Source organism: Hemicordylus capensis, chromosome 10, assembly GCF_027244095.1.
Source record: "Hemicordylus capensis ecotype Gifberg chromosome 10, rHemCap1.1.pri, whole genome shotgun sequence".
NCBI lineage: Eukaryota > Metazoa > Chordata > Lepidosauria > Squamata > Cordylidae > Hemicordylus > Hemicordylus capensis.
In genome coordinates, this window is record NC_069666.1 from 14,483,533 (window position 1) to 14,627,711 (window position 144,179).

Genomic DNA, 144,179 nt, shown 5'->3' on the forward strand with positions numbered 1-144,179 from the left:
GGGAAGGTCACGCTCACAAATGATTCTGTTGATGAGTGAAGACTTGATGCTTGAACCCTGGTTTCAGTGAACACCTCCTTTCAGGATTAAGGGAAGGAATCACGGCCACACCCGGCTGCCTCAAAAAGACTTAAAAAAGCAAATGGCAGCAGAAACTTTTCTCAGTGCCAAGCGGCAGCTGTGAATCACGTTGCTTGACACTGTTCGGAAGTCCTCCCAGACATCGCGCACGTGTAGGAAACATCCATTCCCTCCGCTGGGAGTGGCATCTGGGCAATGACTCAGGGTTGCCCCTGAAGCTATTGTTCCCTCCCACAAAACAAGCGCTTGATTTCTACCCCCGCCTGCAATCTGTAAGGGACAACTGCACCTAGCCAGGTGTATGCCCTTTTAAATATCAATATCAAGTAAAAAGGCTTGCATGCACAATGCAGGACGAATGACATGGAGGAAGGTGTGTGTGGAACATTCCAGGTGGATAGCTGGGGAAGAAAGCTGGATTCAGCAAGGCTTCAGGCCCATCCCTGGAGATGTTTTTAGCCTAATTTCCGGAGTGAAGGAGGCTTGGGAGTCCAGCTGGCATGCAGTTCCTTGGTCCCATGCTATTCCTGCCTGGTACGCAGCCCGCTTTGAGTGCAGCATGAGTGCATCTAGGGTTGGCGGGATAACAAAACAGGTTTTCTGTTTCCTTCTGAAAAGTTCCAGTCTTGCACCATTCACATGCATGACTGTGCTGTTTCTGGCACACATGATTACCACAGACGTCTCCAAGATCTGGAGATCTTGGTCTTCAATCACTGCCCGGCACTGATTCTGTTTTGTAAAGACACAGCATCAAACACTTCCCATGCACGCAGAGGTGTTCTACTGTTTACATCACAGAGAGTACTGGGGGGAGGGAGGGAAACCTACCCCACCTTCCTTTTTGGTGCTCCTTCTATTATGCCTCTCGTGATCCCTGCTCGCGTCAGCTCACTGACCCTGTTTTGCTTACTCTCTGCTGCATCCGCCTACTGGCCAAGGACAATGCTTTGGATGGGGACCAGCTGGCTTGATTTAAAAAGCTGCTACTGCTGGCAGAATAAAGATGAGCCTGTGAGTCAGGATGAATCCTCTGCTTATTTGCTTCTCTCACACCCAGTGTTGTGAAGACAAAGTTACTTAGTCAAATTAGGGAGTGTTTCCCAAGCCTTCCTGCTTCTATCTCTGTGTGTATCCATGAATACATCTGTGAAAATAACTTCTTCAGAGTAAGGTTCACCAGGCGCATTTCCAGATGGGGCTTTTAGCTCACTTCTCCTCTGGAATGGAGGGTGTACGTTCACATATCGGCCAGATTTACGCCAAAGTCCCTATGAGCTATCGGAGAGCACTCCACACACAATTCGGGTTTTTCATTAGGCATTGGAATATAGTCCAATTTATGTCCGGGGTAAAAAAAAAATCCACTTTTTGCATCTTTTTTTGGAGCAAATTCAAACTCGTAGTAAAGTCTCTCAGTAAACCTGTGGTAATGCCTGCCATCCGAAAATGTTCCCGCAGCTCTTTTAGAAACAAGGCTAAATAGTAAAGCAAGGCTGGTGGTGTGTTCTGGACGGGATTGCCACATGCCTCCGATGGAGGGGGTGATGCTTCTTCAGGCACAAGGATGAAGAGACCCAGCCACTCTAATTGCTGATCCCTGAATGCGTTGCCAATACTGGAGGTGGTTTATTAATCATGGTGCTTAGGAGTGGTGCATGCCTCATGCCTTTCATCTTTCAAGAAGGCTAGCCTGAGCATTGACTAATTAAACTGGGTAACTCGGCGAAGCAAATAGCTCAAAAGATTCAGGCACAAGGTAAGAGGGGCCTTCTACGAGGTGGTATGTTTATTAGGTTGGCATCAGTGCCGCAGAGGCTGGCAGGGACGCCATCTCAGAACTCACCACCCTCACCACCAGGGTCTTAGCAGGGATGCAATTCCCTTGGCTTTCCACTCAGAAATAATTTGTTTGTTTGTTTGTTTGTTTGTTTGTTTGTTTGTTTGTTTGTTTGTTTGATTGATTTTTAGACCACCCTTACAAAATAGCTCAGGGCGTTTCACAAACATCAAAGACCCTTTAAAACAATTTAAGAGCACTGGAAGGCCAGGCCGAACAGGTAGGGCTTTAGGGCTCTCCTAAATTCCAATACAGAATTCAAATTACGGATGTCTGCAGGGAGCGCATTCCACAGTCCAGGAGTGGCTACAGAGAAGGCCCGCCTCTGGGTCGCCACCAGACGAGCTGGTGGCAACTGCAGCCGGACCTCCTCAGATTATCTTAGTGTACGGTGGGGATCAGACCAAAGAAGGCGCTCTCTAAGGCAACCTGGACCTAAGCCGTTCAGGGCTTTAAAGGTAATAACCAGCACTTTGAATTTTGCTTGGAAACATATCGGCAGCCAATGCAGCTGTTTCAAAACAGGCATAATATGGTCTCTCCGGGTTGCCCCGGAGTCCAGCCTTGCTGCCGCATTTTGAACTAACTGAAGTTTTCCGAACTACATACAAAGGCAGCCCCACGTAGAGCGCATTACAGTAGTCAAGCCTGGAGGTTACCAGCTGGTGCACCACTGTTCTGAGGTCATCCTCCTCTAGGAATGGACGCAGCTGTCGAATCAGCCTAAGCTGATAAAAAGCACTCCTGGCCACAGCCTCCACCTGAGATACCAGAGGCCTGGATCCAGGAGTACCCCCAAGCTGCATACCTGCTCCTTCCGGGGGAGTGTAACGCCATCCAGCACAGGGAGATCTTCTAACTCATCCCTCAGATTCTGAGCCCCTACAATGAGCACCTCCGTCTTGCTTGGATACAGCTTCAATTTGTTATCCCTCATCCAGCCCATTACTGCATGTAGGCAGGTATTTAGGGAATGAACGCCATTTCCTGATGAAGCAGATGAAAGAGAGAAATAGATTTGGGTGTCATCAGCATACTGATAACACCCAGCACCAAATCTCCTGATGACCTCACCCAGCGGTTTCATGTAAATATTGAAAAGCATTGGTGACAGAATGAAGCCCTGATGGACTCCATATAACAGCTCTCGTTGAGAAGAGCAACTGCCACCAAGCTCCACCATCTGGGATCTGCCCAAGAGATAGGAGCGGAACCACTGCAGAGCAGTGCCTCCTATCCCCAACTCTGCCAGGTGACCCAGAAGAATACCATGGTCGATGGTATTGAACGCCGCCGAGAGATCCAAGAGAACCAACAGAGTCACACTCCCTCTATTGATTCTCTGGTATAACTCATCCATCAGGCCGACCAAGGCTGTCTCAACCCCATAACCGGCTCTAAAGCCAGTTTTAAATGGGTCTAGATAATCAGTTTCTTCCAAAACCTCCTGGAGCTGGTCGGCCACCACCCTCTCGATCACCTTGCCCAACCAAGGGAGATTAGAGATTGGCCTATAATTACTCATCGCCGAGGGATCTAGGGAAGGTTTCTTAAGAAACGGTCTCATTATTGCCTTCTTCAAGCACGGAGGCACCTTACCCTTCCTCAGCGATGCATTTATGATATTCACCAGGCCCCCTCGAATAATCTCCCTGCTAGATCGAAGCAGCCATGTCGGGCAAGGGTCCAGAGAACAAGTGGTGGACAGCACCGCTCCAAGCAGCTTGTCGGCATCCTCAGGAATCACAGATTGAAACTGATCCAACCTAAAACTGCAAGAAGGATTATAATGGTTGCTCTTGCTATTCCAGCTGTTTATTACCATCCTTCTCGGTTGAGGAAGCTGCCATACTGAGTCAGAACTTTGGTCTGTTTAGCTCAATATTGCCTACTCTGACTGGCAGCAGCAACCCAAAGTTCCAAGCAGGAGTCCTTCCCAGCCTTACCTGGAGATGCTGCCAGGGACTGAACCTGGGACCGTCAGCTCGCAAGTCCTACGGTGGACTAGTGTCAGGACATCCTCAACTTTATGACAGTGAATGCCCAATGAAATGCCCTGGTTTCTTCCAAATGGCCATGGAATGCACTGAGTTTCTGAATGGCCATTCAGAAATTCCAAGTGATCCTATGGCCATCTAGATCAGTGATTCTCAATGTTGGGTCCTCAGATGTTGCTGGACTTCAACTCCCATAATCCCAAACCAAAGACCACTGGGGCTGGGGATTATGGGAGTTGAAGTCCAATAACATCTGGGGACCCAACGTTGAGAATCCCTGATCTAGATGGATCGACGGTCTGACTTGGCATAATGCAGCTCCCTGCATCCCTGTATTCTAGAGCTGCTCTCCTCCTTGAAATAACCCACCATTGAGAACAACTGTGGGCTGAAATATGAGCTGGCTCCTTTTGAAGCATGGTGGGAAAGGATCATTGGTTGTCCTAACAGAAAATGGAAAGTGCCTCATCCCATGCATAATTTATGCTTAACTGTGTTTGACGCTGAGCAATCAGTTATACAAGGCTGAGTAATTTCCTGTTTGTTTCCAATCAGGGAATCGATGCTTTCCCGACCTCCTTCAGACACAGCAGGGATCGTTCGCAATGAAATAAACTTCACGCAAACTCTTTGAGCCAATCGGCACGTCAGGAAGAGACATTGGGCTGCTCTGATCTTTCACACTCCTTTCTCCATGACAGCTATGTTAGATTTCCCAGCAGTGCTAAGCAACATAAGGCTTATTAGGTCATGTCTGGGTGACCCAGAGGCAGCCCTCTCATGAGGCAGGGTGATGCAGTGGCCTCAGGTGGCTGGTCATTGGGGTGGCAGTGGGACAGCAAGATGGCCCCCGCTGCTGCCATCAGAGTAGCTCTTTGGGACTGAGCTGAGCCTTGTGAGCTTTGCAAGGAGGTCCCCTCCTGACCCTCCTTGCAAGAAGCATGTGGGGAGAAGAGGAGGCAGCTGGCAACCTTCCTCCCTCCTCGCCCCCATGCCACTTTCAAAGCCACTTTCAAAGAGCCAGCATAGTATAGTGGTTCGAGTGTTGGACTAGGGAGAGCAACTGGCCTTATCCATCCCCAGCACAGCATCCTTCCAGTGGCTGTTGCTGCTGTGTGCCTTATGTTTCCCTTAAATTGTGAGCACTTAGGGGACAGGGAGCCATCTTATTTATTAATTGCTTATTTGCAGGAAGATATCAGCATATGTGCTTCATTAACTTTGGCTACTCTAAGATATTGTTACCCGGTTTTGAAGGAGTGATTTTGTAACAGGATTACATTGGATAATATCTTGCCCTTGAAGAAGGCTTCAGCCAACACGCGTTGGGCTCAAATAAATCTGTTTACAGCACCATGGGCCTTGTGTCTCTTCAATTGCCATTTGTCCCTCTGCTCCCAGAGGGTTGGTTGGCACACGGAACCAGAGTTGCAAGCGTTTGGATGACACAGTAAGGTAACCTCTGCCCCCTAAAACTCAGGTTCCACGTTATGTGCGAATGCGGCCAGTAGGTGAAAGGGAACCCAAATTCCAAACTCCGGTAATACCTTTATTAGGACTTCTTAAGATGTCACAGAGTAGTAAGAACTCTTCTGTATCCTCTTCTGTATCCTCTTCACCAGGTTGGATGTTAAGTAAATTGGGTGGGGAACGAAAGAGACAAAGTTAGATATGACAAAAAGGACCCCAGGTTTGTACAAAAGTCTGAATTTTGCTTCTTTCCCTTTTGTATCATGCCTGTGTGACTAGAAGCTCTTTACTACTGTTACTGTTACTATTATTTATAAACTGCTTTTCACACACACACACGCACGCACACACACACACACACACACACACACACACACACACGTTCTCAAAGCGATTTATATAGAAAAACAGCATGGGGGGGGAATGGTGTTTAGATCTGAGCGTCTGATGAAACATAAGGTAGACACCAGTAACAGCCACTGGAGGGATGCTGTGCTGGGGATGGATAGGGCTAGTTGCTCTCCACTCCCTCCCACCCCCCGCCAAGTGTCTTGTCCAAAAGTCAGGATAATTTAGTTGTGAATAAATAAAGAGTGTTGACAGGACCTCCTTCCAAACTTCCCCCAACTCTCTCTCTCTCTCTGATGATTGGCCAGGGAAAGAGGCGGAGTGGCCAAGGGAGAGGGGGAGGGACGTGGGCAGTTCGTCAGCTGTTGCCTGTGTCTTCCTCTCCCCGGCAGGCCCTTCCCTTTTGACTCAGCATTGGCAAACTCTGTTGCAACCAGGGCTGTCCCGACTCACTGCCGTGCGCAGGTAGCCGAGTGGAAGGGAAACAAAAACAGCCTCCCCGTACACACATGCCATCACAACCTGGAAGTGGCCGGGCGGCTTCGTCCAATTAGGGTTCCCAGGGCAAAGTGGGGCAGAAGCTTTCTTGGAGCTTTGGGTTCTGGAACTTGGAACTTTCTGCCTGCAAGCATGCAGGTGCTCTTCCCAGAGCGGCACACCCATGATGGTGCATGCACTCACATGCATGTACACACACACACACACTCCCCCCCCCCCCTCAATTTGCCTCCCCTCTCCAACTAGCCACCCACCACCCTGTCTGGTGCCTCACTAGGAATCAGTTGCCATTTGGTCCCTCCGCTCCCAGAACTCTTTCGTTCAGTAGCCGTTTGATGGAAATCAGTTGCCATTTGGTCCCTCCTTCTCATAACTCTTTCTATCAGTAGCCATTCGATGGAAATCCATTGCCATTTGTCCTTCTGCTCCCAGAACTCTTTCGTTCAGTAGCCATTTGATGGAAATCAGTTGCCATTTGGTCTCTCCTGGGACCAGCTTTCATGCAGCTCCTTCTTTCCCATTTAAGTAAAAAAAACAACCCACACACACTTTTTGCATTGGTTTTTTGGGGGCAACTTTGAACTTTCAGTAAACCCACGGTGAAGCCTGCTGTCTGGGAAAGCTCCTGCTAAATAAAGAGAATTGCCGCTTCTAAAAAGGTGCCTCTTTGCTCAGTTAGCAGGGGGAGAGAAAATGCCCCCCTCCCCATGATTTCCACCCCTTTCTGTGTCCTCCATAACTGGAAAGGCCAGGTTGCCACTGTTGGGTTCCTCCTTTCCATCCCTCAACATCTACCGCCCAAATCTAAATTACAAACCTAACATTGGATTTTGGCCCTTGCCAGCACGCAAGGAAACAGGGTTGCACACCATCGACTTCTAGCCCCCATCTTGATCTGGATTGGGGCCCCAAGCGGCCGACTGCTACCTCCTGGTTTTTGACAGTGAGGCCCTTTAACCTAATCCCACCCAAGCTGGGCCTCAACTAGCCAGACTCATTTCACCCTGGGAACCGGAGAGGGATTCTCTGCCTTGCAATCTGCACAGAATCCTTGCTCTGTTGTTGAAGCCTCTTGGAGGGTTCCAATGAAAGAATGCAAAGACCCCGAGTGAGACACTTTTCAGGGATGCGCTTCAAATGAACCCGCTGCTGCTCTCTAATGAATGCAAAGGGCTTAGCAAGCAAGCTGTGTGCCGGAGCTGCTCTGTAGGAATTGCAGGAGCCGGGGCGGGGGGGGGCAGGGGGGCAACACTCAGATGTCAGCAGAGTCACTCCCTGCTTTCCTCTTGTCCATTAGGGAATCCATTGAATTAGCAAAAAAACAAAGTCTTGTGGGGGAGAATGGCCAGAGGAAGGGCAAATACAACCGAGGAATTTTGCCCATAGCCAATAAGCCTTGCCTGGCATTGGGTGCTTCACCTCTGAAATTAATAGAGGAGGGGGCAGATCTCTTGCAAGAGAATTAGAAAGCACAAACAGAAGAGATGCTCAGGCGTGGACAGGTAGGCACATAGGAAGCTGCCTTCTCTGTCTGACCCTTGGCCCATCTAGCTCAGGATTGTCTACCTAGACTGGCTTCTCCAAGGTTGCAGGCAGGAGTCTCAGCTCTATTTTGGAGATGCTGCCAGGGAGGAAACTTGGAACCTTCTCCATGCAAGCAGGCAGGTGTTCTTCCCAGAGCGGCCCCATCCCCTCAGGGGAATTTCTTACAGGGCTCACACATGGAGTCTCCCATTCAAATGCAAACCAGGACAGACCCTGCTTAGCAAAGAGGACAATTCATGCTTGCTAAGGACGATGACCTCAGCCCTCACTGCAGCTTTCCCCAACGTTCCCATTGCAATTGGTTGCTTTGATGGGTCATCTTCTTTTGCCTTCTAGGACAGCCTGACTCCCAGGAATAAAGCAAGGGCTGCTTTCCCTAGTGATGTTCTCTCCATACTGAGGCAAGCCACACCCGCTCAGTTTGTGCTTGGCTGCTGTGAAAGGCACAGCTGGACAATGCCAGCCGTCATTCTGGGGCCTCCCATTCATGGTGACAATAAGGGGTGTGTGAACTGCAAGCAAGCAAGCAGTTCCCAGCTAATTAAGTGGTCCTCTTTTGCCAACTTACATTGCACTTACAGGCAAGCCAGCTGGTCCATTTCCAGAACATCACAGCTGGCTGTTTCTCTGGAAGCAGCAATGAGGGAGGTGATGGCAAGATCAGGGTCTCTTAGAGCACAGGTGTACCCACAAGAAAACCAGTGGGGGGGGAGGTGTCTGGGGACCACGGGTGTCCTGCGGCTGCCCACCGCCTTTCCCGTTCCACTAGGGTTGCCATCCCAAAATGGCAAGCCTTCTAAATCTGGGAAGCCTAACAAGAACAAATCACAAAATACATTCAGATAACCCCAAAAGACTCACCCTACATCAATATACTCCGGATTCTGCTAGCAATGTAGCAAAACTTTGCCACTGGGTAAGAAATAACAGCATCCTTATCTTCAAGAAAAAAATTCACTAGCAGATCATTAGGAATACTGCTTCGACAGCAACCCAAATGTCATGATATTAAGGGTACAATGAGGCATTTCCTAACCTCTTTATACAATTCACAATGAAGCAGGATATGAGCAACCGTCTCAATTTCATTAGAGCTACAAGGGCAAATCCGTACTCTAAGATATTGTTCCCTGTTTTTGAAGGAATGTTTTTGTAACAGGGTTACATTGGATAATATCTTGCCCCCGAAGAAGGCTTCGGCCGACACACGTAGGGCTCAAACACACCTGTTTACAGCACCGTAGGACTTTTGTCTCTTCATTTGCATCTGTATTTGGAGCTTCTCATTTTTCTTCATCTATTGCAAACTAGATTGGGACACTTTCTATTTCCATTTCATCAGAACCGAATGCAATGCTACAATGGCCCCATTCACACGTAACGGGAAACCAGAGCTGAAGGGACCTGAGGTTGAATTTTTAGTACAGCTGAACGCATGCAATCACGGTTCGGACAGTAAAGCGAGCCGAGGTTTCCCTCTCGAACCTCCCATTTGAACTTTGGGTTTGTGGAGGGTTTCACCACTCCTACCTGAGGCTAGAAGGTCCCAGCGTTACATCCAAACACTGTACTGCAGTCCCACTGTGCTCTAGCCAGAATTGAGGGAGGAAATTCCTCCCTCACTCCAGCTGTGATTGGCTGTTTGGGGCCACCCTTTATTCCAGAAGGAAGCCCATGCATCCACTACCCGTTCCCCTCTTCAGTCTTCCTAACTGCTGTAGAGCTTCCAGATTGAGAGCCTTACACCACAAAAAGTGGTGTAAACTGTAATGTTTTGTGGCGCCAAATACAAGCTGCATTCGACGTCTGTTGTAAGGGGGCAAGCCTCCTACAACGGGCAAATACAGCTATTCTGTTTGTTTGTTTGTTTGTTTAATTTTGCAACACAGATGCAATGTTATAGGGCTGTGACACAGTAATAAAATTTGAAAGAAGGCATCTGAAATATGAACTCCACCTTCCTCACAATGCAGGGGTTGCGATGTCAAAACACAGGCAATACAAAAGCACACTTAAGGGACCCGTTGCAACTCAGTAATAGCGTGCAATCTGGAAAGTGCCCTGCCGGTTACGTCCAAATACGGACAGGGCAGAACCGTGGGTCCTTTGGACCTGTGGTTCTGCGTTATATGTGAATGAGGCCTTAGTATTAGCAGTGCATCAAACCTATCAGGGGATTGGGTGGGCTTTCCTTTCCTGAAGATCTAGGATTCCTAAAGGAAATGCAGTGATTCAAAGCTATAGGACACCTGCAGCCTCAAGCAGGATGCTTCTGAGGACCAGTTGCAGGGGAGTAACAGCAGGAGAGAGGGCATACCCTCAACTCCTGCCTGTAGGCTTCCAGTGGCATCTGGTGGGCCACTGTGTGAAACAGGATGCTGGACTAGATGGGCCTTGGGCCTGAACCAGCAGGGCTGTTCCTTTGTTCTTATGTTCTAATGTTCTTACATTGATATCAGTGCAGTTCAGGGACCCAGATGATAAAATGCACAATTCAATAATGACCAGAGTTGGGTTGATACTGATCCAGAATCAGCTGGTGTGGCTTTCCTCAGCCCTGAGTGACAAGCTCTGCCTAACGAAAACCCTAATGCATGGGAGGAGAGCTGGTCTTGTGGCAGCAAACATGAATTGTCCACTTTGCTAAGCAGGGTCCACCCTGGTTTGCATTTGAATGAGAGACTACATGCCTGAGCACTGTAAGATAGTCCCACTCAGGGGATGGGGCTGCTCTGGGAAGAGCAGAAGGTTCCAAGTTCCCTCCCTGGCATCTCCCAAGATAGGGCTGAGAGAGACTCGTGCCTGCAACCTCGGAGAAGCCGCTGCCAGTCTGTGTAGACAATACTGAGCTAGATGGATCAAGGGTCTGACTCAGTATGTGGGAGTTACCTATGTTCCTCTCCTGGCCTCCTCTCTGTATCTGGTCACCTCATCCCTCCACTGTCTTCTGAGCGCTTTCCCCTTCGAGATGGGTGTGGTGTTTTTGGTTAACCCATTCCTGGATCCAGGCCAGTTTTTGAATGGGGCTTTAGATACTTGTATTCCAGTCCTGGAGTAGAGGCGGGGCTAATAAACAGCCAGCAGCAAGAACACTGAAGGCAGAGTGCATTTGCTTCTCTGCCCATAATATCTATTTCATCAACTATTAATATTCCCAATTCCATTCCACTGACTTATCCTTGCATACCACAACTCTTTCCCTTGGATTCTACAATAGGCTTTGACAAGCACCTGAGAAAAGTCACGTTTGCATTTAACAGCTTTAGGTGTTCAGGGAACACTCGTAGGCCTCCAGGCTGCTACATGTCTGATACGCAGACAGAGCACGAGGGAAACGTGACACTCCGTATCGTGCACAGAGACATACACTAGCTGTTGGCTCGGAGAATTATGGCTCCTTTTAATGAAGCATTCAGCTGCCTGGGAATAATGAGCTTTTACAGGAAGGGTGATGAGAGCCTTGGCATGTATCCCATAATGGGTGTGAAGGCTGGCAGGGTGGAATGATCATGCTTAGCCAGCAGTTACAAGATTTGCCTTATTGGGCAGTGCTCTGTCTGAAGAGGAATCCTCTCTTCGGTCATATGTGAACACCTTCTGTGGTTAAGCAAAGCAAAATCACCCTCCGGGAAGGCTCCTGGATGCTTCTTCCATGTCTGATCGAAAGACATATGTTTCTAGTTTAGCTTCCCGGATGCTGAAAGCTGGCCTTTTGTGTCAATATGCAAGGCCTTTTGTTTATTACAATAATCCATGTTTGCTCTAAGTTGACAAACTGTTTGCTAAATAAAGTGACCCTATAGCTTCCAAGAACACTATTGTCCTGGCTGTAGGTGGTGACAGTCCTAGCTGAGAGAGAAACCTGGACATTTCCTGGGAAACGACTGAGAACTTTAGAAATTGCTACTGATGGGAGTCATTAAGTCCCTCCAAGAAGATGTTCATCAACTGTTGAACTGTTTTAATTTAAAGATGGTTGGGTCAGCATGGGAGGCATACATTTCTTGCTCAAGAGGATGCCACAATTCAGTAGTATTTGCCAATTTTATTGTTCTCTGTGTAGAATCCAGAAGAAAGAGTTGTGGTATGCAAGGACAAGATAGTGGAGTGGAATCAGGAATATTAATGGTTTAATAAGGGGGGTATTATTTACAGAGAGGCAAGTGCAGACTGCTTTTCTGTGCTCTTGCTGCTGGCTCTTGCTGCTGCCACACACCCGTGCATGTGACATCACACGCACAGGGTGTAACCGGTGGGGGCCGCCGAGTGGGTCTAGACCCAGGCCACCATTTGGCTGGCTCCATGACTAGGCTATAGCTGTATCTGCTTTGTACTGAAGGTCCCAGGTTCATTCCTTGACATCACTAGTTAGGTCTAGGAAAGACCCTTGTCTGAAACTCTGCAGAGCTTCTTCCAGTCAGAGTTGTCCATACTGAACTAGATGGGCCAAGAGTCTGTCTTGGTGTAAGGCGGCTCCTTGTGTAGAACCTGTTCTGATACCCTCCAGACTTAAGGCTAATCGGATGTTTCAGAAAGGGACATCCTGATGTCCAGGGCAGGAAAGTTCAGGCTATAGACATAGAAATGCTGCCCACCTACAGCCTGATACAGTCCAGCAACTGATAAATTTATCCCATGAGGCTCCTGAGAGTCTAACTTGGTTCATTATTGTAAGGAAACCGGCTGGACAAAAGAGCAAAGAGCTGGCTATCGGGAATAGCCAACAATGGTGTGTGTGTGTGTGTGTGTGTGTGTGTGTGTGTGTGTGTGTGTGTGTGTGTGTTCCTCAGATGTCCCCCAGCTCTTAGCAACCAGTACAATGGATACCAGGACAAAACTGGCACCCTCGGACCTTCGCCTCAGATGCTGCGTTAATGAATAGGTCATTAGCCGGTCCCAGGAGCTGCTAACGAAAGGGCTGCAAAGAGAATCATTATCACGAACAGCCTGTTCATGAGGGTTATGTAATCCTTGTTTACCTCTGTGCTGAGGACACTCCCAGCATCTTAGTTCACAGGGGCAGCACAAAGTAATGGTAATCAATCACCACTGAGTATATTTTCAGAAATGGCTTCAAGGCCCGGGACCTGCTCGACTTCTCTTGCATTATTGCAGGGGGGTGATAAACTGGTGCCCCACCACCACCACTGAGCTGGATCCCCTCTAGAACAGCTAGTTTCAGGGAGCAAAGGAGTGGCAAAGAACTTTATTAGGGGAGCAGAGATTTTGCTATCCATTAACTACTGATGGGGTAAGGTAATTAATGACGTTAGTTGACTAACCCTATGAATAAAGCTTGCTTGACATTTTCACACGTTCAGAAAATGGGCAAGATTCCTCTTAGCAAATACTGGGCGGCTTCTCACCATCTAATCTGGAAGGTCCGGTCTAATCCACAGAGGCAGTGGGCCATGTAGAATGGAAGGAAAAGGGTTGTGGGATGCAAGCACAAGGCAGTGGAGTGGAATCGGGAATTTCAATATAATGAAATAGGTATTATTTACAGAGAGGCAAGTGCAGACTGCTTTTCCGTGCTCTTGCTGCTGGCTGTTTGTTAGCCCCGCCTCTACCCCAAGACTGGAATAACTAAAGCCCCATTCAAAATCTAGCCTGGATGAAGGAATGGTTTAACCAAAAACAACCCTGGAAGGGGTGTGCACTTCCCACCCCTGGAAACGAATGCCTCTGAACTGTTTCTCTGGCCTCAACTCTGCTACTGAGGTCGATCTATTCTGCTCAGGCAGCCTCAAATGCAGTCTGTACAGCCAGATTCTACCTTGCCACCTGTAGAAGGGATCACAAGCCGGATAGGATGCAAACCCGTCAGGTCAATGGGGATGCATAAGTGATGAAAGAGCCTACTCTTGTACAACATGTATGCAGGCAGGTTTTCTCTGTACAGTCGGGGATCTTGTCCAAAGTAGCATCACGCATACCTAGGAAACATAGAAAGCTGCTTTCTACCAAGTCAGACCCTTGGTCCATCTAGCTCAGTATTGTCTGCACAGACTGTCAGTGGCTTCTCCACAGTTGCAGACAGGAGTCTCTCTCAGCCCTATCTTGGAGATGCCAGGGAGGGAATTGGATGCAGATGCTTTTCCCAGAGCAGCCCGATCCCCCGAGGGGAATATCTTCCAGTGCTCACACTTGTGGTCTCCCATTCAAATGCAAACCAGGGGGGACCAGGAAGTGATAGTTTATGAAGGTCTTTGGATGTAGTGGGTTTGTCTTTGGTAGGACTAAAGTTACATGTCTTTTCCAGAGGGAGGCATTTATATGGCATTATGAATGCCAGTTCTGTTCTTCTAATCTCTGAACTTGAACACGTTTATTGTATGGAATGCTGCAAAGTAAGGCACACTTCCAAATAGTCATGTTCCTCTTAGAAAAGATAGGAGAGCCGGAGGTACTTCATCATTTGGCAGGCACCAGCGCGTTCTATAGATAGATATTTTTGCAGGCAGATCCAGGGAGATGTGGATCCTGCAACAGTAATATTAGGTATTGGGTAGCTCAGAATTACAGAGGTCTCTGTAAGTTATAGATGATGATGATGATGATGATGATGATGATGATGATGATGATGATCGATGCTATTTACACACAGAGGTTATTGACTGCTGGATTTGGTACTTTAATTATCGGGCCCTTTCCAAGGGTCTTTGGGCCGCCGCTCTCCTTTGGAAGGGGAGGGCCAAAAAGACTACGTTTACTCAGCCGTGGTGGTGATGAGGGAGGCTGGCAGGGGAGAGGTGACCCTCGTAGACACACACACACCCACGGCTACAGCAAGCCTCCCCAAAAGGGCTATAGTTATTTACTTTTAATTTAATTTTTTTAAAAAAAGTTCGTAGACCGGACCAGGAGTGGGGGGTTCGATGGGGGCTGGACCGAATGGGCCCGCTTCCATTCGAGGCCGGTCTGGCCTTGAACCAAACCGGGCCAGACGGTTCCGTGCACACCCCTACCGAGTAGTGTGGCCTTCTGTAGTTGATGCGTTGTGATTTTATCGATGCCCAAGGTGTCGAGATGGTGTTCAAGTTCTTTTGGTACTGCACCAAGGGCACCCACAACTATTGGCACCGCTATTGTTTTCTTTTTCCAGAGCCGCTCAATGTCAAGCTGAAGGTCCTTGTATTTAGTTATTTTCTCCAACAACAACAATAACAATAATAGATGACTACTTGATGGCTTTAACTGTCTCCTTCCTGTTATTTATTGTAAAGACACATTTCTCAGTTGTAAATAAGGAGAGAGAGAGAGAGAGAGAAAGCAATGCAGGGTCAGACCTAGAGAATGGGAACCTCTCCTGCAGACTGACTGACTGACTGTGTAGACTTTGAGATGCGATTCCCCCTCGCCACTACCGTTTGAAAGCAATCTAAGTGAAACCAGCAATTGCAAACATACTAAGGCCAAGTTCACACATAACACAGAACTTGAGGTTCACTCAGTTCAAGATATGGAGGGGATCGGAAGTTGGCGCTCTGGTTGGTCACGTAGCTCAGTTTCTTGGAGGTCTCTAAGTGGAGCCAGAGGTAAACCCCCTGGCCAGGCCTCCCAGTGAGACCCTGGGTGCTATCCCAGCATGCCTTGCACTTCCCTTCAACTGGCAGGCCTTCTGTATGTCACCTGCTTTGCAACCATTGCTCCCAACTGGGAGCGTAGCTTGGCATATGCTGTGGGACAAAGTCTGACCAGTGGTTTGGTTTCCCTACCCCTTGGGTGTTCCTTTGTGCGAAGCGCGCACCCCAAGCCATTCCCCCTGCGTCTGATGTCAGACGCAAGGGGGTAGGTCCAGTGCTGAGAACAGGGCTGTGACAGCCCTATTCTTGGCATTGGCCCCGCCCCTTGCATCTGATGCCAGAAACATGGGAGGGGCCAAAGCCGGGGGGGGTGTCCATCCCACCCCAGCCAGCATGAAACGCTTCCTGGAGAGGAGCGGGGCGTACCTTCCTCTCCCAGCCAGTGAGTGATTTGCTCACCAACTGGGTGCAGGAGGGGGCAAGCAGGCACCCTGGCCAAGGGCAAGGAGGAGCCTTGGGGGCCCTCTCAGACCCTTGGGGCCTGGGGACAATTGTCCCCCTTTGCTCAACGCCCGCTACGCCCCTGACTCCCACTGGCCAAGGCTCACCTGGAACAAGCCAGAGATTCATGAAGAGCGTGGGCTCAGCCATAAGCAACTTCTCCGGGCATTCCACATGTGTATATACATAGATGCATTTGTATTGAGATGTAACTTCAAAGTTCCCTTTATCTGATCTGGATTGTATAGTTGATCAAAGTTTGCAATAAAATTGAGCTGAATTACAGGGCAAGCAGCTCTTGGTTTGGCAGCCAACTTCAAATATTTGGTTGCACGTGTCAGTCTGAGCCTTCGCTTCCTACCCTGGCATGGGTGCAGACAATCAAGTAGGTTCCACCTTCATTCCCTACAACCTTTCCACACAGGCCTTGTTTTCCAGGCCCCTGAACCACTTTGTTGCCCTCTTCTGTGTCTGTTCCACTGCTCAGTATTGTCTACACAGACTGGCAGCAGCTTCCCCAAGGTTGTAGTCAGGAATTTCTCTCAAGAATCTCTCTTGGAGATGCCAGGGAGGGAACATGGAACCTTCAGCATGCAAGCATGCAGATGCTCTTCCCAGAGTGGCCCATCCCCTAAAGGGAATATCTTACAGTGCTCCCACATGGCGTCTCCCATGCATATGCAACCAGGGTGGACCCTGCTTAGCAAAAGAATTCATGCTTGTTACCACAAGAGCAGTTCTCCTCCCTAGGACGAAAAGCCGTCCCACCCAGCTCCCGCCTCGCACATCATACCCAGCTCTCTCCTCTCGTTTTTTGCTCCCACACAACCAAAAACTGGGAGTGTGCACAGCTTGTCCTGCCCAGTTTTTGGCTGTGTGGGAGCAAACAACTCGGTACCCTGCAGGAATTTACCTGCCCTCCACAGGCTCACACAAGGCAGCTTCCATCTGTGGAGGACAGGTAAATCCCACGCTCTCCTGTCCAGTACACTCGCTTCTCTTGCCCTGCTGGCAGTCCTGTGAACGAGCCTCCTATCTTCGTGGAGGCAAAAGCCACATCTCCCTGCTCTTGAGGAGACTCCCTTCATCCTACTTCGAGAGCTCCTTCCCTAATCTACAAAGCTTTTTGGTAGAAGTTTGTCAAAAAAAAGGAATGAATTTCATTGATAGGGAAGCGGATCTTCTGTTTGTCCATTTTTACCATTGAGGAACAAGGAAGTACCTGGTCTGTGTTTAGAGACGGATCATTTCCTCACCGTGTCTCCAAGTATGTCGCAGGGTGGCAGGGCCTTGCTGTTTCATTGCTAAGCAACCCTTAGCCAAACACAAGAGGTCAATGTGTACATTCCTTCGGCCTCAGACCAAGTTAAACATTACTCCAAATATACCACAAAAGTGCCCCACCAAACTGAGTCCCCTGCCACGGTGCACTTCTCTGAGCAGGCTGTACAGATCATGTTCCTTATGCAAATATCCCTCGGAACATGATGCATGTTGCCTTATCAAATGAACAAGGGTAGCCTTATTCCTAAAGGTAAAGTGTTCCGTCAAGTCAGTTTCGACTCGACCACAGAGCTCTGTGGTTGTCTTTGGTAGAATACAGGAGGGGTTTACCATTGCCTCCTCCCACACAATATGAGATGATGCCTTTCAGCATTTTCCTATATTGCTGCTGCCCGATATAGGTGTTTCTCATAGCCTGGGAAACATACCAGCGGAGATTCAAACTAGCAACCTCTGGCTTGCTAATCAAGTCATTTCCCCACCGCACCGTTATTTGTAGTGGAAGAGAAATAAAATGTGGGCCCTTGGGCCCTTGTCTGTAGTGCTTCCATACAGAAACAATGAGGCCATTCACACAATCAAAAACTGTGCTCTACCCAGGTTTGGGAGCTCTGTGTGCTTCCAGTTTTCGGTTGTGTGGAATCAAGGTAGGAGGAAAACCTGGTTAGAAGTGACTGTGTGGAAGCCAGGGAGGAGGAAAATCTGGATAGCTTTTCCTCCTACCTTGCTTCCACACATCACTTCCACCCAGGTTTTCCGCCTGCCTTGCTTCCACACAACCGAAAACTGGGAGCACACAGAGCTCCCAAACCTGGGTAGAGCACAGTTTTTGATTGTGTGAATAACCTCAATATCTATTGATAATGAATTTCATGGAGGAAAGGCGCTGGGTCTCAGCCAGGTAGAAGTGGTGGTCGTGAATGAACAAGGCCTCAGTACCTGTCCCGTATACATAGGCTGAGTTCAGACATACAGAATAACTACAGTTATAGTTGGCCGAGATTGTAACTGCAGTGCGCCCAAATGCACAAAACCGCGGTTTCAGGCCAAAAGCTAACTGCAGTTTGCCTCACCAAACTCCAGTTGGAAGCTTTGGTTATCTCTAAGTTTCACCGCTGACAACTGGGGTTTTGCTGCCAAAGCGTTACCCCCAAATGCTGACTCAACTATAACCGCGGTTTCATGCCTATTCCAAACTCTAATCATCAAGGTGGCAGGGATGTGCCTTGGCAGCCAGGCAGCAGGGAAGGACTCCCCTCTCCTTCATCTGGAGTTTGGCTGGCCACAGTTTGGTGAACGTCTGCATCACGATTTGGCATTAAGAAGTGAAACCTCAGCCATGCTTAACTCCAGTTCACTTGCATGTCTGAACAGGGTGATCAAGTGTTCATACCTCTTCTTTCTCTGACCTAAGCTATGGTTGCCTCAACCAGGCCTGAGCAGGAGTGGGCAAACTTGGCCTTCCAGAGGTTGTTAAACTACAACTTCCATCATTTGTAGCCACAAATTCTTATGGCTGGGGATGATGGGAGTTGTAGTTCAGCAGCAGCTGGAGGGCCAGGTTTCCCCACCGCTGGCTTCCGAGTCTTTTTAAAAACAATGGTTGTTTGCCAATTGAACTGTACAACTGAACAGTAAATCTATACTGTGAGCTCAGCAGTGCCCTTTCCTGTAGCAGGCGAGGGGTCAACCTCGCTTTTAAATGTTTGAAAATAATTAACCTTTTTGTGTTTGTTTGTTTTTTTAAAGCTCACAGGGTTTGCCAAGTTTCAGCAAAGTTTAGATTTTTTATAGTTTAAATGACAACCACCTAAGGCAATGGTTTATGACTGGAAAAAACAATTTAGCACAACTACAAAAAACAAGTATATATTTACTTAGTAAATTGTTAACATGGCAGCCCTTGCAGGGACTGATTTTTTTCTTCTTTTTTAAATGTTTTGTGCCAACTGGAATAAATGATATGGTTAGTCCTGACTGTACAATTTATCTGGAGAGGTTGCATTGAATAATGCAAACCCCATTCTCCTTCAATATGGAAACAGGAATATAGGAAGCTGCCATATACTGAGTCAGACCACTGGTCCATCTAGCTCAGTATTGTCTACACAGACTGGCAGCAGCTTCTCCAAAGCTGCAGGCAGGAATTTCTCTCAGCCCTGTCTTGGAGATGCCAGGGAGGGAACTTGGGACCTTCTGCATGCAAGCATACAGGTGCTCTTCTCAGAGCGACCCCATCCTCTGAGGGGAATATCTTACAGTGCTCACATATAGTCTCCAATTCAAACGCAAACCAGTGCAAACCATGCTTAGCAAAGGGGATGATCCATGTTTGCTACCACAAGACCAGCTCTCCTCAGTATGTCTCTCTGTGGTGCAAATCTATCAGGGAAGTGAGAGAACTACACAGTGTCTCATCCAAAAGACACAGCCAGGAATATTGACACAGCTTTGGAGTCAAATGGGTTCAGTTTGGCTTTGAAATCAGAAGCAACTTTGCAATGCAAGCTTCATTTCTCTAAATTTAAAGCCCAGAAATTTGGCCAAAACCTGGTTTGGCCAAAAGCAATGTTTTCAGATAAAACATCTTGGGCAGAATTCCAACCTTGTGCATTCACCTGAGCGGCATGAAGTCAATGCGAACCAGCCACATGAAACTGGCAAGAGCCGATTTGCATTTAGGCTCCTAACCCATTCAGGAAAATCAACAGAGATTTCATGCATGTTACAAATAGTTGCCTCTCTGCCACCAAAACCTCCAAAACACACATACACAATCATCAGGGTAACTTTTGCTTAAGAAAACACTGGCTCGTACAATCTCCAAACGCAGAAGAAAAATTCCTGCATGGGAAAATGGCAACACTGAAAATGACAACATTGAATTACTTTTCTTTTTGTTTTTTAAATTTAATTTTTGCTAATCAGTTTTACATTACTTTTAAAGAAAAGGAGGGGGGAAGTACTCACAAAGCAGTTTCACAACAAAAAGTAGCAATAATACATCAAGATGTTAATATTAAAGGTAATATCTATCAGATACAAGACCAGCAGAAAAAAGAAAAAAAGAAAAAAAGGGACTATTCCTACCTCAGAATGAACCAACTTCCTTCCAAAATGTAAAATGTCTTCTAGAAATGTCTTCTAGAATCATGAATAACAACAGCAATAAGAATAAGAATAAGAATAAAGAATTTATAAATAAATTAATAATTTATTAATAATTATAATTATTAATTAATATTTATTTATTTATCATGAACCTCTGGCTCGCTAGTCATGTCATTTCCCCACTGCGCCATTCGGGTAGTGCGGTGTTTCTGGTTAACCCATTCCTTGATCCAGGCCAGCTTTTGAATGGGGCTTTAATTACTTGTATTCCAGTCCCGGAGTAGAGGCGGGGCTAACAAACAGCCAGCAGCAAGAGCAGGGAAAAGCAGCCTGCACTTGCCTCTCTGTATATAATATCTATTTCATTAAAATATTAATATTCCTGATTCCACTCCACTGCCTTGTCCTTGCATACCACAACTCGTTCCCTTGGATTCTACAGGTAGAAGATGAACCCTACCCACTTTCAGGAGATGGGTGCCCTCCCTCACACGTTGCAATTGTGTGTTGGATTCAAAACAAGATCAGTGGTGGGAAGCTTCTTCATCTGTCAAGCTGCAGCTGGGAAGGGCACTTTCTTCCTACCTCATACAGAAGCTCGGGGCGAGATGTGGGCAGGGAGCGCCCACCCTACAGATGATCAAGCTCCCACCTCCAAGTGAGTAGGACTCGTCCCTAACCCAGTTTATGGCCACATGAACATCTGTTTCAGTGTTCTTTGGTCATCTCTTTTTTTAAAAAAAACACCTTTTTATAATTAAAAAAAACTTAATGGGAAGAGACAGAGAAGGGTAAGAACATAAGATCATAAGAACAGCCCTGCTGGATCGGGCCCAAGGCCCATCTAGTCCAGCATCCTGTTTCGCACAGTGGCCCACCAGATACTGCTGGAAGCCACAGGCAGGAGTTGAGGGCATGCCCTGTCTCCTGCTGTTACTCCCCCGCAACTGGGACTCAGAGGCATCCTGCCTTTGAGGCTGGAGGTGGCCCACAGCCCTCCGACTAGTAGCCGTTGACAGACCTCTCCTCCATTGAAGTTATCTAAACCCTTCTTAAAGCCATCCAGGTTGTTGGCTGTCACCACATCTCGTGGCAGAGAATTCCACAAGTGGATTACGCGTTGTGTGAAAAAGTACTTCCGTTTCTTGGTCCTAGATTTCCCGGCAATCAATTTCATGGGATATTCCATTGCAGGGAGCAGAAGGACAGGTGAAATGGCAGAGCACCAAACAAGTGCATCTGGGTTTTATAAAAGGTGACGAGAGCAAGCAGGAGAATAAATAGAGACAAGAGAAGATAGATAAGAATGAGTCCAAGAATGTAAACCCTTCAAAGGTCAGTCGTCTCAGTTTAAACTGAAAGTCAACCAACACATCAAGTTAATCACATGCAGTTTTTTGGCTGGAAGTTCTCTCCCTTTCTGTTGGTTCTTAGAATAGCCCCGCTGGCTGCAGTCTCCCATGGAGGGTTAGTGTTTGGGGAGGCATCTTAACCCATTCCTCCCTCCCAGCTTTCTGTCTCCAAATTGCCCTCCGTCAAGCTGCTTTTAGCCCAATGTGGGGGGAAAGAAATGGGTAAAATTGTTTTTATTGTGTTTTATCTATTTTAATCTGTCATTTTTAATATTAACATTTGTACACTGCCTAGAGATATACATATCAGGTGGTATAAAAATAATAATAATAACAACAACAACTAGCTGGTCCGGGCTCATAGCATCTGTGTCTCTGATTCTCCCCCCTCTTTCCTCCCCCCTTGTTCTTGGCCCTCCCACATCCCTCTTGCCTCTCCCCTTCCCTCCCCCTCAGCTCTTCCCCTGTTCTTGGCCCATTTTGACTGCCTCTTTCCTGCCCCCCACATCTTCCCCGCCCCCCTGCCACTTTCCCGCTCCCCCCACCACCACCGCTTTCCTTAGCACCATTTTCTCTTGACCGGCCATTCATTAGCCTGCCCATTTGCTTTTCCCCTGGCAGCTCACTTGTGAACTCTCGCGAGAGCTGCCACATATGGGATTAGCGACATATCAAAGGGATAGTGTTGGAGCAGTCGAGACGGGATGACCAATGTCTTGACCCCTCTACCCTCTGACTCATTAATCTGTCCCCCTCTGTCACTGAGACATGAGACAGTGCAGAGTCCTTCACTTCCAACGCAGCCCCCAAGAACCACAGAATATCCTGGTAGGGAGAAAGATGGGAAAGGAGTTCCCATCCCAGCTGGCTCCCTGCCATTCATTAATTACTCATTATTAGTGAAAATAACTGGTCTGATCTGAGCCATAGGTACTTCCCATTCACTGAAAATAAGGGACAAAGGGCATCCCATAAGGGACAGACAATTTTGGGCAGAGATAAGGGATGTCCCTGCTAATAAGGTAAATTTATACACAACTTTCGTTGCCAGCATTTGACCAAGGTAGGAGGAAAAGCTGTCCTACCTAGTTCCTGCCTTCTACACAATCACATCTCCTCCCTCCTTCCTAGTTGGTTGCTTCCACACAACTGAAGATTAGGAGCACACACAGCTTCCAAACCTGGGTAGGACATTTCTCCGACTATGTTTTGGTTGTGTGAACAGCCTCTACACGTGAGCACTGTAAGATATTCCCCTGAGGGGATGGGGCTTCCTATGTTCCTACAGGCCGCCCATGCCTTCCCTACACTACTGAATGCTGGCTTTGCCCCTCCCTGGAAAAAGTCCTGCAAATGCCCACGGTGGGCAGCCAAACCCCCGACAAGTAGGGAGGAGTTGCAACCCACTGGTAGAGCATATGCTTACATGTGCCAGGTTCAATCCCCACCAGGGCCAGAAACAGACGCTTGACTGTCTGAAAGCCAGGACAGCTCCTGCTGCATGTCAGAGCACAGTAGGCCAAAATTTGTCCCCCACCCCTCCACCCCATTGACAATCCTGGTCAGGAGGCCTGTCCTGGATCTCTTCTTTATCAGTCAGCTCAAGTTGACCCTCCTCACAATCATCACCCCACTCGCCTTTGGACAGTTTCCTTGCTGAACCATTGGGCATCTTTCCACCTGTGAAATCAAGATGACCTTTTCTAACTTTGTGGAACAGAGCTCATCCTCCCCTGCACACACACACCCATCCCTTTCCCTCCGCGAATACTTCCTTTGACCGGCTTTCCATATTTGCAGCTGATACTGGCTGTCTTATCTCGCCTGCCACCTCTGGCAGGGAGCCAGCCGGGACTATTTTCACCCAGACAGTCAACGGCCTTTATCAATAAAAAGGCACATCTGCCTTTTTGAGAGGCGCTATCTCTCTTAAGAGACCTTCCCCGCTGGTCTTTCGTTCCTTAGGACGGCGTGCCCAGGCTCTGCTCATCCAAAGGTGAATAGCACGGAAGTGCCATTTCATGCCATTTATCTCTTTGTGTAAATAGACAATATGGTGCAGCAACTAAAGTGTGGGGTCCAGAAGTTGGGGATGGGGGAAGTCTTTATTCAGGACCTGTATGAATGGGATAAATCTTTGTAGTTACTGATGGGGACTCCCCAAGACTTAGGGTTACCAACAGTCCCTTATTAACAGGGAGGTCCTTTATTTCAGGAGATTGCCTGCCCCTTATGGGATGTCAGAGCCAGCATGGTGTAGTGGTTAGAGTGTTGGACTAGGACCGAGATGACCCGTGCTCAAATCCCTATTTGGCCATGAAGCTCACTGCTTGACTTTGGGCCAGTCATGTATCTCTCAGCCTAACCTACCTCACAGGGTTGTTGTGAGGATAAACATAACCATGCACACCGCTCTGGGCTTTGGCAGAAGAGCTGGATAGAAATGTTAAAATAAAATAAATTAAAAATGTGTCCCTTATTTTCAGCGAATGGGAAGAACCTATGGCTCAGATCAAACCAGTTATTTTCCCTAATAACAAAATAATTAATCAGCTCCAACTCCTTTCCCCTCTCCCTCCCTACCAGAGTACTCTGTGGTTCTGGTGGGATGCAGGCACATTGAGGACATTAACAAAAAACATTAGCAACCATCAATGCCTGGCTAACTTTGCATTATCCAAGTATCAGGGTCCTGAAAAATCATGCCAGCGACGTCTACTAGAGAGCATTCATGTGTGGAATTACTGGCTAGCAACGCTTCTCTTTCTAGAAAGCAGAATTACAACACACCCAGTTTGGCTGACCATGGGTTATATTTTATTTTATTTTATTTTATTTTATTTTATTTTATTTATTAAATTTGTACAACGCCCCAAACTTTCATCTCTGGGCAGTTAACAATAGCATAAAACAAGTTAAAAACATATACAAAAATTAAATTTAACAATTTTAAAATGAACCAGAAATTAAAACCTAAAGATTTAGGAAGCGGAGAAAACTTGGGCAAAATGATGGGTTTTCGGGTGTTTTTTGAAAACTGCCAGAGATGGGGATGATCGTATCTCAGCAGGGAGCGCATTCCACAATCACGGGGCAGCGACCAAGAAGGCCCGTCTCTATGTAGCCATCAAACACACTCTACATGGGGCTGCCTTTGTACGTAGTCCAGAAACTTCAGCTGGTTCAGAATGCGGCAGCCAGTTTGGTCTCTGGTCATCTCAGAGAGACCACATTACTCCTTAACTGATGGAGCTACACTGGCTGCCAATAGGTTACTGGACAAAATACAAAGTGCTAAGCCCTAAATGGCTTAGGACCTGGGTATTTAAGAGAAAGTCTTCTTCTCTATGAGCCCCACTGCCCATTGAGGCCATCTGAGGAGGTCTATCTCCAGTTACTGCCAATATCAATCATCTGAGGAGGTCCCTTTGCAAGCCTTTTTGAACATGGTGCTGGGGACAGGAAGGAGGAAAGGTTGACACAGAACATAAGAGCAGCCCTGCTGGATCAGGCCCAAAGCCTATCTAATCCAGCATCCTGTTTCACACAGTGGCCCACCAGATGCCTCTGTGGAGCCCACAGGCAAGAGGTGAGGGCATGCCTTCTCTCCTGCTGTTACTCCCCTGCAACTGGTATTCAGAGGCATCCTGCCTCTAAGGCTGGAGGTGGCCTATAGCCACCAGATTAGTAGCCACTGATGGAACTGTCCTCCATGAATTTGTCTAAGCCCCTTTTAGAGCTAACTAGGCTGGTGGCTGTCACCATATCTTGTGGCAGAGAATTCCATAGATTAACTATGCACAGTCTCATAAGAACAGCTCTGTTGGCTCAGACTCAAGGCTTGTCTATTCCAGCCACCATCCTGTTTCCCACGGTGGCCCACCAGATGCCTCTGTGGAGCCCACAGGCAAGAGGTGAGGGCATGCCCTCTCTCCTGCTGTTGCTCCCCTGCAACTGGTATTTGGAGGCATCCTGCCTCTGAGACTGGAGGTGGAGCCACCAGTCACCTCCTATTTCTCTCCTTATGCAAAGAGGCCTTCCTTGCGAAGCTGCCAAGGGCCAGCTCAGTTCTGAAGAGCTGGTCTGATGGCAGTGGCAGGGGTCTGACTTATACCCAGTCAGGCCATTGGTCCAACCAGCTCTACACTGACTGGCAGTGGCTCTCCAAAGTTTCAGGCAGGAGTCTTCCCTTCTCTGTGGTTTGCCTCCACCAACTGCTTACTGCATGCTGCTGAACATGGAAGTTCAGAGACTCTTTCTAAATGGACCAAGATAGACTAGGGATGTGTATGAGACGATTTTTGTGTTCCGCTCCAAGCTCGGAACGGAATGCCAGAGCCCCAGAAGTCTCGTCGGAACATCCGGTCCAGCTGGTTGTTCCGACAGAACGAGCTCGGAACTCCCGAAACATTCCGAGCGCCATTTTGGACTCCAAAATGGCACCACCATGCAAATGGCTGCCGCATGTGTGCAGAGACGTACGTTTTGGGCGATATACAAATATATTAAATAAATAATAATTTCTATTTAGTTCTCATGGGCATAGCCATGCTAATGCCAGGTTGCTCCCCGCGGTCAGGATGGGGAAGAGGGGGTATGTTTGGGATGTACGTATTTCCCCCTTTCTGGAAGCTTTAGGCAGCCGTCTCAATGATGGCAAAGTCAGTAGAGCTGACTTCTGATGCTCTGGCAGAAATAAAAAACAAATGGAAGACTCTGGAGAAGGAGATAGTAAAAAATTGGGATCACCTCAAAGATGTGAAAGTGGGTCTTGATGTTGTATCTCCTGTTGACTGTTTATCTCCCCTCAGGCATCTGGCTCATCAAACAGAGGAGAAGCCACAAGTCCCTTTGGGTTCAAATACTCAGGTTAGTACAGATAGCAGACGGGTTGGTTATGAGGAAGATTTGTTAAACATAAAACCTCCAGATTAGAACTCTGTGTGGTTTTTTTTAATGCTTATTCATTCTTCAGGGTCCTGGAGAAGAGCAGGAAGGGATTTTAATGGGAAATGCTCCTGTTTTGGGCATGAAAATCTTCCCTCCTCTAAATACCAAGTTAAAGTGTGAATCCTTATCAGAACAAAACAAAACAAAAATCCAATATATAATCATAATAGGGAAGATGGGCTTAGTCACCATTGTTTGAACCTCTTTGCCTACACACTTGCATAACCACAGGCTGAGTCAGAGTTAAACAAGATGTGTGACACAATCCTTTTTCACCGAAGAGTAAGATACAGTGTGGGCTGATTTCTCTGCAGTTTGCTGACTGTCATTTTGTTAGAAGTGAGAATTCTAGAGTGTTGCTCTTAGCACTGCAGTAACTTTTCCTGGCCACTAGAGGCTTGATGAGTTATGTTAATAGGTATCTCTTAGGGATGTGCCAAACATTCCAATCTCGGAATGCTCCGACTCAAAATGGGCTGCTTCGAATGATCTGAGCTCAGAACAGAATGACCCTGTTCTGAGTCGGGATATTCCAAGTGCCATGTTGGACTCCAAAATGGTGCTCTTCTGGCCTCTGCACATGCACGGCAGCCATTTTCATGGTCAGCACCACCACACAAATGGCTGCCGTGTGTGCACAGAGACCAGAAGAGTGCCGTTTTGGAATCCAGAACGGCACCCAGAATGTTCTGAGTGTTCCAAGCTCATTCCGTCGGAACAACTGAACCAAGTCGATTGGTTGTTCCAATGGAAAGTTCTGCAACAGAACACAAAAATAGTTCCATGCACATCCCTAGACTCTCTTGGTCAGTTAAGATTCAGTTAGAATTGTTCAATTGTTGAAAGCTAGTGCTTGTTTGTGAATGTTGTTCAATGACTCTCTCTCTCTCTCTCTCTCCCTCTCTCTCTCTCTCTCTCTCTCAGTATGTGATGTTTTAGTTTCTTAATAAATCCTGATTTGTTTTCTGAACTCAACCTAATGTCTCCAGATAATCTCTTGGGATAAACTTCTTTACCACCAGAGCACACTGATGTGTGAGGACTTTAATGTTTCTCCTCACACCCCTTAACACATTTGCACACTGGTTTGTTGTTTTTTATTGTGGAGAGAGGGGCGGAGTCACCATTGGGCGAACAAGTTCAAAGAACCCGGGCCGCTGCCCCTTATGGTCCGCCCCTTGTGGCCCCAGACAGACCCCCACATCTGACATCAGGTGCGGGTTGTGTGATTTCGCTCCCAAACGGGGCCCGCGTGCCCCCATTTGGGCCGTGTGGCCCCGTGTGGCCCCGTGTGGCCCTGTGCGGCCCCTTTAAAAGGCAGGGAGAGTTGCTCCGACGCAGCGCGGGCTGATCTTACTCCCAAACGGGGCCACGCAGCCCCGTTTGGGAGCGAAACCACGCCCCCACATTTGATGCCAGATGTGGGGGTGTGGCTAAATGCTCCCTGCGTCTGATGTGGGGCTGGCAGTGGCAGCAGAAACCAGGCCGCCACTGGCCTCCTTCTGCCCCTGTGTGGAGAGCTGAGCATCTTGTTGACACCAGATGGGTGCTGCCCGCAAGGAAAGAGGCAAAGAAGGCATCTTCTACAGAATATTGTCTGGAAGTCTTAGTTAAGCATTAGTATAAACATAAGAAAACAGGAAGCTGCCTTTTGCAGATTGGTCCATCTAGCTCAGTATAGTCTACACACTGTCTATACTGGCTGGCAGCGGTTTCAGGCAGGAGTCCCTGGAGAGTCCCTGGAGATGCCACTTGGGACCTTTCAAAGCAGATGCTTGTCTACAGACCTATGGCCCTGCCCCCTAAGAGGACTATCAAACAGCACTCCCATGTACTCTCCGATCCAGATGCAAACCAAGGTGGGCCCTGCTTAGCAAAGGGGACAATTCATGCTCGCCACCACAAGAACAGCTCTTTCCCAGAAAGAAATGCAGGCTAGCAACATCGCACATGCATAAAAGCAGGCTAGCAGCATGGCATTCAATTTGCACTTAGCTGTTTGAACATAGGGAGCAGCCTAAGAGCGAATAAGGCCATTTATCCGGCTAGCTTAGTCTCACTGACACTGACTGGTAGTGAGGCTTTAGAAAACCTCGGCAGGGGTCTTTCCTAGCCCGAGTCTAGAAAGGTCTCCCTCGATCTGGACAAGGAGGAGATCTGGGAGGGGAGGAGTTCTGGTCTCATGGTAGCAAGCATGACTGGTCCCCTTTGCTAAGCAGGGTCTGCCTTGCATTGCATATGAATGGGAGACGACATGCATGAGTACTGTAAGGCATTCCCCTTAGGGGATGGGGCCACTCTGGGTAGAGCACCTGCAGGCTTGCATGCAGAAGGTTCCAAGGTCCCTCCCGGGCAGCATCTCCAAAGTAGGCCTGAGAGAGACTTCTGCCTGTAACCTTGGAGAAGCTGCTGCCAGTCTGCGTAGACCCTACTGAGCTGGATAGACCAAGGCTCTGATCTCACCACAGATCATCCAGTCATGTGGGGGAAGGTAGGACTGCTCCTGCCTTCCTCCCCAGCCCTCCCCAGACCCAGGAAAAATGATCATGTGAATGACTTTATTGTCGACTACAATTCTGAGGAGAGCTAGTCTTGTGGGAGCAAGCATGAATGGTCCCCTTTGCTAAGCAGGCTCTGCCCCAGTTTGCATTTGAATGGGAAACTACCTGTGAGCACAAGAAGATATTCCCCTGAGGAGATGGGACCGCTCTGGGAAGAGCATCTGCAGGCTTGCATACAGAAGGTTCCATGTTCCCTCCCTGGCATCTCCAGATAGGGCTGAGTGTGACTCCTACCTGTAACTTTAGAGAAGCCGCTGCCAGCCTGGATAGACAATGCTGAGCTAGATGGACCAATGGTCTGACTCAGTATAAGGCAGCTTCCTATGTTCCTAACTTCCATCATCCCCAGCCTCAGGCCATTGCAGTTGGGGATGATGGGAATTGTTGTCCTCCTCGTCCCTGAGAGTTCAGTTCTCATCACTTCTTGTGCTTCCTGCTCCTCACACTCCTTGCAACCCTTGCAGGAAGCACGAGAAGTGAAGAAGCAGCTATTGGCAACCTCCTCTCCATCTCGCCCCCCTACAGCACTTCCAAAACTCACAAGGGTCCGTTCTGAAAGGGGGAAGACCAGGGGCGTGGACAGAGGCAGAATTTGCCGCCTTGCCACTTTGGGCCGCCCACGTGCAATAGGACTGTGTCTTTTATTCCCTCGTTTGTTTTTGCAGCACACCTCGTGGGGAAATCCTCTTCTGCAAGCGGCAGCCAAGAGTGGGTCAAGGCAGAGGGGCTCCCGACCCTTCCACTCCGTCCACTGCCGCCGCCTCCCTCTTCCAAGCCAGACGAGTTACTCTGTGACACAAGACAGCAGATGCTGGCTTAAATTTCAGACTGGACTTACTCACCACTTCCCTTCAGCCTCTTTCGCTGATGTCACACACACAGCAGCGTGTGGGGCCGGCTGCTCCCAAAGCAGTTATCAAAACACAGCAGGATGTGGCTGGAAAGCAGAAGCGGGTGGGTGGGTGGGTGGGGAGACCACTCCCACTTTTGTCTGGAATCTGCCACTGCCAAGCCAACTGGGTCTCTGTTAAGCCAGCAGCTGAGCACTACAACACCCGTGCTGCTGCTGCTACTGCTACTACTACTACTCTCTCTCTCTTGTTTACACAGTCAGGCAGGTGTTATTGACTGGTTTGTTTTATCCAGACATCGAGTCCTTCCCAAGGACCTGGGAAGGCTGAATTTTATTATCAATGTTGTTGCTGTTGTTATAGATATTGTCGCAGAATATAGGCTCTTCCCAGTAAAGTTGCTTTTTGTAATTGGCAAATGGTGATTTCTGTGGCCCCTATGGTGTTGAGGTGCTCTTCAAGGTCTTCTGGAACTGCACCCAGGGCGCCAATTACCACTGGGATTATTTGGGTCTTTTTCTGCCACAGCCTTTCAATTTCCATTTGTAGATCTTTGTATTTGGCGATCCGCCGCCACCCGCCAGCCACTGCTGCCGCACTCAGTCCCGAGTCCCGCCGCCACCCGCCAGCCACCGCGCGATCCAGGGGGGGTGGGGTTGGGGGCATGCCACTTTTTGGCACCCCCCCCACGTGACCCACCAGAGTGGCGCCCAGGGCTCGTGCCCTGCCTGCCCCCTCCTATCGTTACGCCCCTGGGCAAAAGCTTTCCATGACAATGTCGTGGTCCGCATAAAGGAAAAGGCTACACTGACTGGCAGCAGCTCTCCAAGGTTTCAGGCTTGACTATCTTGACTCAGCATTTTGAAGATGCTGCCAGGGACTGAACCTGGGACTTCTATATGCAAGCAGATGCTCTGCCACTGACCTACTTTCCTATCCCCTAAGGGGAATATCTTAGAGCAGGCAGCGCTTGCCTGTAGTTACCCATCCAAATGCAAACCAGGGCAGACTCTACTTAGCTAAAGGGACAATTCATGCTCCCTACTGCAAGACCAGCCCTCCTCCCCAGACCAGCCTGGTTGGTGACTCTGGACAAGACTTCAACTGGTGGCAGCCTGTCTCGGAGGAGTGATGTGGATTGGGACCAGAGCTCAGTGGTAGAGCATCTGCTCGGCACGCAGGAGGTCCCAGGTTTGATCTCTGGAGTCTCCTCCAGGCAGGGCTGAGAGAGACTCTGACCTGAAAGTTTGGAAAGCTGCTGCCGGTCTGTGTAGACAATACTGAGGTAGGTGGATCAAGGGTCTGACTCAGTATGTGGCAGCCTCCTGTGTTCCTAAAGTGGGATCAGAGCATCCCTCTATGGAGGATGGATCCCAGGGGGACATATTTATTATTTTATTTTATTTGTTTATTTGATTTCTATACCGCCCTTCCAAAAATGACTCAGGGAGGTTTACATTAAAACATAGTCTCCCCCAGTCCATCACACCTTCATCTCCTGCTGGTGGGCTTCCCAGAAGCATTTGGATGGCTGCTGTGGGAAACAGAGAGCTGGCTTAGAAGGACCTTAGGTCTGATCCAGCAAAGGCCTTCCCTGTTATGAGATGCAGAATGTCTGAGACTGGAAAAGTACCCTCTCTGTCAGCCTAAGGGGAATGGAATGGCTCCTATTGCTCAGGCTTTGCAACTGGTCGGTGCAGTTGTTCAAGAGAGACAAGAAGGAGCATGACAGTTTTGTCCTGCAGCAGAATAGGAACTGAGGAACCTATGGGGTGCTTTCGTGTCGGTCTTGTGCATGTGATAAATCTGGGAAACCTATGGGTTGCTTTCGTGTCGGTCTTGTGCATGTGATAAATCTGGAACCAGGGAACCTTCTGGATGCTTTTGTGTTGGTCTTGTGCTTGTGATAAATCTAGAACCAGGAAACCTATAGGATGCTTTCATGTTAGTCTTGTGCATGTGATAAATCTGGAACTGGGGAACCTACTGGATGCTTTCCTGTTGGTCTTATGCGTGTGATAAATCTGGAACCAGGAAACCTATGGGATGCTTTGGTGTCAGTCTTGAGCATTTGCTACATCTGAGCTGCAGCTGATCATGAGAGTGATGGGCGGGGATAGGTACTACTCTAGTTACACTTCAAAGATGCCTATATAGCAGGGATATCCCCTGTACAACAGCCTAGTCCCTGTTTTCTGTGACCTGGCCCTGGTAGATCACTGCTCCTGTTTTTAACCCCTGGGGATGCCTTTATCATCTTTGTCAATGTCAGTAGCTTCCTCTCGAATTGTGGTAGGGTGATCCTTCAAAGCGGGGCGTGGGGGCTGCCATTTATTTGAGCAACCCTAATTCACAGTGGGCACACCCCCTTCTAGTTTACCCCCTACTCAGATTGTCTGAGATAGTTGGTCTCTGCAGAAGGTCACTCTATCCCATGGAGAGCGATTTGTTATAGGACAGCTAACAAATCAAGTTTCTTATTTCAATGAATCCAGCAGGCAGACACAAGCCTCCATCCGTGTGCAAATGGCAGGGTGGCAACTTGTGAAAGCGTCCTTGGTTTGAGAACTGGGTAGCGAGAGAGCGCCGGTCTTGTGGCAGCGAGCATGAATTGCCCCATTGCTAAGCAGGGTCTGCCCTGTTTTGCATGTGGCTGGGTGACTACCTTGCAAGCTTTTAAAGAGGCACAGGGCGCAGGGAAGGCTACCAGCAACCTCCTCTTCCCTGCACGTGCTTTTTGCAAGCTTTTCAAGCAATGAGAGAAGAGGGGCAAAGTCCTGGAAAGATGCTCTGATCATGGTGGCGGAGGGGCATTTTGCTACCCTGCTGGTCCGCCTAATTATCTGCCGCCCCGGGTTACCACCTTACCGTGCCTCATGAAAGTGCCGGCCCAGGGAATGAAGCATGAGACACTGCCCAGGGCAAGCTGAACCCTAGGGTGGAGAGCCAGTCCTGTGGTATGAGCATGAACTGTCCCCTTTGCTTCCCTGGTTTACATTTGGAGGGGCGACTACATTGCAAGTTTTTTTAAGTGGCACAGGGCACAGGGAAGGGGGCCAGCAGCCTCCTCTTCTCTGCTTTTGCAAGCTTCTGAAGGAGCGAGAGCAGCAGAGGCTTTCCTTGCAAAGAGGAGAGCTGGTCTGGTGGCAGCAAGCGTGACTTGTCCCCTTAGCTAAGCAGGGTCTGCCCTGGTTGCATATGCATGGGAGACTAGACGTGTGAGCATTGTAAGATATTCCCCTCGGGGGATGGAGCCACTCTGGGAAGAGCAGAAGGTTCCAAGTTCCCTCCCTGGCAGCATCTCCAAGATAGGGCTGAGAGAGATTCCTGCCTGCAACCTTGGAGAAGCTGCTGCCAGCCTGTGTAGACAATACTGAGCTAGATGGACCAGTGGCCTGACTCAGTATATGGCAGCTTCCTATGTGTTCCTATATTCCTAAAGCTTGCAAGGGTCAGATCAGTCCTGAAGAGCTGCTCCGATAGTGGTGCGGGGGGTGGAGGGGTGGATCTTGCCACTGTGCTGGCAACCCAGCAGCTGCCTGAAGAATCCGTCTCTCCGGGCTGCCACAGGGTGGTGGTGGGGTGTCCCTTTATTAAGCTGAAAAATGTTAAAGGGCATATCCCTTGGCTTGCTTCTGAGAAAAAGAAACAAGTGGTCTGCAGGCCAGCACAGCACAATGTTTAGATGGGAAAAGGTCCCTAGGACTGAAAAGGTTGTGCATGTTCAATTTCTAAATGAGTGCTGAAACATTCAGTCCCTGCATAAGTAACATGCCATCTCAAGTATCACTGATCGAAATAGGAAGCTGCCTTATACAGAGTCAGACCGCTGGTCCATCTCACTCAGTATTGACCACCGTGCTCCGAAACAGCTCACCTGGGCTTCAGGCAAGAGCCTTTCCCAGCTCTACCTGGAGATGCTGCCAGGGATTGAACCTGGGACCACCTGCATGCAAAGGAGATGCTCTTCCACTGAGCTATGGCCTTATTCCCAAATAGCTGCTCTAGCCATCATGAGGGTGTGTTGTTGGCCTATGGGAAGCAGCGGAAGCTGCTTTAGGCCCCAGAGGGGTTGAGGCTCAGTGGCAATTTAAGAGAGGAGAGCTGGCCTTGTGGTAGCAAGCATGACTTGTCCCTTTTGCTAAGCAGGGTCTGCCCTGGTTGCATATGAATGGGAGACTTGATGTGTGAGCACTCTAAGATATTCCCGTTCGGAGATGGAGCCACTCTGTGGGCTGACATTTATTTATTTATGCATTTGTTTGTTTTCATATATTTGTACACTGCCCCAAACTCACATCTCTGGGTCGTTTGAGTTTACAACAAACATAAAACAAATCAAATCAGAAATTAAAACATTAAGGCAGTTTAAAACCTATCTAGCTATCTATCTATCTATCTATCTATCTATCTATCTATCTATCTATCTAACTATCTATTGCTCTAAGGCGTACCTGTCGCTAATCCCATGAGAGTTCTCATGAGAGTTCGTGAGCACTGCCGACAGTGGGAGAGGAAAGCAGCAGGGCAGGGAACAGAGGGGGAGGAAAAAGCAGCAGCGGTGGGCAGGTAGGCCGGAGGAGAAAGCAGTGGCAGGCAGGGGGGAAGGCAGCGGCGGTGGCGGGCGGGCAGGTGGTCGGGGGAAGGAAACGGTGGCAGACGGACAAAGAAATTGGCGGCAGGTGGGCAGGGAAACTAGAGGGGCAGATGCTCTGCACCCGGCCCAGCTAGTTCTAGTTAAAAAGCTTGGGTGAATAAATGAGTCTTAAGAATCTTTTAAATCTTTTAAGTTTCTTGGTGTACAGAAGCCAATCCCAACAGAGATGGTCTTGTGGCAGGAAGCATGAATTGTCCCTTTTGCTAAGCAGCATCTGCTGTGGTTTGCATTTGAATGGGAGACTACATGTGAGCCCTGTAAGATATTCCCCTAAGGTGCCAAGTTCCCTTCCCGGCATCTCCTTGATAGGACTGAGAGAGACTCCTGCCTGCAACTTTGGAGAAGCCGCTGCCAGTCTGTGTAGTCAGTTCTGAGCTAGATGGTCTGACTCGGTATAAGGCAGCTTCCTAGGTTCCTAAGTACATGCATTGCCAGACTGTGGGCAAAGCATCAGCTCATCAACAGAGTGGCTGCGATTGGCCACAATCTTTAAGGGTGTGCGTCGAGCGTGACTGTGCCATTTTGGAATAGTCCACCTGCCCTCGGCATGGAGAGGGCATGTAAATTCACGCCCTACCAGCACTTCTTCTCACAGCAAATGTGACAAAACTGTCCCACACGGTCCGTGGGGGGGGGGAGGACTAGTGGGGGGCACTATTTTCCTGTTACTCTGGAAAGGAAAGGGGGCATTATGACTTCTTAGGAAGGGAGATCTATATGAGGGAAGGCAAAGGATCCTGGGGCAAAGCCTTCTCCCTGCTCCATGGTTCCGACTGGACTCCCAAAGCCGCTATTTGCTCCAGAAGAGAGAGTGAGCAAAAATAACAGTTTGATTCCCAAGACAAATATCAGCTCTGGGGACAGCAGTGCAGGGAAAAGCATAAGCCTCCCACCACCTTGTACCACTTCCTAATCTAGAGTGAATGTTGGCTCTGGCTTTTTAAAAAAAGTTAAAAGACAATGAAGCATTTCAGATCATGTCCTTTTTGACCCCCGTCAGAACTCGACGGCCTCCAAAAGTCCTCCCCCTGGGACCTCATTCAACCATCTATCCAGATTTTTCTGTCCCGTGTTACACAAACCTCCCTTTGCTTGGTATTCTTTGGCTGTTTAAGGCCAGCAATTGGCTGTGGATCACCTGTGACAAGTTAGAGATACAAAGGTCTTTGTCTGCATGTATTCAATTGTTCCCCTTGGGACAAGCGACACTTGTTCACTCTCCATCCATGGCAGAATCCCAAGTACCAATCAGGGGACAACCTCTGGCTTGTCCTAAAGAGGGGCTTGCAGATTCTGGATGGCCCTCCTTTCCGATGAATATTTGCAGAACAGTTCATCCTCAGCCTGGGAGAGAAATATTTGTTCTAGGGCGTTCTGCCTTTCATCTGTACTTGGAAAAGGATCACGGCCGGCTGTTTCTTTAGCAGATAGCAATGGAATTCCACTAGGCCGAGGAAGGAATGACCTGCTTGGAAAATAACTGGAGGAATGTCACCATTCCTCTCGCAGAGCAAAGCTGGATGAGAATGGGGTTCTTCTCGTTTCAACCAAGACCTGCTTCCTCTCTTAGCTAATGTGCTTTAATTTTATTATCTTAGAGGCAAAGCACACGGCAGTCCCACAGTGCCAAATAAGGCTACAGGCAAATCTGCCTTCAAATAGAAGTGCAGAGTTTTGCTTTAGGGTGAGTATTCATCCCTACCACTTTTACTCCAATCTGTTATTTTATTTTATTTATTGCTTACAATTCTACCCCACTCTTCCTCCAAGGAGCCCAGAGCAGTGTACAGCGTTATATTTCTCCTCACAACAACCCTGTGAGGCAGGTTAGGCTGAGAGCTCCGCGAGCGACCCACACCTTCACGGCTGAACGGGGATTTGAACGCGGGTCTCCCCGGTCCTAGTCCAACACTCTAACCACTACACCACGCTGTCTCTCTTTAGGTCTATGCTCTTTGCTCTTTTCAAAGCGGGGGTTGCTTTGGCAAAAAAAGCATTCAGTGTGAGAGACGTTCCCCACTGTTCTGCCTTCCACACAGTGCTGTGTTTTTCTCAGTGCTGGGGGGACCCATTAGAGGGAAAGAGCCCTCTCTTAAAGAGTACTCTGGGGAAAGTGCATTTTTCCCAGCATTCCTTGCGGGCCTCCCAAGGTGATGCAGGGGCTCAAGAGGGCTCCATTTCCCTTAAAGGAGCCCCCTCGCACTGGGCAAAGAGCAGACTTGTGACAGCCTGGCCGAAACGTGCAGAGCCAGCTGCCAACTTCCCTCTGAGGCTAATCTGGGTCTAGGAGCTCCTGGCAAGTGGAGCAAGAGCCGTGGGCCCATCGGAGGAGCGTGGCAACTGCTTTTCAACCCAAGTTCCCAACACGCTTGACATAGATACAAATACATAAAGAAGAATGGCTCCCTATCCCCAAAGGGCTCACAACCCAAGAGAGACGCCAGCAACAGACACTGGAGGGATGCTGTGCTGGGGATGGAGAGGGGCAGTTGCTCTCCCCCTGCCCAATAAAGAGAATCACCACTTTTAAAGGGGGCCTCTTTGCTCAGTTAGAAGGGAGAGCCAGGCGTACTCCTGATGGGCAGTCATGTGAACTCAAAAATCATGGTAGGAGGAAGGGAGCATGATCGTGTGGGAGGTGGGCACTGGGTAGGATGAACACCTTCAACCCAGATTCTCTCCCCCACATTTAACTGAGGGCAGACGGAAAACCATCCGACCCAGAATCCACCACCCACACAATCACTCTCCCCTCCTCCTACCTTGCTTTTTGATTTCCCACGACTGCTAATTGAGAGGGCGTCCAGCTCTCCTACCTGCTACCCTGATTGGGATCATCTGAACTAGTCTTATAGATGTTTAGAGTATATTACACTGTTTTGCACTTCAGAAATGCTCAGAAAAGAGGGGACATGAGGGCCTTTATGCTGGTCTAAGTCCGTAATAATAAAGGTTGACATGAGGGCCAGCCAATCAGCACTCTGCACAGCCCTGCTCTGAGAATGGGAGAGGTGGCTTTGTGGCAGACCAGAAAGACCAGCCAATCAGCGTTGTGCACAGCCCTGTTCTCGCGCGGGGGTGGCTTTGTGAGTGGCACCAGGACCAATCAATCATTCTGTGCAAATCCAGCTTCTGCTGAAAACCAGAAGAACAGGTTTTTACAGATCTCAGTCCAGGTTTGTTTGTTTTTTGTTTGTTTGTTTTTAAAGATAATACTTGTGCCTGAAATGTGGTGGGTGTGCTGGCAGAGCAATCTTGCTGCTCTAATTAAGTTTTATTCACTCTCTAAATGTGCATTGAACTACAGCTGTGTAGCCTGATGCTATCCTATGCATGTTTGGGGTGTCTTTTATTGTATTTTAGGCTTCGTGTTGTTTAGTTGGAGTAAGCCGCCTTGGACAATGGTGAGATGGGGCATAAATATTTCAAACGAATGAATGAATCAACATAAGAACATAAAAACAGCCCTGCTGGATCAGGCCCAACACAGTGGCCCACCAGATGCCTCTGAGAAGCCCACAGGCAAGAGGTGAGGGCATGCCCCCTCTCTTGCCCCCCTGCAACTGGTATTCGGAAGCATCTTGCCTCTGAGGCTGGAGGTGGCCCACAGCCACCAGGCTAGTAGCCACTGATAGACCTGTCCTCCATGAATTTGTCTAAGCCCCTTTTAAAGCCATCCAAGCTAGTGGCCATCACTACTAGGATGGATGGATGGATGTTGGCAGTATCCCTGTATTCAGTAGACTTGTTCACACAGTTATTATTAGGGTAGGACACGCATCCTATACCAGTTCGGGATCTGCATTTTCTAATTGTGAGTATGAGTTAAAAACAAGGCTGGAGGCTGGGAGCTTGATCGTGAGCTAAGCCCCAGCTGAGTAGGACAGTTTCCCGACAATGCCGATGTCAAGTCAGCGTTCAGAATTTGAAACTCGATGAGTTTTGATATGAAAAATTACCTGCAGTGGCTCAGAGTTGAATTAGCTGAACTCAACACCTCACACACTGCACTGCATAACAAAAAACCAATCATCTCCCAAATCAGCTCTACTCAGCACCCAGACAAGTGGAACTTTAATTTATTTCAAAGCTCTTCCCTATACAGACAGTATGTATCTTATCTATATATCGGAGGAGGCAGTTAATTTAGTAATCATTTTCAGCCCTAGCATTCATTTACTGCCTTTAAGATCCCGACTTTGTTCTATTCAAGACTCAGTTTCAATATATTGTTCTTTTGGCATAATTAAAAGTAGTGCTGAAATAAACACTCTATTTTCGAACAGTGCAATATCTGTGCTTTTGAAGAACTTGATTTTTTACTTACGTCATTTGCATGATTTGCAATTACTTGCAAGTGTTAATCTAAGAGCTGACTATGTAAAAACATTCTCCCTTTCATTGCCACAGTAGCTATGTAACTGGGATATTACTACTTCTTTAAAAAGTTTCCCTGGCTCCTGCTTTGTTCAGAAGCTGAGGACGGAAAGAAGGCATAGGAACACAGGAACATAGGAAGCTGCCATATACTGAGTCAGACCATTGGTCTATCTAGCTCAGTATTTTCTTCACAGACCGGCAGCAGCTTCTCCAAGGTTTCAGGCACTCTCTTAAGTGCAAAGCACGTACACTACCACTGAGCTATGTCCCCTCTTGGGTATTATTAACAATAACTTGGACATTATTACTATGGGGAAAGGCAAATACTTAAGAGAGTGCCTTCTTTGTCATGAACCCTATGGCCTATTAAGATCATCTAGAGAAGTCCGGTTGCAGTTGCCACCAGCATGTTTGGTGGCGACTCGGGACTGGGCCTTTTCTGTGGCTGCCCCCAGCTTTGGAATATGCTCCCTGCCAAAATAAGAGCTCCTCCTTCTCTGTTTGTTTTCAGGAAGACCCTCAAGATGCACCTGTTTTCTCAGGCTCTTAACTGAAACTAATTTTAAACTGTTACTCTGTTTTTATCTCACGAGATTGTTTTTGCTTTTTATTTTGTGAAATTTCAGCTGTTTTTATTTCAAGACGCACCTGTTTTCTCGGGCTTTTAACTGCAGCCAATTTTGAACTGTTGCTTGGTTTTTAGCTTATGAGATTGTTTTGACTTTTTATTTTGGGAAATGTCAATTGTTTTATATTTGTTGTGTTAAATTCTGTACACCACCTTGAGATGCACATATCAGGTGGTATAAAACTATGAGAGAGAGAGAGAGAGAGAGAGAGAGAGAGAGAGAGAGAGAGAGAGAGAGAGAGAGAGCTTTCCCCCCACTAGCTGGAGGATGTGGTGAGGAAAGCCTTGCATATAAGTAGAGATTATATGAATCAGGTGGACTATTGGTGATGTAATGAAAGAAAGGTGCATTTTCCAATGCCCTAGTTTGCTCTGGCTGACACATATCCAGCTCGTGTTACGCTTTGCTCCACTTAGGATTTATTCACCCTACAAAACATGTGATTACTGCAGGGACATTGCATGTCCCCAGTGAACACCAAGTGTGTGCAAACACAAAGCATCGCTTATACAGCAGCAGTTCTGACCCCGAATCGGAACAGGCAAGCCGATCCGCTCCCTATGAGCTCCTCCTTCAATTGTGACCACTTCTGAAAGGGTGATGTAGTCTTGTGTTAGCAAGCATGAATTGTCCCCGCTGCAAAGCCATGTCTCATGTATTTTGCATGTTCACGCCCCTGCAGTTCCTGAATCTATGACCTTTTTTGTTTGGCCCTGCACCATCTGAGTTGCTCCGAAGTGGGTGACATCATGGTGGCTGTGAGTCTGCTCTCTCACCAACCGTCTCGGTTCATTCTGGTGTGAGGTTTTCCTGTGGGGCCACCTTACAGTAGGCACTCAGCCCCCATGAGCAGATGCAGGCAGTTCCTGGAACTGTTTCTCCAGATGCTGAATTGCTGCAGTCAAACGGCCGGAAGCAGCTTCTGATCTGAGGGCGGCCTGTAATGCTTTCAGCTAGTAGGCTCATTCTGAGCGAGGGCAGGAGGTCAAATATTTCCTTCCTCCTCTTTAAAGGATTAGAATGATTAACCAGATGGGGGGGGGGAGTGTTCCCTGTAACAGGGATCCCCAGATGTTGTTGACTACAACTCCCAGCATCCCCAGCTGCAATAACCTTTGTATGAGGATTGTGGGAATTGTAGTCAACAACATTCGGAAAACCCTGTTACAGGGAATCCTGGTCAGGAGTGGGATCTGTTAATCCCAGTTGCAAGGGAGCAACAGCAGGAGAGAGGGCATGCCCTCAGTTCTTGCCTGTGGGCTTCCCGGAGGCATCTGTTGGGCCACTGTGGGGGGAAAGGAAGTTGGATTAGATAGCCCTTGGGCCTGATCCAGCAGGACTATTCTTAACTAATTATGTGCCCCACGAGCCTGTTTTAAATGAGCGATCCAAGCACTTCACACATTTCACAGGACCAGTCCTACCTGGCCTAGCCCTTTCCTGCAGAGGTAGGGCTGGTTGTGAGAACAACTCCTTTGTGTCATATTTACACAAAATAACTCCAGGCAGACATTAACAAAGCAAAAAACACACTAAGTAAAACTAGGAGATACAACAGCTTGCCAGATACAACAGGTTGGCAGGTTCAAAATAATTCAGTACAGAGTGAAACCAAACTACAGATTCACATAACCAGAGCCAGCATAGTGTAGTAGTTAGAGTGTTGGACTAGGACTGGGAAGACCCGAGTTCGAATCCCCATTCAGCCATGAAACTCACTGGGTGACTCGGGGCCAGTCATGTCTCTCTCAGCCTAAGCTGCCTCACAGGTTTGTGGTGAGGATAAAAATAACCATGTTCTCTGCTATGAGCTCCTCAGACGAAAATGGGATATAAGTGTAAAAATAAATAAATTTAAAAATAAATAAAACAATGGGACCTGATGACCATGACTGTATTTCAGTTGAGCAAGACCTGAAGAGTCAACAGGGTCTTCTCCACCTGGTGACCCCTTGACACACAAGCCAAAACAAAGGTTAAAGACCTTTAAAAAAAATCCCTAGTTGTTTCTGTGTAGCTGACATGAAGAAATAGCCAACGTATCAGAAGAAAACAGCTGGCTGCACTAGTTTCTTTCCCCTGACCAAAATAATTTTCCAGCTTGTCTCAGCTACAATTACCAGGTTGCCCTAACACTTATAACCCATTGGAAATGGATTGACTCCACCTTAATGTTATATGACTTTATTCCCACAGTTCTTCTGAAGGAGGGAAACAGATGGGAGATTTATGGGATTTCGTTCCTGTTGCTAATCAGCCAGATGTGAATGTCTGGAACAATGCGGGACCATGACAAAGATCTTCCATATGCAATATGCAGGTTCCTACATGTAGAATCCAGAGGAAAGAGTTGTGGTATGCAAGGCAGTGGAATGGAATCAGTAATATTAATGGTTTATTGAAATAGATATTATTTGCAGAGAGGCAAGTGCAGACTGCTTTTCCAAGCTCTTGCTGCTGGCTGTTTGTTAGCCCCGCCTCTACTCCAGGACTGGAATGCAAGTAAGTAACTAAAGCCCCATTCAAAAGCTGGCCTGGATCAGGGAATGGGTTAACCAAAAACACCACACTACACATGTTGCTTCTCTGTCTGGGTGAAACTTTCACCCATTACTCACGGCTCAAAAAGTGATGTAAGAACTCCTTAATCCCACACAGCTAGTAGTAATGTGACAGCCAACGGCTGTGATCTACAGACCAATGTTTGGGCTCATGTGCAGCGCAATCTTAAACACATTTAATCAGAAGTTAGTTCTACAGGTTTCAGTGAGGAGTAAAGTAAAGGTAAAGTGTGCCGTCGAGTCGGTGTTGACTCCTGGAGACCACAGAGCCCTGTGGTTAAAAACATAAGAACATAAGAACAGCCCTGCTGGATCAGGCACAAGGCCCATCTAGTCCAGCATCCTATTTCACACAGTGGCCCACCAGATGCCTCTGGGAAGCCCACAGGCAAGAGGTGTGTGCATGCCCCCTCTCCTGCTGTTGCTCCCCTGCAACTGGTATTGAGAGGCATCGTGCCTCTGAGGCTGGAGATGGCCCACAGCCATCAGACTAGTAGCCATTGATAGACCTGCCCTCCATGAATCTGTCTATGCCCCTTTTAAAGCCATCCAAGCTTTGTTGTCTTTTTGGTAGAATACAGGAGGGGTTCACCATTGCCTCCTCCCTCACAGTATGAGATGATGCCTTTCAGCATCTTCCTAGATGGCTGCGGCCTGATATAGGTGTTTCCCATAGTCTGGGAAACATACCAGCGGGGATTCGAACCGGCAACCTCCTGCTCACTAGGCAAGTCATTTCCCCGCTGTGCCATTAAGTGTACTCCCTGTCCAAAGTGTCTTCCCAGAGCTAGGCACAGCTCTGGGAAGCCTTAGTCCCCGTGGTTTGAAACTGCTGCCTTGCTGGGAATAGGAAGTCTGACAAGGTGAATCAGGAGGCAGCAGGGCAAGAAGTGATTTGTCCTGCTGCAGGGTGAGGGTGATCTAGTAGCTAAGAAACTCTGCAGAGGGGATTGGCTCTGTCGTGGCTGGGCTGTCCACTAGGCAGACCGAGGTGGTCGCCTAGGGCACCAGTTCTTGGAGGGCGCAGGAACAAATCATGAATATAGCACTATAATACAAGTCAGAATATAATACAAGTCAGAATATAGCACTGCCAAGTATTCTTTCCCTCTCTCTTGTATTGCACCCCTGAAGTACCGCACACGGTTGTAAGAATGTAATATGCCTTACTACACCCTGCTCCCCAAAGGACCTGCACACTTTTCTGGTCTTGCACACTCTGCTGGTCTAGTGGTAGCAAGATCTCCCCATCAGATGGAAGCTCTAGGCATCCATCTCTGTGCCTGTAGCCCGAGGAGACGCATGATCCCGGCAGCTAGGTTACACCCTTGCTTCCTTAACCTCGGCTAAGAGCCGGGCTTAGAAGTAAAGTTTAGCTGGGCAAGAGCCCTAGGGCTAGGCTGCCCGTGAGAACAGCCTCAAAGTATAGACGACTGAAGAGAGATCACATTGACCAGGAGGAGTTAGTCGAGTGAACCATGCACTTAAGACAGCGGGGGATGGGATGGATGTCACGTGAGAAAAGGCTTTAGACTCCATATTTCTCACAGGATTTCTCACAGGAACTGGAAAGCTGGAAGCCATCACATGAAAAGAGGTGTATTGTTCGTTACAGTTGGCCCCAAGCCGCTAGGACTTCACTCCCACGCCTCCATTACATCCGCAGCATCAATGACGAGGGAAAAGGATGTAGGAAATGGAAACACTTAGGCATATGACTGTACGTGGCGTGTTGCTGAAAACATTTCCTGCCGCTTCCTGGGGAAGAAGGGGAACTCCAGACCTGCTGGGTGCTGGCCTTCTTTGGTTCATAAACGGGATCTGAGAAATCCATCTGCTGGTAGAGGTTATAATGAGGTTGGGCTGCCGGGGGCGTTGCTATAATTGAGCGGACGGGTTGTTGCTGTTGTTGTTGTTGTTACATTTATATCCGGCTCTTCCTCCAAGGAGCCCAGAGCGGTGAACTACATATAAATATAAATAAATATAAATAAATATAAATATAAAAGTATTGGGAAGAGAGACATCCCCGCCCCTCTCTCAATCCCTAGAAGTCAGAACTTCGTTCAGTGCTGAGCTGACTTGGTTCAGCAGGCCCCTTGGATGGGGAGAGGGATGGAGCTGCTGCAATACTGGTTGGATCCAGGGGATCAACCCTGGAACTGCCTGTTTTGACTGGCAGCAGCTCTCCGAGGTCCCAAGCAGAGGCTGAAAGTAGGGATGTGCACGGAACCGGTTCGGGGGGCCCTTTTTGCCATGCCAAGGTGGGAGTCTCAGATTCATCTTGGGCCATAAACCGTCTTGGCATTGGTTCACACAATCATGCTAATGTTGGTAACCTACATTAAGCCTAGATTTGAATGACTGTGAACCAGGCCCTTGGCTGACATGCAGAGCACGAAAGCCTTGCACAAGAGCGCAAACACTTTTTGGAGCTCATCTGCACTCTAGCAATGCTATATTAAAACAGAGAGACTTCTGCAGCATAGGTGAGCTCCCAAAACTATTTGTGTACTTGTGGAAGACCGCCTGCCAGGGGCGCAACTACTATTAGGCAAGGGGAGGCAGTTGCCTGGGGTCCCCACTGCCTTGTGGGGAGGCCCCCAGAGACACCTCACATGACTCCCCATTGCCCCCTGCCCAGCCCCAAGTCCCCTCAGCCTCTCCTGCTTGTCCTCCTGGCCGGCAATCTAAGCAGCAGACAAGCTGCCTGGAAAGAGCTCCTTTGAAGCCTGAACTGGAGTAGGCTTGTAGGGAGGCCCCAAGGAAGGAAGGAGGCAGGCAGGCAGAATGGCCCACACAGCTCTCTGCAGCAGACCTTCTGCCCAGCCAAGCATTTGCCAGGTAGAATGTGAACTCCTTTTTGTGGTCACCCCCCCCGCCCATATATAGGGATCTGCTTGCCATGGGGGTTTGATATGGAGGGGGGGAGAGACTGAGAAGTCTCTGAATATTTAATTTAAAACAGCTTGGAAAGTTTGCTGGCTTTAAAAAAAACCTATCTAAAAAGTCCTATAAGTGGCTTGTTTCATGGCAGACAGTTATAAAAACTTCTGGAACAAACAATACTATATTTATTTATTCATTCATTCATTTATAAATGCACGTATGCTCAAGTTGTTTTGCAACCCAGAAGGTCTGAGTGAGAACTGTGAAGCATGTGTGGTGCTTTTATTTTATTTTATTTTATTTTATTTTATTTTATTTTATTTTATTTTTCTTGTGTGCGAACTGCTCCCCAATAACTCGCAGGGACTTCAGGGTCAATCTGGCCAACATGTGAATGCAGCTCCTCCAGTGAAAAACCTGCAATCAAACTTTACTGAATTTGTTCAGAATTCTGAGAAAACATACATAGGCTCACGCTGCATGGTTGAGAGTCTCCTTTGCTAATCTGCAGCGAGGGTCCCATTTGAATAATTAGTGTTTCTAGTGTGTTCTAGGCATTAAAAGTAGCACAACTATATAGTGCTCAATGTATATCACTATATATTGTGAAGTGTGTGTGTGTATATTCAGTGAAATGTATTTCTAGGCAGCGTACTTATTTTGAAATATCAGACTTAAATCCTTGGGGGCCTGGGCTGTGCGGAGGCCCTGGACTTTGAGGGGTGGGGCCCATTTTAAAATCTCGTCTCTGGGCCCACTCCAACCTTGCTACGCCCCTGCCGCCTGCACTTCACGGAGAGCATGGAGCAGCACCGAAACCAGGGCTGTGCAGGTTCTCCTAATAGGAGCACCTTCATTAAGCTGCTCTGGACACCTGCCATTCATCATACCCTGAACACTGAGTGTCTGATTATTGCCTGATTAAGTTGGCTCTCACTTCTTGGCTGACCTACTGTGCAGCATTCCACATACGTTGTGATGGAACATGCACACAGTCGCACAAGTGTGCAACTTGCACAACCACAAAAACTGAGCAAACATAGTTGCACATATTTCCAGTGGCTGTTGGTGGAGGCTATTCATCGACGTCTCACCTTGCCCCACTTTACCTCTGGCTGGGTCTCAGGTGCTTGCCTCATCCAGTTCCTCCTCCAGCTGGGCCATTTCCCTCACTGAGCTCAGCCTCTCCCCAGAGGTCCTGAGCTCTCTCTGGAGTGGATCCTCCTTCATCGCTGCCCTGGCCGAGTTTAGGATGAACATCCGGTCCTGGCTCTGCCTTCCCGCCCCCTTTAATCCCCCATCTTCTCAGGTGTGTCCCTCTTGCTCCATCCCCATTATACCTAATCCTGGCTCCCCTGCCCATCACCCTGACTCTCCTTCTCCCGCCAGTCTTCCCTGTCTGCTTGCTTTGACCATCCTGCCGACTCTTCCAGCACTGGTTGACTAACATCATCAGATCGCGTCGATCAGACTCTCCACCTCTCTCCCTCTAGCTGTCTGCTCTCTCTTGCCAGCCTGCCCATGGCCTGGTCTTTTTCTGCCACTCGTCACTCTGCAGAACCTCTGGACCAGCTGGCCACTGCAGCGGAGACCCCTCTGGCTGACGAGGTGAGCGGAGAGGGGGTGGCGGCCAGATTCCAGTTCATTCGCGCACCTGCCCTTGTGCCCGCCATGGACTTGTGACGATCTGTTTCAACTGTGCAGGCGCACTAGAGCGCCTCGCAATTATCAAGAGCCGCTGGGCCAGATGGACAGGCCCAGCAGTTGCTCCATCCGCCACCATGGGCGGGAAACCTGGTTGGCTCACCCCCTGGCCGCTACCCCTCGGCCACATACATGGCGGCTGAAATTATGAGGGGAAATGAAGGTTCAGCACGGCAGCGGGGCAGGCGCAGGGTGGCTGCAGGAGGCCCCACTGGCCATTGGGAGGCCCCTGGACTTAGAGGCCACCAACTGAGGCCCCAAAGTCCGGGGGCAAGAGTGCCTCTGCCAAACTCTAACCACTACACCACACTGGGAACAGATTGCCTTCTTACAGGATAACTGAGTACAATCCTGCCTGCATAGTTTCCCTTCTCTTGAAGCAAAAGGACTAACATTTTTTAAAAAATAGGGGAAGGGGCTGGAATACGAATACAAATGCGAAGAATATGTATATACCACTTTTTGATCAAAATCCCCCAAAGCGGTTTACAGAGATATAAATAAATAAAATGGCTCCCTGTCCCCAAAGGGCTCACAATCTAAAAAAAGAAACACGACAGACACTAGCAACAGCCACTGGAGGGATGCTGTGCTGGGGATGGATAGGCTCCTGCTCAGTAAAAAGAATCACCACTTTTATAGGTGTCTCTTTTGTTCAGTTAGCAAGGGGTGTTTCTGGAATCTTTCTGAGAGGACTACAGTGAAAATAGTGTAAGGAACTAACTCGTGTTAGCAAAAACGAGGTGAGAAAATGATCAGAGAGGGAAAAGATCAGAGTGTCAAAAGACAACTAAGAGATAACAGAGTAGGGGAAAAGAGAGAAAGAGAAAGTCCTTGACTTTAGCACTAAATTTGGCAACTTAACAGGAAAGGAAGAGACAAAATTCTCTCTTGTAGTTTTCCCTACTGTGTAAATGCTGTGTAACATAATCATGAGTGTCTGGTTGCTGCCATGAAAATGAAGGTCTATTTTTAAAACTGGGTCACTTGTGGGTCAGAGCAGCAACAAGTAGGGAATCCGGCAGTCATGAGATCCGTATTAAGATGCAAGGGGAGCGTGCAGTTAGATAACGTAGAGAGGTACTGCCTGCAGATATTGTGCCTGTTTTTTAATTTTTAGCAATCCTTGTTCAGAAATGGGTAGGATCCTTATTAAAGGGTGTTAGATTACCCCCTCCCCCCGCTGTGTATCTAGGTGTCTCAAAAACATTGTATTTTCTGTTTGTAATTACAGGAGAACCTCGTTAATCACAGATTCCGTATCCATGGTCATGTAATTGATACCTGACCTCAGTATATGTGGAAACTGTGTGTGGGGGAGGGTTAACCTAGTTTATCCGTGCATCGTGGTGGCCGGAAATGACCTTGGAGGTCATTTCCAGTTGCCATTTTGAGATCTAGAGCTTCAAAATGGCTCCTTCGGGGGGGGAACCAACGACAACAAAAACCGTGATTTGCAGCCAATTTGCAGCCAGTTTTTTAATATTGGGAGGCACTGCTGAACTGCTGGGGACCTGTAGTGCACAGTAGACCACTTCCCCCACATTTCTAGGGTCTTTAACCCCCATTTGGGGGGACTTTTTATGCTCACCAGGAAACTAAGCCCCTGATTTGCATTGCCCCAATGACTCCATATTCACGGTTTCCATAACTGCGGTAGTAGTGGAGAACAGAATCCCCACGAATACAGAGGTTCTCCTGTATAGTATTTCTGGTATATGTGGTTGGGTTGTGGGTTTTTTTAGTTTGTGGCAGACATAGTGTGCTAACCCTAACCCTAACCCTAACCCTAACCCTAACCAATGGACAGCCATTTGAGCAACGGCCATCTATTGTGCAACAACATCTGCGCAATGCTGGCATTTTGCTCAAGAGTGTTCCTGCGCAGCGGCGCTCAAGTTTCTTTACAAGGCAGACAGAACATTGCACGGTACGTCCGCCACTATTATCAAGTTACCAAAAAAAACCAAACGTGCCTAATTTTCCAAAAACAAAGATAGTGGCAGATAGCTCTCATCTGCCATAAACCCTGAGTCTGACCCTGGGGAAAGAACAGAGGACTCACAGGTCAAAGAGGAATTTGAGGAATCTTTGCCACTGGGGTCTCCAGTGTCCTCTGACCTCCTCAATACACCCTTACCCTCTGATCCAGAGGATGAGTCAGAAGCTACACCAGCCATTCCCCCGCTCTGTCACAGCCAGAGCCTGGAGAATAGGACACCGTCCCTTTATGTCTTGCATCTTTCCAGGCTTGGGCGGGGCTGGACTTCTACATCTATTTAAGGCTTCTGTTGGTCTTGGACTTTTCCTGAAACAGCTTTCTTATGAATGTTCCTGGACTGATTTGTACTTGCTCTCTTGCTTCCCTGGATCTGGATCCTTTGTCTGTTTGACGTTAGGTCCATTCACACGTTATGCTCAATACTCGTACAATGTGTGTACAGCGTACACAGGTATAGTCATTCACATGTTATGCTGAATGCAGCTACAGAAGAACACGTCCTATCTATGCTACGCATGTGAAGGGCCTGTACCCAGGTTCACTTTTAAAATGAACCCAGGTGCCATAGAGTCATTCGCACAAACATGTATACAAGTGTACAGACATCTGTACACACATATAGCATAATGTCTGGATCAGGCTGCTGGGAGAAGGAAAAGAGTTGAGGAGGTTGGAGCCTGCCTGCTGCCTAAACTTCCTCTTTCGCTGTCAACTTCCTCTCCTGAGCAGTGTGGGCCCTACGATCCTCAGGACCAACAAAACTCTGTCTCCCCAAGGACAGCCAAGACAACCATCACGTGAACAACTTACTTCCTGTTTCTGTTCCAGGCATTTGAGAAACCAAGTGTCTGGAGGCTCGTGCCTGAGCAGAGGCAGGGAGGAAGCAGGGACAGAGCATGCTGGGGTGGGAGCGGAGGAGCAAAGCCAGCCAGAAACCACTCAACTTCCACCCAGAGAGCTCTGGCACCCCTCCGGAATTCATGCCCTAGGCTACCACTAGGGGCGTAGCTAGGGGAGAGGGGATCTGAGTCCCTCTCCCCTGCGGCACCACAGAGTGAGGGAGATAATGAAGACAATAGGGAAGGGTGGAGCTGGGGCACCCGCAGGAGCTGGGTGGCCCGGGTTCTTTGAACCTATCTGCTCAGTTATACCTATGCCCCTGGCTACAGCCTAGGTCTGCCTAGTGGACAGGCTGAACCTGTTCCTGACATGCATGCACACCTGGACACAAGTTACATCACCTACTTTAAGCTCTGTCCCACCCTTTTCACATTTGGTGCTCAAGCAGAGATGTGCAGGTCTTAAAAACACACACACACACACACACCCCAAAAAACCACAAAGAGAAAAAACATTTTGCCCTCCACCCCACCCACCATGGCCTTCACATCTCTATGTTCAGGGGGGCTTACCTAAAATAATAAAATATCATTAATAATCAAATACAAAACCACACTTCTATATAGGAACATAGGAAGCTGCCATATAGAGTCAGACCATTGGTCCATCTAGCTCAGTATTGTCTACCCAGACTGGCAGCAGCTTCTCCAAGGTTGCAGGCAGAAGCCTCTCTCAGTCCTATCTTGGAGATGCTGCCAGGGAGGGAACGTGGAACCTTCTGCTCTTCCCAGAGCAGCCCCATCCTCTCAGGGGAATATCTTACAGTGCTCACATGTTGTCTCCCATTCAAAAGCAAACCAGGGCAGACCCTGCTTAGCTCAGGGGACAATGCATGCTTGCTAGCACAAGACCAGCTACCACAGACACAGACTCTGTGGAGAAGAGTCAGATTAACACATGGAGATTCAGGGTAGGGCCAGTATTGATCCTCACACACCCACACCCCTGCACACATATGCCTTGACCTTTCTCCCTGTTTTAGCTGATGGAACAGCCATAGTGTTTGCCCAAACAATTATCTGAAATGTTTGCTTTCTTATAATGACACATGTTTGTAATCCTTACCTCAGAGAATGCCATTTAAGAAACCACAAAAAAGCAAACAGACTGGGCCAAGGTCATTTACCGAGGGAAGTATATTGTTGGCTGTGACTATTTTTAGGGCTTCTTAATATTCATGTGGGAAATCTGCAGATTGTTTAATATACATTTATGTACGTTAAAGCTAACACACCCCTTTTGCATTTTCATCTTATCTTCTAGCCAGATAATAGAATAGCATGTGTATATTTTATACTTGGGGGAGAAACCAATCCAGATGCATGTTACTGGGTTTTATAAACTGTACGCCTCAACTTTATGCATTTTCTGGGAAATAAATCCAGTATCAGGGGGCTGACTCCCAAGTGAGAGTGCATAATTGAAGCTGAATCCAAGCAAGACGGAGGTGCTCATTGTAGGGGCTCAGAATCTGAGGGATGAGTTAGATCTCCTTGTGCTGGATGGGGTTACACTCCCCCGGAAGGAGCAGGTACGCAGCTTGGGGGTACTCCTGGATCTGGCCTCATTCTGGTATCTTAGGTGGAGGCTGTGGCCAGGAGTGCTTTTTATCAGCTTAGGCTGATTCGACAGCTGCGTCCATTCCTAGAGGAGGATGACCTCAGAACAGTGGTGCACCAGCTGGTAACCTCCAGGCTTGACTACTGTAATGCGCTCTACGTGGGGCTGCCTTTGTACATAGTCCGGAAGCTGCCGTTAGTTCAAAATGTGGCAACAAGGTTGGTCTCCAGAGCAACCTGGAGAGACCATATTATGCCTGTTTTGAAACAGCTGCACTGGCTGCCAATGTGTTTCCGAGCAAAATTCAAAGTGCTGGTTATTACCTTTAAAGCCCGGAACGGCTTAGGTCCAGGTTGCCTTAGAGAGCACCTTCTTCGGTCTGATCCCCACCGCACGCTAAGATCATCTGAGGAGGTCCGGCTGCAGTTGCCACCAGCTCGTCTGGTGGCGACCCAGAGGCGGGCCTTCTCTGTAGCCGCTCCTGGACTGTGGAATGCGCTCCCTGCAGACATCCGTAATTTGAATTCTTTATTGGCATTTAGGAGAGCCCTAAAGACCTACCGGTTCGGCCTGGCCTTCCAGTGCTCTTACATTGTTTTAAAGGGTCTTTGATGTTTGTGAAACGCCCTGAGCTATTTTGTATGGGCGGTCTAAAAATCGAACAATTAATTAATTAATTAATTAATACGGGCTGCTCAACTTTGGCCCTCTTGCAGATGTTGGCCTGCACCTCCCATAATCCCTGGCTCAGGGGCATAACTATAATAGGACAAGGGGAGACAGTTGTCTGGGGGTCCACTGCCTTGGGGGGGCCCCAGAGGCAAGTCACATGACTGACTCCCCTAGCCACGCACCCGCCCAGGCTTCCTTCAGTTGTATTCATCCTCCGAAACTGATGTGAGTATTTAGACCTGGAGCTACCAGAACAGCATGTCTTTCTCTAGTACCATTAAATGATTTGCAATTTAGGATGATGTTCTATTGTGGCACATAGGGGTGTGTCTGTGTGTGTGTGTGTGTGTGTGTGTGTGTGTGTGTGTGTGTGTGTGTAACACTATGCTTTTTGTTACCACTATTCAGCCTGATTTAAGATTTCTTTACTTCATGAGCTGAGCTTCAGTAAGGAGGGGGGCCATTTTAAAATCTCGCCTCTGGGCCCACTCCAACCTTGCTACGCCTCTGCCCTGGCTATTGGCCATTGTGGCTGGGGATTATGGGAGCTGTTTCCAAAAAACAGCTGGGGGGCCCAAGGTTGAGCAGGCCTGGTCTACACAGACTGGCAGCGGCTTCTCCAAGGTCACAGGCAGGAGTCTCTCTCTCAGTCCTATCTGGAGATGCTACCAGGAAGGGAACTTGGAACCTTCTGCATGCAAGCAAGCAGGTGCTCTTCCCAGAGCTGCCCCATCCCCTGAGGGGAATTTCTTACAGTACTACTCACCTACTGAGGCCATTCACACAATCGAAAACTGTGTTCTACCCAGGCTTGGGAGCTGTGTGTGCTCCCAATTTTCGGTTGTGTGGAAGCAAGGTTAGAGGAAAACCTGGGTAGAAGTGAGTGGTTGTGCCGGAGCAAGGTCAGAGGAAAACCTGGGTAGCTGTTCCTCCTACCTTGCTTCCACATAATGAGGGCTAAAAGAGCCCACCCCTGTTTCTGCTGCTCATGTGCAGCAACGAGAGCCGTGTGGCTCCCGGTGGCAAGCGCACCTAAATGCCCTCCCCCTTAAATGAGGTCAACAGAGCGAGTGCTCCGTTAACCCCATTTTCCTGGTCGTGTGTCTGCTGCAGCTGTTTGCAACCACAGCAGACACACTCGGGGATGGGGAGAGAGGGCAGGGGGGCCCCAGGAATGCACTGCACACTCGCATACACTTTGCATGCAGAAGGTCCCAGGTTCTCTTCTTGGCAACTTGAGGCAGGGCTGGGAGAGGCTCCTGCCTGAAACTAGAACCAGAGGTCTTCCCATGAGATGGTTTGCCAGGAAATTTAGGACTGACAAAGGAAATACTTTTTCACACAGCACATCATTGATGAATGGAATTCACTGCCACGGGATTTGGTGATGACCACCCACTTGGATAGCTATAAAAGGGGTTTAGACCATTTCATGGAGGACAGGTCCATCAATGGCTATTGGTATTGATGGCTATAGGCTACCTGCAGGTTGAGAAGCAGGAAGCACCTGAATATCGACTGCAGGGGAGAACAGCAGGAGAGAGGGCATGTCCTTATCTCCTGCCTGTGGGCTTCTCAGAGGCATCTGGTGGGCCACTGTGTGAAGCAGGATTCTGGACTAGATAGGCCTTAGGTCTGATCCAACAGACTAAATGCTGCTTTGAGAACATTTTAGTGAAAAAAAATGTATATAAATAATAGTATTAAGTATCTTTACAAAATAGTAAGTAATAGTGAGTAGCAGTACTATGTTTGGCTTTGGAATAAGCTTCCTGCTGAAATAAGAGCATCTCCTTCTCTGTTTGTTTTCAGGAAGAACCTCAAGACCCTCCTGTTCTTGCAGGCTTTTAAATAGAACTAATTTTAATAATGTTTTAAAAACTTGTTTTAATAATTTTATTCTTTTGTTCTTATTGTCATGTATTTTAATTTGTGACTTTTAAATATTTTAAATTTGTACACTGCCTAGAGATATACATATCAAGCGGTATAAAAATATGATAAATAAATAAGTAGTATCTTCAAAAATATAGCAGTAAGTAGTAGTGAGTAGTAGTACTAAGTAAAGTAAAGGTAAAGTTGTGCCATTGAGTTGGTGTCGACTCCTGGTGACCACAGAGCCCTGTGGTTTTCTTTGGTTGAATACAGGAGGGGTTTATCATTGCCTCCTCCCTCACAGTATGAGATGATGCCTTTCAGCATCTTCCTAGATCACTGCTGCCCGATACAGGAAATTCTTCTCCCTCTTACATAACACTAGAACCAGGGGTCATCCCATGAAATTGATTGCCGGGAAATTTAGGACCAGCAAACAGAAGTATTTTTTCACACAACGCATAATCAACTTGTGGATGACTTTAAGAGGGGCTTGGATAACTTCATGGAGGAGAGGTCTATCAATGGCTACTAGTCGGAGGGCTATATAGACCACCTCCAGCCTCAAATGCAAGATGCCTCTGAGTACCAGTTGCAGCAGGGAAGTAACATCAGGAGAGAGGGCATGCCCTCAACTCTTGCTGTAGGCTTCCAATGGCATCTGGTGGGCCACTGTGTGAAACAGGATGCTAGATTAGATGGGCCTTGGGCCTGATCCAGCAGGGCTGTTCTTATGTTTCCTATAGTCTGGGAAACATACCAGCGGGGATTCGAACCAGCAACCTCTTGCTCACTAGGAAGTAATATCTTTCAAAATATAGTAGTAAGTAATAGTGAGTAGTAGTATTAAGCAGTATCTTCAAAAATATAATAGTGTGTGGTAGTACCAAGTAATATTTTCAGATTTATATTAGTAAGTCATAAGTATTTTCAAAACATATAAACAAATACGAGAAAGGAGCAGGGGACCTTGTTAGCTAAAAAGGCCCTAAAACCATTGGCAAGGCTCCAATTCCATCACTGCACTTAATACTAATAACCTATTTTGTGGCATACAAGATGAGATGGCCTTTGCACAGTGCTTGCTTCAAATAAAGCATTCCTTCAAGATCTTGTTTGCTTTGTGCTCAGCCTTTCCCAGAGCCTATTGGAGTGGCTTTGCTTTCAATGTACAACTCTTAATTAGTTGTTCCAACGATGTACTGTGCAAGGTCATTGAAAGGGAATCAGTACTTGTGCAAGGCAACAGTATGTTCTTGAGAGAGGCTCTTCTGGAGCGTAATGATCAACTCGAAACGAGAGGGCGGCTTTGAAGGATCATTTTCATGCAAAGTAAGGAACAAAGAAGAAAGTTTGGCATCCATTCATAGTCATATTCCTACATAACCCAAAATGGGAAGTGGTTTCCTACTGAGTTATACCATTGGTCCATCTAGCTCAGTATTGTCTACACTGATTGGCAGCAGCCTTCCAAGGTTTCAGGCAGGAGTCTTTCCTAGCCTTACCTGGAGGAATTGAACATGGGAGGACCTTCTCCATGCAAAGTGTGGAGTTTGGGGTTAATCCGTTCCTTGATCCAGACCAGCTTTTGAATGGGGCTTTAGTGACTTGTATTCCAATCCTGCAGTAGAGGCGGGGCTAACAAACAGCCAGCAGCAAGAGCACAGAAAAGCTGTCTGCACTGGCCTTTCTGTACATGATATTTATTTCATTAAACAATTCATATTCCTGATTCCACTCTACTCCCTTGTCCTTGCATACCACAACTCTTTCCCTGGGATTCTACACAATCCCATCCCCACAAACCTCCTTCTGGTCTGGTCTGAGTTACAGCTCACTCACTCCTTAGCAACAGATTCTGACCCTTTCTGAGATTTGACACTCACAAATACAACTGACTAGCCTGATTCAGACATTATGCTGCATGAGTGTACAGGTGTCTCTACACTTGTATGAATGTCTATACCTGTGTTCATTTTAAAAGTGAAACTGGATACAGGCCGGCCCTTCAAATGCATGGTACAGATAGGAAGTGTACTTCTGTACCTGCGTTCAGCATAACATGTGAACGACTGTACCTGTGTACACTCTACACTCGATGTACAAGTGCTGAACATAATGTGAGAATGGGCCTATTGTTTAACGGACTTGATGGTCCTGGTTGTTGGTCTGACATCCTTTTAAAAAAATATGAATGATGAAATGCCTTAGGTTGGCCACCTCTCTTTTAGTGGGTCAATAGGTGAATAGACCCCACAACTAGTGGCCAACGCAGATGAAATCATAAGAGCATAAGAACAGCCCTGCTGGATCAGGCCCAAGGAGGCCCATCTAGTCCAGCATCCTGTTTCACACAGTGGCCCACCAGATGCTGCTGGAAGCCTACAGGCAAGAGGTGAGGGCATGCCCTCTCTCCTGCTGTTACTCCCCTGCAACTGGTATTTAGAGACATTTGAGAAAGAAGGGATTTAAGAAGGAAGGGAAGATGTAGGCAACGCCAAGCAAAAATGCCCACCACTCCACCCATTTTGTCTTGCTGTCTATTTCATTTGCGCATGCATATCTCTCCTTCTCCAGCATGGCCAAAAGGAACATGAAGGAAGATTGATTATAGGAGTAACAGCTATAGCTGGGACAGGGGGAAACTTGACCCATCTACACAAAGTGGTCACCCGGCAAAACTTGTCAGCAAAACTTTGGCCATCACCCAAATTTCTGCTCAGCAGTGACTTGCACAATAAATTTAAGTGTTTTAAATATGGGAGAAGAGCTGGTCTTGTGGTAACAAGCATGAATTGTCCCCTTTGCTAAGCAGGGTCTGCCCTGGGTTTGCATTTGAATGGAAGACTGCATGTGTGAACACTGTAAGATATTCCCCTTAAGTGGTAGGGCTGCTCTGGGAATAGCACCTGCATGTTTGTATGCAGAAGGTTCCAAGTTCCCTCCCCGGCATCTCCAAGATAGGGCTGAGAGAGATACTCCTACCTGCAACCAGGAAGAAGCCGCTGCCAATTTGTGCAGACAATACTAAGCTAGACGGACCAATGGTCTGATTCAGTAGAAGACAGCTTCCTATATTCTTATGAAAACCTCTAATAGTGCAATCCTATGCACATTTTTTCAAAGCAACTCCCACTGTGTTCAACAGAGCTTACTCTCAAATCAATGAGGACATTTACACCATCAAAAACTGGGTTTGGGAGCTGTGTGTACTCCCAATTTTTAGTTGTGTGGAAGCAAGGTAGAAAGAAAACCTGGGTAGCTTTTCCTCCTACCTTGCTTCCACACAATCACTTCCACCCAGGTTTTCCTCCTACTTTGCTTCTGCACAATCACTTCCACCAGGGGCGGAGCCACCATTGGGCCAACGGGTTCAAAGAACCCGGGCCACACCCAATCAGGGCCCGTGCCTCGCGGCCCCAACACATCCCCCCCCCCACGTCAGACGTGGGGCCGCTGGTTTAGCTCCCGAGCGAAGGCCGTGTGGCCCCTTCGGGAGCTAAATCAAGGCTGGCACTGCATTTGCTAAGGGAAGTAGGCTGTGTGGCCCCTTCAGGAGTTACTAAGCCACGCAGCCCCTTCAGGAAGCCATGCGACCCCTGTTGGGAAGAGCCACTCCTGGCTACACTGCAAACACCGCACCAGCCTTAGTTTAGCTCCCGAAGGGGCCACGCGGCCCCTTCGGGAATTGAACTCCAACTCCCGAACGGAGCCTCAAGGCTCCGTTCAGGAGCCAGACCACGCCCCTCCCCCGTGTCGGACATCAGATGTGGGGGTGGGCTGAGCGGGGCCGCCGCCGAGGCTGCACACGGGCCGCCGACGGTCAGGCTCCACGCCTGACTTCCACCCAGGTTTTCCTCCCACCTTGCTTCCACACAACTGAAAATTGGGAGCACACGCAGCTCGTGAACCCGGGTAGGACGCTGTTTTTGATTGTGTGAACGGCCTCAATGTGTTTAGGACTGTGGCCTTCAAGTAACATATGTCTTCAGTCATTGTATGACTTAACTCAAGATTGTCCAGTTTTCTATATACAACTCCTGTATATCCTACAACTCCTGAACCTTTCCTATTTGTGCAGAAGGGAAAACTTTGCTGGTGCAGTTTCTCTACCCAGTTTGGGGGGTGGAGGAGGGGGGCCGTATGCCTCTGCCGCAGTTGTCCTGTTTTCAGCTGTTAGCCCCCATCCCGTTTTGCCTCAGACCACCCAGAATCTGTTCATAGCAACTGGAGTGGGAAGTTTATGTGAATATTTTCCGAACTGGATGTTCCGTTGTTGCTCTTCTGTGACTGTGAGCATTTCTGAAGCCTGTGTATCAATTACCTAAAAAAGAAGTGGGGGGGGAGCCAGATTGCTGCACCTAAGCTAAGGATGCCTTGGAAACATCATTTCCTCCAGCAAAATAATAATAAGAAGAAGCTGTATCAACATAGGAGCAGTGGTGGGTGGTAAAGTTTACCCAGGCCAGCTGGGCACAATTATGCAATATTGGAAAAAACCCCAACATGGCCAGGTTTACTTGCTTCCGCAGGCCAGTTACCTATATTTGTTCACTGCCCTTCAACACCACTTATCCCCCTGGCTCGGGGCTGATTTTTCCATTCCTTGGTAATGTGGAGCAGGCAGGCCTGTTTCCTGGGCTTGGAGAGGCCTTGTCAAACAATTGAGATATTCAAAGCAGGGCTGCCATGTTTATTATTATCTAAAGAGAATATTTATATACTGTTTTTCAACCCAAGAAAAAAGGTTCAGAAAGTGCTTTGTATAGGAAATGGAATGAGGACAGTTCCTTATCCCGAAGGAGGTCACAGTCTATAAAGAGACACAAGGGAGACGTCAGCAACAGCCACCGGAATGATGCTACTTCCTGTAGCTGAACTGGGATAGTTGCTCCCCCCCTGCTAAGTATAAGGGATAATTGCTCTCCCCCTGCTAAGTACAAGAGAGCCGCCACTGGAAAAGGTGCCTCTTGGCTCAGCTAGCAGTAAGATTAATCATCATTCATTTCCGTTTACTAAGAAGGTATCCTTGATTCAGCAGATCTTTTTTTTTTTAATGATTAATTATTTTTAACACAAATACTGATGAAAATGCAGCTCACAAGTGTTGCCTTAAGAGGGAATGCCTCCTAGCAGAGCTAGCACTGCAATGTTATTTAGACAGACAAGAGAATTACCAAATCATTCTAACCAGGAGTTTGACACAGTAGCTTACTGGGTAATTCCAAAGGTAACAGAATCAGGCATGTCACCACTTTTTCAACAACTGTAGCCATAAGCAAATTTTCATATATGAAAATTATATATACCCACTGGCAAGAAAACATCTCCTACTAGAAGGCGATTTTTTAAAAAATAAAAACCCTTAAACATTATGGATAGTATCTTAAATATGCAAAATATGTCAGTAACAGAATCAGAAACGATGTCCAAAATTTCTGATTCTGTTTCCAACCTATTTTGCATATTTGAGACACTATCCATAATTTTTAAGGGCTTTATTAAAATATGGCCTTATAGTAAGAGATGTTCTCTTGCCAGTGGGTATATAGAATATCAACTTGAAATTTTGCTTGTGGCTACAGTCTTTTTAAAAAGTTGTATCGTACCTGATTCTGTTACCCTCGGAATTGCCCCACTATAATCCAGGCCAGGTGAAGTTAACTGGCCAATCCTCTACTACTGAGGAAAAGAAGGACACACAGACCTGCTAACTATTGGAATTCCATCTCCATCACTAGCTTCCCTCAGTCTAGGCAGCTTATCTTTAGGGGAGGCTACCAGGTGCTGAGGCCTTCCTTTGCACCCCTAGGCTTCTGCCTTCCAGCCTGCATCTCTGAAATATTTTGCCGTATGTGCCTGAGGCTTGCTGTAGCAAGCGAGACTCTAGTTTTGCTCCTCTGCAGACAGAACAAAAGTTGGGCAAAGAGTAGGGGATGGGCAGGGAGTGCAAAGCGATCCTCTCTGGCTACATTTAAAGGGACAGGCAGAGCCTCTGGGTTGCAATTTATATATTTTGCTACTTTTAAACATTCTCTGCTGTGGTAAGCAACAGCTGAAGCAGTGTGGCCTACATGATGAAAAACAGGATTAAACAGAACCCAGCCTCTGCAATTCAGCCTTAAAAAAAATCCTGCTGTATGTTTATGGAGGCAAAATGGCTCTTCCTCGGCTTCCTCCTCCAATGATACTGCCAAGCCTAATAACCAAAATATGATAGATGAAGCATGAAAAACTGCTGAAGGGAATAGGTGTTTTGCCAGTATTCACATTTAATTAATTAATTAATTAATTAATTAGAAGGTGTATATGCTGCCATTCTTCATAGATGAATTGATGGTGGCTTACAACAAAATTCGTTAAAATCTAGAGTAGAACAACAGAGTAAAACAATACTTCAGTCACTTTGGTAAATGTGATTTTGGGGGGGCGGGGGGAGAAGCCAAGAGGCAGTGATAACAATTCAGGTGACAGAGACAAAGAATGACAGAGGTCCTACATCTTTTAACAGTTATTTTTTTTAAAGGGTACATAATCTGGAGGTGGGAAAAGGTTCTTTTTAAACATCTATATGGTTGCATATCAGCCATTTTTCATAATATTGTAACCAGATTTGGAGGGATGGTTTGACTTGTACTCTCGTTGATGTGTGCAAAATCTCAGGGGGGCTGGAGAGAGAATATAGATTTTATGAGGAATACAATGTTCAGGTCTTATTGTTCATATGCTCATATTGATTGATTGATTGATTGATTGATTGATTGGAAATTCTTAAATACTGCCTCCTCCAAAGACTCTAGGCGGTGAACAATAACAACAACAATAGCAATAACTGAAGAAAAAACCCTCAAAGGGTGAAAAATGTAGGTCTTAGGAAGGGCCTTAAAAGCCACTAAGGAGGGGGCTGAATAAATCTGGGGTTGGGGGTGTAACAAAGAAGAGGGGCAAAAGAACTATCCTGGCACTGCTGGGTTAGCAGTGCCGGCTCAAGGGGTTGTGGCGCCCTTGGCCAATTTTGCTCCCCACCACACACACACTCACCTGCGAGCAGAGGGCACACACCCTACCTGGCACGTTCGTCCTTGTGCAGCGGGGGCTCCCATTACAGTGGAATAAACCCTACCCGCCTTCTCTCGCCTGCCTCCAGTGAGTAAGATCATGTGCTTGCACAGGTGTGGGGAAGTGGGTTGGGGGGAGACGGGTCTGGCCACAGGCAGGCTGGCCCGCACCCGGCCCTGACAGCACCCTCACTCCCATGCAAGAGAAGATCAGAGAGACTGGCTGTGCTGGTTGTCCAGCACCATGGGTCACACACTTGGCTGCCCGGTGGCTGGACACCACAGGCCAGCGGCACGGCCACCAGTTTCGGCGCCCTTATACATCAGCGCCCCTGACCAGTGCCAATTTGGCCTTTGCCTTAAGCCAGCCCTGTGTGTTAGTATAATAAAAGAAGGGATCTCAGCAGGGTATCTCAACAGGGATAACACTGTATGCCAAGCTGTATCTGCTGAAGTTCTTTCTTCTGCACCGCTATGAAGGCTGCAAGTCCCAGTGACCTTACTTCCGAGTAAACACACCTAGGATCACACTGCATTGGGACGACTCTGCTTTCCTTTTGCATCTGGCCACATTAAGCCTGCATTCCTGTGCATACTTTCTTGGGAGTAATTCCTGTTGGATTCAGTAGTATAAATAAACCTTTGAATAAACCTTCATAGGCTCCGGTTGCCTGAAGAGCAGGGAGTCTATGTTAGCAACTCATGAAGACAGGATCTGATTTATTTGGGCTGAAATTTCATTTAGGCTCTAGGAGTTTAGCCAGCAATTAAATTAATTTAATTTAACTCACTGTACCTATCCTTCTGTTCTTAAAACAAAAAACAAAAAACCCTCCACTTTGTACAAATCTATTTTCATTTGCTTCTGGGTGAGTTTGCTCTGTGCAAGAGTTGGGAGGGATCTAAACAGCAAGAGCCCCGCCTCCCCTCATTTAAATATTATGATGAAATTTTACTAGAATAACTGCTGTAGAGAGTGCTCATGTCACAGCAATATAACTTTCCTCTCCTCTCCAGATCACTTCTATTTTTGACCAGCAATCTTCTGATTGACCTTTCCTTTGCTCTGGGTGATTGTCTTAAAATCCTGTTAGTGTATCCTTCAGATAACTGCTTTGTTAAATTCTATGGAGTCAGAATGAAATCCAAGAAACTGCAAGATAGCTGCAATAATGGTAAGTAGGCATTCCTGCTCTTTCTATTCGATGGCCAATTGGTCTTAACAAGAAGGGAGGTAGGGGGAGTTAGAATTGTATTGCTTTTGAAGCAAGAAAAATCAAACTCTCATGGAAGTGTCTGAAATAGCTCCTAAATCAAGGGTACTAGTATATGTTTGAATGAAGTTAATTCACCATCATCTCTGTAGGTATGAGATTAATGAAGGAAAGCAAAAATGAACGGTGGTTAATTGCAGATTCGTTGAAGACTTTTGTTTGTAAAAGAAAATGGGAAGAAAGGATCTAAAACTAAGCACTGAGGTGGGTGGTATTTCACTGCTAGGACCTGACAATGTATGAAGGAACTCTTGTCTATCAAATGGTCATTGAGTACATTTAGAAGCTACTAGTATTCCATTATTATAGCACTAACTGCGTCCAAGCATTCAAAATACAAAAAAAGATGCCTGTTCTGGTAATTGTTCTCACTTGCATAGTTTGTTTATAAGTGTTCCATTCTCCCGCTAAGTTTATCCCGTTCTGTCATGTGAAGCTTCCCCATAACCGCCACCATTACCCTTGCAAGATGATGACTTAATTAATACCAGTGTGGTAATGGAGTACAAGGTTTCTGTGCTGCAAGGGATTCTGTAGCAGGTTCCAGAACAGGATTTCCCAACCTGGGTCCTCCAATGTTGTTGGACTACAGTTCCCATCATTCCCAGCCACAGTGGCCTTTGTGGTTGAGGATGATGGGATTTGTAGTCCAACTCACAATGTCCGTCCGAGGACCAAAGGCTGGGACCCTTGTTCTAAGACATGCTTTCAAGGCTAAAGCAGAGGCGATCCAGAAGATCTGGGATCAAGTCTCCCAATGCCACTTCTTAACTTGGCGGGGGTGTGTGTGTCTGATTTTGATCACAGCAGCAGCACTGAGTAAGGGGTGTTCTTAACCCTTTCCCCCAGATCATTTATTCAATCAAAATAACCTCTTGTTCTTAATAGTAGCATCTCAACTGATGCTACTATTAGCCCTGCTGGCAGGGGTGGTTGTGGAAAAGAGGTACCTATGAACTACTAATCAATTCAATTCAGTTTATTACAATCAAAGATCAGCACCCAGATCAAATCCAGATACAAGAGTCCCCAAAAGTGAACATCGATACCCCCTGAAAACTACTAATCACATCTCTGGGGAAACCGGACCAGCATGATTATAGGTTACTGGCCCTATCCAGCCCCAGCACAGTATCCCGCCAGTGGCTGTTGCTGGTGTCTAACATGTTTATTTTTTAGATTGTGAGCCATTTGGGGACAGGGAGCCATCTTGTTGATTTATTTACATCTTTGTAAACCGCTTTGGGAACTTTTGTTGAAAAGCAGTATATAAATATCTATTGTAGTCGTACCTATACAATGCCTGTTCTGTTTCCCCAGAGAGGTGATTAGTAGTTTTCTGGAGGGGACCTTTAAATTAGGAAAACAGCATGGATACGGATACAGATACGGATACGGATACGGCAAATATTTTGGGAAGGGTTAAATATCTCCTCCCCCAATACCTGAATGCTCTGATAAAAATTTCAACCTTCCACTGTATATACTTCTACATTTTTAAAAAAGCACTGAGGTCCAGTCACAGGTCTTCTGCATCACACCTGTTTTTCACCCTCATCTCTAGCTGGACGGCACAAGTTAGACCTCACAGTCATTTAAGGTGACCAGATATCAACAAGGAGGAGAGGCCTTCAGTTGTTGTGTCCAAGAGGGAATTTCATAGCCTGCCGCATCTTCTTTTCACCCTTGTTGGACAATCAGCACCTGCTAACATTCCATTGTTCAATGCTATAGCTGTCTTGCTGCCTGTAGCAGTCTTACACAGGAAGCTACCTTATACTGGGTCAGGCCATTGATCCATCGAGCTCAGTATTATCTATACAGACTGGAAGCAGCTCTCCAAGGTTACAGGCAGGAGTCTCTCCCAGCCCTACCAGGGAGTTATTCCTGGCTTCAGGCTTCAGGGTAAATGTTGAGCGAAGGCACTTCGAATTACATTCGCGGCATTGAGGGAAGCAGCCCCTCCCCTCTGCTCTCGGTTTTGTTTTGAAACATGTCCACATGGCATGTTCCGTGTTTTCCTTCTAGTCAATGTCAGGGGGGGAGAGAGCTTCCTAAAAAGCGATATCTGTATTTCTAAATAGAGCATCCCTCCTATCATGCTAATGATTCTACATCAGTGCCTCTCCCTATTTGCTCCAGCGTTTTCAGAAAAAGTAGTTGAAAACCAGCATTTAAAAAACCCGCACATACGTTGAGATAAGCTAGAATTCGCATCACAAAGCCTGATGTGTGTGTGAAGTGGATCCAGGGATCTCGAAGGGACTTCGGGGTAAGTTTGGTTGGTGTGTGAATGCACCCACTCTCTTCTGAAGGAGATTCGGGGCAGAAGCCCTGTGGGTAAAGCCTCCTGGAGATCCCAGGGACTGAACCTGGGACCTTCTGCATGCAAGATGCTCTTCCACTGAGCTATGGCCCCATCTCCTAAGGCAGTGGTTCCCAACCAGGGATCCTCCAGATGTTGCTGAACTACAGCTCCCAGCATCCTCAGCAACAGTGGCCAATACAGGGATTGTGGGAATTGTAGGTCAACATCTGCAGGAAGGCTGAAATTGAGCAGCCCTGGTCTACACAGACTGGTAGCAGTCTCTCCCAGCCTTATTTGGAGATGCTACCAGGGAGAGAACTTGGAACCTTCTGCATGCAAGCCCCATCCCCTAAGGAGAGAATATCTTACAGAGGTCCCAGGTAGCCTCCCATTCAAATGCAAACCAGTGTGGACCCTGCTTAGCAAAGGGGAGAATTCATGCTTGATACCACAAGACAAGCTTTCCTCCAAGAGTTTGAGCATGCTCTTTTGTTGTGCACCTGGAATCCCCACAACAGCCAGTGAAAAGCAGACATTCCCTGTGTACTGCTAGCATCCGATGGCAGCGGTTGCAAAGAATGAACAGTGGGCAGCAAAAGACAGGCATCCACCCACGGCATGGGGACTGTCCTCCAAGAAAAGGCCTTGGGTAGAGGTGCACCGAAGGTAATTTTGGAGCCTGGACCTAAAAGCCTTTGGAGCCCCCCTTTCCCCGTGTATGCGAAATCTGGGTAAGGGAGCCCAGCCTGGTTTCAGCTGGTCGTGTGCTGCAATGAGAGTTGTGCGGCTCCCGGCAGCAGGCCCCCTTAAATGCCGCGCCGCCCCAAAAACCGTGCACTCCGCTAACCTCGTTTTTCAGATCATGTATCACTGCGATGCCGCTCCGTGCTGCAGCGATTCACAAATGGCCTCCCGACTCGGGGGCTGCAGCAAGCCTCCCAGTGTTGGAGGGCTCCCCAGAATGCTGAGTCATTCGGGGACTTCCGGGGCCCCCGATGGGCCCCCGAGCCCTACTGCCCCAACCAGCTCCGTGACAGAACCGGTAATCGTCTGGGCGGCCAGGGAGGGCTACCTGCTCGTGTTCGGGGAGAGTGGGTCAAGACTGTTCTGCCCGCAAACCCCATTCAGGCTCTCCACACTGCTCACGTGGAGAGCCTTACAGTATTTTTAACACATGGGTTTTTGAGGGCACCAACGGCAACTGAACTCACAAGAATGTAAGAAGACAAAACAGGTGTATTGATGCAAACCACCTTAAGTGGCGCAGCGGAGAAATGCTTGACTAACAAGCAGAAGGTTGTCAGTTCAAATCCCTGCTGGTACTATATCGTGCAGCAGCGATAGAGGAAGATGCTGAAAGGCATCATCTCAGACTGTGCAGGAAGAGGCAATGGCAAACCCCTCCTGTATTCTACCAAAGACAACCACAGGACTGTGTGGGTGCCAGGAGTCGAAATCGACTTGACGGCACACTCGACCTTCATATTGATGCAAATATGCATTAGCAGAATTATTTCAACACGCAATTCAACATATTCCCACCCACAAATTTCTTTCTCCACTGCCCCCGGCACAGCATCACAATCACACTCGGCAGCTCAGTGCAGTGTGGACCAGCGGTGACCATCCCACCTGGAACAGACTAAAGAAGACTTGGAGGGGCCCTGGGAGTGTGGAGGCCCTGGACATTGGCCCTGAAGTCCAGGGGTAAGAGCACCACAGGGCCCTTGGGGACCATCTTCTGACTCTTGCTGCTCCTCCTTTTGAACTAAAGCTAAAGTTTGAGCTACAGTAGTGCAGTAGCCGAAAGCCCAGGTATCTTTTTAAACACTACTTGAAAATGGTATTCATAGCCTTTAGTATCCATAGCCTTGGGATGGACTCCCAAACTGGGTCAGGTGCTTATCTGCAGAAATGGCCAAGGAACCTTGTAACGAATCTCACAACATCTCTCCTTGTGAGCCAAAGAGAAGTTTGCTCTTAGCAGGACACAAATACATTTATATAACCCAGTTTAAAGCGTTCACAAAATGTCCTGCTGCTAAGAGGATTGCTCTACTTAACATGCGAGATGGAAATACTTTTCAGAAGGTCAGGAACACTTAGCAGATAGATCTCCAGGAAAGACAAAAATTAGCTTTCAAGAGGAGGGCTGTTCCCCCGCCTCCCCCCCCACCTTTTTTTTTGTTCAGTGCCTAGTTGTTTTCAGTTTGGCATTCCCTGCTAGCTTACATAAGTGAGGCTTACAAAGGCTGTGTTTTCCTCTGCAGAAAAAGGAGAATGGGAAGAACTCAGATCCAAGTGAGCAAATGAGCTTTTGTGGCCAGTTTGATACCATGTACCAGGGAATGAATGAGCAAGAACAACAACAGAGAAAACCCAGGACATGACACTGAAACAGATGAGATGCTGGCTCGTTCAGGCAGTCAGAAGGGGGCCATGTTCAATAAGTGAACATTGACCCCCCACACACACACATTATTTTTTGCCATGCCATAGGCACAGCCAAAAATGTTTAAATCGTACTTATTGGTGGTGGCAGTAGCCACCATTACCAACACAAAAAACCCTGCCGCAAAGCTTCCCATTCTCCACAACTTCATTCATTCATTCATTCATTCATTCAGTTAGTCAGTCAGTCAGTTTATTTATATACCACTCCATACAAAAAGTCCCTAGATGGTTCACATTGTGAGTAATATACCCGACTTACAGAACAATGGCTGCAAATGCCCCCCGCCAAACACACAGACACACTAGCACATCGTGCCACTCTTGCTCCATCTCCTCCTTCTGGTATCCACCAGCCACTGCCACCTCCCAGCGGACTTGTAGGGATGGGCACAGTTTGAATCTGAACCAGATTTGCACCGGACTGGCTCGGTTTTGATTCCAGTTGAACCGGTTCAAACCGGTTCGGAGCTCTACTGGTAAAAGGGAATCTGGTGAGGATTCCCCTTAACCAGTAAAGGGGCAGGGGGGCTTCCCTAAGGGTAGAGCAGGTGGGAGGGGAGTCATTTAGTACTTACAAGCCCCACTGGCAGTGGCGGTGGTTTGACACTGAGTCCGGCTCGAAATGAGGCTGCTCACACACACCCCTACGGGCTTGCTGATGCTGATCTGCTGAATGGTAGGCATTGGGGTGCATGCGTACCCATCATTTCCCAGCTGTCTCTTGTGCAGGTGAGAAGCTGGGTGACTCAGCCCCTTACCACCATGGAAGCCACCATGCTGAGAAGTGGCAGTGGTGGCCGGGCAGCCGGGTGGGGGGAGCAGGCAATAGATTAGGGGTCCTTGGTGGCCCCTCTTCTCTGGGTGACCCCAGGGCAGCCCGTGATCTTGGACTACATCTGCCCAATTAAGATTAGGCCCCTGCTCAGGGACAAACAAGAGCTCACTTAACTCATCATTGGTCCTAGCATTATCTCCCCCACCCACCCGCCCACAGCCATAAATGCAACCTGGATTGAGACCACAGTTCGGGACAGGAGTGCTTTAACCATACCCCACCATGTTACTCAATGTCCTTTATCTAAAGAACCACGAGAAAATCCTGCTAGAGTTCAGCATTAAGGAAAACTTCATGTCCAGTATGATTTTCCATTCACTGCTATCATACTTAAGCAACTTTGCATGTCCCCTTATTTGCTTTGTCGGCCAGAAAATTGACCTAAATGGATTGCCCTGCCCTACTGTGACATTTGTCCGACAAGCTCTTTGTCTTTGTACAGGGGCGTAGCTAGGGGAGAGGGGGCAGTGTTCATCCCTCTCTCTGACGGCCCCTCAGAGTGAGGGAGAGAATGAAGAAAATAGGGAGGGATGGAGTTGGAGGGCCTTCAGGAGCTGGGGCCCCGTGTTCTTTGAACCCTTTTGCTCAATTATTTTGTTATGGCATTTTGCTAAACAACATAACTCATACCATGACCATAAAAAGAGCGTCACCAACTCAGTTTCTGCACAGCATCCTTCCCCTCCTTTGGTCTGATCCAGCAGGACTTTTCTTAGGTTCTTTTCTGGTGTTCTTAAAACTTCCCAGAGTGTTGGGCCAAACTAGGCATGACCTTACTCAAATCATGAGCCTCCGACATGCTTGCTTTTGTTCCTGTGAATAGCATGCACAGGGGGACAAACTGGATTGGGACCATGGGTGGTGGGGGGCTTTAATCCTACCTCCTCCATGGGGGCCCAAACACTTCCTATTTGCTCAGAGGGCGAAACTTTCATTGGCCCTCCAATGGGGATTCTGTTCCTTGGCACAAATAATATGAGTCACTAAATAGCAAAAACAAATGACGTACAAAAACGAAATTATTACCGTATACACCCCTAACAACCAGAATAACCTTAAGCCTCCCCAGTGAGTGTCAAACGCAAGCTTTTTAAAATATATATTTAAAAATCTGGTCTTAATTTCAAAGTCAGGACTACAGCAACGGTCCCTTCAACCCTCAGCCAGGCCACTGGGTCTGACATAAATTCCAGTGGCATGGAGTAGCCACCAGCCATCAGAAACCATGAATCAAGGCCTTGAGGTTCAACACCAAAAATGCCACCATCAGGTGCCAGACCATACAAAAACCTGGAGTGTTTACAACAGTGCATTGACAAGAAAACAATCCTCAAGTGGGTATGAGCTGGCTTCTTAAAACTCAGTGTGGTTAAGAGGGGGGGAAGGAGTCAAAGCAGAATGAATCATTCTGGGGGAATTATATACTATGCAAACAGTACAATGAATGTTCCCAGCTGAGCATAAGCATGGGGAAAGGCCTATGGAGAAGAACCAGCATCACTTTCCAGAAGGTTCAGCCCTGAAAGGCTCCGTATACCAACTAAAGTACCCTGTCATATTTCCAAAACCTCAAAGATGCCCCACAACCAGCCTTGGGGCACAGCTCTGCACCAGATGTTCACCTACATACATTTCAGGGGTGCACATAGTGCTTTCAGGGGTCCCAAAATGTCCCCCAGTTTTCACCCTGTTTGTACATGTTTTCAACCTGCTCGCTGGAATTCCAATTGGCTGTTCTTTCAGCACATCCCCCCCCCCCCTTAACTCAGGCATCTTCTTTCAGGGAGCAGTGACATCATCACATAGTCAGTCTGATTTGATGGTATGTTGGTGTCGTTGTTGAGGACAAACAAAGTCAAGTCAGAGTAAGAGCAATGCAGTGCACAGAACACTGCCCTCTCTCTGAATGTGCAGAGCTGTGCAGCCCTCAGGAAGATATTTTTGGGTGACACAAGGCACTTCTGGAGGCAGCGCAGATCATCATAATTCACGTCCTCCCACTGCTTGTCTGAGGCAGAGCAACTAGAAAAGCGTTCTATAGCATGCACATGTCATGCACATGTTCCTGGCACATTCATGGTGCATTGCTCTGGATGCCAGCCATTTATGGATGCCGGCCATTTGTAGGCAGTGGCTGACACGTTGTGCAATGTAACACAGGTGGTTCTGATCTGCGCATGCCACTGTGAGCATCTTTTTAAATGCTGGTGGTCTTGCACAAGAGTGCTCTTGTGCAAATATTTAAATTGGCCCGGTCATACGTCTGTGCTGTTATTTATATTATTCCCAATATACGTAGCAGCGCAGAAGTGCGATCACACCAGCTTAAGTATTTGCACAAGAGGACTTCAGTGCAAGAGTGCTGGCTTTTTTTAAGGCTCTCACAGTGGTGTGGGCAGTTCAGAACCACCCATGTTTCACAGCGCCACATGTCAGCCAGTGTCTCCACCTCCTCTTCTCTTCCTAAACTCACCTCACCCCACTCTGTTGAAATGATGAAGCCTATATCATAAAGTAGTTAACTACAGTAGTTAGCACATGGGGAGAAATCTGCTATAATTACTTTATGGGAGAAAATCGCATGCCAATTCTGTACATTAGTGTGAAGAAAAGGAATCAAACCTGACAGTCTGGATATGCCCATGTGGAAGGCCCATGTGCAAATCCATCATTAGCCTAACCAACAGCCAGTGAGGTCATTCACGCCATCAAAAACTGTGTCCTACCCGGGTTTGGGGGCTGTGTGTGCCCCTTATTTTTGGTTCTGTGGAAGCAAGGTAGGAGAGAAACCTGGGTCGCTTTCCTCCAACCTTGCTTCCACACAACTGAAAACTGGGAGCACAGACAGCTCCCAAACCTGGGTAGAACACAGTGAGGCTCTTCTCACGATCAGTGAGAAGAGCCTGGGGAGGTTTTGCGGGGAGAGCGGGCTTAGTTTGCTGGGAGAGCGGGCTCAGCTGCTTGCAGCCGCAGCTGCCAGACTGTGGAGCCTGGGGAGGGGAGGGGGGATCCTCATGTTGTACCGCGCACTCGTACAGTGCATCTTGGTATTTCTGGGGACCAGGATGACATAACCCATCCCCCATCCCTCACCACTTCCTGGGTGCATGGCGAATCATCTGGGCGCATAGGGAGCATGCCCAGCAATGCAGTATGGATCATCTGCGGGGAAGGTAAGTATAACCCGCCTTCCCCCCAGCCCGCTCTGGAGCCCTTTTCACTAATCGTGGGAAGAGGTTCCAAGAATTTTTACCACAAGCCATAGGAAAGAAGGTTCCAGAGAAAGAGTAGCTTACCATCCTCGACTGGACAAGGCCTACACCAGTTGTGGCAACCTCATGTTCTTATGTTCCAGTTGCATCTTGTTTATATCATGTTTTCGGCCTGCTCACTGGGGCCGCATTAGCTATTGCTTCATCACCATGTTTTTTCTTCACTGACTTTTTCTTTCAGGGAGCAGCGACATCATTGTGTAGTCAGTCAGATTGGGTGACATGTTGATGTCCCTGAGAACAAACAAAGCCAAGTCAGAGTAAGGGCAATGCAGTGCAAAGAGCGCTGCCTTCGCTCTGAATGTGCAAAGTGGTGCAGCCCTCAGGGAGATATTTTTGGGTGCCCCAGGGCACTTCTGGAGGCAGCACAGATTGTCAAAATTTGCTCCCTCCTGTTGTGCATCTGATGCTGTGCAGCTAGGTAAGCTTTTCTCGGGTTCCAAACCTGAGGATAAATAGGTTGGCAACTTGATGATTAGTATGACTCAAATCCCAGTGGAGAAACCAATTCCAGATGTGACTCCTAATGGGAGTACTAAACTGTGGCATCAGAGAGAAGTCCAGAGATCAGACAGATGGAGAGAACGAGATGGTTCAGTTTCAACATTTGGGTGGAGCAGCAGGTACATGTTTGTTCTGTGGCTCACGGAGCCTTTCAGCCTTTCACTTTGCGGTGCGGGCACACCTACATGTATCTTGTCTTGTACAACCGCAGTTTTGTCCTAAATTTGTTAACTACAGTCCCAGAGTATGGTCTGAAACAATGATGAAGCCACCATTGGACAAGAAGGCAGCAAATGTCCACCATGGTGCCCCTTGCCCCTCCCCTTGGGCACCCCCTTGTCCCCCTCCCATACCCAGCTGGCAAACAAAGCATTCATCAGCTGGGAGTGCGGAACATAGGCACTCATCCATTCCCAGTTGATGCTTGGTTTACTGGCTGCTGGGCTTTCTCCTCCTTTCCCTCACTCCAACCAAGGGAGGGAAAGAAAGCATCCAGCAGCCAGTGAACAAAGCACTGGCTGGGAGTGGACGAGAGGCCACACGTCCCCCATTCCTGGTGCAGGCCATGCCCCTCACTACAGCATGTATCTGGTGATGACGCTGGGTTAGGCCAGCATGTGAGGGCGGGGCTGGGGGCACTCTGCCCCTGGGCCACCAGCAACCTCCCTACACCTCTGGTCTGAAAACACAAGATACAGACACCTTGCTGAAGCTAAGCAGGTCTAGGTCTGCTCAGTGCCTGGATGGGTGACCACATAGGAACCCCATATACAGCAACTTGAGCTCTATGATGGATGGAGATAGATAGATAGATAGATAGATAGATAGATGGTTTGCTGTGGAGCTCAGCATTACACTGTTTTTCAATGTATGCTGAAAAGTCTGATCCCTAAATGTCACCCCCACCCCCAAATACCCCTGAGAATTACTTTTTCCAAAAAAAAAATCTGGATCTGTCCATCTGTTTTTAAATAATTGTTCTTACTATTTAGGACTGGGGGAGAGACTCCTGCATGTTGCCAGTCAGTATTGACCATACTAATGAACATTGGGCTAATGTTCGGACTCAGCTTCCTATGTTCCTAATGTTAGAAGCGAGAGTTCTAAAGCATTGCTCTTAGCACCGCAGTAACCACTTCTGGCCACTAGAGGCATGACGAGATGTTAATAGGTCTCTCTTGGTCAGTTAGAGTCATTCAGTTGTCGAAGGAAAGTGCCTGTTTGTGTATGTTGTTCAATGCTACTCTCTTCATGTGTGAGGAGAGCTGGTCTTGTGGTAGCAAGCATGACTTGTCCCCTTAGCTAAGCAGGGTCCACCCAGGTTGCATATGAATGGGAGACTTGATGTGTGAGCACTGTAAGATCTTCCCCTTAGGGGATGGAGCCGCTCTGGGAACAGCAGAAGGTTCCAAGTTCTTGGAGATGCTGTGAGGGAGTTCTTGGAGATGCTGTGAGGGAGGGACTCTGGAACCTTCTGAATGCAAGCAGATAGGTGCTCTTCCCAGAGTGGCCCCATCCCCTAAAGGTGCTCACACATGGAGTCTCCCATTCAACATAAACCAGGGAGGACCCTGCTTAGCAAAGGGGACAATTCATGCTTGCAACCACAAGACCAGCTCTCCTCCCTTCCCAACACTCGGTGCTCTGAGAACTCTTGCTTTATGGACACCAGCTCTTGTCATTCCAGGTTTTGGATCTCATCATTGCTTATCTTGTGCTACAGTACTATAAACTGTCAGTAAAGTAATCTTCCTTTCCTCAGCCTATATGCTATGATAATTTTTTTTTAAAAACCCATTCCCTGTTTGCTGTCCTATCACATTACGGCACTTGCTACAGTTCTTGATTTAAATTACACTGTGTGACCAGAGGATTTTCAATTGCTATCACTGATTTACAACTTGGCCTTCGTTTATATTGCATTGAGAAATGTCATTAGCTCTCAAGGAAACTGTTAGAATGCAAAAGGTGAACTTTGATCTGGAATGGCTATGTGGCCATTCCTGGAATTATTTTATATTAAGCAAAATTTAACCCGAGGCTCATATCTGAGTTCACATTTTTAAAAATATATTGTTTTAGTGCTGCAAGGCAGAGTTGGCTTAAGCAGTCTTTGCTGCTCTGGAAGCAGAACTTTGACTAGTTCACCGACAATGGGAAATGTGACCATGTGAACAGCCAAATGTGAGCACTTCCTAGAAGTGATTGATGCAATCAGAACAATCAAGTGGGACAGGCTTGCTGGGATGGTGCCACTTCAGATTTCAGGTGGGGGTGTTGTAGAGGTGTGCACAAAACCAGTTTGCCCGGTTCAGTTCGAGTCCAAACCGGACTCAAACCAAACCAGGCATGTTCAGTTTTGCCCCCACCCCCAATAGCTCAGCTCAAATTCAGCCTCCCCCACTCTCCAAAGGGCTATTTGGGCCTGTTTGGGGGCCGTTATGGCCCTTTCTGACATGCCAGTGGCCATTTTGAAGGCTGCCACGCACGTGCCCTGGATATTTGTGTGGTTTGGTCACTGGCCAGGGTGCATGCACAGCGGCCTCCAAAATGGCCACTGCCATGTCAGAAAGGGCCTTTGGAGCGCAGGGGGAAGCCAGCAGGGAGAGGGGGAACGGCTGGAGAACCCCCCGCAGCCACAGAAGCAGCACCCAGAGGTGATGAGTTGTTGGTTTTTAAAAAAATTAAAACTGTAGAACCCCTGAACCAGCCCTGAGCTGGCCCAGGAGGGTTCAGCTTGACCTCGAGCCAAACCGGGCCCGGTCTGACTTGAGGGCAAGCCCTCGAGCCAGACCAATTCAATGGCAAACTGGCTCAAGGTCGAGCCGGTTTGCAGATCTCTAGGGTGTTGCATGTTCCTGTGTCTGGAGTGGGGGAGGCACAATTAAGATATAACTAGATCAATGTGGGGAATCTATGTTCATAGATTACTATACACGTTCATGGATTTCCTGCTTTTAAAAACGTATGGTCCCTGTATGTTTGTTCCTGCAGGACAAACAGCAGCATCAGCACAGGAAAAGATTTTAACTGAGCATATTATTATTTATTATTATTATTATTTCAATTTCTATACCGCCCTTCCAAAAATAGCTCAGGATGGTTTACACAGAGAAATAACAAACAAATAAGATGGCTCCCTGTCCCCAAGGGGCTCACATTCTAAAATGAAACATAAGATAGACACCAGCAACAGTCACTGGAAGTACTGTGCTGGGGGTGGATAGGGCCAGTTACTCTCCCCCTGCTAAATAAAGAGAATCACCACAGTAAAAAGGTGCCTCTTTGCCCAGTTAGCAGGGGTAAATATGGCTTGGGAGAGAACCCCACCCCCCTTCGCCAGTGCCATGATCCCGACTGGATTCCCACCCCATCTCCAAAGCTGACTAATACAGTCATTAGACATTGCAGAATTGGATGAACTGCTTGATATTGTTCATCAAAAGCCTGGAGCACTGCAGTTAATGAACCTTACAAATAAATCAACCCCGTTTATCTTTTTTTAGGAACTCTCATTATACTCCTCTCGTGTTGGAGAGAAAGCTATTTTTGTAAGTTTCTGGAAGCTTTTCTGTATTATTTCTTGTTTACACAATGTCAGACAGGTGTTATTGACTGGTTTGTTTTATCCAGACATCGGGTCCTTCCCAAGGACCTGGGAAGGCTGAATTTTATTATCAGTATTGTTGCTTTTATTATTATAGATATTGTTGCAAAATATAGGCTGTTCCCAGTAAAGCTGCTGTTTGTAATTGGCTGATGGTGATTTCTGTGGCCCCTATGGTGTTGAGGTGCTCTTCAAGTTGTTTTGGAATTGCACCTAGGGTTCCAATTACCACTGGGATTATTTTGGTCTTTTTCTGCCACAGCCTTTCAGTTTCAGTTTGCAGATCTTTGAATTTTGTGGTTTTTTCTATTTCTTTTTCTTCTATTCTGCTATCCCCTGGTATTGCTATGTAGATTATTTTAACTTGTTTTTCTTTCTTCTCAACTACAGTTATATCTGGTGTATTGTGTGGCAGATGTTTGTCTGTTTGTAGTCGGAAGTCCCATAATATTTTTGCACCTTCATTTTCTACCACTTTTTCAATTTTATGGTCCCACCAATGTTTGGCTACAGCTAGCTTGTATTTTTTGCAGATGTTCCAGTGTATCATCCTGTGACCTTGTCATGCCTTTGTTTGTAGTCAGTCTGTGTGATCTTTTTACAACAGCAGATTAGGTGGTCCACGGTTTTATCTGCTTCCTTACAAAGGCGGCACTTGCTGTTTGTTGTTGACTTTTCTACTTTTGATGAGAATGAAAGAGCTACATCTTCAGAGGGGGCCTACACCGAAGCAAGCAACCAGACCAAACACCCTGACGACTGGATTATGCTTCCTGATCTCAGTGGAATTGAGGAGGAGGAGACAGCAGATCCAGATCCAACCACGCTCGACACAGAGATCCCCAGCGATTTCTGTGTCGAGCGTATTATTATTATTTATAATAATAAATAATATTAGCCAAAATATGATGATGATGATGATGATGATGATGGTGGTGGTGGTGGTGGTGGTGGTGGTGGAAAAACCTGAAATTACTTTTCTTAAAGCATCAAGTTAGTTCCTTCCAATCTGTACTCTCAACATTTCCCACTATAGTTTGGGCTTGTTTTCAGCGTTGCAGGAGAGAAGTCTCAGCTATCAGAAAGAGTTTATTTGCTCCCATTAGCAAAAAGAAAAAGCCCCCTCTCCTTGCTCAAGTCCCAAACTGAATTGCCGCACTGAACATGCTATTTACATAGGGGAAATTAGGCACATAGGCCCCAGTCACGTATTGGCCTTGAGCTGAGAGTCTGGGCTGGTTCAGACGTCACATGGAATCTCTGCTTGAGCTGAGTTCCATTTGATGCCCCCACATGAGCAGCTACTACCCATCTAGGTTAAATAATCTGAGATTGGTCATGTTGTCTGAACCCACCAACCTCAGCTTATTCTAACCTGCTTTCTTCAAACAACCCAAGATCCATAACTCACTTGGGTATAGATCTTTGGTAACTTGAAGTAAGTAGGCTTAAATAGGCCGAGATTGGTGGGTTCAGTGGTGCACTTTGGAGCGGCCATTTGTCCAGAATTCCACTGTTTAAAATCAATGTTCTCAATGAAAATAAATTAAGAATAATAATAATAATTATAATAATAGCACCTCAACACCATAGGGGCCACAGAAATCACCATCAGCCAATTACAAAAAGCAGCTTTACTGGGAACAGCCTATATTCTGCGACGATATCTATAACAAGTGACAATAAAATTCTGGCATCCCAGGTCCTTGGAAAGGACTCTATGTCTGGATAAAACAAACCAGTCAATAACACCTGTCTGACTGTGTAAACAAGAAATAATAATATAAATAGATTCGATGTCTGGATAAAACAAACCAGTCAATAACATCTATTTGTGGAAACAAGAAATAACAGCAACAATAATAATAATAAACTTTATTTGTTAGCCGCCCCAAAACATACGATAAAAACACATAACACATTAAATTATAATAGACAAAAAAAAGGTGTAAAGAAAATACAAAATATAATACATTGGTCTAAACCATGTTGGTCAAAACCAGGCCCTAGTCTATTAAAATCTCTCTATACTTTCCAGTTATTTCTGCACAGATTTATAAACTCAATATGACAAACAATTGTGTAGCCATATACATATACTTTTGTCTTATCAAAATGATAATGCCTGTTTTAGAGTCTTTCCCCTCTTTCTCCTTTATTTTTCAACCAATAATGTAACCTTTGAAATTAAGTCATTTTTTTTGATATTCAGAGGCTCCTCATACACCAGCCAGAGACACATTTGCAGGTAAATGGCTCTTGTGTGTGGTTTAGCAGGCTCGTTAATAAAAAATAAAATAATGTGAGTCCCTAACCTGGGGCTGCACAACTTTTGCCCTCCTGCAGACATTGGACTACAACTCCCATCATCCCTGACTATTGCCCACTGTGGCTGGGGATGATTGGAGTTGTAGTCTAAGAACAACTGGAGGGCCGAAGTTATGCAGCCTTGCTCTAAGCCGCAGCTTACTTAACTTAAGCCTAAATCTGGCATTGTGCTGGGGATGATGGGAGTTGTAGCCCAATAACCGCTAGAGGGTTGAAGTTGTGGAGCCCTGCAGACAGTGTGGGTTCTTAGGATCAGAACTGGCTCTACCATGAGGTCAATGCCTTCAGGCAGTAGAACCTGCTGGCCTGGGCTTTTGGAGTTCACATTTTGGCTGAGCAGCTCATAGAGAGTTTATTTCAGCCACAGATGCAAAGCCAGAATTTCCTCCAGGGCTTATGCTGGCTTACTCATGCAGTGACTTCAGTGAGAATGTTTGAAAGGGTAATTGATGCCTGCGTTCTTTGGTAACTAAAGCCTTTGCTGCCTCTTCCAAGATAATATCACTCTTCGGACAGCAAGAAGCAAATAGGCTTACATAATATAGCAACAGCATCTGCTGCAGAAACAGCATGTTTGCCATTGTTTTGCATTGGTGATATTAATACATTGCACTGAAAGCCAATTCCAATAGGATTTCAAAATGGCTATTTTATTTTATTCTATTTTATTTTATTATTATTCCATTCATTCATTCATTTTGTATATTGCCCAGAACCTGCGTCTCTGTGCGGTTTACAGTAACAATACAAATTACTACAGAATAAAAGGTTAAAACGTTACAACAATTTAAACTTTTAAAACAATGTTAAAAACTATTAAAATAGTATTTAATAAAAAGCCTGGGTGAATAGATGTGTTAGATCTTTAAGGACTTTTTAAAAAATTGCCCCATTGGGGCCTTTTGCCCTACAAAAGACAATCACCATGTTGTTTAGTAACAGCATCTTGGCAGAACTTTAGCTGTGTAATTCAACATAACGGTAATTAAATTGCATTTACATTGCATATTTTACATAGAAGGAAGTGTGTTCATTCCTCCAGAATAGCAGATACTGCATCTAGGGCTGCCACATGTCCAGGGTTGGCCTAGACGGCCCAGGAACTGGACATCCTGTCCAGGATGTCAGAAAAGTGTTGACCTGGACACAAAATGTCTTGGAATTTTGAGCAGGAAAACTGCTTTAATAAATTTTACCTGCATTTCTGGTGCTTCCCTCCAGGCATTGTAGCTACAGGGTGTCAGTGTTTAAAAGTCCAATCTTCTTACACTTTCTCTGGCACCAGTGCTAGGGATGTGCACAAAATTCACCCAAATTTGACCAAATTCATTTTGAGGTTGGCCAAATTTGAATCGATTCGAACAAATCTCCACTCTGTTCGATGGTTCAAATCGAATTGATTTGAATTCAATTCAGATTTATTCATGTGAATTTTGTGCACATCCCTAAGCAGTGCTACCGACTAGCTAGGTTGGCTCTCTGTACATGACCCAGTAAACTCCTTCTTCCCCACTTTTCTGGATCATCTCTAGCATTAGCAAGGGTAGTAGTGGGCCTTTGGGTTTAGCTGATAAGTGTATGGACGGAGTGAGCCCCCTTTTCTGTGGTGGCATGGTGGGGATCCCACTTCTCTCTAGAACACTCATCACCTGATGCAGCACCTGCATCTTGTGAGGGCCCCTCTTAGCCAACCAGAAGTATCTCCCGTGTGCAGCCGCAGAAAAAAATGCAGCAGCGATCTAGAAAAATGCTGAAAGGCATCATCTCATATTGTGTGGGAGATGGCAATGGTAAACCCCTCCTGTATTCTACCAAAGACAACCACAGGGCTCTGTGGTCACCAGGAGTTGACACCAACTCAACAGCACACTTTACCTTTACTTTCAGCTTTCCTCCCCTTGTTCTTTCGAGCCCTTCTCACCGATCGTGAGAAAGGGCTCATTATCACAAAACTCCTGAATTCGGGTGGAATGTGTCTTCTACCCAAGCGGTGATGGTGTGAACTGACCTACTCTGTCACGGCCTAGCCTACCTCACAAGGTTATTGTGAGGGTAAAATGGGAAGGAGATCCTTGTATGCAGCCCTGAGCTCCTTGGACGAAGGGCGGATTAAATATGTAATAAATAAACCCTGCTCAAATCCCCAGATACGTTAGGCAGCTGATTCAGTAAAATTCTAACAATGCTTTCAGTTCAGCTGACGAGATGTAGCAAAACACCAGTGTTTCTTGGCAGACTTCACAGCTTAAATATTTTCATTAGCTCTCAGTTACTGAATGATGGAGGGTTCATTTGAACGGGTGGAGTTAATTGCCGATATTTCAAGCTGTTTATGCCAAATCTGAGTCCCGCGCACACAGACAGAGAGATGGCAGTTGAATCAGCAGTTCGTCCAACTCTCCTTCCGTGGAATGCACAACGATCGATCACTTTAAACGACAAGCAACTTGTGCATGTTGCTCTTTTGCCCGGCGCCTCTTTAAATCTCGATAAGCTGTGATGGTGCATGGAATAGCTTGTGCCTAAAGAGCTACAGAGGTAGCGTGTACCTCGTATTTAATTAAAAAGCAGCTGTAAGGGGGGCCCCCAGTGCTAGGGAGGGAACATGCTAGGGCATGTGCATTGCTCCGGTGGTGTGCAGAGCATGCTGTATGCAGGGGCAGGAGGAAGGGACGGCTAAATGGAACCTCCATGTCCAGAGGTAGTATACCTTTAAATGACAGCTGCTGGATGGAGCAACAGCAAGGAAAGACTGACGTCTGCATGCTTGCGGGCTTTCCCCCGAGCTATCTGGTTGGCCACTGTGAGAAACAGGAGCCTGGAATTAAGTTACCTTTGGCCTTACCCAGCAGGGCTCTTCGTATATCCTTACACAGAACTGCAGACTTATTGGCGAAAGGTCAATCGGATCAGCTCATAGCTCTCGTTAAAAACTTGTGTTTTAGGTCCTTCAATGCTATAATTTGCTACATTTTTTAAAAAAACTGGGAGAACTTACAGGTCGAGGCACAGGCTCCAATGGCCTCCGTTTGTTTGTCGATCCCTGTCCTGATAACTTCCAGTCCCTAACTTGCCCCGGGGATGATTCCAAGGAGTGGCAAGGGTTAGCGGGTTCTCAGGGGCGTAGCTAGGGGAGAGGGGGCCCGTGTTCCCCCCTCTCTCTGGCGGGCGACCCCTCAGAGTGAGAGAGATAATGAAGAAAATAGGGAGAGGTGGAGCTGGGGTGGCCCTGGGTTTTTTGAACCCTTTTGCTCAATTATAGTGACACCCCAGCGGGTGCTCCCCCATTAATATTTCCAGCTCCCTATTCTGCTCTCCCATCTACCAGCCTGGAACTTGACAGCAAAGCGTCAGACAATACAGTCGTAGTACCACCATGGTCCAATAGCTTGAATTAATTATTTTTAAAGACCTCCAGTGGTTTAAGGACCCTCGGCAACTCACTCCTCTACCCCAGAACAAGCAGCAGAAGTCAGTGCAGCCAGGTAGATAGGAGACTCCTCCAGCCTCCCAGGAGCCCGGCCAACCCCTTCCCTTCCTTCCTGGCCCGGAACTGGGCTTCTGGGTGAGACCATGTGTGCAGAGGGGTGGGTGTGCAGGGTCACCCGTCCTGCAGATTTCAACTGGCCTGCTGCTGATCTCTGTCTCCCTACCACCGTATTTCCTGCCAGAATGGGAAGAGAGAACTCACCTGGAAAAGTGGACTGGAAAGTTTGGCCTAATCCATATGACAGTGAGGTCATCTACACAATCAAAAACGGTGTCCTACCCAGGTTTCGGAGCTGTGTGTGCTCCCAGTTTTCAGTTGTATGGAAGCAAGGTAGGAGGAAAACCTGGGGAGAAGTGATTGTGTGGAAGCAAGGTAGGAGGAAAAGCTACCCAGGTTTCCCTCTTACCTCGCTTCCACACAACCGAAAACTGGGAGCACACATAGCTCCGAAACCTGGAAACTGTTTTTGGAGACGTTTTTTGAATGTGTGAATGACCTCGGCATTTTCCAAAAAGAATCCGGCCCATTTTCTGAATAAATTTGAACATGTCAAGCAAATTTTGTTAAGAGAAACCTCTATTTGAATTTAATGAGTCGTTTCTCACGAGCGGTGAGAAATGGCAACCGGGTTTGCGGGGAGAAAGCCCTGAAGAGCTGACCTGCCCACAGATGATCCTTTTACTTCCCCTGGGCAGGAGGATCGCCCGCCCAGATGAGCACTGGCTGCTGTTAGTAGCTCCAAGGGTCCGGGTGCCGGGATGTGCCACACCGCCCCCTGGAGCCCCAATAATGTACTGCACTAGTGCATTGTGGAGATCCCCCCTCCCCTCCCCAAGTCCACCGGCCATGTCGCAAGCAGCCACGGCCGACACAAAGTCAGGAAAACGGGGTTAGGAGAGCACTCGCTGACCTAACCCCGTTTTGAGGGGAGGTTTCTTGGGCGGGTTTAATGCCATGGTGCCACCAGGATCCCGACGGTTCACATGCTTGTGCAAAACCAGGCTGTGCTCCATAGGAACACAGGAAGCTGCTGCCATCTACTGAGTCAGACCATTAGTCTTTCTAGCTCAGTATTGTCTTCACAGACTGGCAGCAGCTTCTCCAAGGTTGCAGGCAGGAATCTCTCTCAGCCCTATCTTGGAGATGCTGCCAGGGAGGGAACTTGGAGCCTAGATGCTCTTCCCAGAGTGGCTCCATCCCCTAAGGGAGCCAGTGTGGTGTAGTGGCTAGAGTGCCAGACTAGGTCTGGGGAGACCCGAGTTCAAATCCCCATTCAGCATGATACTTGCTGGATGATTCTGGGCCAGTCACTTCTCTCTCAGCCTAACCTATTACACAGGGTTGTTGTAAGGAGAAACTTAAGTATGTAGTACACTGCTCTGTGTTCCTTGGAGGAAGAGTGGGATATAAAATAATTTTCAAAAAGGGGAAGAATATCTTACAGTGATACACACACATCAAGTCTCCCATTCTCCCAAGTGTGAGCACTATAAGATATTCCCCTTAGGGGATGGAGCTGCTCTGGGAAGAGCAGAAGGTTCCGAGTTCCCTTCCTGGCTTCTCCAAGATAGGGCTGAGAGAGATTCCTGCCTGCAACCTTGTAGAAGCCGCTGCCAGTCTGTGAAGATAATACTGAGCTAGACAGACCAATGGTCTGACTCAGTATATGGCAGCTTCCTATGTTCCTAAGACCAGCTCTCCTCCCTTAGCCTGGTTTTGCATGCACTATACAGCTTCACTATATAGCAAAACCCCCACTCCCCTAATAACATTCTTTGCCCCTGACTTGCTCTTTATGGAGAATTTTGTGTCCCCCCCCATTTACAACATGTTATTCGTGTGCCCCCCACACTTGCAACAGAGTGCATTGGCTTCCATGCCACCCTCCTCTAAATAACTGCTTCCTAAAACAATGAATGTTGCTGGGAGTCTTTGAACTCCAGCAGCTATTCTATAATCTGTACAAGATGCCCTGTAAGATTAAACATTCTTCTACGCATTCTTAAGTTTTTAAAAAGGAAACGATTATGGCCCGCTGAGTAACACACCCTGCTTCAGAAAGCAGGGCAGAATACAGTTGGGCAGGGCTTTTTAAAATGTGCAACAAGACACAAAATGTGCCGCTCCAAAACACACACACAAAAGGGGGGGGGTGCAGTTCTAAAAGAACGTGAAGTTCCAAAATTCAAGTCATGCAGAAGTTGCGTTATGTTAGATGATGTAAAAAACTGACTGATAAGGAGAAAAGCGAGTCGTTCAGGCTCCTCTAGAACTCAGACCCTGATCAAGCACACCCATTTCTCCACCCCCTGCCAGACATTTTCCACAGGCTGCACGGCTATGCCCCACAGAGTCTTCCCCAATGAACATAACCCTTTCAAAGGGTTCACACACAAAGCATGAATGGCCCCCTTTGTTAAGCAGGGTCTGCCCTGGTTTGCATCTGAATGGGAAACTACATGTAAGCATTGTAAGATATTCCCCTCAGGGGATGGGGCTACTCTGGGAAGAGCAACTGCTTGCTTGCATGCAGAAGGTTCCAAGTTCCCTCCCTGGCAGCATCTCCAGATAGGGCAGAGAGAGAGACTCCTGCCTGCAACCTTGGAGAAGCCGCTGCCAGTCTGTGCAGACAATGCTGAGCTAGATGGACCAATGGTCTGACTCGGTAGAAGGCAGCTTCTTATGTTCCTGTGTACCTGGAGATACCAGGGATTGAACCTGGCACCTTCTGCCGATGCTCTACCACTAAACTATGGCCCCCGACCCTTTTATCTCTGCTCTTCAGTGTAAAATGTGCAGTGCCAACTGAGGAGGCAGTTTGCTGGGTTGTACACAAAGGCAGTGCTGACAGACTGGTAGTTGTAAGAGGCAAAGAAGGTGAAGGAAGAACCAGCAGGTACACAGCATAGGGAGAAATGGAAAATGTGAGAAAGTGCATGGGGAAAGTGCATTTGAAGAAGCGACTCGTCACACCAGAAAAGCCTGTCCCAGAACCTGTCCGTTTCCATTCAAAGTCTTTCATCACACTTGAGCCAAACAACACAAACCTTGACCAATTTTAGAACACAGAGGAGTTCCACAATGAATTGTGTTGTATCTTGAAGCTGTTGCATTCGTGAGCAGCTATGTTCAGACACAGACTGAGACTGACAAGCTGGCCTCTGCCAACTCCATCCATCTTCTTGAGCTTCTTTCACACTGCTCTCTTCTGTATCTAGTTCATATAGTCTATAGGCCTCTGTTGCATCTCAGCGTATCACGGGGAAAATAGGAACTCTCCCAGTTTGGGGATTCAATCAGTGCTCAAATTATTCTAGTTATTTATTTATTTATTTATTTTTACATTTTATATCCCGCTCTTCCTCCAAGGAGCCCAGAGCGGTGTACTGCATACCTAAGTTTCTCCTCACAACAACCCGGTGAAGTAGGTTAGGCTGAGAGAGAAGTGACTGGCCCAGAGTCACCCAGCAAGTATCATGGCTGAATGGGGATTTGAACTCGGGTCTCCCCGGTCCTAGTCCAGCACTCTAGCCACTACACCCCACTGGCTCTCCTTATTATAAGGGTGGCAGAGAGGGCCTGGCCCCCTTCACTACTGTTTTTAGAAGATGGGGGAAGCTTAAAGGAAACTGCCTTATAGAGTCCATTTGTCCGTCTAGCTCAGTATTGTCTGCTCTGATTGGCAGCAGCTCTCCAAGGTTTCAAGCAGGAGTCTGTCCCAGCCTGACCTGGAGATGCTGCCAGGGATTGAACCTGGGACCATCTGCATGTAGCTGCTCTACCACTGCGTTACGGCCCGCTCTCCTAAGAGGAATATCTTACAACACTGGGCAGAGGATAGGGCTGCACCGTGAGAATGGTCTCCTCCATTTGGTGCCAGAGAGAATGGGGGCAGAGTGTTCAGCTCTGGCCAAAGCTTCCCACATTGAGGCTCGGGCCTTGCAATGGAGAACACAGTCTTCGCTCATTAAGGTCTTACAGCCATTTTAGACTGTCATCTTCCACAGGTGGTCTCAAGGTGTGAGAGGGCTCTTGACAAAGGACCTTTCCTGGGGCCCCTCCTAGTTGCGATGACCCCCAAGGTAAGTCCCACAGAAGACTTACTCAGCTGGAGACTTTACACAAAGGGCTTCCACCCTGAATCTCCTTCGGGAAAGAGTGTGTGCATTCACACACTGGCCAGACTTACCCCGAAGTCCCTTCGAGATCCGTGGACCCACATTGGGCTTTGTCTTGCAAATTCTAGCTTATCATTTCCAGGTTTTTAAAATGCTGGTTTTAAGCTACTTTTTCTGACAACGCCGGAGCAAATAGGGAGAGGGATACTCATGATAAGAGGGATACTCTCTTTAGAAATGCAGATGTAGCTCTTTAGTAATCACACACACACACACACACACACACCTCTATTGGCTAGAAGGAAAACACTGAAGCATGCCATGTGAACTTGTAAAAACAAAACCTGAGATCAGAGGGAGCAGAGCTGCTTCCCTCAATGCCACGAGTGTAATTCAAAGTGGCTTCGCTCAACATTTACCCCACAGCATGAAGCCATGTGCAAATAACTCCCTGTGTATGTTGGTATATGGAAGAGAATACCCAGTTGATTTTAAAATAAAGCAAAGGTCTTCCCCTTCCCTTCCCCATCACATCTCTGGGCACCATTGGGACAAAAAGGAACACAAAAGAGTTTGTTTGTTTGTTTGATTGATTTTATTTATATATCGTCCTTCCAAAAATGGCTCAGGGAGGTTTACAAATTGATTTGAATTAGAAAAGCTTAACTTTCAGTGTAACCCTATGCAGGAGCAAGACCTCTCTCAATGGAACTTATTAGTGGGTTGAACTCCATCTCTTCCTCCTCTCTCCCAGTCATCCCATCTGCTAGGACCAGGGAGACCCGAGTTCAAATCTCCACTCAGCCACAAAACTCACTGAGTGACTCTGGGCCAGACACTTCTCTCTCAGCCTAACCTACCTTGCAGGGTTGTTGTGAAGATAGACATAACCATGTACTCTTGGCGCCTTGGAAGAAGAGCAGATATAAATATTTTAAAAATTAATCAATCTATCGGAGCACCACTCCCACCAAGAGAGTTGTTCTTCCACTGCACAGAGGCTCGGGGATCGGGAGGGGGCCCTTGGCAGCTGAACTCTGATATCAGTCCTGATCTTTAACCCACAGTCGGTGGATTTAAATTGGCTTCTGCTCCCATTCATGGAAATGAGGCCTGATATTATTGTGATATTATATGGAATATAATATAATATAATATAATATAATATAATATAATATAATATAATATAATATAATATAATATAATATATACTGTATATATTTCTATACCGCCCTTCCAAAAATGGCTCAGGGCGGTTTACACAGAGAAACAATAAATAAATAAGTTGGATCCCTTTCCCCAAAGGGCTCACAAGCTAAAAAGAAACATTCAATAAGACACCAGCAACAGTCACTGGAGGTCCTGTGCTGGGGGTGGATAGGGCCAGTTCCTCTCCCCCTGCTAAATAAAGAGAATCACCACGTTAAAAGGTGCCTCTTTGCCACATTAGCAGGGGGATGAATTCTGCCCTACATTTATTTCCAAATGTAGAAGCTGATTTAACTTCTGCCACTAGTTCTGCAAAGACCTCCTTGTTCGTATGGCCTTCGTATTCGGAGAACAGCGGGAGAGGATTTGCCCAGCATTTTCTAATAAGCTCACCGTTAGAAATCTCAGGACTTTGTCCCTGCTGCTATGTTGACTGCCAGCCACAATGGAACAGAAGGAATTCCATGCTGCCGCATGATGACATCGCGGCTCCCAGCACCTGCTTTCGTGATTCCGTTGCCAGAACCCAGGCCCTTTCCCAAGAATCGGGGTCATGCAAACACATCGCTTTCATTTGCCCAGGCCCTAAACAAATCTGGTCAGCTAACGTCTCTTGGAAAACGTTTTACATGGGAATGGCTTCCCTTCATTCCAGCTCTTGACAAAATAGGGACACTTGATGTGTCGTGCGAAAGCTCATCTACATACGACAGTATTTATTTATTGATTTACATTTTATATCCCGCTCTTCCTCCAAGGAGCCCAGAGCGGTGGTTAATCCTCACAACAACCCTGTGAGGTAGGTTACGCGGAGAGATAAGTGGCTGGCCCAGAGTCACCCAGTGAGCTTCATGGCTGAATGGGGATTTGAACTCGGGTCTTCCCGGCCGTAGTCCACCACTCTAACCACTATACCATACTGGCTCTCTTCACACAATCTTTCAAATCTAGGTTTCATGTGCGTTAGCCACACTGAAGTGATTGTGTGAATCCATTCCAAGGTGACTGTGTGAACTCATGCCGGGGCGGTTTATGGGCTGAGGTTCCCACCTAGGGGATGGTTTCATACAATCCCACTAACATTGGTAACCCATATTAAACCAAGGTTCAGACTGTTGTATGGGGGAAAGCCTAGTAAGTTGCATGCAAAGTGAATGGTGGTCTGTGGCATATCCCTCAGCTTCAAGAATAGCATTTCCCCATAACTGGGGCAGAGCTAGCAGTGTCCCAATGCATTCAGTGAACATGAGCCCATGTGGGTGCAGGGGCCGACGGTGGTGCCATTGCAGGCCCCTCATGCACCTGCACCGTGTGCTGTGGCGCCATGCTCCAACTCCGCAAGCTGCCGCCACCTCCTCCTCCTTTGCTGCCGCCACCACCACCTTTGGCCCCTGCTGCCGGCCCTTGTGATGTTGGTGGCAGAGGAACTGAACAGCACTCCCCAAGTGCGAAAGGCTAGCCAGGAAAGGGGCCCCGGGTGCAGAAATGCCATTTCCTGGCTGGCTTTCCACACACCAGGCGCACTGTTTCGCTCCTCTGCCACCAGTGCTGTAAGAGCTGGAGGTGGGCGGAGGAGGAGGAGGAGGAGGAGGAGGAGGTTAGTGGGCGCTGTTGAGGGATGGCGGAAGCAGCAACTCTGTGGTGGCGACAGTGGTCACTGCAACCCCCACCCCAAAACGAAATGTAAAATTTCCACAATCTTGAATTGAACACAAGACCCTGCTGACCTTGTTACACTGCTGTTAGGAAAATAATGAAGCTATTCACACGTGCAGGCAAAACCCAGCTAAGGAAGACCCGTCTGGTTTTGCCTGCAGGTGTGTACTACTGGGATCGGGCCCGATCCTGGCGGTGCCTCAGCGGCAAACCCGCCTCCATAACCACCCTCTAAAATAAGGTTCAGAGTGAGCGCTCTCCTAACCCCATTCCTGTGATCTTCTGCCAGCCCCACCTGGGCTGGCAGGCAGCTTCAGGGAGGGGAGAGGGGGTCCCAATAATGCACCGTGCACTCACTCAGTTCATTATGGGAGCTCTGGGGGGAGAAGGTGATATGGGGCGATGCATCCCAGCACCCCAACCCTCTGAGCTACAGGCGGCTGGCAGTAATTGTCTGGGCGGGCGATCCACCCACCAAAGAAGGAGCCCTCAGTTGTCTGCGGGGAGGTAAGCTTGTTAAGCTTACTTAAAACTTAAACTAAAAACTTAAAAAACTAAAACTTCAAAGCTTTTTAAGCTTACTTACTTTTTAAGGGCTTTTAAGCCCTTTCTCTGCTCATGAGAAAGGGCTCAATATGTGACATATATTATGGTTGTGAGGGGTTAAGTAAACTTTTTAAATCGTTTTGATGCTGCTAAGTATAATAACTGAATAAGGACCTTTCTTTTAAAATACATAATTAATTACACACACACATAAATTTCCCTTTGTCTGCCCTTTAAAATATGGATTTTTATCTGCTGTGAGCATTCCCCCCCCCTTTTATTGTACGCAGTGTTTGTGCATGTGCGTGTGTTGTGTCCTTTGCAACTTTGTTTATGGCCTCTGGTTGGAACAATCAATTCATTCTCCTATATGTAATGTAGAAAGTCAGTCGGTAAATGCTTTTATGGTTTTACAGTATGACATATTGCTCCCTTGAGCGATAATTTTTGGAATCGCATAATTCACCCAGTTGTAGAAGAAGAGCTTTGATATATTCTTCCAGTTTAAAGAGGAATAATTGGAGGACAGCCTCCAATTGTGAGGTACAGTTCCTAACCCTAACTAGTATCTGGGGGCGGGTGGTGGCTTTGCAGTGTTTCCAAAAGATACAGAGGCTCAAGGTCAGGCAGTTCTCTAGGAGAAGGGAGTTCCCCCGAGGGAGCCGCTGTGAACATGTCTTGTTGTCTGGACTTGATACAAGTCTGGCGAATGGCAAGAGAACCTGGTTGACCTGAAAGTAAAGATCATTATTGGGACAGTTTTCACTGTCAGCCTGTTCATACATGCACATTGCATATAGAACAGATATTTCCTACCTCCTCAAACACTTTGAGGAAAGGCACACAATCGAACTGGGTATGCTGGGAGGCTGCAGGTGGAAGGCAGGTTCTTAACCTACCTTCACCACAAATGATCTAACTTCCCTCCATCAGTGTGCCTCCCGCATGCCCACACGGACAGCCCTGCTCCGTGCAGCTCCATGAAGCACGGAGCAGGGCGGAGGGATCCAGGGCCGGAACTTGTTGTTCTGGCCTCCAGGCATCCCTCAATGCATTCACATTGCATTGGGGATTCTGCCATCAGATGGGCGCTCTATCCACCCATCTCTATGACTCCTAGGGCTGTACGCAGCCCACGGAATCACATGATACCCGGTAGCTGGGGTAAGGGTGTGAGAGCCTTAACCTTGGCTAAAAGCCAGGTTTGTTAAGGGGGTTAGGCAGGCAGGTGGGGAACGGAGAGATCCACAAGGATCCAGAGAGGATCCCGCCGCTTCTGGAGAGGATCCCGCCACTTCTCACAAGCAGCCTAACCCTGCTTGGGGCAGCCCAGGCAGGGTTAGGCCGGTCGTGAGAACAGCCTCAATGCTTTTCAATGAAATCAGTTCATACATTCAGATGTGAGCTAGGAAGTGTTGAGGAATTACATGAGGTATATTGTTGGTTAACTGTTTTTAACAGGGTCCAGGGACATCGCTAGGGAAGAGGGGACCTGTGCCTGCCTCTCTCCCTGGCAGCCCTTGGAATGAGGGAGATAATGAAGAAAATAGGGAGGGATGCAGCTGGGAGGTCTTCAAGAGCTGGGGGGCCCAGGTTCTTTGAACCCATCTGCTCAATAATAGCTACACCCCTGACAGGACCCATGTTTTGAACAGAGCAACGGTTGACAGGAATATGTCAAGTTGAGGGTTGAAACGTTTCTGCTCCTGCCTATTTGCAAAAAATATACAGTGAGAGGAGGGAGACGGAGAGGGGGGGTAGTTGCCATGCCCCACAAAATTCCAGGTTTCACCCAGATTTTAAGCATCTCACCCAGATTGCTGAGCCCACCCAGGTTTCAGCTTTCATTTAAAAAGAAGCAGCAGCTAAGCTCTAACCCCTTGTAGAAGTGGAGTTATAGGACAAACCTGCCGTCGCTCTTCTGCGCAAAAAAACATTTTCGAGCCAATTGAAATATGCAAATTGAAATATGCAAATTAGGCACCTGGATTTGGAAAGCCAGAATATGGCAAGGGGGAGGGGGGGCTCCAAAGACCTTTAGGTTCAGGGTTGCCATATTCTGGCTCTCCAAAATCCGGGTGCCTAATCTGCATATTAGGTAAACTGGCTTGAAAATAAATTTTGAGCAGAAGAATGAGGGCACCTTGTTCAGGCTCCAAAACTACCGATGTGTCCTTCTGCACACACAGGGCAGGAGGAGCCCCACACAGGGAGCCCGCCCCACACAGGGAGCCCGCCCCCCCCACGACGGCACATGGACCTTAGCCAAGAGAAAGCGAGTGCAAAAGGGCTTCCACTGTGAACCGCCCAGAGGCGCAAGTTTTGGGCAGTATCGACATTCGAAAGTAATAAAAATAATAATAATAAAGCAAGCAGCGTGCGTGGGTTCGCGGCAGCGCGGGCGCCAGCTTCAGGCGAGGTAAGGTAGGTTGCGCGGCCCCGCCGCTCCCGCCTCGACCTCAACCGCCACGTCCCAGACCCTCGAGGCGGGGCGGGGGCGCGCGCGCGCTCTCCCCTCTCCCACGGGCCCCGCCCCCTCAGCCTCTTGACTCCACCCGAGGGCGGAGCCGGGCGGCCTCCCGCTCCCCCTTGTCCTCGCCGCCGGGTTAGATGGCAGTAGCCGCGGTGGGAGCCGGGCTGTTGCGGCGCAGGAGGAGGAGAAGGCGGCGGCGTGGTGGAGTCGAGGCGCTTGGCGAGAGGCGTCCGCTCTCCCCTTTCTCATGAGCCTGGGCAGCCCCGTGAGTCTGGGGAGGGAAGGGAAGGGAAGGGAAGGGGAGGCGAGGCGGCAACCGCCGCCGCGGGGAGGCTCGGGGGCCGCAGTGCGCGCCGCGTCAGGCTCGCTCTCTCCTCTCCCCCCCGCCCGCCCGCCCGCCGCTGCACAAAGGCGCTTTGTTCTTGGCCGGCCGCCGCGCGCCCTGCCGGGCCTGGAGCGCCGGGGCAGCCCGGCAGGCCTTGCGCAGTGCGGCGGAGCGACCCGCAGGCAGGCAGGCTCCCTGTCGGAGGAGGAAAGGCGGCGGTAGAAGAAGAAGAAGAAAGGGGGACTTCTCCTTCTCCGCCTTCGCTTCTCTCGGCTGGAGGGCAGGCCGGTTCGTCTGGCCCTTCCCGTCCGGGGCGGCGGGCGGGCGGGCCGGCGGACCCCAAGCGCTCCCCGAAGGGGCTGGCGGCCGCCTGGGAGGGTTTCTCCTTCTCCTCCTCCGGGATGGCGTCTGGGGCAAGCCGGGGGCTGGCGTGGTGGGGCCGCCGCGGGAGGGGGGCTCCTCGCCCCCCACCCAACCCCGCCGCGGCCCTTCGGAGTTGCGGGGTGCCTGGTGGGTGGCGCGCTCCTCCGGGGCGCCTGTTTCCTGGGGAGCCGCCGGCCCCGCTGCCTTTGGCGGGGCTCGCGGTCTGGGGCCGCAGCCGGGGAGGGAAGGGAGGGAGAGGGCTTGGCTTGGGGTGGGGGGTACAGGTTTGATGTGGCTTCCCCCCCGCTGGGGGTCTGTGGCTGTCCCTCGGGACGCGCTGGGGTTTTCCGTGGAAGTGGTGGAGGAAGGCCGGCCTTGCAGCAGTAGCGCGTTGCTGCCTCTGCTCAGCAGGGCTTGCCTCGGTTTGCATTGGGATGGGGGACTAAGCGCGGGGTGGGTACTGTCTGCTGCAAGGTTTTCCCCTTAGGGGAAGGGGCCCTGGGCTGGGTAGGTGGAGCATCTGGCAGACGGCCCCAGCCAGGTTCAAGCCCTGCGTCTCCCGGTAGGACTGGGAAGGCGCCTTGGAGAGCTGCCGCTGCCGGGGCCTGACTCGGTGGAAGGCAGTCAGAAGGATGTGTGTTTAATTACTTGCAGACATCCCCCGCCCCCCAATACTGCCCTTATTTTCCTTCTCTCGCACGCACCACCACGTAGGCGGAGTGGGGATTTCTCATCGCTGCCTGTATGCAAAACAGAGAGGTGACTCTCTTTTCCGATCTCTGAAGCCAAAGTAGAAAGATGGGATGGGGTGCCTGACGCATGGCCTCTTTCGAAATGAATTGGTTGCCCAGAGGGGCCGTGTCCGGTCTGCTCTTCCTCTTCCTTCTCCATTGAGTGGTCACCAGGCACTGCGGCATTGGCGGCTTCTCTTGCCTTTAGGACACTTTTCATTCATTTCCTGGCCTACATTCTCTGGCGCTACACCCTTCAAAGCAGCTGCTGCTTGCTGCTGCAGTGTTTCAAATTACAGAGGGAGCGGAAAAGGCGGGTGGGTGGGATTTGTGCAGCTTTTTCTTTCTCCAAAGCAGCCTAATTGCTGTTCTTTCTCCCCCCCACCCTTCCCTTTGCTTTCTACCAAGAACTGCCCCAGATAGTAGCCACTATTGGTTTGAAAAGCAGTTGTTTGGTAGTAATGACAGGTTTAGGGCCCCTGTGGTTTAAAAGAGGGTTTTTTAAGAGCCTCCCTTGCCGTGACTCTCAGTGTGTGCTAGCTGAAGGATACTAGAAGGTAGTTTTTTGTTTTTTACTATTAGCAAGTAGCACATAAGCTATTGTTAGAATATCAGACCATGCTGGTGCAGAGGGTGTTGAGTGTTTTGCTTCCTGGAAAAAGTTTGATTGTGCTAAAAAGTATGAGGACGATGGTAGAAGGATCATTAGGAATGGTTCCTTCCAGAGGATTTGCTTCCTGAGGATGTGCTTTTATATCATTGGTGGGGGGCAGCAGGGGGTGGCACACTGGACTAACACCTTCTTGGAGTGTGGTGCGAATAGGTTAAAATAACAGCTAGAAAGTCCAGTTTTTTCTTGTCTCTGAGAAGGAAAAAACTCAGAAGTAAGTAAAGATGCAATAAAAAGCATATTGTAGAGACAACAAAAGGCTCTGCAAGCAAACTTTTCAATGGCACTGTTGTTTTGGTACTTGCGGGAACTGTGTTCCACTCCCTAGCAGCATACTGCTATTGTTGGGAGTGACCAGGATTGCCTCTATTTATGCATAAGTGGATTCTTATATGGGGATAAAGGATCCCAATATAGTGCTTGTCTGTTGGGATGCAAAGCAGGTCCTTCTGGACTCTACAGGGAATTAAATAATCTTCCCTGAAAGAACTGTATTTTTAAAATTTACAAATAACTTCAACAATCCATTTATGCTCAAAGTAATCCCAAAGATCTGTAGGCTCTAAAAGCATACTTAGGATTGTGTCCTCAAAGTAAGAAAATGGTTGAACTGTTTGGAAAGATTAATAGATCACTAGCAAGCTTAGTGGTGGTTAAAGCAGTGTGTAGTGACTAAAATTGCTTGCTCTCAGTCCAGGTTAATTACAACGGAAGGTGTTAATGCTGAAACACAAAAATGTGTACCACACAGGTGGTATACTTTAGTAATTTCCATCATGCTGTCCTGTTTTCTAGTGAGAGCCTTTCCTTCCAGCAGATCATTCTTGTAAAGAAAGTAATGACTTGAAAAATCGACCTTAGGTAAAGATTAACTGTCATATATCTCTTCAGGTAGTAGAGTTTGTTTAATGATATTAGCAAAATGTCCAAAAGTTTGTGGTGGTGGGGAAGTGCACACTCTTAAGTTTACCATACCTTGGAGCCAGAATGTGTGGGTACGAGGTGGGAGGTTTGAGAGTGAGTTGCAGTTTAGGAGTTCTTGTGATGACTCATTGCCTACTGCTTGCAACGTGGCTGATATTTTTTTTCTTAAATCACATAAGCACTAGTATACTTGCACAGATGGGGCTTAGGTTTATCAGGTTGTATAACAGCTTTCTTAGTCTTATTTTTAGTAAAAATAGGAGTTGCTGTTAACTGATTATCTAATGACTTGCTAATTTAACTCATTATAAAATGCTAGTCTTACTGAAAGCTCTTACTCTGAATTGCCAGAAAGTGTAGCTGTATGTAACTCTTCCTGTAACACGTATTGATAGCCTTTTTCAAAAGAGGAGTTATTCAGAAAGGGCTATGTTGCAAAACTCCATTGAGCTAGAAAACAGAGATGTGCATGGAACCGGGCGGGGGAGGCTTGGAGGTGGGGGGTGCTGCTTTAAGTGTACGTACTTCCCCCTGCTGGCGCTCCATTTTTGGCAAAGTCTATGGGGCAGCAGCATGCCTCCTTGCTGCCCCGTTGCCCCCATTTATTGGAACTAACTGGAAGTATCCAACGCGCATGTGCGCATGCAGGCACAGTGGATACTTCCATCTAGTTCCGCTAAATGGGGGCAACGGGGCAGCAGGGAGGTACGCTGCTGCCCTGTGGACTTTACTAAAACCAGAGCATGGGGGAGGAGGAAGCAGCGGGGAGGGGTGTAAGTAAGCTCCCTTAAAGGAGCATCCCCCCGCCGCCATTCAAACCGGTTCAGAGGCCCATGAAGGGCCTCCGAACCGGTTCCATGCACATCCCTACTAGAAAACTTCCTCTGTGTGTCTTGTTGCTAAGAGGGAAATCTCTATTCACTTTACTATACAATATAATATGTTATATTATAATATGTCAAACTGGGGCACAGTTTTAGGGCTAGTAGTGTCCTACATAGGAAATCTGGCCTGTCAATTTCTGTATAAAGGCATCTTTGTTCTGTTTATCCTTGAGTACTTGTGTTGCTCTTCAGTGTAGCTAGCGATGTTTTTGATGAGGACCAGCTAATTGTGGTAGGGAAAATAAAATGTTGGGCCTGGAAGAGCAGATTCAAGTTCCTGCTCAGTTGCAAAGCTTTCTGGGTAGCCTCAGGCAAGCAAGTATCTCAGCCTAACCCTCAGAGGGCTATTCTAGGTATAAATGAGATATGCATATTATTCGACTAGGGAAGTGACTGATAATGAAATGAATGCCTGTAGATTTTCCGGCAGTTTCAAGATAGGCAGCTGGGCCTGATTTTAAACTTGGGGCTTGGTGAGAGAAGTGTTGACTGCATAATCTGTTGACAAGTCTGAGTATCTGCTTGTGTGTGGAATATCCAGAAGGCTGCACTCGAGTCACTTTTTTTATTAAGCTGTTTTAGTGGTGTTAATATGATGCATCACAAAAGTGCTTAATGAACAATCAAAATGTCCTTTCCACTTGAAGCAAGAAACAGTGACTCAGAAATGACATTTTAATTTTATGCCCTGTGGTCTTTGATCAAAGCACCATTCTGTGTTTAATAGTTCAGATTTACACCATGACTTGAAAGATAACTAGCTTTTGAGACTGCAGTGTTAACTTCTTAACTGGAGGCTAAGAAGACAACTGCGTAGGGAAAGCTGAACACTTGCTGGAGGATAGTTTGGGATGGGATCATCTCTGCAGTCTAATCTACTGGGGTGGGAGAAGAGCAGTGATTTAGGACTACCAGCCGATGACTACTTGGGTCACCATGGCTTTCTAGTGGATGATCTTCATAATAAAGGCAGGCCCTCAATCTTCTATTAATGTTGCTCTAATTGGCTATTGGTGAGACTGTAAACTCAGAGCCCAGTTGATTTGTGATATAAAAAGAATATTAAAGGATTAGCACTTCTTTTATCAGCGAGTGCTGCCTTTAAGCCTGAACTAGTTATCATGCTGGAAAATGCATGAAACTACTTGGGCCCACTTACTCTACTGTTATCAACAAACCCAGTTCCAATCTTTAACAGGTGAATAACAAAACAAAGAGGCTGTTCTTCTGATCAGTCAGAACTGGGCTAAGGAAGCCTCGCCCAGGCTTGGCTGATCATAAGAACTGCCAGGATCGTGCCCAATCCCAGCAGCACTTCAACAGCAAACCCACTAAAGAGCCTCTTAAATGGGGTTAAGGGAGTGAGCACTCCTTTAGCCCCCCTTTTTTAATCATCTGCCAGCTCTGGCTGCTTGCAGCTAGGACTGGGGTTCCCGCCCGTCACCAGGGGAGGGAGGATACCCAGAATGCACGATGCATTTGTGTGGTGCATCATGGGATTGCCGAGTGCTGGGAAGACACATCCTGAGCAGCAGAGGATTGTCTGGGTGCATAATCGGTGCACCCAGCTCCTTCAGATTGTCAGAAGGGTAGGTTAATGGACTTTCCTCCCCACCCACCCAGTCCTTCTCACAGATCATGCGAAAGGGCTCAGAGACTGCTTTTGCTCTTCTCTTGCGACTGTCATTAAATATTTCAAAGTAGTGTCACAGTAATGTATATTTCAGTGATGCTTTCATATTCTGCAGTTTGAGAGCTGTAAGGGAATTCTTGAAGGAAAAAGGAATAGCCACTGTTTGGATAATACTGTAGTGTAACTTAGGACTTTTCAAAATGTCATCTCACAGGAAGTGACTTCATCAGTTGAAGTCATAATCTAACTAGAAATAGAGTCTGGGAGGGGGAGAGGAGCACCTAAGAAGTTCATACATACAGCATGAGTTGGTATGTGGGGGTCCCTTAAAGTATTCTTGTAATCACAAATGAGGTATGTGTGCTGCTTTATGCTTAGGTTACTATAACCCTCTATTGAAGAGTTAATCTAGAATATGAAGCAAAGAAATTAGCTGGTGGTCTTGCTATCAACAGCAGCTCCTGAGAATGATCCACCTTGACAAAAGACAGCTGTGCTATCAAATGTGTTGTATATGTTGGCTCAGTTACACACTTGTAATTTTCAAGCTTAACCCATAATATAGCAGCTTTGTGGCTAATACTATAAACAGTCTTGTCCCATGTTAGGTTGAGAACGCATAGATTTAAATCTGTCTGCTTTTAATGCTGGAAGAAATATGAGGCATAGTAGTAAAAACATTTGTTCATAAGCTATATGGATATGTAACTTCATAGAGGACTGAGAAATTGAATACTGGGAGATTCTTCCTCTTGGTGTCTCATTTGTTGGCTTCATATTAACTGGTAGCATCTTTTTATGAAACTACTTAGTGAGGAACATGTTCCTTTAAGTAGGAAGTGCTTATATCACCTGATTCACTCAAATAGCTGAAAAGCTTCCTTATTTTTTTCCTGGAGGGGAAAAAAAAATCAGTAAGCTTACAGCTTCAATCCAGAGCTCTCATCACACAGCTGAATATCAAGTTTAACTTGTTCATACAAATATAAACTTAATTGAACTCTTCCAAACCTGGAGCTCTCCTCAAATAAGTGCTGCTCTTCGGTATGAGGGGAGGGGTGAACAAGGCTAACAAGAATCTACTTGTTCAAGAAGAAATCTGTATCATGTTTGATTCTCCAGCCGATCAAAAGATTCATAAGGCATAGTTCTAGTCATGTGTTTTATTTTGACATTCTAATATACAGCAGGCAGTTAAGCACTGTTTGCTTTTAAAAGCATATATGATATATGTTATTAAGTATTAATATGCAATTTTCTTCTTTAGGTTTCCACGGAATAAGATGGATGGCAGCTTTGACTGTGATTGTGGTGAGCTGGAGCCACCTGATCATTAACTAACAGCATCTTGTGTGAATCAAGAGCTGCCACTTCCTTGACAAAATAGACTAAACAAGAAAGGAAGAGGAAGAAAAAGTGCTTACTAACACCAGAGAATGAAGCTGCTCAGGACCAGTCCAACACTGAATGTATCTGCACTGTGAGGAGGAGGAGGATGTTAATAGAAGCCTATTACGTGCATATTTATTCACATTTTTGTTAAATGTTAACCAACTTAGCACACTAGAGTGGAGTGCATAGTATGTCCATTTCATTCCGTTTGATTTGCTTGTATTTCCTTTAATGTCTGCGGATATGCTGCACCTTTCTTGAACTATGAATGCTGCAACCTCTCTGTCTTTGCTCAGCTTGATTTGTAGAGTGTGTAAGCTCCAAGTCTAAATGGGACACAACCGGCCTGACTGGCTAACGATGCAATGAAAGTGTCAAGCGATTGTGCAGTCAACTTGAAGCTTTTCTCCTCCTTTTCTGTAAGATCCTTCATATACCAGTGGAAGCATCTTTACATATTTGTAGAAGCTTAAGAGGGAAAAACAACAGAGAAATTGCAAAATGGCAGAGAAGTTCGAAAGCCTCATGAACATTCATGGTTTTGATCTGGGTTCTCGGTATATGGACTTAAAACCATTGGGCTGTGGCGGCAATGGCTTAGTTTTTTCTGCTGTTGATAATGACTGTGACAAAAGAGTGGCTGTCAAGAAAATTGTCCTCACAGATCCTCAGAGTGTCAAACATGCTCTGCGTGAGATCAAAATTATTAGAAGACTTGACCATGATAACATTGTCAAGGTGTTTGAAATCCTTGGTCCCAATGGGAGCCAATTAACAGATGATGTAGGCTCTCTTACCGAACTGAACTGTGTTTACATTGTTCAAGAATACATGGAGACAGATTTGGCTAACCTGCTGGAGCAGGGACCCTTGCTGGAAGAACATGCCAGGCTCTTCATGTACCAGCTGCTACGTGGGCTCAAATATATTCATTCTGCAAACGTTCTGCACAGAGATCTGAAACCAGCTAACCTGTTCATTAATACAGAAGACTTGGTGCTGAAAATTGGCGACTTTGGTCTTGCACGAATTATGGATCCTCATTATTCCCATAAGGTATGTGGAGATGTGCACAGCCTGCACTATTTATATTTTTTGGCCCACAAAGTAGGACTTCTTTCTAGACTAGATAAGTTGTAGAGGTAATCACCTTAACTGTAGCAGGCCAGAAAATATGCTGTTTACCTCGATGAATTTGTGTGCCAAGGCATTTATAGACCAACTAAGAATAAGGCAGTTAATATGAGTAGTTTATCCCATAGCATAAAGGATGGGGCAACCTTGGCACTCCAGTTGCTGTTGAACTATTTTTTAAAAAAAACATTTGTATACCGCCCAAAAAGCAAGTCTCTCTACAATTCCCATCATCCCCAGCCACAGTTTAAATTGACTGGGGATGATGGGAGTTGTAGTTCAACAGCAACTGCAGTGCCAAGGTTGCCTACCCTGTCTTACGGTTACAGAGTCTGATAGGCCAAGTAATACTTTAATCCCTGGACAATTGTCCATCACAGAATATTGCCCAGTCTGAGATGTTGGCTGCTCTTTGTAACCACATCCCTTCACGACTGTGGAAACCCTTAGCAGTTTTCAGAATAATTGATCCAGAAGTCCTTTCTTTTGTATACTCTCAGCGCAGTGAAGTGTGGCCAGCTCTTTCCATATTGTATGGGGTTGCTGCTACGCTTGCGTGCCTTTTTAAAACACTGGCTCTAAGGGAGTCTCAAAGAGCTCTTTTTAAAGTGTTAAGGGAGAGCACCTAAAGAAGGCGCAAAGATCTTGGAAAGACGCTTGATTCTACAGCTCCCATAGGCTTCCCAGTACAGTGCAGTGGACAGAGTGGTGGACGCAGACTGGGAAGGTGGATCTAGGCTCAAATCCCCTCTCAGCCATGGAGCTCACTGGGTGGCCTTGAGCCTAGTTGCTCTTCCATCTAGCGTACTTCACAGAGTTGTGAGAATAAATGGGTTAACTCCATATATATGGCCCTGAGCTTCGTGGAAGAAAGGCAGGATACAAATGTGATCAACGCAAGTAAAATTTGTTTCTCTGTAGGGCCATCTTTCTGAAGGATTGGTAACTAAATGGTACAGATCACCTCGCCTCTTGCTATCTCCCAACAACTACACTAAAGCCATTGATATGTGGGCTGCAGGTTGCATCTTTGCTGAAATGCTGACAGGGAAAACTCTCTTTGCAGGTTGGTAGAGACTGAATGGTGCAAGCCTGTTTTTAAAAATGAGACCTCAATGCACTGTGTGATAAATCGTATTATTATTGCCGGTAAAGCCCCAGTGTTGTAGGCCTGTGCATCTGAATTGGAAGTTCCAGTAAACTTATAGCACTACCATCACCCCAGATCTGCACAGTAGCTGCCATTGCCAGCACCAGGGAGCCCTTCCATGGAAGAGGCTCCCCTGTGCCAGGTACTATACGGGGCTGGCCGTGCTGGAAGCATCTGCCTCTTTACAGCCCTGAGGGGGCAGTTTTCATTGGAATGGGATATTCCGGCACAGAGGCTTTTAAGTCTTCACTTTCCAAATAGCTTCTCGGCATGCAGCAAATGCTCTTAATCCATTCTTGAGCAAGAATGTTGGTGGCTAACTGAATTTTGATGGTCTATGCAGCAGGGCTGTGGATGGGCGTATCTGCTGAATCTGCAGCACCCCTCCCTCCATGATGCACAGAGGCAGTCACTGCCACTGTGGCCACCTCTTCACGTTTTCAAGCACGTTTCTACAGAACAGGAGCTTGTCGGCCCGTGTTCCCTCTCACAGGGATGCCCACATGTGGACTACAGCTCCCAGAATCCCCAGCTGCAATGGCTTTTGCTTGGGGCTTCTGGGAGTTGTAGTCAGCATAATCTGGGAATCCCCATTAGAGAGACCCCTGCTGTGGGCCCAGCTGGGAAGGCGCATGGGCAGCTGGGAACTGTAATTCTCCTCAGTGCTATCCTCATGGGATATACATTTCCTAGATGCCCATGTGCCTTCCCAGCTGAGCACCTGTTTCTGAGGAAGAGTGCTTCTCTCAGTGCTGGGGATGTGAAGCACTCTGCAGAGTCGGTTACAGTGGCAGCGACCGCCCTCTGTGCAGCCCTGAGGGGGTGCTGCAGACTCATCGGCCTCCCACTCTGGTGCATAGCCCTCTTATGCAGCACCCAGGAATGTGAAGGGCTAACATTTTGTCTCAATTCTTAGCAGTCCATAACACCCAAATGATTTTTGTACCAAAATGTACAGCTATATCAATTTGGTGCCTGTTTGGTATAGATTGAGAAAGTAGGGTCTGAGATGCAGTTTTTTAATAATGGCTTCATTTGCCCATTAAACGAGTGAAATGGTGAAAAGAGATGAGAGATTTCAAAGTCTTCTCACGTTGACTGTGTGTATGCTTATTTGCAATATAAGAACTCTAGCCTCTAAGACAGTGTTTTCCAACAGATGGGGATGAACTACAACTCCCAGAATCCCCAGCTACAATTTATTATGGCTGGGGATGCTGGGAGTTGTAGTTCAGTAACCTCTGGAGCAACCCTGGTTGGGAACCACTGCTCTAAGGTTGTGTATAGCACAGGTCTGCTCAACTTTGGCCTCTCCCCAGCTGTTTTTGGACTACAACTCCCATAATCCCCAGCTACAGTGGTCAATAGCCAGGGATTATGGGAGTTGTAGAACATCTGCAGGAGGGCCGACGTTGAGCCCTGGTATAGAGGAATTGAAGGGCGGTGGTTGACTTGGACTGACCATAACCTTTCAGCCTTGGGATTGGGGACTAGTCAATGGCAGGAACTAGTAACTGTCATATATTGCAGCTACTTCCTGAGTTTGAATGGAAGCATTCCTTCGACCCCCTCCTAATGTTCAAGAAGTGGCCTAGTGAAGAGGGGCCATAGCTCAGTGGCAGAGCATCTGCATTGCATGCAGAAGATCCCAGGTTCAGTCCCTGGCAGCCTCTCCAGGTAGGGCAGTAGGAGAGCATGTGCTGAGCCGCTACCAGTCAGTGCAGGTCGTGCTGGGCTTGGAGGGAGCAACAGTCTGACTTGAGGCTTCCTATGAAACAACATCCAGTGTTTTGTCTGCCTGCTGCAGTCAACTTCTCCTGGGACACCAATAACATGTGTTTCACCTTCATGTTTAGGCGCACATGAACTTGAACAGATGCAGCTGATTCTAGAATCGATTCCTGTTGTGCACGAGGAAGATCGTCAGGAACTTCTTACCGTCATCCCAGTTTACATTAAAAACGACATGACTGAGCCACACAAACCTTTAACTGAGCTGCTCCCAGGCATTAGCCCTGAAGGTAAATTGATCCCGTACGTTCTTCCTTGCGGCTCCTTGGGTGCCCGTCTAATTGGCTTGTGAACTCCCTTGAGACCTTGGTTACGGGTGGTATAAATATAAAATATTTATACGGGTGGTATAAATATATTGAATGGTGAGCCTGTGGACAAGAATTGTTTCCTTTTAAAATGTTTTGGCAGTACTCTGTTCTGGAGCACAATGGAAATTACATGGTTTCTGCCATGTTAACTTCAGACGGCTCTCGGCACAGTGTGTGATGTATTACACAAATGTGGGGGAGTTAGGTGTGAGTGTGTTCGTGTAAATTCTGTTCTCTTGGGGAATTGTTATGTTCTGTAGGAATGTCCTCTTTCCCCTTGGGCTACATGATCTGTTGAGTTAAGCAGAAATTTAGTATTCCAGAGGGAATTGGCCCAGACAACTCCGAAGATGAGAGTTCAGTCCCATCGAGATCTGAACCTAGCCATGCCTTCGTGGGTCAACGTGTTTGCCATAAACCAGTAGCTCTAGTTGCACCTCGTATCTGCCTCTACATGTGCAGGAATGTGGTTCTCTGCAGGCTGCTGCCTTTTGCAACAAGACCTCCCCCACACTGGAAGCAACAGGACAGCTCCTGTGCACACACTCCATCTCACCTGGAGCTTTGGTCCCTGTCTGGTTTTTGAGGCGGCTGTTCTACAAATTGCTCTTGTTCAAACAGGAGGAACATAATGTCTGCATGTAGCCAAGTGTACCCAACAACTATCAGGGCTGGCCCTGGAGGTTGGTTAAGCTGGGCTCTTGCTGAGGGCCCACAGTAGCTCCTGAGGTCCCAGAGCCTATATGGGGAGGTGCTGAGAAGAGGCAGCACTACTTCTTTCTCCCACCTGCCTTCCCCATCCACAAATGGGAATATTCCCATTTGCAGATGCACAATGTGCCATGAAAGACTTTTTCTATAAAGGCAGTAATGCAGAGGACTCTGGGTGTCCATGAGCTGAGGAGGAGAAGCCATCTCTGAGACTTGGTGGTGGTTTCTCCCCTCTCAGCAAGGTGAGGGACACAGCAGCTGCTCCTTCTTGCCTTTGGAGTGGGGGAAGGAGGGGGAAGAGCTAATCCTGCAACCTCACATCTCGCCACCTGAGGTGGAGGGACACGCTACTGGCCTTTCCCTCTTTAATTCTCTTAAAGATCATTTAATCCATTGCCCTGCCAAAGACAGGATGTTTGCCTGTAACATCCTATAACTTCCTTGAATGCCAGTCATATAATCTGCTCTTTCTCACAACTGTTGTTGCTTATACCAGTGATCTAAATAAAAAAGATCCTGTAGTGTGCCACCTAATGGCACATTGGGGAAACAACTTGACTAGCAAGCCAGAGGTTGCCGGTTCGAAGCCACGCTAGTATGTTTCACAGACTATGGGAAACACCTATTCCAGGCAGCAGCGATATAGGAAGATGCTGAAAGGCATCATCTCATACTGCGCACGGGAGGCAATGGTAAACCCCTCCTATATTCTACCAAAGACAACCACAGGCCTCTGTGGTCACCAGGAGTCGACACAGACCCGATGGCACAGTTACCTTTTTGTGTGTGTGTGCCCCCCACCCAGAGAAGAGCAAAATACTGTGCACCACACCAGGGGGAGCAAAGATTGCAGAAAGATGTTAACCTAGGACTGGCACTCCAGCTCCTAAATACTTCGTTCTGGTGCTTGGAAACTTCTGAAACACTTTTAAGCCATGCACACAATAAACTAAGCACAAACTGTTTTGCCTCTTACTCTTTTTAGCACTGGATTTCCTGAAGAAAATACTGACGTTTAGTCCCATGGATAGATTGACAGCAGAAGAAGCTTTGTCACATCCTTATATGAGTATTTATTCCTACCCAACCGATGAGCCTATCTCAAGTCATCCTTTTCACATTGAAGATGAGGTGGACGATATTCTGCTCATGGATGACAGTCACAGCCACATCTATAACTGGGAAAGGTAAACTGCTTTGCAGTCCTATTGCATACTTGTTGCCCTGTTGATACTCGTAATGAAATGGCGTGAGGTGGGAGAAGCATTCCTATGAGGTGAAATAGTATCTTTTGTGCATTGGTTGGATTAGAGTTTTCTACAACCTAATTGTGTAGAACTTTATGGGCAGTGCATTCATTCTGTACCACTGCTGCTTAATTGGCACGGTTGCATACTCCATTGAACGTAACCATTTCCGTTCTCATTAGCTGCAGTCATTTTTAACTGGAGTCCAAGGGATAAGTCCTGTCTGTTCAGGACAAACTGCAGCTAATTGCATAGTAGCATGGAGAGCATCTTCCTCTATTTATTATGCACTGAAGAACATCCAGGGTTTGCCAGAATAGAAGAATGTATGTTGATAACCAACATGTTAAAGGAATGCCCCAGTGGGGTGATTTTAAATAAGGGACTCCTCAAATTACCACTTAGTGAAATTGACAGAGTAGCCAGCAAACCTTCACCAATCTGCCATTATAGTAGCTTTCACACTTGTAATTCTGGAGCATGGCACCCACAGATGTTTAGAAAACAGTATTGTCTAAGTACTCTCTAAATGTGCTATTTGAAAATCAATTTCTGGAGGTTAAAATTAAATGCAGCAGCTTTAAAAAAAATCCATCCTTGTGGGATTGTTTCTTTTGCTTATCTGTTGAGATTCAAGATTCTTCTTTCCTACTCCTAAGAATTCTGCTACAGAATACGTAAAGTATGACACTAGATTCTCAGATCATCTTAACTGGAGTTCTTTCTCCAAACTGTTCTCTGAGGCAAAGAGTAAGTTCTGCTGTCACTGAAAAGCCCCAGAATTAAAGTGCTCTGGAGATTCAGTTAAATACAGTACTGCTAAGCCAAAAACTTGTGTTGAATTATACTGTCTTGGTTGAGAATGTAACATGTAGGCAAATGGATGGCTGTAATTCACTAACAAAAGGCCGTTAACTATTGCAGATACCATGAAAGTCAGTTTTCAGACCACGACTGGCCTGTTCATAATAACTTTGAAGCTGATGAAGTTCAGCGTGATCCAAGGGCTCTTTCTGATGGGACTGATGAGGAAGAAGTACAAGTAGATCCTCGTAAATATTTGGATGGCGACCGTGAAAAGTATCTGGAGGATCCAGCTTTTGATACCCACTTCTCTACTGAGCCTTGCTGGCAATATCCAGATCACCATGAAAACAAGTATTGTGATCTGGAATGTAGCCACACTTGTAATTACAAAATGAGGTCCTCTTCATACCTAGATAACTTAGTCTGGAGGGAGAGTGAAGTGAACCATTACTATGAGCCCAAGCTTATAATAGATCTTTCTAACTGGAAGGAGCAGAATAAAGAAAAATCAGACAAAAAGGGCAAGTCAAAATGTGAAAGGAATGGATTGGTGAAGGCTCAGATAGCTCTTGAGGAAGCCTCACAGCAGTTTGCAGAAAAGGAGAGGGAGAAGAATCAAGGGTTTGACTTTGATTCATTTATAGCAGGAACTATTCAGCTTAGTTTGCAACACGAGTCGACTGAGATTGTTGATAAACTGAATGATCTGAATAGCTCCGTGTCCCACCTGGAACAGAAAGGCATATCCAAGTCGGTAAGCAGAGAGAAACAGGAGAAAGGCATGGCAAATTTAGCCCAGTTGGAAGCACTGTACCAAAACTCGTGGGATAGCCAGCTTGTAAGTAGTGGGGAGGAGTGCTTCCTCATAGACCAGTTTTGTTGCGAAGTCAGGAAGGATGAGCAGATGGAGAAGGAGAATCCATACACCAGTTACCTGGACAGATTTTTTAGCAAGAAAGAAGATACTGAAGTGCTAGAAACTGAGCCAACTGAAGATGGGAAGCTTGGGGAGAAGGAGAGAGAGGGAAGCTTTATCAGCAATAGTGGGGAATTTCTCCTTAATAAGCACCTCGAAGCTATAGGTATTCCACGGTTTCACAGCCCTGTTGGCTCACCACTTAAATCAATACAGGCCACACTAACGCCTTCTGCTATGAAATCATCTCCTCAGATTCCCCATAAAACCTACAGCAGCATTCTGAAACACCTAAACTAAAAAGCAGCAGACATTTCTTTTTATATTCATGAAATGTGTGTTCTTTTTTTAATTGTAAACTTTTTTTTTTTTACTTGAAATCGGATAATGTAACTTTGGTATGGATTTCCTTAGTTTTCTGTTTACCATTGTTTTTACAATCCAGAATTACTTTCTTTACATGACAATTTTTTTTATAACCGGTATGTCGTTTGCACACACAGGTAAAGAACAGCCAAACAATGCAAATTGCAGGAGGAAACATGAAAATGCACTAAACCAGGGGCTCTCAAACTTGAGTCCCCAGATGTTGGTGGACTGCAACTCCCATCAGCCCCACCCACAGTAGCGGAGGCTCATGGGAGTTGTAGTCCACCAACATCTGGAAACCCAAGTTAGAAAGCCCCTGCATTAAACAAAGTAGAAACACTCTGTTTTAAACAGTTGTCCGTGTTTTGCAGAAGAAAAATAAGAACCTTGCCTTGAAAATTACACAGTGAGACTATACATATTTGCATGAAAATATCTATTTTTCCCTGAAACATTTTTTCATTCATATGTATTTTAGAACTTTTCATACTGTACACATTTCTTAGACACATGATACCAGCAGCAACTGAAAATGAATGCAGAATTTGGTACGCATGTGTTATCTACCTCAAGGTAACAGCAGTATGTGGCAAACCATTAACCACCCCTAGTGCTTTTTCATAATGCACTTCTATTTAGCCAGCATTATTGTAGTAGGTGGTATTATGGAAAAAATCATTCAATATTTATAAATATTCCGGTATGCATTCTTTATAGTGGAAATGTTAATATGCAGCATTTTTATTTATTTTAGCAGATTATATTTTCTGTAATGATAGAAAGTCAACTTAAAAATTTTTGAACTTGCTTTACAGATAAAGTTCTTGTTAGCACTATGGTTTATTGCCGACATAGCTGAGATAGAGATGAAATAACATCCCCCTTATTCTGAGGTGATCCTTATGAGTTTTTTTTTAATGAGACTTCACTTCAAATAAGGCACTCACTGTGTATAGGAATTTGCAATTTGGAGGTGCTTGATCTCTCTACAAAGAAATTAGGAATTGTTTTATTATAAAATGCTCCTAGAAGTCTTAATTGTGTGTTAATTTTTTAAGAAACTTTTGTAATGTTAGTTGTGTGCATGGAAACGATTAAGGTACAACATTACTGTAGGTTAAAAGTTCTATATGTCGGGCATTTTGTTTTTACTGAATGATGCCATTGTTCCATCCCCCAAGCAAGCATGAGTATAATTAGGTTAAATGTAGCATGTAGCATCTCAGTCTCCTGACAGTTTGTTTTGCCTTCTGGGTTTTTTTTATGGGAAACTATGTATCATTGGCTCCCCTGTTTAAAGAAAGAAACAAATAAAACATGGCCAGCGAAAATGACTCTTGTCTGTCGTGGGAGTGCCTCGTATAGCCTTGAGCATTGCAGAAGATCAGCAGGAGTTTTGTGCTCGTTCCCTGGTCGAGGGAAGGGAAACGGAAACCTTTCTGGTGTGTGCTGTCCTGCATACCAAGCAAACCGTAAAGCTTCCAGATTGCTCTGAAGGAGGCTCCATGGGCGATCCCTATGAGGTGTGAATGTGGCTCCCTGATCTGAAGCACACTGGCTGAATGAAAAGAAGCTGCATGTTTGAAATCAACAGGATGGCCTCTCGTTTAAGGTGAAAATAGAACTAGCCAGCTAAAAAAAAAAAAAAGCAAAGTAGCTGCTGTCCTGCTCCACATCTCATGATTTTAAAAAGTAGGACTTGGTAACAAGTAGACACCAGGAGGTTGTTCTCATGAGCAGCCTCATGGTGTCTGCTTGTTACCAAGTCCAACTCTTTCTCACAAGCAGCCAAAGCTGCTCTTGTGGGGTGCCGGCATCCGTGTGGATCCCCGCGTTCCTGCCCATCCTAACCCCGCTCCCAAGCCTGGCTCTTAGCTGAGGTTAAGGGAGCAAGCACTCCCTTAACCCAGCTTGCCAGGCTTGTGTGTCCCCATGGAGCAGAGAAGCCACAGATGGGTGTCTAGAGCACCCATCTGATGGACTCTCCCAAGGCACTGCATTCACCGTGTGGGATATGTGGAGGTCAGGAAAACGGGTCCTGGCCTCTGTTGCTTCACGCTGCTGGGAGCAGTGCTGGTTGGAGGCATAATGAGAGACCATCCTGGGGGAGAGTAGGTTGAACCCTGCCTTCCCCTGCTGCCCACCTGGCTGTGTGAATGGGCTCTATGAGTGGTATTCGTTAGGTCATGGACACCCAAAATGCCGAGTCCCATTGCATGGATCTTGTGCTAAAGGACTGCTGCAGAAGTGCATGTAGAGAAATCTGCTTTAACAGATTTCTGCGCTTGGTGACACTGACCAAGTGCAGTATTCTGTAAATGGTTATGGGTTGCATAATGCATTTCCTTTCTAATTTGCGTCCGACTTTGTGTGTGGGGGTCTGTCTCCACTTTCCCCTTGCTGATACTATATTTACTGACTTTGCTGCTCCAGTTAATCCTAAATACTTGGCCTATACTCTGAGAGTGCATATGATCTCTTGCTGGCTCTGGTATGTGAAGTGTGTTGTCTTAAGGTCTTGGGACATGAGTAGGAATTGGAAGCCTTTGGAGTCTTTCCCATTTCTGTTTGAACTTGGCATTTAACCAGAAGTTAAGGGCTTAATTTTGGGGTTGTATGAGAGAACACTAGGCAGCTTGGGCTTCTAGCCACTCTAGATCACCTTTCTTGAACACTTCTTAAAATATATTGTAAATAATATCACCTAAACAGTCCATTCTTACACAACTGCATCCACTTGGGTCCTTGCTACAACACTCTTTGGACATAGCTAGCTTGTAAGTTGACTTTCTCCATTCTTCTATTAAGAACAGCCCTGCTATAGATCAGGCCCAAGGCCCATCCAGTCCAGCATCCTGTTTCACACAGTGGCCCACCAGATGTCTCTGGAAGTCTACAGGCAGGAGTTGATGGCGTGCCCTCTCTCCTGCTGTTAACTCCCTTGCAACTGGTACTCAGAGGCATCCTGCCTTTGAGGCTGGAGGTGGCCTATAGCCCTCCGACTAGTATCCATTGATAGACCTCTCCTCCATGAAGTTATCCAAACCCTTCTTAAAGCCATCCAGGTTGTTGGCTGTCACTACATCTTGTGGCAGAGAATTCCACAAGTGGATTATGCATTGTATGAAAAAGTACTTCCGTTTGTTGTTCCTAGATTTCCTGGCAATCCATTTCATGGGATGACCCCTGGTTCTAGTGTTATGTGAGAGGGAGAAGGATTTCTCTCTATCCACTTTCTCCACACCATGCCTACTAAGGTCTCCGTTGTAGAATTTAATAGGCCTGTTATTTCTATCCAGTCTTGCTTCCTGGCAACCAATGGGATTCTTCTGCAAACGGATGGCAAACATAAGCCTTTCTTCCATATTGTGCAGAACACAATTGCTGAAGGTTTGACTGTGTGTCTGCCAATTTCATATTCTGCCAAATGTTAAGTGATAACAGTCCTTGTCTCTAAGCTCTGTTTTCAAGGGAAACACCTATCTTGAGGATCACTGAGTACAGGGCTGCTAATAGAGCCTATGTAACAGAACGTATCTGTTGCAACACAAATAAATGAGCTTTCCTCCATCTCTCGGAGTGTTTGGGAGAACAGACTTGAAAACAAAGTAACTAGTATACATAAATATCTGCAGGGACCCATCGTGGGAAACCCAGTCACAATAGAGTACAAGGTGGATGCTGGCAAGTCCTTGAATACGTGGGATCCATGCAATTCTCAGCAGTGGGCTTGTACTACAGAATGTTCCATAGGACGTCTAAGTTGCAAGGGACTTTGTAGGTCATCTTGGCCAACACTCAGGAGTGAAACAGCCACAACAGGGGTAGGTAACCCTGGCTCTCCAACTGGGGAATGATGTGAACCACTACCTAATGCAGAAGCATCCAGGTTTCTTCCAGTGGGCTCAGGTATCAAATTTGGCCACCATCCACAAAAGGTTTATGTGACATCAGTGGTTCTAGTCCTGCCCCCACAGGAGCAACAGGGAACAAGCCTGCCCCTATGTGATAAAGGTAAAGTTGTGCCATTGGCTTGGTGCCAACTCCTGGTGCCCACAGAGCCCTGTGGTTTTCTTTGGTAGAATGCAGGAGGGGTTTACCATTGCCATCTCCTGTGCAGTATGAGATGATGCAGAAGGGCACATTCTGAAAGGAGTCTTCCTCAGCAGGCCACTTTATTAGCTCGTGACCCTTTCTTAACAAAGAGGTTCTTACATAGGAAACTGCCATATACTGAGTCAAACCACTGGTCCATCTAGCTCAGTATTGTCTACTCCAGGGATTCTCAGTGTTGGGTCCCCAGATGTTATTGGACTTTGACTCCCATAATCCCCAACCAAAGGCCCACAGGGCTGGGGATTATGGGAGTTGAAGTCCAATAACATCTGGAGACCCAACACTGAGAATCCCCGCTCTTCACAGACTGGCAGCAGCTTCTCCAAGGTTACAGGCAGGAATCTCTCTCCTATCTTGAAGATGCCAGGGAGGGAACTTGGAACCTTGGAGCAAGCATGTAGATGCCCATCTGCTAAGGGGAATATCCTACAGTGCTCACAATTGTGGACTCCCATTCAAATGTAAATCAGAGTGGACCCTGCTTAGCAAAGGGGACAATTCATGCTTACTCCCATACGACCAGCTCTCGTCCCAACCATGTCCCTCTCTCCCTTGGTATGGCCAGTGGAATGAACAAAAGCCCCTCCTCTGGGCCACACCACAACAAGCTTTTCAAGTCTCTGTGGTTTCAAAGCCACATTGGGCACATCTAAGCAGTAGCACAGTCCTGCAGATCCTGACCAAGAGGTGCATGCCGATTAATACCAAGAACCTACGCAGTTAGGCTTGGGCAAGGTTTTCCCCCTCCACACACACACTCTCACACTCACACACTCAGTTGATGAAACCACTGTATCACATATACACACACAGCCAGAAAATGGGCATAGATAAGCACTCATTCTGAACTGATACAATGGGCTACACAACGTGATCCAATGATGCGATCTCTGGTTAGTGATTTGATTTGTATGCCTCCATCTTGGCAGCTTGATCTCAGTCACATCTACATGCAAAACCCATTGCACTGTTTAAAGCAGGACTGCTCAATTTGCCACCCCACCTGGAGGCTTTACACACAGGGCTTCTGCCCCGAATCTCCTTCAGAAGAGAGAGTGTCTGTTCACACACCAGCCAAACTTACCCCAAAGCCCCTTTGAGACTCTTGGACCCACTACACACACACAAACTGGGCTTTGTGATGCGAATTCTTGCTTATCTCAGCGTATGTCTGGGGTTTTAAAATGCTGGGGTTTTTAAGCTACTTTTTCTGAAAACCCTGGAGCAAATGGGAGAGGCATTGGTGTAGAATCATTAGCATGATAAGAGGCATGCTCTCTTCAGAAATGCAGATCTATCTCTGCAGGAACTCTCTCCCCACCCCACCCCACCCGCTAGAAGGAAAACATGGAACATGCCATGTGGACTTGTTTCAAAAGAAAACCAAGAGCAGAGGGGAGGGGCTGTTTCCCTCAAGTATCCTTGAAAGTGGCTTCGCTCAACGTTTACCCTGAAGCCAAGTTCGAATAACTCCCTGAAGATGTTGGCCTACAACTCCCATAATCCCTGGCTACTGACCACTGTGGCTGGGTGTTATGGGAGTTGTAGTCCAAAAACAGCTGGGGAGGGGGGCAAAGTTGAGCAGGCCTAGTTTAAAGCCGCTGCCACCCTTCCTCAAAGCTATCCCTTGCTACCAAAGACTCCACCAGTTCACACCATCATTAATGGGGGTGCAACAAATGTCCTACCCAGCTTTGGGAACTGTGTTCACTCCCCATTTTGGGTTGTGTGCTAGCAAAAACCTCGGTGAGTTGGGGTGGTTGCCAGAACCTGAGGGGTATACTTGTGGGTCAAACAGGCCGTAACCCAAAATTTGGCTTTTTAAAAAGCCAATCTGGCAACTTTCCTTCTATCCTGTTAAAAGTGCTGGGGAGGCTGGCACCGGAAGGCTGATGGGAGTTGTAGTCCGGCAACATCTGGGGAGGGGACCCAGGTTTGAGAACCCCTATAAAATCGGAAGCTGCCATATATTGAGTCAGACCACCGGTCCATCTAGCTCAGTATTGTCTGCACAGACTGGCAGCGGCTTCTTCAAGGTTGCAGTCTTATTTCAGCCTTATCTTGGGGTTGCCAGGAGGCTTTACAGGCACGGCTGTTAACCCGAATTTCCTCCGGAAGAGAGAGTGTGCATTCACACGCCAGCCAAACTTACCCTGAAGTCCATTCGAGATCCTTGGACCCGCTCCACACACAAATCGGGCTTTGTCTTCCGAATTCTAGCTTATCTTGATATATTTCCAGCTTCTTAAAATCCTGGTTTTAAGAGAGTTTTTCTGAAAATGCCAGAGCAAATAGGGAGAGGCACTGACTTAGAAGCATTAATATGATAAGAAGGATACAGTCTTTGGGAATGCAGATAGAGGCTTTAGAAATCTCCCCACTCCCCCATTGGCTAGAAGGAAAACTCAGAGGCATGCGATGTGAACCTACACCAAAATAAAACCCAAGAGCAGAGGGGAGGGGCTGCTTCCCTCAATGCCACGAGGGTAATTCCAAGTGGCTTTGCTCAACATTTACCCCGCAGCATGAAGCCATGTGCGAATAACTCCCAGGGAGGGAACTTTGAACCTTCTGCATGCAAGCACACAGCTGCTCTTTCCTGATCAGCCCCATCCCCTAAGGGGAAAACTTACAGTGCTCACACATCTCCCATTCCAATGCAAACCAGGGCAGACCCTGCTTAGCAAAGGGGGAAAAGTCATGCTTGCTACCACAAGACCAGAAGAGTAAATCCTATTGATTTGAATGCAACTTGCTTTTAAGAACAAAAGAACAGCCCTGCTGGATCAGGCCCAAGGCCGATCTAGTCCAGCCTAGTCCAGCATCCTGTTCCACACAGTGGCCCACCAGATGCCTCCGAGAAGCTCCCAGGAGGCAGTGGGCTTCTCCCAAGCATGTTTACTTTTGAGCAAACATGCTTGGGATTGCACTATAAAATAAAATAATATCCTCCCCCACTTCTTCTGGTTTGAAACTCACTGCAGGAAATGACTACCATGTGCTTAACAGAACACCCAAGAAAGTACTTCGACTGTGTTTTCTCTTGCACTTCACTAATTATAGTTTTGGTGTGACCAAAATTGTATGAAAAGACTAACAGATTTATTATGACTCACGTGTTGACGTGGGCAACGCTTTCGAGAGGGTGTGCTTTTCGCAATGGCTCTGCAAACTGGTACAGGGGCATTTCTCAGAAATGATTCAGAAGCAGATGGGTTTGTTTGCTTAAGTTGTGCTGTCAGTATGTCGCTCCCATTTAGGATTGAATACAGGGTTTGGGTGTATTTCTTTCCTTCCTTCCTTTAATAGCACCAGAGTTCTTGCCATTTTAGTCATGCCCAAATCATCTCACATCTTGGTTCTGCTCATCTACCGTTTTGTCAAGCTTGAAACAAAGCCAATGTCTTCGGCAAAGTTTGCATTTGGTCAACCACCGGAGTGAGTTTTGTTGGTCCTAAAATATGTCTCTTGCCTTTCTGTACTAAGATACAGACAAAGCGTCAAACCCAATAAATTCTAATTTACAAACCACCAGCTGCAGAAGGCTTCCAAATATAAAACGAACTGAAAGAGTAAACGGAAGCAGCGTCACAACTTCAGTACACTTCACTTCGTCACCTGTCCGTCTCTGTTTTGCCTTATTTTATTTTATTTTTAAAATAGTTATCCTCTTTCTATACCGCCTGATATAGATATTGCTAGGTGGCACACAAATTGAAAAAATTCATATGGGAATGCAGAGCCTGAGGCAGGCTCCAGGGAGGAATTCCAGCATCAGGGGGCAGTAACCAAGAAGGCCCTGTTCTCTCCTGATTACCTTCCCACCTCATCTCAGTTAGGGATATAGGCGTAGGAATCCAGCCAATGCGTTTCCAGGAAATGATTCTTAATGAAAATAGCCTGAAAATAGGACATATTGGGGCTATTCACATGACCACATGTGCAGGTGGGTGCGGGGGGGAAGGGAGGCAGGGATCAACCTACCTTCTGCCCACAGGTCCGCTGGCTACTTCTGGATAGTTCTGGTAAACGAGGGCAATGGGGCAGCAGGGAGGTGCGTGGCCGCCCCGAAGGACTTTGGAAAACTGGAGCGCCAGTGAAGGAAGAGTAGAGGGAGAAGTAAGTGCACCCTTCCCCACCCTTAAAGCAGCAAAACATCCCTCCCACCTTTGAACCACCCCTGCCCGGTTCCATGCACATCCCTAGCTTCGGAGCTGGGTTTAGCACCGCATGGCCTCCAGGATCCACAGGGATCCTGACAGTTCTCATGGGCAGCCATGTCCAGGCTTGGCTACTTGTGAGAACAGCTTCATTATGTACAGATGGAAGGAAGAGCGATCTGGAAGCGAGGGGCTGGAAACGGAGAAACTGCCCCTGCTGTCTGAACAGTCATTGAGTTGATAAGTTCCCTCTCTGGCTTCTCCAGGATAGGGCTGAGAGAGATTCCTGCCTGCCACCTTGGAGAAGCTGCTGCCAGTCTGTGAAGACAATACTGAGCTAGATAGGCCGATGGTCTGACTCAGTATCTGGCAGCTTCCTAGGTTCCTCTGTCAACGCCAGCCTGCAGGCAAGAAAGAAGAAAACCCTAATTTTACAGGTGGGCCTTTGACTGCAATGAACAGTTTTGTTGGCTATATGGCCTGGGCGATGAACATTCTGGATGGAGAGAGGGCAAAAGAAAGTGAAGGTGGGGTGTTTTCATTCGGATCGTGATCGTAAGTGATAGTGTGCGCCCCTGCTTTGAAGGTGGAAATGAAGGGAGAACGGAAGCAGTGAAGCGAGGGTGCCTGCCCGCCCAGCAGCTGTTCATTAGCAACAGGACACCACAGTTGTCTTGGTGTCTCTGAAGGGCTGCTCCCTGTGGATGGCTTGGAAGCATATGAGAGAGCGTCAGCAAAATTCATGGAGGACAGGTCTATCAATGGCTACTAGTCTGGAGGCTGTGGGCCACCTCCAGCATCAGAGGCAAGATGCCTCTCAACACCAGGTGCCGGGGAGCCACAGCAGGAGAGAGGGCATGTGGGCTTCTCAAAGGCATCTGGTGGGCCACTGTGTGAAACAGGATCCTGGACTAGATAGGCCTTGGGCCTGATCCAGCAGGGCTGTTTTTGTGATCTGAGTTACTAAGCAGGGCCTTGATAGATCACCTGGGACTCTTGTGTAGTATACCATCCTTGTGTGAACCATTGGAGAGGAGAGCTGGTCTTGTGGTAGCAAGCATGACGTGTCCCTAGGGTTGCCAACATTTCATTGCCAGAATAAGGGACACAGGTTTGGGGGGTGGGGGGGCTGGCTGGGGTGTGTGTGTGCGTGTGTGCAGTGGTAAGATCCTGCGTATCATTGATGTATATGCTATTGAATTAAATGCAATTGAATAATGCCAGCATTGTTATTATTTAGAACATATTCCCGTTATCCCACTTTTCAACCAAAAACTTCTCAAAATAAGACGCTGCTCTCCCCTCCACCAAAATGAGGAACAAATGCTGCCCCTATAGGGACCAGCATTTCATCCCTGAAATGAGGGATGCCCCACATAATGAGGGACAGTTGGCAACCCTACTGGTCCTCTTAGCTAAGCAGGGTCTGCCCTGGTTGCTTATGAATGGGAGACTTCATGTGCGAGCATTGTAAGAGATTCCCCTCAATGGGATGGAGCCGCTCTGGGAAGAGAATTGCCACTTTAAAAGGTGTCTCTTTGCTCAGTTAGCAGGGGTTACTAGCTAGTCTAGGCCTCAACCACAGGTTCATGTGCCACCCTCTTGCCATAGCACCCCTCTTCCACACAAGAGGGGGCAGTTGCCACTGAAATCAAGAAGCAGGGGAAGACGAATGACTGCAGGAGGATAACCTTCCAGTGAATTTCATACCAGGGAGGAAATTAACCTTGAACAGGAGGGCAAGGGGAAATAGGTGGCATGTGTGTGGTTGCTAGGCAACCGTACAGCATCCTGTATTTGCTTCCTTTTAATCGGGAAGCTATAAAAGACAGTTGCCGAGAAACCATGCATCTAATTCTGCCTATCTCAAGTTTAGTTATTGGAAAGCTGTACCTATGTTGCTAGGGCTAGCTGGTGATCTGCTGGAGGATGGGGCCGTAACTCAATGGTAGAGCATCTGCTTTGCATGCAGAAGGTCCCAGGTTCAGTCCCTGGCTGAGTCTCCTGGTAGGCCTGGGAGAGACTCCTACCTGAAACCTTGCAGAGCTGCTGCCAGCCAGTGTAAAGTTGTGTCGTCGAATTGGTGTCACCTCCTGGCGAACACCGAGCCATGTGGTTTTCTTGGGTAGAATACAGGAGGGGTTCACCATTGCCATCTCCTGCACAGTATGTGATGGTGCCTTTCAGCATTTATTTGTTTGTTTGTTTGTTTGTTTGTTTGTTTATTACATTTATATCCTGCTCTTCCTCCAAGGAGTCCAGAGCAGTGTACTACATACTTAAGTTTCTCCTCACAACAACCCTGTGAAGTAGGTTAGGCTGAGAGAGAAGTGACTGGCCCAGTCACCCAGCAAGTATCATGGCTGCTGCCCATGGCTGTTTCATGGCTGTTTCCTCATCTGGGAAACATACCAGCGGGGATTCGAACCGGCAATCTCTTGCTCCCTAAGCATGTTACTTCCCTGCTGCGCCATTAGGTGGTGCCAGTGTAGAGCAGGGATTCTCAGCATTGGACTTCAACTCCCATAATCTCCAGCCCCAGGGGCCTTTGGCTGGGGATTATGGAAGTTGAAGTCCAATAACATCTGGGAACCTAACGTTGAGAATCCCTGGTGTAGAGGACACACTATATAGTCAATACTGAGCTAGATGGACAAAGGGTACAGGGCAGCATCCTATGTTCTTATGAGGTCAGAACCCTTTGTGGACTGACAGTTGCCCACCCCTCAGCCATACCCAAGACCACTATGCCAACTGGCTTATCTGTCATCTGGCCACCCTATTGTAATCAAGGCAAGGGTGACTCTAGAACGACTAGTTTGTGGGCACAAAGATGTGGCTAAGATCATTATTAGGGAAGTGAGGTTTCTGCTGTGCCTTGAATATAGAGGTAAGGTAGTCAATGTTTTTAATTTACCTTATTAATGAAGCTTGCTTGCAGTTTTCAAAACTATTCCACAATGGGCCAGATTCGTCTTGGAAAATACTCTTTGGACTAGGCCAAACCTTCCAGTCTACTTTCCAGGTTAGTTTTCTCTACCTGCTCAAGGCCATGTGGCAGGAAAGACTGTGGTGAGGACGCAGACCGGCCAGTCCCAGGCAGGGGAAAGTTGCAGGAGAGACGACCCTGCCTCCCATCCACCCATGCAGCCCTGCACCCATGCAGCCCTGCACACTCACCCAGAAGCCCAGTTCCTGGCCAGGAAGGAAGTGAAGAGGTTGGCCAGGCTCCTGGGAGGCTGGAGGACTCTCCTATTTTTCTGGCTGCGATGGCTTCCTTGCGGCTTGTTCTGGGGTAGATGAGTGAGTGACTGAGGCTTCCTTAAACCATGGAGGCCTTTAAAAAATAATTAATTCAAGCTATAGAATTGTAATAGACTATGACTGTATGGTCTAGGCTTTCCAAATCCGGGTGCCTAATTTGCATCTCATGTCAATTGACTTGGAAATAATTTCTGAGCAGAATCGTGACCGCACGTTTTGCTCCATAACTCCACTTCTACAAGGGCTAGAGCTTAGCTTTAAAAACAAAAACAAAAAGGAAGCTGAAATGTGTGCAAATCTGGGTGGGCTAAGCAATCTGGGTAAGATGCTTAAAATCCGGCTGAAACCCGAAATTCTGGGGGGCATGGCAACTCTAGTATTGCCTGACATTTTGGTTTAAAGTTCCAGGTTGGTGGGTGAGGTCAGAGCAGGGTAATATGGGGGGGTGGGAGTGCCCGCTACCCCTTGGCATCATCCCTGAATAAAGATGCTAAAAGTAAGGATTTCTCATTCTCCACTGAGCTACAGCCCCATCCCCAAAGGGGAGTACCTTACAGTGCTCGCATGTAGGCTCCCATCCAAATTGAAACCAATGTGGGACCTGCTTAGCAAAGGGGACAATTCATGTTCGCTCCCACACAACCAATTCTGCACAGGAAATGCTCCTACGGCTACGAAAATCTATAAGTGCTCAAAGTAGTTGACACAAAAACGTAAATAACTAAGGTGGTCCCCTGTCCCAAAATGGCTCACAGTCTAAAAAGAAACATATTACTCCTGTATTGAAGGAGCTGCACTGGCTGCCAATATGTTTCCAGGCAAAATACAAGGTGTTAGTTATAACCTATCAGGCCCTAAATGGCTTGGGCCCTTGGTATTTAAGAAAACGTCTTCTTCGTCATGAACCCCACTGCCCACTGAGATCATCAGGAGAGGTCCGTCTGCAGTTGCCACTGGCCCGTCTGGTGGCTACTCAGGCACAAGCCATCTCTGCTGCTGCCCTGAGGCTTTGGAATGCGTGCCCTACTGGAAAAAGAGCCTCCCCATCTCTGACAGCTTTTAAAATGTCTTTAAAGATGCATCTGTACACCCAGGCTTTTAATTAATGTTGTTTTAATGATTTTAATGCTGTTTTAAAACATTATTTTAAAATTTTAAAATTTTTGTGTTTTAACTGATGTTTTACTTTTTCTGTTTTTAGATAGATAGATAGATAGACAGACAGACAGACAGACAGACAGACAGACAGCTAGATAGATAGATAGATAGACAGACAGATAGATAGATAGATGGATAGATGGTGGACACCAGTAACAACCACTGGAAAGATGATGTGCTGAGCTTGGATAGGGCCTGTTGCTCTCTCCCTGCTAAATATAAGAGAATCACTCCTTTATAAGGTGCCTCTTTGCTCAGTTAGCAGGGATTGGATACTGTGACATGTAATACAGCATAGCACTTCCCCACTGTTTATATCTCCTAATCTAGTCCGAAGTGGAAACATCGGCACTTGAGCCCTGGTGTGGAATCGGATTCAGATTACTAGCCCTCTTCTCTCTCCCTTCTAAATTATGACCTTTTGCAAACTGCCAGAGTGGGCTTGCTTTGGAGCTGAGTTTCTAAGACAAGCCTTACCGCCACATCATGATCACCATGGCTATCTGACATCACGCCCCCCACCGCCGATGACGCAACCTACCTATACAGCTGCCTTCAGAGCGCATGAAAATGCTCATGGAGAGACGTTCATGTTTCCATGTTTCCGCAGGCTGCACAGTAGTTCAGGGTTGTGTGCAGACTCCTCCTTGTCAAGTGAAGTGTGTCACTCTTCATGCTGTGAGACTGAGCGTGATCAGTGTCAATGCCCCATTCTGGAGGCTGACCTTCTTGAGAGGTCCCGAATGGCTCAGCAAGCGTCCTCAGCTACAGGTTGACTCATCCCTAGCAGTTGCTAAATATATATTCTTAGTCAGAACAAGCTTTCAGTATTTGTTAAGCGGCTGGCTGCTCGGTCGCAGCAGGTATGTGGGGAAGGTGTTGGATATGATGATTGGAAAATGAAGTGTTACATTGGGGGTTCAGAAGTACCTTAAAGCACTACCCTTGCTCTACGCTGAATATAACCTGAGACAGAGAAATGTACATAGGAAGCTGCCTTATATCAAGGCAGACCACTGGTCCATCTAGCTCAGTATTGTCTACACAAGGGATTCTCAACGTTGGGTCCCCAGATGTTATCGGACTTCAACTCCCATAATACCCAGCGCCAACGGCCTTTGGTTGGGGATTATGGGAGTTGAAGTCCAATAACATCTGGGGACCCAACGTTGAGAATCTCTGTTTCTACAAGGTTACAGGCAGGAGTTTCTCTCAGCCCTATCTTGGAGATGCTGCCAGGGAGGGAACTTGGAACCTAGATGCCCTTCTCAGAGCAGTCCCATCCCCTAAGAGGAATATCTTACAGTGCTCACAGATGAAGACTCCCATTCAAATGCAAACCAGGGCAGTCCTTGCTTAGGAAAGCAGACAATTGGTGCTTGCTAACACGCAGTAGGGAAATGACTTGACCAGCAAGCCAGAGGCTGCCGGTTCAAATCCCCGCTGGTATCTTTCCCAGACTATGGGAAACACGTATATTGGGAAGCAGCGATCTAGGAAGGTGCTGAAAGGCATCATCTCATACTGCGCAGGAGGAGGCAATGGTAGATCCCTCCTGTACTCTACCAAAGACAATCACAGGGCTCTGTGGTTGTCAGGAGTCAACCCTGACTTGATGGCGCACTTTACCCTTACCACAAGTCCAGCTCTCTTCCCTTTGACCAAAAGGTGTGAGAAAAGACCTCATCCATCCATCCTGGACTAGCTTATAGGATTTTGGTGGGATTCCTCAGTAGTCATAGTAAGCAATAACATTTAAGAATTACATGTTTCAGTCCTAATATTATTTTGCAATTCATCACTTTCAGGAAACGATTCATAGGAATGTAGTAAAAACTGCCTTATATCGAGTCAGACCCTTGGTCCATCTAGCTCAGTAGTGGCTACACTGACGGCAGAGGCTCTCCAAGGTTTCAGGCAGGGATTGAACCTGGGACCTTTTCCCAGACTTAACCAGAGATGCTGCCAGGGATTGAACCTGGGACCTTCTGCATGCAACTACATTACATGTCAAAGTGCCCAGTTTTAATCCTCCCCCCCCCCCCACCTTTTAGCAGAATCCAATTGATTAAACCTGGACCCTTTTCTCCTTGCCTGTGTGTCCTTCAGCCTGCTGTGCAGTCCTTCCCAGGGACCTGGGCCTCAACTGTGTCCACAAAGAGATTGCCTGGCTCTTCTGACACGGCCAAGAAGACAGTGTCGTGACATTCTCAGCTGTTGCTGCCACTGGAGAGCTTGCGGACCTGAGGTACTGGGCCTCTGAAGCCTCTTGTTCAGGCCAGCTAGCTTTACTGGCTAAATTAAGCACGGATCCTCCACTAACCTATTGGCAAAGAACCAAGGTTGTTGCTACGTGGTGATTAAATAGACCCGTGACTTGTTCAAAAGTGACAGGCTGGAATCTGCTTCCAGGCTCATTTTAAAGGGAAGTGTCATGGTGGGTCGCTCAGTGGAAGAGCATCTGCTTTGCTTGCAGAAGGTCCCAGGTTCAAGCCCTGGCAGCCTCTCCGGGTAGGGCTGGGAGAGACTCCTGCCTGAAAACTTGGAGACCCACTGCCAGTCAGTGTAGGAAACACTGAGCTAAACAGACCCGCGGTCTGACTTGGTATAGGGACATAGGAACCTGGGAAGCTGCCATATACTGAGACAGACCACTGGTCCATCTAGAACAGCCAGGGCTGCTCAACTTCAACCATCCTGCAGATATTGGCCTACAATTCCCATAATCCCTGTATATTGACCACTGTGACTGGGGATTATGGGAGTTGTAGTTCAAAAACAACTGGGGGGGGCCTAAGTTGAGAAGGCCTGACACAAACTGGCAGCGGCTTCTCCAAGGCTGCAGGCAGGAATCTATCTCAGCCCTATCTTGGAGATGGCAGGGAGGGAACTTGGAACCTAGATGCTCTTCCCAGAGTGGCTCCATCCCCTAAGGGGAATATTTTACAGTGCTCACATGTAGTCTCCCATTCAAATGCAACCAGGACAGACCCTACTTAGCTAAGGGGACAAGTCATGCTTGCTACCACAAGACCAGCTCTCTTCTCTTAAGGCAAGCTTCTTGTGAGGATGGGGCCATAGCTCAGTGGTAGAGCATCTCTTTTGCATGCAGAAGGACCCGGGTTCAGTCCCTGGCAGCATCTCCAGGTAGGGTTGGGAGAGACTCCTGCCTGAAACCTTGCCTTGGAGAGCTGCTACCAATCAGTGTAGACAGTCCTGAGCAAGATGGGCCAATGGTTTGACTTGGTGTAAGCCAGCCAATGGTTTGACTCGGTGATTTCCAGACCCCTCACCATCTTGGTTGCCCTTCTCTGAGCCTGTTCCAGTTTATCTTTTCTTTTTCTTTTTTTAGATTGAGCCCTTTGGGGACAGGGAGCCATTTTATTTATTTTTATTTATGTAAACCGCTTTGGGGACTTTTGTTGAAAAGCAGTATATAAATATTTATCGTATTCATCTCAGAGACACAGGCTTTTTATATACAAGTATGTCACTTTCCCAATAAACCTGACTTGCTTTTGAGCCTTAGACCTCGGGCTCAAGATACTCTTTCATGGGCTTGCTCCTCTTACACACGCTTTCTCTGCTATAATTGGGGCAGACTAAACTTCTCCCCTCCAACATTTACCTGGTTTATCTTGCCTCCGTTTCCTGCCCCTTTCCTTCGTTGCATCCCTTGCCTATTTTCTAGATTGAGGCAAGGAGCTATCCATTCCTTCTTTATTATTATTTATTATTTTTACATTTATATCCCACTCTTCCTCTAAGGACCCAGAGCGGTGTATTACATACTTGAGTTTCTCTTTCACAACAACCCTGTGAAGTAGGTTAGGCTGAGAGAGAAGTGACTGGCCCAGAGTCACCCAGCTAGTTTCATGGCTGAATGGAGATATGAACTTGGGTCTCCCCGGTCCTAGTCCAGCACTCAGTTAGTTAGTTAACATATTTTTATACCGGGCAGTTTACAATTAAAATCATTTAAAACATTAAATCAATTAAACAATTAAAATCAGTTAAACAATTAAAATCAGTTAAACATTAAAATCAGTTAAACATTAAAATCACTTAAAACCAACATTGAAATTTCAGCCATAAATCTAATTAAAAGCCTGGGTGAATAAATGTGTCTTCAGTGCCTTTTTAAAAGTTGCCAGAGATGGGGAGGCTCTTCTTTCAACAGGGAGCGCATTCCAAAGTCCAGGGGCAGCAACAGAGAAGGCCCATCCCCAAGTAGCTGCCAAACGAGTTGGAGGCAACCACAGACAAACCTCTCCAGATGATCTTAACAGGCGGTGGGGCTCATGGTGATGTGAGCCTGAAATTCGGTTCTTTTCTGGCTCCGCAATGGGCCAAAGAAGACGGAACCAGCAAGAAAGTTATTTTGAGGCTGTTTATTGCTTACTGCAGTTTAAGCAGTAAGGACTCTGGACAGCTCGGGTGGTAAAAACCAGAGACCCTGAACACGTGTAGAGTACAGACATTTATAGTGTTACAGGTTTCGCCATCCTTCCCCACCGCCCCTTAATCCAATCGAGGAGTTCCATTGTTCTCGCTGGGCCACCTCCCAAACTGCCTGATTCCGGCTTCCGCGGACAATGGAAGAGGAGATGGTTGTCCCCCTTATCTAGCCAGAACTGTTTACTTAGACCATGGATACATTCACAGACAAACATATTGGTGGATTCCATACACTCAGTCTGTCTAAACATCATTGTTACTCTGAGCCCTTCCAGTCGGAAACATTTTCAGAGCATGGTCCTAGAGTCTGCAGGCATGCTGACACCACACTTCCCTTCCCAAGAGCTTTCCCTTATCTAGCAGGTCCCCAGCTTGCTCCTTGGGGTTAGGTAGAGGGTCAGGATGGATTCCCTTCTGCTCTTCCCTTGCAGTGTTTAGAAGACCATAAAACATAATATAGACGAAGTCCGGTTTTGACTGCTATACATCAAAGAAGACGTTCTCTTAAATACCCAAGGCCTAAGCTGTTTAGGGCTTTATAGGTAATAACCAGCACCTTGTTTTTTGACCGGAAACATATCAGCAGCCATTGCAGTTCTTTCAACACAGGAGTAATATGGTCTCTTCTAGATGACGCAGAGACCAACCTGGCTGCCGCATTCTGGACCAACTGCAGTTTCCAAACTACATACAAAGCAGCCCCACATAGAGCACATTGCAGTAATCCAGCCTAGAGGTCACCAGCAGATGTACCACACTGATGTACCAGCTGATAAAAAGCACCTTTGGCCACCACCTCAACCTGACAACAGGGAAAGGTTCGGATCCAGAAACACCCCCAGACTGCATACCTGTTCCTTCCGGGGGAGCATGACCCCATCCAGAACTGGCCGTTTTGCATTCTTTGCAAAATGTCATGAGCATGAACGATGCTATAGAAACAGATAATATCCTAACCCTCTGCTCTTGCACAAGTCTTTTCTGAAATGCTGCTATTTTCCTTCCACTCACGTGCATTGGATCCAGCCCAATAACAATGCTTAATGAAAACATCTCCTGGATCCCCCAAGCTATATGATCTGTATGACATAAGCTTTGTTCTTTCAATCTCAGGGTGCATCAAACAGCTGCTTTTTAGAAAGCACTTAATTTTTCCTCAGGCTCAACGGTCCAATGTTAAACATTAACAGCTGTGAATGGAAATCCCACAGGTGGCCTGAGGAGGGATGAATCAGCATTTAATGTCAAAGGAAGCCAAAGTCCTATCAAAAAGCATGCCAGGCAGGTTAATAGGCCGACCTTTGCTGTTCAAGGATGGACGTTTCGCAAACAGACGTATGTCTTTGCAATCTAGCAACTGTGCGGTCGTTGTTCATAAAGCAGCTGAAACAGGCACCTTTGTGCCTGGAGAGGATGACAGTGTGAGGCAGGCCAGTCTAATAACATACGAACATTATCTGTGCCACTTTGTCTAGCTACTTATAATAATAATAAATATTAGAGTTGATGCTGGACTGCGATTTTCTGGTGGGCTATTCCCACTTCTAAATGTAAGCTGCATTGTGAAATTTTATTTTCAAGGCAGGATGTTAGGTAGGTAGGTAGGTAGGTAGGTAGGTAGGTAGGTAGATAGATAGATAGATAGATAGATAGATAGATAGATAGATAGATAGATAGATAGATAGATCTGAACATCAGATGATTTCATGCAACATTACTCAAATGAGAAAATGTCCAATAAGGTTAATTAAGAGAAATGTGATAAATGAATAAATAAATATTTTCAGATTGAAGGTCTAGGAACATAGGAACATAGGAAGCTGCCATATACTGAGTCAGACCCTTGGTCCATCGAGCTCAGTATTATCTACACAGACTGGCAGCAGCTTCTCCAAGGTTGCAGGAAGGAGTCTCTCTCAGCCCTATCTTGGAGATGCTGCCAGGGAGGGAACTTGGGACCTTCTGCTTGCAAGCATGCAGGTGTTCTTCCCAGAGCGGCCCCATCCCCTAAGGGGAATATCTTACAGGGCTCACACATGTAGTCTCCCATTCAAATGCAAACCATGGCAGACCCTGCTTAGCAAAGGGGACAATTCATGCTTGCTGTCACAAGACCAGCTCTCCTCCCCTATCTATCTCAGTGGTGGGACTACCATTGGGCAACCGTATTCAGTGAAAATGGGCTGACCGATGCAGCGGAAGCGGGGAGGGGCTGCCTGATGAGGCACCAGCTGCCCAGCCCCGCCTCCCTCGTTGGCACTGTCAAAGAGTTGTCACGCATGGGGTCAGGGCCAAATCTTGTATCCATTCTCCCACTGACACAGCAGCAGTGAACTGGCAGGCAGCTTCCTTCTCCTCTCCTAAACCTTAAACCCCTGGATCATGTTTTCCCATTTTCTTCCCTGTTTGCTATGCCTGCAATTTGCATCCAGACAGCATTTGCAGCCTCAGGCAACATTTCAGAAGTTTTTTTTTTTTTTAAGGGGGAAAAATGTGCTAACTGACAGTTAACCCACAAACCGTGTTGCCAAATCCCATTCCAAAGGCTTGCTAGACCACATCCAGAGAATCCTGTGCTGACCGAAGCAGCCTCGTTGGCAGCCCACTGAAGTCGTGGCATTAAGATGAAAAGCACATCTGGACGCCTGCTATGATTAATTTGCCTTAGATTGGCATCGCCCTGGCAGCCAAGAGAACCTTTGCAACCCCTTTGCAACCCAAGGCTTTTTCTTGCTGGCCAGAGAAAGACTACATCCTGCTGTTATTTTTGCGACACCAAAACAAGATTGCTGTGTAACCTATTTTTATTTTATTTTATTTTATTTTATTTTACTTTATTTTACTTATTTATTGTATTTTATTTTAATCTTTTAGGATATTCACAATATTTACCCAAATTCAAGGCAACTCTGAATTTACGAGCCCCTTAAAAAATAGAGGTTATGTACACATTATACCTATCTACCCAAAAGGAAGAAGGCTCTGAATTTAAGATGGCCCCCTGATTTCTAAGGGGGGGATCTAGTTGTGGATTCGGGTAAATACGGTACATACTGCTTTTCAGGACCTCCCAGTGTTCCCTCTAACAGGGATACCTGAATGTTGTGGACTACAACTCCCATAATCCCCAGTCAAACGCCGTTACAGCTGGGGATTCTGGGAGTTGTAGTCAACAACATCTGGGAATCCCTCTAAATCCCACTGCGCCCAAAACAGTTCACATTTTTGAAAATAAACAAAGAACCACCCTAAAAGCCACTTTTGCATGTTGGCATCTTCGCATGTGCTCTTTTGGCTGTGTGTCTCCTCTCGGAGAGAAATGGTTCCTGGTTGCTCCCCTGATTTCTCCCCTCAGAGCAAGATGGTCCCTGGTTGGTCTGTCATCATGGCAGTTGTGGGAGGGAGGGGGCCACCTCACCTGGAAAAGGGGACCTGGATGTGGGCAGCACCCCCCCCAGCCTGCTTTGGTTTCTTCTCCTCTGTGACCCAGCTGTATCCTTCCACCCATCACACATTTATTTTAAGTCTCCAGCTTTGATAGTTGGGGTGTGTGTCCAAGGGCCAGTCTTCACACTCAGCAGAATCAAGTGGGGAAGTTTTTTACGAACACAAATACGACAAACCTTCATATATTGCTTTTCAACAAAAGGCTCCCAAAGCAGCCCACTTAGATATAAATAAATAAATAAAGAGGGCTCCCTGTCCCCAAAGGGTTCACACTCTAAAAAAAATGAAACATAAGAGAGGGACACCAGCAACAGCCACTGGAGGGGTGCTGTGCTGGGGATGGATAGGGCCAGTTGCTCTCCCCCTGCTGAATAAAGAGAATCGCCACTTTAAAAAGGGGCCTCTTTGTTCAGCTAGCAGGGGACCGCAGTTAGCAGGACATTTTATGGATTTTACCACTTCAAAGTGCCAGTGGAGGTGTTACATGTTAGAATTCTTCCCCACGAAAAATCTCTTTGAACCAAAACAAGGTTGGAGTGCGCCATGGGACAAAAAAGGAAGATGGCCCCCACCTCCCCGGGGCCCCTAGCCTTCTTCTCCCTTCTTCTTTTTTTTAACAAGGGAAGGATTCAAAAAGGGTCCCTAAACTCCTTTAATTGAAGATCTCTTCAGCTCAATCTCAGTTTCAGAAGGGAAGGGAGGAGTGTCAGACAGCATCCGTCCCTCCTCTCCTTGTGACTGGCTGGTGCTCAATGACATTCCCCTCACTGTTGAGCTTGTCAGTCAGGCAGAAGGAGAAGTGTGTCAAACCTGAGCCCTAGCCAGCCAATCAGGAACAGGGGGTGATGCTGCCTGACACTCCTCCCTCCACCCCTCCTGGAGAGGACTCATCTCACTTGTATCTGAGACAAGTCCTCTGATCAGGAGCCAGCGAAATGCCAATTAGTTGGGGAGATGGGAAAGGGAAAGCGAAGAGTAAGCTGTCTGTCACCTAAACAGCAACACTTCCCTCTCCTTCAGGTGCCCAGGGACATTTGTCTCCCCCTGCTTTGACCATAGAAAAAACATCAGCATCATTTGTTCCCCTGTTCCCAACATGCTGACTTTTTTTTTTAATGTACAAGGCACATTTTGCCTTTAAACATGCAACCACCCTGAAACGGATTGGTTTAACAAAAGCTGCACGTCTTGATTCTTCTGAAATATATGAAGTTTCTTCACGTGGCCAACTCTGGATAATATCTTATGTCCCTAGCTGACCGAGGTGAATTTCATAATGAATTTCGTAACAAGGACCTACTAAACCAAGAACACCAAGCAAATTATAGGGAAGTAGCTTCTTGGAAGTGTCTCGTTAGCCAACTTGACAACGAAGTTGAAAATTAACCTGGGTTTCATTAACAGAGCAGGAATTATGTCAGAGTAACATTCGAATATCTCAGACCTGATAACTAAGGCGGAGCCCACACACACACACTTCACAACTCCTGAAAAATCACACAAAGGAGGGGGTGATTCTTGCCGCTTGAGAACACGGTTTAAAAAGGTGTGGGGGGGGGCTCTGCCTTAGTTATCAGGTCTGAGACATTAGAATGTTACTCTGTCAACCTTGTTCACAACTCCTGAAAAATCACACAAAGGCCATTCTTGCAGCTTGAGAACACGGTTACAAAACAAGGTTGACAAGAGTTTGCTCATATGGAGTGAGGGCAATGCTTCCAGCCCTGACTCTGAATTAGCTTTGTGATACCACATAGACATGCAATAAACCGTAGGTGGTTAGAAATGACTTGTGTAGAGAAAGTGGGCAGTCTTCCATCCTACTCTCACCAAGGTCACCTTTTACACAATAAAGTATGACTCATTAGGAATCTGGCCCATTATGACTATAGCTGACCTAAAAGGTGAACTGCAAACTTTGTGTTACTCTTGCACTTTTTTTTTTTTTTAGTAATGTCATCATTCATTACCAGGCCTGAGCACATTAAGAACTTAATGATCTTGTGGCTGCAAGCATGACTTGTCCCCTTAGCTAGGCAGGGTCCGCCCTGGTTGCATATGAATGGGAGACGAAGTGTGAGTAATGTAAGATATTCCCCTCAGGGGATGGAGCCGTTCTGGGAAGAGCAGAAGGTTCCAAGTTCCCTCCCTGGCTCCTCCAAGATAAGGCTGAGAGAGATTCCTGCCTGCAACCTTGGAGAAGCTGCTGCCAATCTGTGAAGACAATACTGAGCTAGATAAACCAATGTTCTGACTCAGTATGTGGCAGCTTCCTATGTTCCTATGTTCCTAAACAATTAATGACTTCTTCCAAGATGAGAATTAGATCGCCAGTTCCAGGTCCATTTTGGATCTGCTGCCTTTAATACCAGGTAACTGGGCCAAGAGGCACCTTTTTAAAGCAGCAGCAGCCGCTATCATATTTAGCAGGAGGAGAGCAGCTGTCCTTATCCAGCCCAGCCCAGCGTTTCTCTGGTCACTGATGGGGTGTGTGTGTGTCTGATGGCAAGCCCTTGTGGGACAGGAAATAGTTGGAAATAGTACATGAGCCAGCTAGAGTGGTTGTATGTTTTAATCCTCTGCCCAGAGAACAAATGTTTATGGGGCGGATAACAAATAAAGTTGTTGTTGTTATTAATCGAGGGCGGGGACAAATGTTCATAGTGATTTTGGCAAGGTCTACAGCCCCAGAGATGGACCAGAGTAGACTGTATTGCAAGACTATCAGCTTTCAGAGTGTTATCCTGCTTTTATTGTCCTGACCTTCAGGCCTGCAGCAGCCAAATTTGCCATGGTGTTTTAACTGCTTTGAAATTTTCAGAAATATATATTTTTTAAAAAATCTACTATGAAATTTTATCTAGAGGAATGGAAATGAAACTCGGCAGGAAGGTCCAGCACAGATTACTCTATGGAGAGAGTCCAACCATTTGTTCATTGTTCCCCTAACTCTTTGCTCAGTTTTACCCTCTGGGGGTAGGGATAAAGAAGGGGTGAGAACGCAGAGACAGCTGTAAGTGCAACAATGCTCTCACCTGTTTTCTAACTCAGGGCGACGGCGGGGGGGGGCGGGTCAGGGAGAGAGGTCGCCAAAAATCACTATGAGCATTTGTCTCCTGTGATGGCCCTGATGGCCAAAATTTGTGCACCTGGCTCATGCATTCTACTTGCATTCTCCTCTAGCACCCAAATACATCTCAGCCTGGGGTGAAATTGAAAGGAAAGATTGTGCCATCGAGTCAGTGTTGACTCCCAGTGACCACAGAGCTATGTGGCTTTCTTGGGAAGAGAGCTGGTCTTGTGGTAGCAAGCATGACTTGTCCCCTTAAGCTAAACAGGACCCGCCCTGGTTGCATATGAAAGGGAGACTAGAAGTGTGAGTGCTGTAAGATACACCATAATGTCCATCATAAAGATTGACTTGACACCTTGGGTTATTTCGGACTGATCTTCCTTCTAGTTTACTTTCCTTCCCCCTTCCCTCCTCTATCTGGTTTTTAGATTGTAAGCCTGGGGAAATTTGTCCCGTTTGATTTCCTTCTGTGCAGCAGCAGCTAGCAAATCTTGGTGGATTAATAATAAATCAATATGCACACACCTGCTCCCCCTTCTACTGCCACAGAGCAGCAAGAGAGACCAGTACGGTACAAAAACCTCCCATCTTCAGGACGGATGTTTGTGGTATCAACATGGCATATGTCCAAAGGCTGGATCCCACACCCTCCAGTAAGCACTGCAGCCAGCAAGTGTCAAAACCAAGTGACTTTGGTTACTTCTCCCACACCAGGCCCTGGGGCCCAGTGGGAAGTGACCGTGTCCGCTGGTCCTACACAAGGGGGGGGGAGAATCACCAGAATTGCATCAGCAGAGGCTTGAATTGAGACATATATTTGAGACAGATATTTAAATAGGAATGTTGTAAGATGCTGAGAAATGTGAATGGGAAGGGGAAGTTTTTCTGTCCCCAGCAAGATGAAGTGTTGAGTTCTTTCCTCATATGTTCTTTCTGAGCTCATGATAAAGATGTGAAATTATTTGCTATCATTGCCAGTCTGGGACTTATTAGGCAATCCACCCCTTCTCTGCCGCTTTGAGCTCCTCAAAGCAACAGCTGGACATAAATGCAACACATCAATAACTGGATCAGAGGAGGATGCCTTCTACTGAGTCAGACCCTTGGTCCATCTAGCTCAGTATTGTCTACACTGACTGGCAGCAGCTTCTCCAAGGTTGCAGGCAGGAGTCTCTCCCAGCCCCACCTGAGATGCCAGGGAATTAACCTGGGGTCTTCTCTTTCATTGAGCTATGGCCTCATCCCCTAAGGGAAATGCCTTCTAATGCTCACATGTAGTCTCTCATCCAAATGCAAAACAAGGCAGACCCTACTAAGCAATGGGGACAATTCATGCTCGCTATCACAAGACCAGTTCTCCTCCCCAAACCAGCTTTCCTATTGATGCTACCACCATTATTTCCACTAAATGTATAACATTTATATATAAATGTATATATTTATAAATTTATACCATTAAATGTATAAGATTTCATTTTAATTCTTTAAATGAATTATTTGCATTCAGGACAAATTTTGTGTGTGTGTGTGTGTGTGTGCGCGCGCACACACACACACACACTCACTTTAAGTGGCGCAACAGGGAAATACTTGACTAACAAGCAGAAGGTTGCCAGTTTGAATCTCTGCTGCTACTATATTGGGTGGCAGCGACAGAGGAAGATGCTGAAAAGGCATCATCTCATACTGTGTGGGAGGAGGCAATGGTAAACCCCTCCTGCATTCTACCAAAGAAAAACCACAGGGCTCTGTGGTCGCTAGAAGTCAACACCAACTTGATGGCACACTTTACCTTTACCTTTATTTATTTCCATATAAAATGCTAAGATGCTTGCAAAAATATTGCAACAGTGACACCTGCTGTTGACAAGAACAGAACCCATTGAGTGGAACATAGGAAGCTGCCATGTACTGAGTCAGACTATTGGTCCATCTAGCTCAGTATTATCTGCACAGACTGACAGCGGCTTCTCCAAGGTTGCAGGCAGGAGTCTCTTTTAGCCATGTCTTGGAGATGCTGCCAGGGAGGGAACCTGGAAACTTCTGCTCTTCCCAGAGCGGCTCCATCCCCTGAGGGGAATATCTTACAGTGCTCACACGTCTAGTCTCCCATTCAGGGACGGATTAAGCTAGTGCGGAGCCTGTAGCATATGTTATCAAGGGGCCCTAAAAGAAATTTTTAAATGCACATAAATATTAAATATAAATTATTTACTTGCATAGTAAAGTAATTCATTTTTTTCATTTGCTATATTTTGCAGTATGGGAGACCAAACCACAAACTCACACTGACAACAACAACAGTGAACATTTATATACCGTTTTTCAGTCAAAATTCTCAAAGTGGTTTACATAGAAAAATAAAGAGTGGATAGATGATTCTCTTTCTGCAAAGGGCTCACATTCAAAAAAGAAAAATGTGGTAGGCACCAGCAACAGCCACTGGACAGATGCTGTGCTGGGCCTTTTCTTAAAAGGCACATTTATCAGAAAAGGGACATTTTACCTAACATAGACCAAATAAAACAAGTAAAGTTTTAACTTTAATTCCCAGTTGCAAGCCGGGCGTGAAAATGCAGGGCCCGTAGCAAATGCTACATTTGCTACTACGTTAATCCACCATAGCTCCCATTCATATGACCCTGCTTAGCTAAGGGGACAAGTCATGCTTGCTGCCACAAGACCAGATCTCCTCGCCCTGTAAGATATTCCCCTCTGGAGATGGGGCCGCTCTGGGAAGAGCACCTGCATGCTTGTATGCAGAAGGTTCCAAGTTCCCTTCCTGGCATCTCCAAGATACAGCTGAGAGAGACTCCTGCCTGCAGCTTTGGAGAAGCCGCCATCTACACTGCAGAGAATAGTAGGGAGCTAGATGGACCGATGGTCTGACTCAGTATAAGGCAACTTCCTGTGTTCCTATTATGCAGAGCCACCTGCTGACCATTAATGAGAAATCCATTATGTAAGTCAAAATACTATCAAAGTAGTTTCAAAAGATGCAACTTTCTGGCACAGCATAATAGTGCATGGAGGAAGTCAGCAGCAGTCTGGATGTAGCATGAAAGGGGGCGACATAATCTGGACAGAGAGCAAATGGCTTCCACTTTCAAATGGAATATCCCTTCATCGGGACTGCCCAGAGATCTCTTTACATTTTTGTAAAATGGAAGTCTTTTACAAGGCATGCTGTTGTGAGTCTCTGTTTCTGACCACGAGAGGGCAAACGAGGATCGTAAAATGGAAGCTTTTAAAGATTGTCACCTCATGTAAACTGCTGGATTCTTCAGTGCAATTCAGGAGTTTAAAGTTCATCCCAAGATTTCCCCCTGTTAGTAGAGCATTTCTTATTTCCATCTGTAGTGGAGGAACAACAAACAGGAAAGAAGAAACAGCCACCAAAAGAGTGAACAAAGGAAAGAAGAGGGATGTGTGAGTAGGGAGGAAATGAATAAAGGCAGTATAAAGTTGTTTGTGGTGGTGGTGGTGGTGCCCTACTGCAGTGGCCCAAGCATTTTTGCAATGGGGCATCATTCCCTCATCCTCCCCCCCCCACACACACACACCCATGCTCCATCCTAACTGCTTGGTATATGAATGCTGTAGAAGCCAAGGGAAAGAGTTGTGGTATGCAAGGCCAAGGCAGTGGAGTGTAGGGTTGCCATGTCCCCTGGAATTTAGGGTAGCGCCCGGATTTTGGTTCCTCCACCCAGCTGCTAAATTCCACCCAGATTTACACGGATTTCAAATGCGCTGCCTGGATTGCCCAGATTTTCATCTGGATCCAATCACATGGGAGGGCAGAGAAGGAGGGGACAATATACAAATCTGTCAAATAAATAATAAATAAAATGCAAATTTGTTGCCGCATAATTTGCGTAGGCCACTCGGATTTGGGAAGCTTGAATACGGTAACCCTAGTGGAGTGGAATCAGTAATATTAATCATTTAATGAAACAGATATTGTTGTTGTTGTTGTTGTTGTTAAATTTATATACCGCCTTTCATTAAAGCAATCCCAAGGCGGTTTACAGCAAAAAAAAAAAATTTTTAAACACAAGATGGTAAATAAGACAGAATTAAAATATTAAGTGGGGGGAAATATTAAACAAATCTGATTTTAGAATTTTAAAACAAAAGCATAAAAGCAATAAAAACTTTAAAGAGCAGCAGCAGAGAATCAAATAAATGCCTGGGCAAAAAGCCAAGATTTTAAACTTTTTCTAAAAGCTGTGATGGAGACCAAGGAGCTAATAGCCACCGGGAGAGCCTTCCAGAGTCTGGGGGCAGCAACAAAGAAGGCCCTGTCCCGCATGTATGACAACCGAGCCTCACTCATTGTCGGCACCCGGAGCAGAGCCCCTCAGATGACCTTGTCAAGCGGGCAGCAACCCTTGGAAGCATATTATGTACAGAAAGGCAAGTGCAGACTGCTTTTCAGTGCTCTTGCTGCTGGCTGTTTGTTTGTTTGTTAGCCCCGCCTCTACTTTACTTGCCTGGAATACAAGTCACTAAAGCCCCATCCAAAAGCTGGCCTGGATCAAGGAATGGATTCCCCCAAAACACCACAGATGAGAGGCAGCAGTGACTAAACACAGGACTGCTCTTCCTGGCACACTGCTCCTGCAGTTCACTGCCAGGTTGGTAGTGAGCCAGAGCTCTGCTGTGTCTGGCATAGCCATGGAGAGGAAGCAAAGAAGAAAGGGTTTCCGGCAATAGAGTTGAGCTAGTGTGGTGCCAACCATAGAGTTGAATCGGCTAGAGTGGCGCTGCCATCAGCTCTGTGGTGTTTCCAGCTCCAGGAGAAGCTGCAGTAGAAGTGAGTACAATAGAAGCTACCAAAGAAGTGAGACAAGGGCTCCAGATTTGCTGCTTCCCCAAATCCACCTCCTGATGTAACTTCCTTTATTATGCTGTACAGTAGATCTCGCTCTGAATCACTACGAGGAGCAAATCTGGTTGATTTGTTCTGCCATTTGTTATATTTGCTGCAGCAGAGAGAAAAAATTGGTTATAAAGGAAATCCCCATCTCCTCTGGGAGACCTTCTTTCCGGAAGACCTGTGGTTTCCCTATTTGTTACCACTGATTTTTTTTTAAAAATCCCCTCTTTCCTTGAAAGAGTGCATGATGGGGAATACATTAGGCTTGTTCTCACAGTCATTTATCGGATGGGACAAGCATCCTATCCAGTTTCGGAAGTTCAGCACACTCCCAATTCCCAGCCATCTGCTTCTGAAAACCAAGGAGATGGGGAGCTTGATCATATGCTAAGTCCCAGTTGGGGTGGACCGGTTTCCCTCCTACCTTGTTTGGCATGCTCATCCTACCCAGCTGGGACTTTGCAGATGATAACACTCCACCTTCTACCTTGCTTTTTACAAGCACACTACCAAAAATCAGGAGCATGTACAACTCCCGAAATTGGTGGGACGCTTGTCCTACTCAGATAAGGAGGTCATTTACACAATCAAAAACTATGTTCTACCTGGGTTTGGTCGCTGTGTGTGCTCCCAATTTTCGGTTCTGTGGAAGCAAGGTAGGAGGAAAACTTGGGTAGAAGTGATTGTGTGGAAGCAAGGTAGGAGGAAAATCTGGGTAGAAGTGATCATATGGAAGCAAGGTAGGAGGGAAACCTGGGTAGAAATGATTGCGGAAGCAACGTAGGAGGAAAACCTGGGCAGAAGTGATCGTATGGAAGCAAGGTAGGAGGGAAACCTGGGTAGAAATGATTGTGGAAGTAAGGTAGGAGGAAAACCTGGGTAGAAGTGATTGTATGGAAGCAAGGTAGGAGGGGAACCTGGATAGAAATGATTGTGGAAGCAAGGTAGGAGGAAAAGCTACCCAGGTTTTCCTCCTACCTTGCTTCCACACAATGAGGCTCTCCACACAAGCAGTTTGGATTGGCTGCCCACATGACTACTGGCTCCATCATGGAGCCAGTAGGGATGGTGGGGATCGGGGGCCGCCTGGCCCCTGGACATCCCAGGATGCCCTGCACGAATGCTCGAGGCAATCTGGGGAGATCCCCCCAGGGCTTGGAGGCTGCTTGTAGCCTTCTGGTTGGGGGTCTACATCTGTGTGGCCACAGCACAGAGTCGCACCATGCAGCACACAATCAGTAAAATGGGATTAGCAGAGCGCTCATTCTGCTAACCCCATTTAAGGGGGGAGGACTTAAACGGACTAACATCCTAGAGCCACACGGCTCCCGGTAGTTCCCTCGACTGCAGGAAAGTGGGCTGGGCTCCATTTGCCTGCTTTCCTGCGGTCGTAGGAATAGCTTCATCCAGTCCTACCCAGGTTTTCCTCCTCCCTTGCTTCCATACAATCACTTCTACCCAGGTTTTCCTCCTACCTTGCTTCCACAATCACTTCTACCCAGGTTTTCCTCCTACCTTGCTTCCACAATCACTTCTACCCAGGTTTTCCTCCTGCCTTGCTTCCACAATCATTTCTACCCAGGTTTCCCTCCTACCTTGCTTCCACAATCATTTCTACCCAGGTTTTCCTCCTACCTTGCTTCCACAATCACTTCTACCCAGATTTTCCTCCTACCTTGCTTCCACAGTCACTTCTACCCAGGTCCTCCTGCCTTGCTTCCACAATCATTTCTACCCAGGTTTCCCTCCTACCTTGCTTCCACAATCATTTCTACCCAGGTTTCCCTCCTACCTTGCTTCCACAATCATTTCTACCCAGGTTTTCCTCCTACCTTGCTTCCACAATCACTTCTACCCAGATTTTCCTCCTACCTTGCTTCCAAACAACCAAAACTTGGGAGCACACACACAGTTCCCAAACCCGGCTAGAACACAGTTTTTGATTGTGAATAACTTCAAAGATAGTGAGAAGAAGCCTACATTCTTCTACCTGTCTGATTGGGAGTGCAAAATAATAGTTGGAGTGTGTTAAACGTAACTAGTTAACACTCTGTGACCCCAGTATGTGCCCTGGGTGATCTGATGTACTGATTCCAGATATTTAAAAGCACGTGAACTGGATCACTGAGTGCGCGCACGAGAGTTGTATGTGAATGCAGCTGCAATGGCTGCGACATGACTTCTGTAATCCATGCAAAGCCTGTCACTGGGAAAGCAATTCCAGCCCCTCTTTGAAGTGCAACAGACTGATCTTTTCAGGGGCCTCCAACTTAAACAGATAAGTACCACGCAAGGCTCTAATGATGGGAACACAGCAAGACTTGTTTGAGTTCCATAATTACGGTTGATTCTGGAGCAGGGGGAGTGTTTACATTGCGTGTAATGTATGTATCTGCACGTCTGGCCTAGCAGTTCAAACATTCGGGCTTTGGAAAACAAACTTGTGAGCATTGGGAACAGCAGCTTCAGCAAGATCAGCATCAAAGGGAGCTTACCACCAAAGGCGTCTGTTGGAGACATGAAACTGAACGGCATCAACTTGCAGAATATGGACTTGGTGACAGCTGGGATGGAGGGTTTGGAGCGCCCTCTTAGAAATGATGCCAGTGGACTTGATTGCCAGAGGCAAGCAAGCAACTACACCTTAACAAAGGAGCAGAGCAAGCTGCCTTAGACCAAGCGAGACCACTGGGCCTTCTTGCTGAGTCTCGTCTACACCAGGGATTCTCAGCGCTGGGTCCCCAGATGTTCTTGGACTTCAACTCCCATAATCCCCAACCAAAGGCCACTGGGGCTGGGGGATTATGGGAGTTGAAGTCCAAGAACATCTGGGGACTCAATGTACACTGACTGGCAGCAGTTCTCCCAGCTTTCAGGCAGGAGTCTCTCCCAGCACTGCCTGGAAATGCTGCCAGCAGGGACTGAACCTGGAAGGAACTTTCGGCAGGTAAGCATGCCAGTGCTCTTCCACTGAGCGATGGCCCCATCCCCTAAGGGGGAGATCTTACAGCACTCACATGTAGTCACCCATCCAAATGCAAACCAAAGCCAACCCTTGGCTTAGTAAAGAGCACATTTCATGCTTGCTACTACAAGACCAGCTCACCGCCTAATGTTTCTCCTCTCTTCCTATGTTTCTATGCCACTTATGTATTTATTTTATTTTATTTTATTTTAAATATTTCTATACTGCCCAAAACATGCATCTCTGGGCGGTTTACAATTCAAATCATTTAAAACATCAAATCAATGAACAATTAAAATCATTTGAAACATTAAAAACTCAGTCTTAAAAATCTTGAAAACTATCAATCTAATTCAGGGATTCTCAAACTTGGGTCCTCAGGTGTTATTGGACTTCAACTCCCATAATCCCCAGCCTCAGTGGCCTTTGGTTGGGGATTATGGGAGTTGAAGTCCAATAACACCTGAGGACCTAAGTTTGAGAATCACTGATCTAATTCAAAGCCTGGGTGTATAAATGTGTCTTCAGTGCCTTTTTAAAAGTTGCCAGAGATGGGGAGGCTCTTTTTTCAACCAGGAGCGCATCCCAAAGCCGCGGGGCAGCAACGGAGAAGTTCCCGAGTAGCCTCCAGACGAGCCAGTGGCAACTGCAGACAAACCTCTCCATGTGATCTTAACAGGCGGTGGGGCTCATGGCAAAGAAGGCGTTCTCTTAAATACCCATTTGTTCTGGACAAACAGCATAGCAACATAGGAACACAGCAAGCTGCCTTATACTGAGCGACATCTATCTAGCTCAGTACTGTCTATACTGAAAGGTGTAATTTCCCTGCACCCACCCAGCCCTACCTGGAGATGCTGCCAGGGACTGAACCCGGGACCTTCTGCATGCAAAGCAGATGCTCAACCACTGTGCTATAGCCCCCTACAAGGCTTCATTGATGCCTGCTTCATTATAGGAACAGAGGAAGCTGCCTTCTACCAAGTCAGACCATTGGTCCATCTAGCTCAGTATGGTCTGCTACACAGGCTGGCAGCGGCTTCCCCAAGGTTGCAAGCAGGAGTCTCTCTCTGTCCTATCTGGAGATGCTGCCAGGGAGGGAACTTGGAACCTTCTGCAGGCAAGCAAGCAAGTGCTCATCCCTAAGGGGAATTCTGTATCTTACAGTGCTCACATGTAGAGGCTGTTCACACGAGTAGCCCTACCAAGGCTTGGGCAGCTCTACCCGGGCAGGGCTGCTCGTGTGAAGCATCAGGATCGAGGCCAGTCCCAGCACTGCCCTGCCAGGTCGCCCGGGAATTTACCCTGGACTTTTACCTGGGTTAAAGGGCATGAGCAAGCCCTTAGTCAGGTCCTGGTCATGTGAATGCTCAAGCTGCATGTGGCCCAAGCATACGTAGAGCCAGGTGCCTAGAGCGCCTGACTGACCAGGGAATCTCCCAATGCACTGTACTCATCACACAATGCATTGTGGGGTATCTGAAAGTTGAGATATATTTTCCCGGCCTCCAGAACTCCACACAGCTTGCGGAAGCACCGGCTGTGTGCGCATACGAGCCGCGCGGCTACGATCACCACTGGATTGTCTGTGGAGGGGAGGTAGGTACTCTCCTGCCCGCCCCGCCCTGCAGAAGGCTGTGTGAACAACCTTGTAGTCACCCATTCAAATGCAAACCATGGCAGACCCTGCTTCGCAAAGGAAACCATACATGCCCGCTACCACAAGACCAGCTCTCCTCCCCAGTGATGAGTCCAGCATGGGTCCTTCGAGCGCAGTATTGCTTACTCTGATTGGCAGCAGTTTTCCAAGTGTCTTCCCCAAACCTGCCACTGAGTCACGGCCTCTCTCTGCAGACTCCATTTCAGCAGTTGACCACAGCACAAATAGCGGCCAGGGAAAGGGGTGCCTTCAGTGCCCTCCACCAGGTTGGCCTCCCCTGGAGATTATTCGCTCTTGGCTTCAGGCTTCGGGGTAAATGTTGAGCGAAGCCACTTAGAAGTACACTCGCGGCATTGAGGGAAGCAGCCCCTCCCCTCTGCTCTCGGCTTTCGTTTTCACAAGTACACATGGCAGGCGTCAGTGTTTTCCTTCTAGCCAATGTGGGGTGGGAGAGAGAGAGTTCCCTGCAAAGAAAGATCTGCATTTCTGAAGAGACCATGCCTCCTATCATGCTAATGATTCAGCTCCTCTCCCGCTTTGCATTTTCAGAAAAGGTAGCTTAAAACCAGCATTTCAAAAATCCAGAAATACCTCGAGATAAGCTAGAATTTGCATCACAGAGCCCGACTTGTGCGTGGAGTGGGTCCAAGGATCTTGTCGGGAGTTTGCGGTAAGTTTGGCTGGTGTGTGAATGTACACACTCTCTCCTGGAGGAGATTCGGGGCAGAAGCCCTGTGTGTAAAGCCTCCTCCTGCTCTGTGTCCCTCCTGCTTTTTGAAAAATAAAAAGGCATTGGGAGTTCCAGTCTTGGAACTCCTCTGGGGCCACTCTGTTGGGAGCAATTCCCTTCCTTCGCAAACGGGCTTGTGCTTGCAAGCATGTGGTTGGCTTGCCACACATCAGGGTGATCACAATAAAGAGAGTGAGGAGTTGGGAGGGGGGGCAGATGGGACGGGCAAGACACCTCCTGATCCTCACCAGTTCTCTGCTCAAAACTGCATGCCCACTGAAGCAGCTTTTTCTTGGAAGAAAGCCGCCATCAGGGTTTAATCACACACATCTGCATGTGACATGAGTTCGCTTCTCTCCGGGGAGCGTGAACAGTGGGAAATCATTCTCATTTTCTTTCCCTCAAAACAGTCAAAAATGTCATTCAGTTGAGCCAAGGGGCAGCAGAACTGGACGAGATGAAAGGAAGGGCACCTTGATACAGCACACAGTTTGTTTCTACAAGGGGAGGCAATGTAGCCAGTTATATTCAAGCAAGGATCAGCATCTGTTCGGCACACCACATGGAGGGAAAGCACAGTGTTGGGAGCAAGGAGGTGTTTTGGGGGGGTGGGCATGGGATGGGTTAAGCACCACCACCCCCCATCTGGTATTCTCTCCAGTTCAACATCACCCAGGGACAGTGGAGCAAGCAGGGACAAAGGGGTTGGAGATGGAGTTCCAGCGCATCAACCTTTTGCACCAACTCTCTGTTAGAGGTTGTTGATTTTTACCCACAATAGGTAAAACAGCAGAGCACTAAAGAATGAGCACACACTCCAGTTACAGAGTAGGTAGCAGAGGATGGTTTGGATATTGCAGCTATTTCGAGAAAACACATGGAGATCCTTGTATGATTAAATACTAAACATTTATTGGTTAAATACACTTAGATAGGAAAGACCTATCTCTAATCTAAAGGACTACATAGTGGATAGGTAAGGAGAGAGGGAGAGAGATGTTTCCATCTGCTCTCTAGGAGGAAAGGAAGGATTGTGACTCAGCACAGGAAGTGCTGCAGAGTCAGTTCAGGGGTCATAGAGTAGGGACAGATAGGGAGACCCTGACTCACTGTCTCTACTCCCAATGCCCCTAGTGGTCATTAGGACAGTTGGTGCAAAAGGTCGATGCACTGGAAGTTCATCTCCAACACTCTCCTAATGATTATCCTAAATTCTATCCTAAATTCAACCCTAAACTATCAATCCAACCATCCTAAATTCAATCCAGAATTTTCACTCAAGGCACAAATGACCTGGCTTAAACTATCATACTTTGGACACATTGTGTGAAGACCCAGCTCCCTTGAGAAGTCCATAATGCTGGGGAAAGTTGAAGGAAAGAGAAGAAGACGATGACCAGCAGCAAGGTGGATGGACTCGATTGCGACAGCAATGAATGCACCACTGAGAGACCTTAAAGGCCAAGTTGAAGATAGATCATCCTGGAGAGAATCTATCTATGTGGTCACTAAGAGTCAACACTGACTTGACGGCACTTCAATCAATCAATTCAATCAATCAATCCTAATGACCACTAGGGGCATTGGGGGTAGACATAGTGAGTGAGGGTCTCCTTACCTGTCCCTGCTTTACCTCTACTCTGTGACCCCGGCCTCGACTCCTCCAGTATTTCCTGTGATGAGTCAGAATCCCTTCCTTTCCTCTTAGAGAGCAGATAGAAACATCTCTCTCCCCCTTCCTATTCATTATATAGCCTATAGATAGGATTAGGTCTTTCCTATCCAAAGTGTACTTCACCAAGAAATCTACTTTGTATTTTGATTCTACAAGAATCTCCATGTGTCTTCTCTAAATAGCCGTCACAACTAAACTCTGCATTCTGCTCTGTGACTGGAGTGCTAATTACTGCTAATTAATCACAACTGCTAATTAATCACAAAACTCACCACGAGGAAATTACACCCTCCAACAAAATGTACCAGGGCCGTGAGGAGTGCCACCAGGGCGCCCCACCACCCCTCCTTCCCCATCATACTTCCCACACTGCACTCCCCCCCAACAAGACCGAGTGTGCTATCTTGCACCAGCCGCAGTCCTTCCTGGGACAGGGACAGCTCTGGAGAGGCACATGTGATGGCCCACTTGTCCTCTTCAGCTAGTGAAGCAAGTACTTTGATGGCTGGAGAGGGCGAGGGGGCCACCGCACACTCCTGCCCGGTGCCAATCAGCATGACGGCACAGGGAGAGGGACACGGGTGGTGCAGCAGGGGGGGGCAGAAACACAGTGGTGTGGGGGAGAAACACGGCAGCAGCCGGTACCTGAGCCGCCACCCAGCTCTCTATGCCTCTGCACAGTGGCGGACGTACCAGGCAACGTTACGTGTGCGCTTCTTGTGCATGTGCCAAAGCTGCACAAACACATGGGCACGACTGGCCGGACCCCGATTCCCAGGGGTCGTCCTGCCACACAACTTTTGCGCTTGCACAAGAGCGCACTCGTGCGACAGCATGAAGGTGGCGTTGTGCCGTAATGTCAGCCTGCGACAACCCCAGCAGCAACTCCCTAAGAGGAAACTTGCAGCACGCGCATGTAGTCGCCCATCCAAATACAAACCCAAGAGGACCCTGCTTAGCAAGGGGCACATCTCATGCTTGTTACTTACAAGACCAGCTCACAGATGCGCTCTTACCCTGGATTTTGGGGCCCTAGTCCGTGGGCTTCAAGGTCCAGGGGGCCTCCAAATGGCATGGTGTGGGGGGGGTGCTCCTGAAGCCACCCCACACCCGCTTCGATGCTGCCACACCATACTGAACCTCCAGATTTTTTTTTTTTCTCTTCAAAATTTCAGCCACCATGTTTGGTGCGTGGCCAAAGCGGGGTGAGCCGAGCAGGCCTCTCCCCCACAGCGGTGTTGGCTGGAGCAACCACTGGGCCTGTCTATTCAGCCCAGCAGCTATGGATAACTGCGAGGCGCTCCAGCATGCCTGTACAATTGAAACAGATCGTCACAAGCCAGATCGTCACATGGATCATCAACTTCGAAACAGATCGTCACATGGCAGCTGAAATTTGGGTGGGGGGAGGTTCTGCGTGTCAGGGCGGGTGCAAGGTGGCTGCAGGAAGACCCCCAAAGTAGGTTTTCATAGGGGACATCGCAGTGGGGGGCGGGGCGGGCTCATGCTTGGGGCAGTTCAGGCTCCGAAATTACCTAGGTGCACCCCGCCAGCTCACCTCCTAATGTGCGGGCTGATCCCCCACTATGCATGGAGGATTTCCACTTTTACAAACATGAGAACTCATCCAATGTATATACGTTCTTTTTTGAAAGAAAACCTTCTTGCGTAGCTGCAGAAGAGGCTCGTTTCAGTTGTGTGTGTGTGTGTGTTGTAATGCCTTCTATTAAAGGTAAACAGTGCTATTCTTGACTTGGAAGAGAATCCCAGTCACGTGCATTGGTTAAACATTGGTGGGGATTAGAGCCAGCTCCCTGCTCCAGAAACATGCTCATCTCTGGGACGCAGCTTGGTCTCGGAAGAGGAAGGTCTCAGAAGACGCAAACTGTCGTTTCAGTCTGGGCCGAAATGAGAACTCTACCCCGTGTGCAGGCACGGATGGCTTGTCCTAGCCTGCAGCAGAGGGAAGCCAGAGGTGCCCGCCATTTATCACGCCCTAGTGCTTAAGAATGCAGCAGGGGTTAAAGAGCTAGTGGGGTTTACATTAATAATTCACCATATCGTTTAGAGAGAAGTTAACGCTCTGGAAATGGCCAGGTATGCACTGCACAGAATGAATCAAGCTTGCAGATTCATGGGAAGAAAACAATGCTTTTTAATAGATAGATAGATAGATAGATAGATAGATAGATAGATAGATAGATAGATAGGAATAATAAATAATTCTTTAAGTTTCTTTAAGAAACTTAATAATTAATAATTAATTAATAATGTCTTTAAGAAACTAAATAATTCTTTAAGAATTCTTTAATTCTTTCAATTTCAAGTTTTACATTCTGTATTTTCATTTCATTATATTT

The 144,179-nt window shown here is 47.2% G+C and overlaps 1 protein-coding gene and 2 long non-coding RNA genes across 8 annotated transcripts; 2 read left to right on the forward strand and 1 right to left on the reverse strand.

Moving 5' to 3' along the window:
* Positions 1-23,312: 23,312 nt before the first annotated feature.
* On the forward strand, positions 23,313-27,478 carry LOC128335170 (uncharacterized). The gene is made up of 3 exons (XR_008311530.1): positions 23,313-23,549; positions 26,365-26,422; positions 27,428-27,478. It is a non-coding gene; the product is annotated as an uncharacterized LOC128335170 (long non-coding RNA).
* A 34,320-nt stretch (positions 27,479-61,798) lies between these two features.
* On the forward strand, positions 61,799-107,568 carry MAPK6 (mitogen-activated protein kinase 6). Of its 4 annotated transcripts, none has more exons than XM_053272162.1 (6): positions 61,799-61,977; positions 97,674-98,854; positions 99,854-99,998; positions 101,939-102,103; positions 103,881-104,082; positions 105,067-107,568. In XM_053272162.1, the coding sequence occupies exons 2-6, from the start codon at positions 98,300-98,302 to the stop codon at positions 106,163-106,165; spliced, it is 2,166 nt and encodes a 721-aa protein (XP_053128137.1). In that variant the 5' UTR covers positions 61,799-61,977; positions 97,674-98,299; the 3' UTR covers positions 106,166-107,568. The 4 variants fall into 4 exon arrangements, with proteins under 4 accessions (XP_053128137.1, XP_053128136.1, XP_053128138.1 ...); XM_053272161.1 differs by lacking the exon at positions 61,799-61,977 and adding an exon at positions 90,965-91,141; XM_053272163.1 differs by lacking the exon at positions 61,799-61,977 and adding an exon at positions 91,340-91,489.
* Positions 102,082-119,686, reverse strand: LOC128334823 (uncharacterized). 3 transcript variants are annotated; one of them, XR_008311404.1, is made up of 5 exons: positions 119,474-119,686; positions 117,691-117,847; positions 114,335-114,435; positions 112,503-112,623; positions 102,082-102,244 (listed from the first exon to the last, which is right to left on the reverse strand). It is a non-coding gene; the product is annotated as an uncharacterized LOC128334823 (long non-coding RNA). The 3 variants fall into 3 exon arrangements; XR_008311406.1 differs by having other exon boundaries at positions 102,082-102,475; XR_008311405.1 differs by lacking the exon at positions 117,691-117,847.
* Positions 119,687-144,179: the final 24,493 nt, after the last annotated feature.

Coding starts and splice junctions, on each gene's coding strand:
- MAPK6 (XM_053272162.1), top strand. CDS start 98,300: ATGGCAGAGAAGTTCGAAAGCCTCATGAACATTCATGGTTTTGATCTG. Junction 98,855..99,853: donor ATCCTCATTATTCCCATAAG/GTATGTGGAGAT, acceptor GTTTCTCTGTAG/GGCCATCTTTCTGAAGGATT. Junction 99,999..101,938: donor AGGGAAAACTCTCTTTGCAG/GTTGGTAGAGAC, acceptor CTTCATGTTTAG/GCGCACATGAACTTGAACAG.